Raw genomic sequence first — 121,896 nt, 5'->3', positions numbered from 1 at the left:
CGAGCCATCATGGCAGCTTCCCGGCAGCCTGGAATTTGGACTTGGTCCCAGTGAACAGGGATCCCCAAAGATTTGGGGCAGGAGGGAAGTGTTAGGAGGGCCCTGGTAGCTGGAGTGGTCCTCCTAGAGGGGCCGATGGTGCCAGCTGGGGGGTGTGTGATGGTGGAAGGAAGGGGACAAGACCGGATATGATATAAAAGGAGGTGCACCCCCTTCCCCCGAGAAACCTATGACAAAGGGTCCATTGCTCAGTGGGGGACACTCTGAGAAGCCCAATCCCGATGTGTGCAGGGGAAAGAGAGGCCCGGAGATGAAGGGCCTGGCGGAGGGGATTTGTGGACAGTGGCAGGGCTGCGGAGAGGGTGCAAGTGAGGACTGGCAGGGCCAGGGCCCAGGGGCAGCTGCACATCTGGGAGATTCACCCCTTGGCCGGCCCGTCTCCCCAGGGCTCCCCTCCTGACGCCACGTGCACTGCACAGGTCGCCTGCACAGGTCGCCGGGCCCTGGCTGGGTGGGCGCCCTGCCGGGTTGTGGGGGGAGAGGGGTGAAGGCAGCAACGGATGCGGCAGCCACCGGGGCGGCCGGGCCGGGCGAGTCCGCAGAGTGGGCCATGCGGGGGCGACTAGGGAGGAGGCTGGAGAGGAGACAGGCGAGGGCCGGTAAGGCGGCAGCCCCGGGAGGAAGTGCGTCCCGGGAGGATGACGACCTGGGCAAAGAGGAGCGCGGAGGCTGGGGGGAGAAGGAAAGGACAGCTCGGGTCCGAGGAACCGGGAGAACCTGGGCCTGGCTTGGGGGTGGGTCCAGGGTGGGGTCAGGCCCGGGCAGGGGGCGGGGCGAGTCCGGAGAGAGTCCTTGGAGGCGCGGAGTCCTGAGAAGGGAGCGGGGGTGGGTCGGGGTCCGGAAAGAGGGCGGGGCGGGCGGCCCGGCCGGGAGGAGGGGAGGGGAGAGGTGCCGGGAGTGGGCAGGGGGAATAGGGGCCGGGTCGGGTCGGAGGAGCCGGGAGGGCGTGGGCAGGGTCTAGGAGTGATCCGCCCAGGGGTCCGGGAAGGGGTTGGGGGAAAGTGCTTGGAGGGGATGAGTCCCGGGAGAAGCTCAGGGCGGGGCGGGCGGGGCCGGGGAGGGGGCGGAGCGGGCCCGGGGACAAGGCGGGTCTGGGGAGGGGGCTGGTCCGGGGCTGGTCCGGGGCTGCCCCAGCTCGGCCGACCGCGGAGCGGGGCGCATGGCGCCGAGCGCAAGGCGCAGGGGCTACGAACAAAGAGCCCCCGGCGGCTCAGGGGGCACCGCCGCGCTCGGACCCGGACCCTGGCCCAGGCCCGGCCCGACCCCCTCCCTGGGCGCGGTGTCCCCGCGGAGCCGAAAAATGTGGGGCGCCCTGCTCGTCCCGCTGCTGTGGCGCCTGCTTCTGCTGCTGTCGCCGCGGGACGGCGTGTGCGCTGCGCCCCAGGCCCCGTGAGTTGCTCTGGGCGACGGAGGAGGTTGGCTGTCTTCTCGGGGAGGGGGTCCCGGGGATCCGCGCAGAGAGGTGCATTGACCTGGCCAAGGCTACACAGCCTCCGCGCCGGGCGGGACCTAGAGTCGTGTCCCCTGACTCCCAGGGGTCGGACCGGGAAGGGGGCACTGCGAGCCTTCAGAGGTGGGCACACGGAGGTACAGGGAGTCCCCACAGCTAAGGCTGCGAGGCCAGCGCCTCCTCCTCATTCACCACCTTGGTGTGACGGGGGGGGGGGGGGGGGACGGGGGGGCTGTCGTCTTGGGTGGCGATTTCAAGTTGTCCGAGGCGTGGAGGCAAGAGATACGTGTCTTGGCTGGGAAATAGGAGCGACCCACCGTCCCATTTTCCTTGGGAGGGCGTGGTGGCGGGAAGTGTTTGTTTTGCTTCCACATTTTTCTTGAAGTTTGACTACAGAGCTTCTGGTGAGTTGACACAGTGAGGAGGTGAACTAACTTAGCTGCCAGGGAGAATTTCCCATGAGCTGGCTTCACCGGGAATATTTCCAGACCTGCCAAGTTGGGGTGAGCCCTGCAAGGCTGTGGGTTCAGGGGGGCCTCCTGGAGCTGCCCAAGCTCAGCCGGGTAGTCCAGCCTTGGCCTCGATGAGGAGGCTTGTTCAGGAGGCTCTTGCTTAGCAGTTTCCAGAAAACATGCCCACCGTGGGACCAGGTGGGTGGGGTCGCTTTGGGAATCACAGTTTGAAAAGTAAGATCCTCTGTGCTTTGAGCAGTGGGATTTACCTCCCCTGGGCCTTGTGAAATTGGAATCCAGAAAATTTTTGTCCTGGTCTTTCCAAGTAGGCCTCCTTTAAAATAGAGGTTTGGGGCCGGGTGGGGGGTGAGGGGGATTTTTGTTTCCCTGGGCTCATTGGGCAATTCTAGGGGCATTTTTGGTCTAGATCCAGGGAGAGTCAATGCTGCTGGAATGTACGGAGTGGAGGCCGGGGATGCTGCGAAACATTTGGGCATCTGTAGGTCCACCCCCGCCACAAAGCTTGACTGGGCCCTAAATTACAGACCCACCTTATAAAGACCAAGTTCAGAGTCTCTGGGTTGCAGAGTTTCCAACGGTTCTCAAGAGTGTTTGCCTCTGACTAAAGTCATCCTGGGATATTACCTTCTGCCAAGGGAAATGGAATCCCTGTGTTGGGGGAGACGTGCTGGGAAGGGAAGTTGCAAAATTACTAACTTGGGTTTCTAGATTAGCCTGCCTCTAAGCCAGACGTAGACCACCCACTAGAGGGATTCCAGTTTAGGAATAGCCCTGGATACCCACTTCTGTGACCCCTATGATAAAAAAAAAAAAAAAAAAAAAGATTTTATTTATTTATTAGAGAGAGAGAGAGAGAGAGCATGAGCAGGGGGGAGAGGCAGAGGGAGAGGGAGAAGGAGGCTCCCCACTGAGCAGGGAGCCTGACTCGGGGGGCTCCATCTTAGGACCCTAGGATCATGACCTGAGCCAAAGGCAGACGCTAAACTGACTGAGGCACCCAGGTACCCTGACCCATGTGATTTTTGCATGAGGAATCCCTGACCCCAGAAAGCAACACGGATTTGCACATTATCATAAGACCAGTACTGTCTAGGGCTCCTGGGTGGCATGGTCAGCTGGGCATCTGCCTTCGGCTCAGGTCATGATCCCAAAGTCATGGAACTGGGTCCCACATCGGGCTCACTGCTGTGCAGGGAGTCTGCTTCTCCCTCTGGTTGGTGCTGGGGCCAGCAGACACTACACATCACGGACAAAGCATGGGAATGTGCTTGAGGCAGTGTTTGTCTCCCCCACTGTCGCTGCGTGACACCCCATTTGCATGAGAAGCCGAGAGAACGCATAAGACCCAGGATCAGTATACATTCTGGTCAGTGCTGGATCTGGACAGTGCATTCATGAGCCCCAGGGTCACTGCGTGCTCCAGATGTTGCTGTCACATGCGCAGGATGAATGCATGCTCTGTGCATGGCCGAGGCCGGAAGCTGCGCATAGAAACTCTGTCATTGCGGGTGGTTGTTGGTGCTGGCGTTGGACGGAACGTTGGACGGAACTGGGTCTTTACTGGTTCCAGTCATTGCTAGATCTGGGCTGCATACCTATAAAACAAGGGTCTTTGCACATTCTCATTGGTGCTGGAGTTACCTAGGAAGTACATGGTATGTCCCGAGGTCCTGGCAGGCTCCAGGCAGTCCCGAAGTAGGACAATCCACGTAGAAAACCAGAGCGAGTTTGGCCACTGTTCAAGCTGGACAGAGCACAGCGGGCTCCCAGGGTCAGCGCTGTATCCGGACAGTACCAGATTTTTCATGAGGTTTTAATGAAGTCCACTTTATCTGTGATTTCTTTGATGGGTCGTGCTTTTGCTATCTCACGCACGAAATGTTTGCCTAACCCCGGCTCCCAAAGCCTTTCTCCTGTTTTCTTCCAGGGTTTTTAGAGTTTTACACTTATTACATCTCTGACCCAGTTTGAGTTCACCTCAGTGTACGGTGTTCAGTCAGGGTCTAAATTCGTCTGTTTGTGTGGGGATGTCCGGTTGTCCCGGAGAGGGTTTTTGAGACACGAAAATCTCCCCTCCGCCCATTGCCTGGCCTGATTTCTCTTTCGCCTGTTTCCTTCTGGTGCCTGTAGTTCTCCACATGGCTGGGTTTTTGCTGCCTTTGCTGTCTGGGCTCTTGGCGCTTTGCTGTTGCACTGTGAGCGGTTTTCGTAGTTAAAGTTGAATGAGACTTTCTGATGATCCATGGAAGGTTGTAGAATACCAGAGGCAGAAGCCCAGGTGGAGAGGACCCGTGCCTTAGGTCAGGTCCCTAAGGGCTCCCCAAGGCTTTCCCCGATGTGACTGTGGGACCTGTGGCATGTTCCTTCTTCTTCTGGAGCGACACCTTGCCCAGCTGGAAAGTAAGAGAATGTTCTCTATCTTCCAGGAGAGGTCTGTTTTGGTGCCACTGTTCACAGAGTTTTCTTGTGTCAGGCCATTTTGGGTTCATTTTCAGGGTTTTGTTCTTTTTTTTTTTTAATTTAAAGATTTTTATTTATTTGACAGACAGAGATCACAAGCAGGCAGAGAGGCAGGCAGAGAGAGGAGGAAGCAGGCTCCCCACCGAGCAGAGAGCCCGACGCAGGGCTCAATCCCAGGACCCTGAGATCATGACCTGAGCCGAAGGCAGAAGCTTTAACCCACTGAGCCACCCAGGGGCCCCAGGGTTTTGTTCTTAAGATTAGTTCTTAAGATTTGTTCTTTTTTTTTTTTTTAAAGATTTTGTTTATTTATTTGACAGAGAGAGAGAGAGAGATCACAACTAGGCAGAGAGAGAGAGAGGAGGAAGCAGGCTCTCTGCTGAGCAGAGAGCCCTATGCGGGGCTGGATCCCAGGACCCTGAGACCATGACCCGAGCCGAAGGCAGAGGCTTAACCCACTGAGCCACCCAGGCGCCCCTTAAGATTTGTTCTTAAGAACGAATTTAGGTCTTAGATTTGGACACAGGAAGCTCCTTGTTTCTTTCCACTGGGTTTTGGAGTCTGGCTGCCTGGGTTTGAATCCTGGTCTCTTACTGGCTTGGGCATGTGACTTGGCTTTCCAGCGCTTAGTCTCTGACTCTGTAAATGGCTTTTTGGCACTTGTCACAGAGTGGCTGTGAGGATGAAGTGGGATCCTGCCAGTTATTCAGGAGAGTGGTTCAGTGTTGGTGTGGCACTCGCAAAGGTCCTGTGGCAGAATGCACTGACTACTCAGGCCAGAGGCCAGAACACGGAAGGGGTGTGGTGCCAGGTAGATCCAGAGGGGGCTTCAGAGATGAATGAGCCAGCCCCTGGTCGCAGGGAGCTCACAGGTCGGTGGGGGACACACAGACACAAAATGACAGTGCCGTCACGGTGTGGGCAGGCACAGGTGGAAAGCCACACAGGGAGCACTGTGACCCGGCCAGAAGTGGGGTCAGACAGCCTTTGGCCTTTACTGAGGTTTTCCTCTCCTACAGGGCCTACTTGATTGCTGCACCCTCTGTCTTCCGCTCTGGAGTGGAGGAAGTCATCAGCGTGACCATCTTTAATTCCCCCCGGGAAGTCATGGTCCAGGCTCAGCTGGTGGCCCAGGGTGAAGCGGTGGCATGGAGTGAGGGAGCTATCCTGGGTAGGTCCCTGGGGTGCCTGAGCAGGGCTATCCAGCACCTATCCCCGGGGAGATGAGGGAGAGGCTGGCCTTGAGTGTCAACCAGGAGAGGGCTTGGGTAGGCAAGAGTGCAGGCCATCCTGACTCTGGGGTCACCCCAAAACCCACATCAGGTTGGCTTTAGCAACAGTGTTTATGGGCTGTCATAACTAGGAAAGTCCACCGGCATCACTGGCTGTTGATTCCCAGCGCCACTTCTGAATGGGAATGTGTCTCCCCCAAGCCCATAGAGTGACAGGTTCTCCAGACCAATGAGAAATGTCCCAGCATTCTCTGATTGGCCTAACTTGGGTCTTGTGCTCAATCCTGACCCAACCCCTCTGACCAGGGGAGAGGCCTATGCTGATTGGCCCACTTTGGGTCATGTGCTCAGCTCTGAACCAGTCACTGTGGTGGGTAGGGCCTAGGTAGATTTGCATAGAGCTGAAGAGTGAAGAGAGATGGTGAAGCCACACCAAACCTCCCCAAAGGGAATCTGGGCAGGCGACTTCCCCGAGGAATTTGGGGTTCTGCCAGTAAAAAATGGGGAACGGATACTGGGAGGCAAAAACAGTAGATGCTAAATCAAGTGTTAGAGGCTGGAAAGCCAGAGAGGTGTTACTATGGTAAATGATTCAGCTTGGGTCAAGAGAGAGGTGATGGGAAAGCAGTTAGATCTACTGGAGGGAGGTCCACTGGGGACCTCAATCTCTTCTTCTTTCTCTCTACCCCTCTTCTTGTTCCACTCCCTTGGAATTTTCTCTTTGCTCCCCTCACAGCTTACCTTGGGTATGGGGCCAGGAATGAAGTGAATTATTAAGTGTGCAGGCTGGCCAACTTTCCCCTGAGTAGCTTGGCTTCGTCTATCCCCTCTGGCCTTCAGGCTCTCACCAGCCTGGAGGAAACCTCTCACTTTTCCCAATCCCAGCCCAGTCCATGCTAGACCGGCATGACCCAGTGTATGTGTTTGTCCACAGACAATCCCTCTAGGTTGAGAAGGCCCCAGTTATAAGGCTGCAGCTCAGGGAGGCAGGCAAATCCAGCTCCCAATTTAACTGTTTTCATTTAATTTTTATTTTTTAGATAAAGGGACAATCAACCTGAAGGTAAGCTTTGAATTTTTAACATCTTCATGATCCCTACCTTGGGAATAATTGATTTGGAATGGAATAAGAGAAGTTTCGTGTGTGGTGAGAAAAATCATTAACAGTGATGTCAACAGTGAAAAGGAAGAAAAAATTGAGAAAAGGAGAAGACTTACCTGTAATCCCATCCTCCCATACTTTTCACTCTCTCCTGTTTCCCCATAAATCCTCATCCACGTAAAGACATTTCTTTCAAGTTGCAATTAGATGGTAGACCCCTTCGTGCTTCCTGCCATTTTTTTCTTAGCACTGTGTAAACAAACTTCCATGTGTTCCAATCTCTATAATTGTCATTTGCCTTCTATTGTTAACCACAACCCATTTCGTCTCTTTATGTACTAGTTTACTAACCCTTTCCACCTCATACATGCTTAGATTTTTTAAAAAGATTGTTTTCAGGGTTTTGATAACGTAATCCAAACATTGCTAGCATCTCTGTGCATAAAGATGACTTAGCATTCTTTTTTGTTAAAGATTTTATTTACCTATTTGAGAGAGTGAGAGAGAGTGCGTGCACGCCTGAGTGGGGGTGGGGGGCAGAGGGAGAGCCTGTTGTGGGGCTCGATCCTGGGACTCCAGGATCATGGCCTGAGCCAGAGGCAGACGCTTCACCGACTGAGCCACCCAGGCGCCCCAGAGATGTCTTAGCATTCTGAATGCTTGCCTTAGACTGAACACCCCAAAAGAAGATTGACCAGGTTAGGAACCAAGCCTCTTGCTTGGTCCTGCTTTGTCTTTGAAGACACAGCAGTGCCCCTTCACAGCACCACCTGTGACATGGTAGAGACCCAATTTCCCACAGCTTCACCGGCATTGAATATTACTACTTTAATATTATTTTATGAACCAAACCACACCATAGGCAATTCTCCGATATGGGTTTTTAAACTGGAGTCCTTGGATTTCAAGGGGCTCACCAGCCCTGAAGTTATAGGCGTTTTCTGAGTTAGCTGTTCCTTAACTTTTCTCACACACTCCAAGGAGTCCTGGGATGAATGGGCGACATGGAGAGTCATCCTGAATGACAGCATGCCCTCCCCCAGTGATTCGTACAGAGTCCTAGAAGCGGTTCCTCTCCCATGCAGGGTGTCCCAAGTGCCTGAGAGCTGTGGGACAGAGGCTTTCCTGCCTTATCGATGATGGGAGAACCTTTTGTCTAAGGCAGCTCTCACCTGGTGGAGAGGTTTGCCTTCTTCCCCGACCGCAGCCCTTCCGGCAGTGTCTGAAGACCTGTCTGGTTGTCACAACTGGGGAGGGCACCTCATGGGTGCTCAGCACCCCACAGTGCTCAGGACAGGCCCCGTGACCAGGAGAGAGCCATCCCCAGCTGTCCGTAGTTGGGAAGCCCTTGGAATTCCCCTAGAGCTGCCCTTTGAGCAGGTCGGCTTGCTTGCGAATCAGAAAGCAGGGCCGCGCTGGACAGGGGTTGAGATTACGTCCGATCCCTGGCGGCTGCACATCGGAAAGCACTCTTTCCAGGATCAGTGCCGTGGATTTGCAGACCAGACCTAGGAAGGGCTGTATAATTCTAGAAGAGGGAGCCAGGGGATCTTCAGACTAGAGGCGAGACTCCAAAAAAAGGTCTTGGGATCCTTAACTCTTAGAATAGCTCCTGATGAGCAGTTCTCAACTTGGGTAAGGGGGGATTCTGGCCCCTCAGGGAACACTGGCAGTGGCTGGAGACATTTGGGGGGGTTCCTACCGGCATCTAGTGGGCGGAAGCCAGGGATGCTGCTCAACACACCGCAATGACAAGGTGCCCCCCCCCCCGGTAAAGAATGATCCAGTCCTAAGTGTCCATCGGTGCCAACGTTGAGAAACACTCTGTTGTTCGCAAAGCTCTGTGGTCTGCCTGCAGGTGCCCATGGGCCTCCGGGGCCAGGCCCTCCTGCAGGTGTGGGGCCGCAGCGGGCAGGCGGAGGAGGGCCCCCTCTTCCACAACCAGACCTCTGTGACGGTGGACAGCCGGGGCGCCTCCGTGTTCATCCAGACAGACAAGCCAGTGTACAAGCCGCGACACCGAGGTGGTGGCTCGTGCGGGAGTGGGGAGGGGAGGGCCAGCCATGGCCGGAGCTGCCACACGATTGTCTCCTTCCCTTCCAGTGCTTATAAGCATCTTCACTGTCACCCCGAACCTGAGGCCCGTCAGCCAGAAGGTGAGATCGGCTTCTCAAACCCTGGGCCTGGAACACACCTGCCTGGGGCCACCTGGCCTGGGGCACTGCCACCAACTGGTCTTCCTCCCCCCACGCCGTCCCCTGCTGATCTCATTCCTTCTAGTTTCGAAGACATTTTGGTCTGGGTTTTGGCCTGTGGCTCCGAGTCCCCTGGGGAGCCAGGGGGAGGTCTGTGGGACAGAGGGAGGCTAGAGCACTGGTGGGCGGGGGGCGCGTGCTCGCAGGGCTGGGGGCCCACAGGGGGCCGTGCTCACTGCCTGTCTGTCTGTGTTGCAGCTGGAAGCCTACATTCTGGTAAGTGGCCTGTAACCCCCTCTGCTCTGACTCGGGGGCCCATTAGCCTGCTCTCGGTCTCCCCCCACCGTCTGCTGCCGAGGTAGCCTGTGCCTGTCCCAGCGCCTCACGAGGCTGGGACTGGGTGCATCCCGTGCCCTGGATTTGCCCTGGGACAGGCTAAGCGCATGTCTGTCTGTCTCTGTAGATTTGCACACAGCTCCCTAAAGGAGGAGCAGATCTGGCCCCTTTTGTCCCTGTGTCCTCAGACCAGTCCCTTCTGTGCCCCAGCTCTCATTTGCTCCCGTGTACATGGCTCATCTGGGGGCCGTGCCCTCCACGCTTGTCCCACAGTAGAGAGAGGGCTCGGAGCGTGCACACATGTGCTGGGCCTGCACCGGCTGGCCTGAACTGACTGTGGGGGTTCATCCCCCGCAGGACCCCAGGGGCTCGAGGATGATGGAGTGGAGACACTTGGAGCCATTCTGCTGTGGTAAGCCTCTTCCCAGCCCCTCCCCTTTCTCCTTCTGCAGTTTTGGGGGCTGCACCTTTGGGTGGCAGATGCAGTAAAGCTTCCAGGAGACTAGAATGTGCTCCAGATGCACCCCTTCCCTACAGCATCACACCCCACCCAGGGTTCTCTAGTCCCAGCGTCTGGCTGAGGCTCCTGCGTATAACTGGAGGCCTTTGGGGGAACATCGGGTCTTGTTTGCCGGCACCCCCCTCATTTTCCTCCCACTGAACATCTACCCCATCACCCCCTTGGGGGCTCCTGGACCCAAGTGCCTCTAGACGTTCAGGGCCACTAGGAGGCAGGTGGATCATGGGGATTTTTGCAGTGTCACACTTCTGGGTCCCCTGGCCCGGCCTTGAGCCCTCTTTCGGGTTCTGAGGTGCTCAGGGAGGGCTGACAAGCAGGGACAGGGCTTGCATGACTGTCCTTCCTGGAGTTCTGAGCCCGGGGCTGCAGGGCCTCTGGTGGAGCCAAGGACAGCGCTCTGACTCTCTTGGCCATCCAGCCCACCTCCTTGCCGGGCACTCAGCCGGCTTTCCCCTTCTCTACCCTCCCCATCGGCCCCTTTCCCTTCCTCTCACTAACTCACATCTCCTGGGCACCGAAGTCGATGCTGACAAAGGGGGAACTTTCTGCCCAGTGTGGGAAACAGACTTTAAACCACATGATAACATCTGTCACGGTGAGAGCTAGGAAGGAGAAGTACAAATTCAGAGAGGGCAAAATGGAGTTCTTGCCCAGCCTGGGAGAGCAGAGGCAATCCTAGAAGGCTGCCTGGAGGAAAAAGCCTTTCTAGCAACGAAGTGGAGAAGGAGCAGACGTTAGCCGGGCCAAGTGAGGGGCCAGGGAACGTGTTCCAGAGAAAGGCCCAGCATGCAGGAGGCCCAGTGGATGGCAAGGAGAGTGAGGCTGGGCTCAGGAAGGAGGCCCCACGTGTCAGGAATGCTGATACGAGAAGCAACAGTGAGACCCGAGGGCCTCTCAGGCTCCAGGGAGGTGTATGGACTTGATCTTCAGAACACAGAGGAAGGGAATGAGCAGCCTCCCATTTAAAAAACTTGGAATATGTGTGGATCAGGGGTTCTCAACTGGCGCGGTTTTGCTCCCGGGCTGGGGGTGGGTGGTGTCTGGTAGTGTTAGCCACGGGCTAATGAAGCTCCATAGAAAATGTATGTTGGTGACAGCCCCACCCCCACCCCCGCAAACCTCTGACCATCAAAGGCTCTGAATATGTGAGGGAAGAGATGGCTGGCCAGCATGTTTTCCAATTCCTTGGTGACAGAGAGAAGCGGTGGGGACTGTTGTAGTCCTGGGTGTTCTCCGGAGTCCTGCTGAGCTGCTTGCACGATGTCCCTGTTGGGGACAGGCACAGCAAGTCCCACTCGGGAGTGACAGATCCCCAACTCTCCTCCCAGCATGAAAACAGTTCCTGTGGGGTTCCAACGAATGGACCCAGAGCCAGGACTTCCTCCTCTCTCTGCCTGAGGCTGGTGGCATTTCCTGAGGCCCAAGTGCAGGGAGAGTGGTGTTTTGTCTTGAAGCCTGTTCAGAATCTGTGCTGGATTTGGGCAGCTGTTACCACCTGGTGGTGGTGGGGAGGTGGGGAGGGTTCTGCCCCCAGGTCCCAGTATTATGTGGGAATATTTGGGGTTGCCATGACTTGGGGGGAGGAGCTAGTGGCATCGGGTGGGTGCGGCCTCAGTGTCCTGGGATGCACAGGGCAGCCCGCAGCCATGGAGTATGATCAGGCCAGGCTGGCTCTCTGCACATGTTCTTGCCCCAGGATGACCCGGCATCTCTCTGCACACAGGTGTGGCCAACATGACCTTCCCCCTGTCTGACCAGCCGGTGCTGGGAGAATGGTTCATTTTTGTCGAAATGCAAGGCCATGTGTACAACAAGTCCTTCGAAGTTCAGAAGTATGGTAAGCCGGGGACTCTCCGGGTTTCACCTCTGGGCGAGACCACGGACCCGGTGACGACACCAATGATGGGAGAGGACGGCAGCAGCCCCATTCGCTGGGGCTCAGTGCAGAGAGCTGGGCCCTTTGTTGTTTTACTTTTATGAGAATTGTCATAAAACACAGAACAAAATTGGCCGGCTTCGCTATTTTTAAGTGTACAAGCAGCATTAAGGGCTTTCATGTTGTTGGGTAGATATCATACCGTCCATTTCCAGAACTGTTGCATCTTCCTAGACTGAAACTCAGTCCCCACTAAACGGTAACTCTCTGCCCCCTCCCAGCCCTGGGCCAGCTTGAAGTCCTACTTCCTGTTTCTATGACTCTGACTCGGCCAGGTGGTTCGTGGAAGTGGGACTGTACAGTGTTTGTCCTTTTGCATCTGGTGTATTTCACTCAGCATGATGTCCTCCAGGTTCATCCGGGTCATAGCCTGGGTCAGAATTCCCTTCCTTTTTATTGCTTATTTTTATTGTTTTTTAAAAGATTGTATTTATTTATTTGACAGAGTATGCATAAGGAGGGGAGCAGCAGGTAGAGGGAGAGGGAGAAGCAGGCTTCCTGCTGAGCAGGGAGCCCAATGCAGGTCTCCATCCTAGGACCCCAGGACCCCTAGGACCCCAGCTGAAGGCAGACACTTAACTGACGGAGCCACCCAGGCGCCCCCTCCCTTCTTTTTAAGTCCATTTCTTTTGGTTCTTTCGATCTCATCCCAACCCTGTGCACAGATGGGGGAGCTGAGACGTTGAGAGGCATTCAGGAAATTGCTCAAGTAACAGGAGCTGGGGAATGAACACGGACCAGAGAAGGAAAGGCTGTAGAGGACAGGGTTGTTGGCTGCAAGCGACAAGCCCAGTGCAAACTCTGAAAGTAAAAGGAAGGGAATTTATGGCCTTGTGTTGCAAACTCGAAGGACCAGCTTCTTCGCGTTTCCTCCGTGCAGCTTCTGGGTGTCGGTGTCCATCCCTTCTCCCCAAGCTGCCCAGCATGATCAGATGGCTGGATGCTCCCAGGGCTGAGCACCTCTGGGCTGGCCTGCACGTGGAGCACATGGCCTTAAACTGATGAGACGTGAGCCTCTGGGGAGAAAAAGAGTGTGTGTCCCCCCCAAAATAGGAAATAATTGTGGGCCAGCAAAATCCCCAGAAGCTGCCTGCGATCAATGAAGGGTAGGGGTGTGGATTCCTGTGGTGTTGTCTCCCGGGTAGCCCTGGGCTGGGGCTTTGCTGCTACCTGTCCCACAGCGCCAGGACTTTCTGAGGCCACCCCAGCCGTGGAAGTTGGCCCTCCCTCCTCTTCGCTCTCTCCTTCCAGTGCTGCCGAAATTTGAGCTTCTTATTGACCCGCCTCAGTATATCCGGGACCTGGACGCTTGCGAGAAGGGCACTGTGCAGGCCAGGTGAGAAAGAGGTGGTCAGCATGGGCGAGCCCCGCCCCTTGAAGACCGCCTCTCTCCTTGTAGACACGCCCCTCCCCAGGACACGCCCTCCTGGGGCACGCCCTCCCCCATGGGCCTGCCCCTCTTCCCTCAGACTCGTCTCCGGTGGGATAGCCCCCACTTCCCACATTGTTTTCCTCCTGGGGGGGGGATACCCGTCTCCCTCCCCTTCCTGTGTCGCCCTCTTCCTTGCAAACAGCACCCACAGGGAATGGGGTGACCCGCAAGGGACTTCTTGAAGGGATTGCCTGTCTCATGACCAGGCTTATCACCAGCTACAAAGTGAGGGTTAACCAGAGGGTGTCCAGAGACACTGTCCCTTTCTGGGGTCCCCCAGGGAGAGTACTCCAAGGCCTGTGTTCCCGCTCAGCTCTCTCACCTTCTGGAGCTTGTGGTTGAGGCCGTTCTCTTGCCCTCCGCTCCTTCAGCTGTGTGGGTTCTCTTTTGTTTGTTTGTTTTTTTCTTCTTTTAAGTAATCTGTACCCCTAATGTGGGGCTGAGATCAAGAGTGCCCCACTCTATGACTGAGCCAGTCAGGTGCCCCTGCCACGTGTGTTTTAAAAACCGAGGATGTTGTCAACTATACTCAAATTTAAAAAAAAAAAAAAATCCACACACCTTTTCTATAGTCTAGAAAATACTATCAAAACGGCTGGTGTTATTTTTTTATTCACTGTGATCTGCCGTCTTGCTCCTGGGCCCCTGTAAGCAGGTGTCCCCTCTGCCTAAGGCGTGACAAACATACATTTAAGTCTTACCGGCACCTTTGAGAGGATACTTTTATTTCCATTCTCTGCGTGACGAAACCAAGCAGTATGATCCCTGATTCAAAGTTGAATTCACCAGAGCACTTAGGCCCAGGCTTCCCTGATGCCCACAGTTGTTAGATCCTCTACTGTCCTGCTTCAACAAGTGGCAGGCCCAGTGGTGGTCTCACATACCCTCCCGCTCTTGGGTTCAGAGTTCCTCTCTGACCCTTGGTCTCTTTTTCTGTCAAATACAAGTCCCAGTGCAGAGGATTGCAGGTGCCAATGCTGGTCTGTCTATGCTGACTCTGGACTGTGGGTAGGGCTGTAAGCTCAGAATGTAGGATGGGGGAAGCATCCTTGGATCAGCTGGCCACATCCCACGGGGGCTTGGCCTTCCTGAGACCAGCCCCTCCCCTCCCCTGCTGCTCCCATGTGAAATTAACCCCCTTTGTTTTGTTCCAGGTATACCTTTGGAAAACCTGTCTCGGGGACCTTAACGATCAATATGACTGTAAATGGCGTGGGGTACTACAGCCAGGAGGTGGGGCGCCCCGTCCTCAGAACCACAAAGGTGAGGAGCAGGGACTCCATGCTGCTCTTCCAATGGACCCCTTCCTGCCGGGCCTGCCCTTGGCTTCAGCTCCGTAATCATTTACTTTATTTTACTTTCTAAAACAGTTTATACGGTGAGGATTTTCCCAGTGATAAAATTCCTGCAGGCTGATCATGGAGATTTTAGAAAATATAAGAAAAAAAAAAGAAGAAATAAAGGTGATTTCTTCTCTGACAGACAAAACCACTATTGATAGGTTGATGTATGTCCTCCCTGGATAGTATGTACAAAGTTTTTTAAAGAAGTAGTTTTATTAAGATATAATTCACGGACCTTGCAATTCAAATACACACACAGAACGTAGGATTCGGGGGTTTTGGTATATTCAGAGTTATACCACAGCCATCACAGGCCAGAGTTTGGGCATTTCCACCACCCTCCCCAAGTCCCTCACGTCCTTTTGTAATCTGCCTATTACCATCCCCAGCCTCGGGCAACCACTGAACTGCTTTTTGTCTCTATGAATGTGCCCGGTTCAGACGTTCTGTATACACGGAGTTGTATGCTATACAGTCTTCTGTATCCGGCTTCTTTTGCCCAGTACGATGTTTCAAGGTTCATCCCCCTTGTAGCAGGTTGTCTGAGCTTGGTTCCTTTTTTACGGCTGAGTAATAGTCTGTTGTATGGATGGACCACATTTGGCTTTTCCGTTTACCCATTGATGGATATTTGAGTTTCTCCCACTTTTTGGGCATTCTAGATACTGCTTCTCTGGACATTTCGCGTACAGGTTTGTGTGAGGCCAGACCTGTTCATCTTTCCTGGATGTGGCATTCCTGGGTTGTATGATGTGGAATTAAATAGACTGCCTGCATCAGAATGAGCAAAGGCTATTTATTCGGAGCTCACTGTAGCAAAGGGAGTCAGCCACCATCACCCCCAGTTGGCAGACTCGAAGCTTTATTGTGAGGAAGAGGGAAGGCTTCAGGTGTGTCCCCGCTGGAGGCTGTTGGCACCTAGAAGGGAAGCATTCCCTGAGATTGGTTAGGGATGCATGCTTGGTTTCCTCAGTTGGTTCTAAGATATAAGGGCAAAATGGGACACCTGGCTGGTTCAGTAGGTAGAGCGTGCGACTCTTGACCTTGGAGTCATGAGTTTGAACCCCACCTTGGAGGTAGAGTTTACTTAAATTTTTTTTTTTTTTTTTTAGGGGCGCCTGGGTGGCTCAGTGGGTTAAAGCCTCTGCCTTCGGCTCAGGTCATGATCCCAGGGTCCTGGGATCGAGCCCCAAATCCGGCTCTTTGCTCAGCGGGAAGCCTGCTTCCCTTCCTCTCTCTGCCTGCCTCTCTGCCTACTTGTGATCTCTCTCTGTCAAATAAATAAATAAATATCTTAAAAAAATTTTTTTCTTATAAAGGGGTGCCTAGGGGTACCTGGGTGGCACAGTCGGTTTGGCATCTGACTCTTGGTTTTGACTCAGGTTTGGATCTTGTGGTCGTGGGATTGAGCCCCGCGTTGGGCTCTGCACTCAGCCCGGAGTCTGCTTGATAGGCTCTCTCCCTCTCTCTCTGCCCCTCCTGCTAGTGCGCGCATGCTCTCTTTCTGTCTTTCTGAAATAAATAAATAATCTTTAATAAAATAAAATAAAAAGCGGTGCCTGACTGGCTTGGTCAGTAGAGTAAGTGACTCTTGATTTTTGGGCTTGTGAGTTTGAACCCCACGTTGGGCGTAATGACGACTTAAATAAATCTTAAAAAGAAAAAAAAAGAAGTAGGGAAGAAAATCAGAGAAGCTGTCTGTTATTAATCTAGTTCTAGCCATTTGGGTTTGGTTGTTATGGGGCTGTCTTCCTACTAGCTGCTAGATCTCGGGGTCAGACTTCCTTTGAGACTCGTCGATCACGGATTGGCCATTTTTCTCTATGGCCCTGCCATGGTCTGTTTAGGGGTAACTGAGTTTAGCCGTTTGAGAAACTCCCAGACTGTTTTCCCAAGTGGCTGCGTGACTTCACAGTCCCGTGTCTGTAGAGCCTGGAGGTCCTCTGCCTCTGGGGCTTCCAGCCCTGGACCCTGTCATGCCTTCCGCTGGCGGTGGCCCTTGCCTTGGTTCTCTCTGGCTTACTGAGTAGTGGTCTCCAAAGCTGTTTCTGGAAGGGGCTTGTTTGCCAGGCCCCCGGCTGTGTCCTGAGATAGGGGTTGAATGGAGGCGTTCTGAGACCCGGGGGTGGGAGTAGAGTGAGTGCGTCAAAGAGAGGAGGGTGACGGTTCAAATCTCTGCCCGGCTGTCTGCTGAGGGCCAACAACATCTTAGTCCCCGGGACATGCTGCACCTCCAGCAAGGGATGCAGTGACCCACGGCGCAGGTTGGCCGTGCCCCGCTGGAGCATCCTGCGCTTCAGATGGGGTTTTGAGACTCATTCCACAAAACCATTCCAACCCCGAGTGAGCACATTGTGGGCGCTTCTGCCTCCAGATCCATGGCTCCCAGGACTTCGACATCTGTGTGAAGGACATGATCCCCGCCGATGTCCCCGAACACTTCCGGGGCACTGTCAGCATCTGGGCCACGGTGACCAGTGTGGATGGGAGCCAGCAGGTGGCATTTGATGCCTCCACCCCCGTCCAGAGGCAGCTCGTGGACGTCCGTTACTCCAAGGACACCAGGAAGCAGTTCAAGCCAGGCCTGTCCTATGTGGGGAGGGTAAGCGCTGGGGGACAGCACCCGGTGGGGGGCCCTCAGAGGGCGCGGGCCCTGCACTGTCTGCCCTCCAGCTCTGCTCAAGGACCACCGTGAAGCCGCTGCAGAGACGCCGTGGGTCCACAGTGGGGACGCCGCTGAAGACGGGGTCCTTTAATTGCACTGTGTCACCTTGGCTCTTGGTGTCCGAGGGCTGCTGCTCTGCTTACTTGTGATCCTTCTCTCTCTTTGTCAAATAAATAAATAAATCTTAAAAAATAAAAAAATACAATTCTTTAAAAAAGGGGGCACCTGGGCAGCTCAGTGGGTAAAGCCTCTGCCTTCGGCTCAGGTCATGGTCTCAGAGTCCTGGGATCGAGCCCTGCATCGGGCTCTCTGCTCAGTGGGGAGCCTGGTTCCCCCTCCCTCTCTGCCTGCCTCTCTGCCTACTTGCGATCTCTCTCTCAAACAAGTAAATAAAATCTCAGAGAAAAAAAAAGAAGAAAATTGGGACATGTGAGTTCTCCTTTGTTCCTCTTTTTCTTGATTATTTTGGTTATTTGGGGACCGGTGCAATTCCCTGTGAGTTTTAGCGTCAGCTTGACTTCTGGGGGGAAGTTGGCTGGGATTCTGATGGGGGATTAGATCAGTTTGGGGAACGGAGCTGCCCTCACTGTGTTGAATCTTTGGTGACCCTTCCAGGTGGAGCTGTCCTACCCGGATGGCAGCCCAGCCGAGGGGGTGACGGTCCAAATCAGAGCAGAGCTGACGCCAAAGGACAACATCTACACCGTCGAATCTGTGTCCCGGGGAGGTCTGGTGGGGTTTGAAATCCCCTTCATCCCCATGTCAGCGCAACACGTGTGGCTGGAGGTGGGTGAGTTGCTTGGACCTGTGTCATTCAGCCACTAGACACAGCCTTGGTACGTTCCCCAGTCCATGCTTGGGCACCAGCTTGTTGGACCTGTGACCTACGGTTGCCCTTAGGGAGTTTATAGCCTTTGATGGGGGGTCTGGGGGATGGATAATCAGCCCATCCCAGGGCTTGTGATACGTGACGGTAGCCACAGAGAAGTGTCAGCCAGAGGCGCTCACTTGAGCCCAGGTGTCCATCGGGTTCCATAACGTAGGCATACGTAGGAACGTAGGTTCCATAACGTGATATAGGTGTGAGTCATTGGCTCTGCGACTAAACTCCCGTTCTAGCCGGAGCTCCCTCCCGGGAGGTCTGGCTGGTAGCGAGAATCTCAGAGCCCCAGCCCCTTGTCCCTGTCCTGAGTCAGCTCAGTAGCACGTGTCACCAGGACACACCGTGAGTAACAGAGATGCTCTCATCAGTCGGGAGACCCCGGGGCCTTTAATAAGTCTACCTCCCGGAAACTGGGGGCAAAGTGGGTCAACTTCTTTATTCCTGATTCCACAGAAATCTTCGATCTGCACCGCTGTCCTCTCCCTGTGTTGCCCTCTAGTCTTTCAGCAGCACGTGAAGGGAACAGGCTCAAAGCCCATGGGAGCAAGAGCCGTGTAACCGCCCCCCGAAAGGGCTTAGCGCGTGCAGAGGGGAAGGCCTTGAGCTCAGGGAGCGGCAGGGTCCAGAGCCCCGGGGCTGCTGTCCTACACGGCTGCTCCTTCTGTCCACCTTCTCTGTGGTCACTTCCCAGGCCTGTTATCCCCTCTGAGAAGCCACCAGGGTCACCAGCAACCCAGAGAGGGTGTAGGGGATGGGGAGGGCTTCCTAATATGTCCGTGATAGAACTAGCCCTTGGTGGCCTCACGAGTGACCTGCGTCTGCCTGAGCGCCCTCTCCCCATCCCCACACCCTGGGACCAGTCTTGGTCACTTGCTTCCTGGAGCTGAGAAACAGCACGTTAAGACACATTGGACCCCAGTCTCTGAGACCTGGAGAGAGGGGTCCCCAAAGACCAATGGGAACATGAAAGAGTCTTGCTGCAGGCCAGGACGGGCAGAGGCATTCCCCAAGACCCTCTTCCTCCACCAAGCCCCCAGATCTTGACCAAGTACCCTTGTTTCTTCAGACCAAGGTGACGGCCCTTCATGGAAAGCCCGTGGGGGCCCACTACCTGCCCAGCTACCTGTCTCTCAGCAGCTGGTACTCCCCGAGCCAGTGCTACCTGCAGCTGAAGCCGCCTTCGCGCCCCCTGCAGGTAAGGCTTGCAGGCATGTCCTCCCCCAACCCTGCCCCCGCCCACGGTGGGAAGCAGTGAGCCTGCATCTCCGAGGTGGGGATCTGCGCGTGCCCACGCAGGACTGATGCTGGGACTGATGCCGCAGCCCCGCCTCCCTCCAGCAAGGGCGAAATTCCTCGGGAATTCCTCCGCCCGTCATTTCATTGTGGTGAACACTTAGCTGTGGCCCGCGGTTTACTGTGATAAACCTGGTCCCGGGCGTGCTGTCCCTGAAGATTAGCAGCTTGCCTTAGGGGGCTGCACGCCTGTTAAGGTCCATGAGCCAGTGTCCACGCGTCCGCTGTGTTCATGGCAGTCTGCAGGGCGCGTTAGGGACCTCTCCTGGCATTGCAGTTTCCGTGGGTTTGGACCAACGTAAAAGGACACGCATCCAGCATTATGGTATCATACAGAATGGACTCAGTGCCCTGAAAATCCTCTGGGTTCCCCCTTCCCCTGACCTGTTCATTCATCCCTCCCTCCCTGCTAGCCCCCGGCAACCACCAGTCTTTTCACTGTCTTTATCTTTCTGCCTTTTCCAGAATGTCATATCATGTCGGGAGAAGTGAAGCCCCCTGGGGTTGTGTTTGGGTTGGAGGCACAGTTTCGATACACACGCACATAGGAAGTCAGGTCACGAGATTTATATACAGATCGTGGAGTGCGGTGGGGGGGTGTGCAGCGAGCCCGGCGGGTATGGGGAGGGCAGGCCTTTGCCCCGGGTCCGAAGCGAGCAGGAGACGGACAGCAGGGCAGCAAAGCGCCTGTGACTCATAGGTGGCTGAGGAGGAGGTCACTAACATTTTGGGCATCAGTGCTAAGTGGTTATTTTAAAAGGCACGTGGGGGGAAATGATGGGGCCAGAATCCCAAGCTCGGGTCCTCATCCGAATGTCCAGACTCAGCGTGTGAGCAGCTGGTCAGGCCATCGGATGCCTAGGCAGCAACTCAGAACAGCTGTTTTCCATCCGACGTAGACAGTCGTCCCCCCCTTATCCGTGGGGATACATCCCTACGTTCCCAGTGGCTGCCCGATACGGCACGTAGTACCAAGCCCTAGCTGAACGTTCTTTCCTATACACACGTGCCTGCGACACAGATTGACTTACAAATCAGGCACAGTGAGATGATTACCAACAATAGTTCATGATAAAATAGAACCACCGTAATAATAGACTGTAATAAGAGTCACAGGACTGTGGCTTCTCTCTCCCAAAATACACTGTACTGTGCCCAGCCCGTTTCTGATCCCACCGTGGTGTAAGGTCTATGCCAGGGGACGAAGGAGGGCGAATGACACGGGCGTTGTGACGCGGCGTTTGGCGGCCCCTGACCTTCCCGTGACATGTCAGAAGGGGCATCTGCTTCCAGACCCCTGTGGATGGCGGGTCACTGAAACCACGGATAAGGGGGATGGCTGTAGTTGGAACCATACAGCACGCAGCTTTCTGCTTGCTGAAAGCATTCCTGCTTTCACTTAACAACATGCATCGAAGGTTCTGCTTTGTCTGTCTTGTCTATTGTATGGTATGGATGAACGGTGGCTGGTTTACCCCCTCATCTCTTGGAGGGTAGATGGGTCATAAAGTACCCTACGAGCTCCCTTAGCTGAGAGGCCTCCCGACCTTGCTCCCAGGCCTCCCCAGCCCCGTAGACCTCTGGCGCTCCCTTTCCGAGAGCCGCTGCCCGGACCTGAGGCGGCTGGGATACAGCTCAGAGGAATCCTGGCACTGGGACTGCCCATTTCGGGGGCTTAATGGCCCTCTGCAGGGATTATGAGAATGAGAAACTTGGATGAGATTGTGCCTGGCTGGGCTGGACATGCTGTTCTTGTTGTAACGCTATTCAAGCAGCAGCGCGTTGTGGGGGTGCTGACCTTGGCTGCTGTCCTGCGGGGGCGGGGATTAGCCTGTCCCCAGCTGCCGGTACTGCAGTTCCCGCTAGGCGGGGACTTGGCTGGGCCACTCAGACTTTCCTCTCGGAGGGACATCTCCATCCTGCCTGAGTGGGGTCAGCAGGTTCTGGCCCCCTCACCTCTGGGACTGTCACCGAGGGGCCCTGCGCACAACTGCAGGGCATTGAGACAAGAGTGGCCCTGCTGGGTCCAGCCTGGGCTCTGGTTTCCCCTTCCTCCAGTTCCGAGATGCGTGCTGGGGGAGCTGCTCTGTAAACGGGGGCTGGCAAGCCAGTCTTTTAGGATTACTGTGATGCCATGCTCTTTTCTCTTTTCCGACATCTGAAACCCAAGGGGACCTTAGTTTGGTGTCTTTTTTAAAGGTGAATATATACAAACTTAGAAATAATAAAAAAATGGTATAACCATGTGCCTTTCACCCAGATTGATGAATTAACATTTTGCCTCTATCATCCATCCTCCCACTCACCGCCCACTTGTCCACCTACCCACCCACCCAGCCATCCACCTGTCCGTCCATCCACCCAGCTACCCAGTCATCCAGCCATCCACACAGTCATCCATCTATTCCTTTAGAGATATATATATATATATTTTTTTTGCTACAACATTGGAAAGTAAGTTACAGATATGATGCTTCACTCTTAAATACTTGAGCCTAAAATGTCCTAAAAATAAGGACATTCTGCAGCATGATCTTAAGGCTCTTGTATCTAAGAAAATTATGTTAACTCAAGATACTGTTTAATTCACAGGCAATATTCCCATTTTCAAAGATGCCCCCAAGATGTAACTTATGTCTTGCGTGTGAACACCCACGCGACTACACAGTGTTGTGCACACGTGTGTAAGTGTGCAGCTATGTGTAAGTGTGCATGTGCCTCTGGGAAGGAGCGTGTGTGCGTGCACGTGTGTACGTGTGTGTGCACGTGTGTGTGCACGTGTCTGCACGTGCACGTGCGTGTGCACATGCATTTCAGGATCCATTTGCGTGTTGCGTTTGGCTCTTCTGTGTCCATGGTTGCTCTTTTTTTTTTTTTTTAAATGTTTTATTTATTTGACAGACGGAGATCACAAGCAGGCAGAGAGGCAGGCAGAGAGAGAGGAAGGGAAGCAGGCTCCCTGCTGAGCAGAGAGCTCCATCCCAGGACCCTGGGATCATGACCTGAGCCGAAGGCAGAGGCTTTAACCCACTGAGCCACCCAGGCGCCCCTCCGTAGTTGCTCTTGATCGGGAACAGTCCCTACCTCTGCCTTTTCATCGCCATGACTTTTGTGAAGAATTCAGGCCTGTGGTCTTGTAGAGGATCCCACATTCTGCATTAGAATCACGCAGAATTGCTACGTCCCTGCTGCTCTCGGGGGTCCTGGCAAGAGGCATAGAATGAGGACGCACCATTGTTGCTGGAGCTGATTTTACCCAGGGGTCGTGTCTGGTTCCTCCCAGCTCTTTCCCCTTGCGGGGGAGGCTGCTGAGTAATTGGGGTGACCATCTGAGACCGGAGCCACAATGTCCTGACGCCTAGCAAACTCCCTCCCACCCCCCACTGTGCCTTTAGCGTCACTGACAATTCTTGCTATAATCCGTTATCACCAGAGGCGCTGCGTGATGGCGGTTCTGAATTCTGTCATTCCTTCTGCGTTTATTAGCCGGTGTTCCTCTGTACGAAGAACTTTCTGTCTCTCCTCCCCACAGTTATTTTTGGTGCTGTGCGGTGGTTCAGAGTATGTTACTGACTTATGAACTTAAAAAAAAAAACTGCTTAATATGTTCTAATCTGCTATCATACTTTCCTTTTTTTCATACTTTCCTTTTTTTTACATTTTGGAATAATTTAAGATTTTCAGAAGAGTTGCTCAGACAGTACAGGGAGACCCTGCGTATTCTATTGTCAGCTTCCCCTGCTGATTTAAGTTTAGATTTTAAGTTTAGATTTAAGTTTAATTTAAGGTTTAGGAAATCGTCTTTTCACTGTTGCATTGTGAGAGGGTTTTTTTTTAAACAATTTTTTAAAAACTTTTAATTTATTTGGCAGAGAGAGAGATCAGAAGTAGGCAGAGAGGCAGGCAGAGAGAGAGAGAGAAGGAAGCAGGCTCCCTGCTGAGCAAAGAGCCCGATGCGGGGCTCGATCCCAGAACCCTAAGATCATGACCTGAGCCGAAGGCAGAGGCTTAACCCGCTGAGCCACCCAGGCGCCCCTCATTGTGAGAGTTTTTATGTGTTTTGGACCCTAGACCCTTAGCAGATCTGTGAGCAGGGATGCTCAGGGTCTGGGGTTTCTACTGGGGGCGGGGATGGGCAGTTGCAAAGCCCTGGGTGACCATCTGCATAGCTGCATATCAGTATCTGGTGTGGCCTGAGGCCTTGGGTGGACAAAGATGCTTATTAGGCAGGCATTTCAGAGGCTTAGAGATCCCCTCTGGGGGGGTGTGAGGGGATAGGTTGGGGGACAAAGGCCAGACCTCTCTTTGGGCCAGGTTCACTTCTTCGCTGCACCCCACCCCGTCGAGAGCTTCCACACACTCTGTCTGACCACAGTTCTAGTCGCAGAGCCGCAGCTGAGGCTGCCACGGGGGCACGGCCACTGCCCACTGCCACAATGCCCCGTTCTTGGCTCTGAGGCCAGAGCCCCTGCCCCAGCCATGTCCTGGCCTCTCCGTGGCCCCAGAGCAGCCATCTGTCCCAGGCTGTGGGCTGCCAGGCAAGGCTCCCCATGCTGCGTGTCTCCCCCAGGTCGGAGAGGAGGCCCATTTCCCTGTGAAGTCCACGTGTCCCTGCAACTTCACCCTGTACTACGAGGTGGCTGCACGGGGCAACATCGTGCTCTCGGGCCAGCAGCCCGCCCCCGTCACCCTGCAGAGAAGCAGGCGCGCGGCCCCAGAGACACCCATTCGCGTAATGCACCTTTCTGAAACAGGTGAGCCCGGCCCCCCGCAGGAGGGGGGTCTTCTTTCCTCTCTTTCCTTCTGAATCACTGAGACAGGGGCAGGTCACCCCAGAAAGGAGGGGTAAGCAGGGCTCAGCTGGGTCACTCTCCCCGCGCTCTGCAGGGGGTCTGAGCAGCACCTGGCCCCGCCCACTAGATGCACTCCCAAGTCCTGACAGCCAAAAGTGTCCCCTGGGGCGGCAGCATGGCCCTGGCTGAGAACTGCTGACCGGCATGGTGCTTCGGGAATCCTACCCGCCCCCATCCTTTTGGGTTTCCCTTCCCTTCTAGGTGAAGTACTGGGGGTGTGAGTATCTATGGAGCTCTTGCCCGGGGCCAGCCCCTCCCCCTGCGGTGCCCCATGTCCCCCTCAGGGCAGCCTGGGGCATTGGTGGTCCCATCGTGGGCTGCTGGATTCTCATGCCTCTCCCCACCTTTGACTGGTCCTAGAGCCTCCTCCTGCCCCAGCAGCCGAGGTCAACGTGTGTGTGACCTCCCTCCAGCTGGCCGTGAGCCCCAGCATGGTCCCCCTGGGCCGCCTGCTCATCTTCTACGTCAGGGAGAATGGAGAAGGGGTTGCCGACAGCCTCCAGTTTGCCGTTGAGACCTTCTTTGAAAACCGGGTAGAGCATGGGGAACTAGCCAGAGAAGCAGGGGGGGCGGGGACAGGGAAGCGCCGTCCGGGGTGTCTGTGCCCAGGTGGCCTGCACATGGCTGCCTTTGGGATCCCAGAGGGTGTCCCCAGCGGGATTGCAAGGGCTGCCCTGCCTTCAGGAGTAATTACGACATAAGTTGCATCTTTACTTCTCGGAAAGTCCCCCAGAGGGGGATTGCATTAAACCCACAAAGGGAAAGCGGTCCACTGTTCTCTGTCCCCACTGGGTTCCAAACCTAAGGGACACTGCTCCTGTCCCCAGCAGCGGGCTCAGCCTTCTGCCCCACCTCTCTGCATCCTTTGAAAATGGCTGCCCCAAGCCCTCAGCCAGCACCTGTCTTCCCCACCTCTCCCCTCCTCCTCTCCCATCCTCTGCATAGAACGTTCCAGTTGCACCGGCCCTGTTCCTATCACTCTGCCTCCTGGCCTTGTCCTTGCCTGGCCAGCAAGGCCATGGTCCCCACTGAGCTGGTGAGGGCCGGCGCTCGTTGGCAGGTGGAGAGGGTGGCCAAGCTCCGGATTTCTCTGCTGTGTTTGGGTCCAGGTTTCACTGACGTATTCTGCAAACGAGACCCAGCCTGGGGAGGTTGTGGACCTGAGGGTCAGGGCTGCGAGGGGCAGCTGTGTGTGTGTCACTGTGGTGGACAAGAGCGTCTACCTGCTCAGGTCTGGATTCCAGCTGACTCCGGCCCAGGTGCGTGGGGGCCCTCGAGCGTGGGTCCAGCACCCCCATAGCCGGAGGGGGGTTCTCCCTTTCCAGTAAGTGAAGGGCCTCTTATGAACCTAGATTCTTTCTTTCACTGGGGAACCCAGTCCCTGATGGTTTCTTTGTGAGCTGAAAGATCTCGGGGTTAAATTCATCAGTTTCTGGCGATGTAATATTGTCCAGGCCCTACCTCTCCAGCCCCCTGCCCGTCTTTAGAAGGGCCGGTGACACCAGTGCCCAACCCCTAAGATGGTCTCTGAGTGACATTCGCAAAAGGAGGTTGAGATAGGAGCATGCCAGACCCCCGAGACCCGGTTGGGGTTGACAAGAAACCTCCAGTCGACCAGTTCCTTTTTCCCTTTGCCTGTAGGTCTTCCAGGACTTGGAAGAGTATGATGTTTCTGATGCCTTCGGGGCGTCCCGGGAGGATGGGTCTTTCTGGTGGGCCGGACTGGCGGCCCGACGACGCCGGCGCTCCTCCATCTTCCCATGGCCCTGGGGCAGCATCAAGGACTCTGGGTCTGCCTTCGCTGTAAGGACAGGTGGTTTCAGACCCACCACCCCCTTCTGAGCGCCTCTCACTGTGGAACACAGAGGGGACACAGAGATGGTCAGGGGGGGATGTTTCCAAATTTTTATCGGGGCAGCACTAATGTTTGATTTTCCCAGATGGGAGCTTGTAAGTGGACCCTCCCAATTTGCATAGCAGACAGGGTGCAGAACGGTCTGAGTGTCGACCGATAACTTGTACTTGGGAAGGAGGAAAGACATTAGGGTGCTTTGCTGGAAGGAAAACCTTCACACTGGGAGCAGACAGGCACCCACCCCGACATTTGTAGCTCACACCCATCCTCCTCCTCCTGAGCTGTGGGGGCCGGGGACCCCAAGGGGTGCAAGCATCATTCTCGATCATGCCGGGAGCCCGCTGGCCGTCCCCACTCGAATGCACGGCCCATGGTGGCTGCTTTTCATCCCAGTTTTACAACCATTTAAAATGCATCCTTTTTCTCCTGTTTTTATTATGGAAGATTTTCAGACTTAGAGAAAAGTTTGAACAAATTAACAAACAGCTGTATGCCCGCCACCTAGATCCGGAGATTAACATTTTGCTACAGTAGCTAGAAAGCGCATTCCACATCTGTGTCTCTATCTGTATTGACATGGGTTTCAGCTGCACATTTGTTGGACGCCTGGCAGCTTTCGGAATTAAGAGGTGATGTCTCGGACTTTACACTCCCTGTGTCCGAAGCAGAGCTGGCCAGCAGTCGAGTTGCTCTCAGTACTTTTTTTAAAGATTTTATTTATTTGAGACAGAGATAAAGAGAGAGAGAGAGAGAACACGTGTGCACAAGTGAGGGGAGGGGCAGAGGGAGAAGCAGTCTCCCCGCTGAGCAGGGAGCCCAGCGCAGGACTCGATCCCAGAACCCTGGGATCATGACCAGAGCTGAAGGCAGACAGTTAATGACTAAGCCACCCAGGTGCCCCCAAATGAACCATTTTAAAGTGGGTGATTGGGTGGCATTTAGGACACTTACAACGTTGTGCAAGCAGCACCTCTGTCTAATTCCAGAACATTTTCATCCCCTCAAGAGGAAACCCCATCCCCATAAGTAGTCACTCCCCGCCCCTCCCTCCACCCCCAGTAACCACAAATCTGCTTTCTGTCTCTATGGATTTGCCTGTTCTGGACGTCTCCTGTAAACGGAGTCTGACACGTGGCTGTTTGTCCCGGGTCATGGATGTGCTGGCCTCCCTGCTGCTTTGCTCTGCACAGTCACTGGGTCCCATGATCCCCCCAGCCTGGTCACCAAGCCCAGAGCAGACGCCTGACTCCCCCAGAGCCATGATGCAGCAGGGAAGCTCCAAATGGATGTAACCGTTGGGGCCGTCCCGTCCACTTGCCCACCTGTGTTCTGGGCATTGTCTGTTGCTTAGGAAACAGGCCTGGTGGTGATGACCGACCTGGTGAGCCTGAACCACCGACAGGATGGCGGCCTATACACCGACGAGGCTGTCCCTGCCTTCCAGCCCCACACGGGAAGCCTGGGGGCTGCAGGCTCCTCTAGGCAACCCCCCAGGTAATTGCCTCCTTGTGCAGGGCTGTCTGACCTTGTCCTGTGGACATCAGGGGCTGGATGGTTCTCCATGACGGGGCTGTGGGAACCCACGCACGGTGGGTTCTGAGCAGCATCGCCAGCCTCCACCCACCTGATGCCAATAGCACCCCTTTCCCCCTGTTGTTATAACTGAAAATGTCTTCAGAGAATGCTGCTGTCCCCTGGGGGCAAAGTCACTACTGACCTAGTGGACTGGGGAACCGAGCACTTCGGCCCTCCTCCTCAGTTCCTGGCCACACCTGACTGTGTTGGGGGTGCAGAGGGAGGAAGGCACGTCAGGAGCAGAGCTCCCTGGGACAGAGGGTTTGGAGTGGAGAGGCAAGGTGGGGTTTGACTCTCCCTCTACCAGGAACTCTGCTTATAAAATTCTTTCTATTTACCCCTTTCCTCCACCTGGTCCCTCCTCTCCCTTCTTCTCCTCTGTCTTCCCTTTTTTCTTTCAAGTCTCTGATTTTTCGAGTTGGACACCAAGTAATGCTTTTCAGTCTCTTGTTTTAACTCAACACATTTAAGCCTTCCGAAGGTTATGAATTTTCCTCAGAGTGCCACTCTAGCAGCACCCAAGTCATGCTGTGAAGCATTTCCATTCCTGCTTGGTTCCAAACAGGTGCTAACTTTTTTTTCACTGGGACTTACCCAGAAGTGGACCTGTTTTAAACTCTCAGAGTGATATTTAAATTATTTTTAATTTGTGTCAATCACGCATTATGGCCGGTGAACGTGGTCTTTGTTATCCACTGTCTGGTTCTTCCTTTGGAGGCTTTTGTGTGGGCGGGTTTTGTAAAGGCTTGTGTCTTCTTGAAAAGAAGACACCAGGCCCCATCCACTCTGCACAAGGCTCCCCATGCATGCTTTAGTCAGGCCTACGGATGGGGATGCCACATCTTCCATGTTCTTACTCACTTCTCGTTTGTCTGTTTGCTGACTTATCGATGACTGAGAGAGAGGGGTTCACATCTCCCCTTTAGATTTGTGGCTTTGTCCCTGAAGTCCTGGAAATCTTTGTTTTACAGGTGGCGGTGTGTTTCTCCTCTCTCCTGTCTCATCCTTTCTCCCCTCCCTTCTCTCCCACCCCCTTCTTCGGCTGCCTCTCTCACTCCCTTCTCAAGCCCAGCTGTCAGCCAGCTAGCTGGGGAAGGGGGAGTGGTCTGAAAACATTGGCTCCCCACTGTCTCTGGCTTTAGGGGCTGGCATGGGGGAGGCAGGGCTTGGCTTTACTCCCTCCTGCCCACTCCTGAAAGGGAAACAGAACCAAGGGGTGGGGGCTGGGGTCTGTGTGATCAGTAGTGCCACAGGATCTGGTCTCTCTGGAGACCCTGAGGGTGGGCCCCACACTCCTCAGTCCTTGTTCTGAGCCAGAAGTGGTCCGAGGACCTCCCGCCCTGCAGGCCTGTCCACAAAAGCCCTCTCCATCTCTTGCACCCTCTCCATCTAGATTGAGATCCTCGATACTTTGTTCTCCTGGGTTCTTCCTGCCTGGGCTGCACACTTAGCAAGAGTGTGGCAGGCCCACGAGCGTCCTAGTTTCTAAACTCCACATCATGGCATGGGCAGACCAGTCTCCCCATTGGGTACATGGGATACATACAGAGGCATTTCTAGTATGTAGTTGGGTGAGGCCCTCTACCCACCAGACACGACCTCGGGGGCCCTGCCCTCTTATGGCAGGTACCCCAAGAGCTTGGCCTAGAGTGGGTATGAAAGTAATTTTCTGAAACCTCAAACCACGAAGGCAATTGTAAATCCCAGTGCAGAAAGGCATAAGACATGCCTTTAAAAGGAAGTGTCCATGCATTTTTGTAATTGGTTCACAATCCATACATCCATATCCTGAGGACAAGATATTTTTCTTAACCATGTGCAGTGGTTGAAACTTCTGAAGCAGTGTGAAAGTTTACATAATTAAATGTAAGTCTCTCTCCTGCCTCTAGATCCTCCATTCCCTTGTTTAGAGGCAACCATGATCAATAATTTCTTAGATTTCTAGAAATTTTCTGTGCATACGCACGGATTTTTTTTTTAAAGATTTATTTATTTATTTTAGAAAGAGAGAGAGCGAGAGAGAGCACATGAGCAGGAGGGGCAGAGGGAGAGGAAGAGGGAGAGAGAATCCCAAGCAGACTCGGTGCTCAGTGTGGAGCCTGATGCAGGGCTTGATCCCAGGACCCTGAAATCATGACCTGAGCCAAAACCGAGAGTCTGATGCTTAACTGTGTCACCCAGGTGCCCCTATATGAGGATTTTTAAAAAAAGATTTTATTTATTTATTTGACAAAGATCACAAGTCGGCAGAAAGGCAGGTGGGGGGAGGGAGAAGTACGTTTCCTGCTGAGCAGAGATCCCGATGTGGGGTTCGATCCCAGGACCCTGAGATCATGACCTGAGCCGAAGGCAGAGGCTTAACCCACTGAGCCAACCAAGCACCCCAGGGTTTTTTTTTAAGGCAATGAGAGACCGGACGCCTGGGTGGTTCAGTTGATTAAGTGTCTGCCTTTGGCTTGAGTCATGGTCCCAGGGTCCTGGGCTCAAGCCCCGCATTGGGCTCCCTGCTTGGTGGGGAGCCTGCTTCTTCCTCTCCCTCTACCCGCTGCTCCCCTGCTGTTCTCTCTCTGTGTCAAATAAATAAATAAAGTCTTAAAAGAAAAAAAAAGCAATGAGAGAACACCATAGGACTGTTCTGAGCCTTCCTTTTCAAAGTCAATGATAAGTCTTGGAGACAGATCCATCTCAGTGCACCTCCACTGACCTCAGTCCCTTACACTGACATGTAGCATCCGCAGCATGAACGTACTACCAGCTGATAAACCTGGTCACCCTCCCGATGGAGATTTTTGGCTGTTTGCTGCCACAAACCAGCCCTTTGTCCTGGTGCCTGTGTCCATGAGTATCTCCAGGACGTATTCCTTGGAGAGATCCTGCAGGTTGAAAGGACGTGAGCATTTTTAATTTTGAGAAGTTCTGCCAAATTTCAAGTAGGGCTCAGTTTTATTATTATTTTTATTTTTAAAGATTTTATTTATTTGCCAGAGAGAGAGCACAAGCAGGGGGAATGGCAGGCAGAGGGAGAAGGAGAAGCAGGCTCCCCAGTGATCAGGGAGCCCAATACGGGATTTGATCTCAGGACCCTGGGATCATCACCTGAGCCGGAGACAGATGCTTAACCAACTGAGACACCTGGGCATCCTATTATTATTTTTTTTCTTATTATTATTATTTTAAAGAACAAGACAGTCCCTGAAGAAGGTGGGCTGTGAGGCTCCTGTGAATGAACCCAGAATGGCAGGTGCTCTTTAGGAAACAGGGAGGGGCTGAGGGCTCAAAGTGACAATATGGAAAAACATGGCAAACCCGGCGGGGGGGGGAATTTAGCAAAGGGGAGGATGTTGGAGCGGGTCCCTGTGACCCTTCTTACCTTCTAAACTCAGGATGTGAATTGCCACTGTTGAGTTAGGGTGATTCTGTCAAACCTTTGATGTACCACTCGTTCAAATCCTTATCAAGTAGAATGTTAACCCTGCCAGGTAAAAGAATTAGTGGTTTGGGGGCACCTGGGTGGCTCAGTGGGTTAAGCCTCTGCCTTCGGCCCAGGGCATGATCTCAGGATCCTGGGATCGAGCCCCACATCAGGCTTTCTGCTTAGCAGGGAGCCTGCTTTCCCCTCTCTCTTTGCCTCCCTTTCTGCCTACTTGTGATCTCTCTCTGTCAAATAAATTAACAAAATCTTATATAAAAAAAAAAAGAATGGGCAGGTTCTGTCCTAATCAAGTAGAGTGTTAATTGACAGCCAAGAGAATTAAGCCACGACCCTGTAGCCGAGTCCAGTGTTAACCCTTCCAGGTAAGACTTCCTGTGTTACATTCTACTTGGGTAGCAGTTTACCTGTCAGGTAACAGAATTAAGGTAGGTCCCCTGACACTTTCTCATTTCTTTTCTAATTTTTCATAGAGCAGAGAAGAGGAAAAGGACCTTCTTCCCCGAAACATGGATTTGGCATTGTCTGAACATCAGGTACAGTGAGCTTTTCTTTTTTCTTACAGTAAGATGCCGTTTCTTCGCTGTGTTTGCGGGCTGACTCAGAGGCGCTCAGGCAAGTCCAGATCATTCCCAGTGGGTTTGCTTTCAGATCTGACGTCAGCATCTGAGTCAGACTTTGGGCATCCTTTTCCAACACATAAAACTCAACGCCATGAAGTCAGCCCCAAATCCCGCTGCGGCCTTGGACATCTGCTCAGGAAATATGAAATGCAGGGTCTTTGTGCCTCTTACAACTCCCACTTGGGGTAACTCTATCTGCTCTGTTTGCATAACGAGCTCATTAAAATGATTACAGTTCCCTGGAACATGAACTTGACCCCCCTCCCAACACCCCGCTCACTCCTCAGGGAACTCAGGCTCCTGCCCACTAAACAGGCTGCTTTTCTCAGCATATTTCCTTTCCACTCCCCCTCCCCCATTTCAGCCCTTTCTGAAGACGCCCTGCTGTGCCAAATTCCTGCCAGATGCTGTTGGCTTATTTTTTTCTTTCAGTGCTCATGATTCGTGTCAGAACACCAATGGACCAGTAGAAGGTCATGGTGGCTTGCCCTGGGAAACTGGTTAGGCAGGAAGGTCAGATGCCCTCCTGGTCCGTGGGTGGGCTTACTGCTGAGCTGGGCCCCCTTTCTAGACATGAGATACCATAGCATGAGGGCATCACAGAACTGAGCTCCCAGTGGGGGGCTCCTGAGGCTGCTTTCCCAAAGATGTGTGTGTCGCCATTATGGGAAGACTTCTCATGGTCAGAACAGATCCAGAGGACGGCGTTCTGTTCTAGGGGTCCAAATCTAAGATGGGCTGTCCATTACCATTCAGAGGTATCAAATGTATCTACATTTTCTGGGGGCTGATGTTTTTGGTGCTGGGTGATGTTTTTGGTTCCAGGGTTGACACCTGGAACAAGGTGGACACTCAGGTTGCTTCCACCTTTTGGCTCTGATAAATAACCCTGCTGTGAATACAGGTGTACAAGGATCTCTTTGAGACCCTGCTTGCAGTTCTTTGGGGTGGATATGCAGAAGTGAAATTGTTGGCTCATATGGTAATTCTATGTGTAATTGTTTGAGGAACTGCCGTCCTGTTTTCCACAATGGCTGCACTGTTTTACACTCCCACTAACAGTGCACTAGGGTTCTTCTTTGAATATTTGATAGGTTTTGGGGCGCCTGGGTAGCTCACTTGGTTAAGCATCCAACTCTTGGTTTTGGTGCAGGTTGTGATCTCAGGGTTGTGGGATCAAGTCCCACATTTGGCTCCAGGCTCGGCTTGGAGTCTGCTTGGGACTCTCTCTCTCTCTGCCCATCCCCCTCACCACTAAAATAAAATAAAGCTTTAAAATTTTTTTTTAAATGTTTGGCAGAATTCACCAGTGAAGCCATCAGGTGCAGGGCTTTTCTTAGTAAAGAGATTTTTGGTTATTGATTCAGTCTCCTTGCAGGTTTGTTCAGCTCTAGGTCTGTTCAGATTTTGGTTTTCTTTGTAATTTGGCCTTGATTGGTTTTTGTGTTTCTAGGAATTTGCCCATTTCATCTAGTTTATCCAAGTTATTGGTGTACAGTGGTTCATGTACTTTTTTATAATCTTTTTATTTCTGAGAATGAGTAGTAATGTCTCCACCTTTATATTTTAGTAATTTGAGTCTTCTCTCTTTTTATCCTTCGCTTAATTAAAAGTTGGTCAGTTTCATTGATCTTTTCAAAGAACCAACTTTTGGTTTTGTTGATGCTCTATTATTTATGTGTTCTTCATTGATCTCTGCTCCAATCTTTGTTACTTCCTTCTGTTAGCTTTGGGTTTAGTTTGTTTTTCTTTTTCTAGTTCTCTAAACTGTGAAATTAGGTTGTATATTTGAGATCTTTCTTTTTAAATGACCATATAACTATTAAGTTTCCCGCTTTAACATGGCTTTTGCTGCATCCCATAAGTTTTGAGATGTTATGTTTTGTTTTCATTCATCTCTGGGTATTTTACAATTTCTTTTGTGATCTCTTCTTGGATCCATTGGTGAATTAAGAATACATTGTTTATTTTCCACAAATTTGTAAATTTTCCAGTTTTCCTTTTCTTTCTGACTACTGAGACTTCATTTGTGGCCTAATACCTGGTCTGTCGAAGACTGTCCCATGTGCACTTGAGAAGAACGTGTGTACTGTTGCTGGGTAGACTATTGTGTGAATGTCTGCTGGATCTAGTCACTTTATTGTGTTAAGTCTTCTACTTGCTTACTTATCTTCTGTCTGGTTGTTCTGTCTGTTGTTCAGAACGAGATGTCGAAGTCTCCCATTTATTACTAGAGAGCTATTAATTTCTTGTTGAGTTCTGTCCATTTATGTATGCTTCATATATCTTAGTGGTCTCTTATTAGGTGCATACATGTTCATAATTGTTATATTTTTTCACTGTACTGAAACTTTAATCAATTAATATATTAATTAATAATTAACATATAAACTTTAATCAATTAATATATAATGTTCTTCTTGGTCTCTTGTAGCCCTTTTTGACTTAATGTCCATGATGTCTGACATCAGGCTAGTCATACCTGCTCATGTTTGGTTACTATTGACCTGGTATATCTTTTCCATCCTTTCACTTTTAACCTACTTTTGTCTTTGCACTTTCAACCCACTTTTGCCTTTGAGCTAAAGTGAGTCTCTTGTGGACAGCAGATAGTCAGGTCATGTTTTTTTTTTTTTTTTTTCCGTTGAAAACCAATAATTTATCAAAACGCAGCGTGTGTATGCGGGGGAGGGTGTCGCGACAGACAGGGCAGCAGTGGGCAGGCGCACGGGGAGGGGACGGTGCCTGGGTGGTGGGGGCAGCTTGCCTCAGCAGGTCATGTTTTTTAACCCACTCTGTTGATCTCTGCTTTTTGATTGGAAAGTTTAATCCATTTACATTTAATGCAATTATTCATAAGGAGGGCCTCACATCTGTCATTGTGCTGTTTGTTTTCTCTGTGATTTATGGCAGTTTTGAGATGACAACACAGTGCAGGGGACCTAGCTCGGTATACACCGTGGGGATCAGGGATGGCATCCTGGTTCCAGCATCCAGGATGTTCTGTCCTTGGCTCTGCTGCCCACCTCCCCTCTGTGAGTTTTTGGTAGTCATAGTGCACCTTGTAGCTCCCTGTCCATAGCAAGAGCCCAGCCAGGCTGGCAGGCAGCTCCCATTCTTGTGGTTGTTTCTTGGTTATTTCCAGCAGAGGGAATCACCTGAGCTTGGTGGGCAGAGCCAGGTGTGGTGTGGTGGGAAAGCAGTGGGTAACCCTGAGCAGTTGGGCAAGGCTCAAGGGTCAGGATGCCATAAAGGTGGGATAGGCTGGAGCTTTCAAGAGCTCAGCTGAGCTAGAAAGAGGGAGAGCTGAGCTGTCAGATGTCAGAGTGGCCAATTCAAGCAAGACAAGGAGTTGCAGTGAGTGTAATGGTGAAGTCTTTCATGATGGCCGTGAGAGTATAGCCTGACTCCTTCTGTTCCACTTTTCCTACAGAAAGTAGGGAAATGACCCACCTTGCAGGTAGGTCAGACATGGGGTTGTCTTGCTGTGGAGGGAGCCTTGGGCAAAAGACTCCAACAGTTTTATGGACCCTGGCGTCGGAGGAATGGAGGGAGGAGGGCAGGCTCAGAGTGGGAAAGTACTAGGTGCTGAGCCAAAGTGGTGAGAAATGCCTTCAAGATTTCCTCCCACTGATAAGGAGACCTTGGCCATTTTCTTCAGATACCTAATGACCTTGGGGCCTAGGCAGGTCCTTAGTGACACACAGACCTAGGAATGGAAGCAGTGGGGCTGGGAGGGCAAAGCGTGGCTGGCAGGTCTCTTCAGAGGCCACAGTTCACTGGCTGTGCCACGAGCCTTCAATGGGGAAGGCAGTGTCCCCTGGTGGCTGCCAGGGAAAAGCCTTCGTAATGGCCTGTGGTCAGGCCTCAAAGAATCACACAAAGGTTTTTTAACTGGGAGTTGAGCTTCATTGGAGTCTGTGGGACAGGAGGCTGGCACAGGGTAAGTGCATGTCCCCTGGGTGGGGGAGTGGGAGGGGGTAGGGTGGTAGCATCCAGTGTCCACGGAGAAGTTGGCTGTGACCATATGAAACTTAAAAACGTCCTTCCAGGGGATCGTCACAGGATGATAGCGGGTGATCCTTATAGAGGGGAGGATGGAGGCCCTAGGCCCTGTGGGGTTGCTGTGTGCCTTGGACTGGGGGGTCTGGCCACCCCACCTGGGTCAGGCCCCTGAGAAGCGGACAGAGGCCAGGCAGGTGAGTAAGAGACAGCCGGACCCCTGCTAGGCCGGGAGCTGTCTCTTCACGTCTTCACGTCTCCCCCGAGGACTCTTCTACCAAATACTAAGATAAATCTCAAAAGGCCGTTCTGGAAATGCAAAGGAGACCACAGAGTTTGTACTCCTGAGCCATCCTGGAGTGATCAGGGGCGCCCCTGGCTGGGGGCAGGGGGATCCTCGGGCCACGAGCGCCGTCTAAGAAAAAAGACACCACGAGCCGCATACGGAATTTCCGATCCCTAGTGCGGCGTTACAAAGGGCAAAAAGAAACAGGCGGAGTGCACTCGGATCATGTGTGTTACTTAACCCAACAGGTAGCCACAAATGTTACCGTTTCCACAGGCGATCAATCTAAAAATTCTTGATGATAATTTTGCATTTGTTTTGTGCGGTGTGGGTTTCTGATAACTGCTGTCACTAAGAGCCACGGACTGGGGGACTCAGAACAGAGACTGATTCTCTCACAGTTCTGGAGGCCAGACGTCCAAGATGGGGGTGTGGGCAGGGCCGCGCGCCCTCCGAAAGCTTGAGGGAGAATCCCTTCGGGCCTCTTCTGGCTTCCGGTGGCTCTAGCATCCCCCCAGCTTGTAGCTGCATCCCTCCCATCTCCGCCTCCGTCTCCTCCTCTGTCGTGTCTGACTTGTCTTCTGAGAAGGATGCCCGTCATTAGATTGGGGCTCCCTTCCTCCAGCCTGACCTAACAACTAATTTCGTCTGCAAAGGCCCTGTTTGCAAATAAGGTCACGTTCGCGAGTACTAGGGGTTAGGGGCTTGGACGCATCTTTCTAGGAGACACAAGCATGTCTCAAATGATCGGACCCCTCAATTCAGCGTCTTTTCCCCCCGAACCGGGTGGGGGTGCACTACCAGAGTTGCCACGGCTGAACCCACGTGGCCGGTGGTCTTGTGTCTCCAGCTGTCCTGAGCCATTCGTGTTGCCGATTATATGAGTTTGGGCTGAGGGGCAGCTTTCTCCTGTCACACGCCATATGGTGCATAAATGCTTTTTTCTCAGTTCCCCGGCCACCTCCCGCCCGCTGGCCTTGCTATAGACCCCTAGCCCCTCCTGGCCGCCTCGGCCCGGCCCTAGAGAAGGGCCCATGGTTGTCCATCCTTCTGCAGTGACCCATCCGGCGAGGAGACGCTCAGCGTGCAGGTCCCAGACTCCATCACCAGCTGGGTGGGTGAGGCCGTGGGTCTGTCCGAGGCCTGGGGCCTGGGGGTCGCCGCGCCTGCCCTGCTGAAGACCTTCAAGCCCTTCTTTGTCGACTTCACGCTGCCCCCCCACGTGGTCCGCGGGGAGCAGGCCAAGATCCCGCTCAGCGTCTACAACTACATGGGCACCTGTGCCGAGGTACTAAACCCGCCCCCCCCCAGCCTTCCCTGTGCCTGGGGGTCTGGGGTGGGGGGCGGGATGGGACACCCAAGATGTCAGGAGGCCAGGATGGGGGAGGGCCGCCGCAGTGGCTTGGAAGGGGACAGAGCATCTCTGTAACTGGGGGGGGGGGGGGCATGGGAGGGGCAGCAGCTGTGTTTTCCGGGAGGCAGGGGCGGGAAATCCCGGAGGTCTGCAAAGCAGGCGCTCACGGTTCCCCGTTTCCACTCGCACACTTGCCGATACGCCCACGCCGTTCCACCTGTTGGTGTTTCGGTGTCCACAAACATCAGGGACAGAGGAGTCACAGCGATTACGGGTTGAATGGGTCAGCACGTGCCAAACACAGTGTCCACAGAAGGGGCGCCAACCTTGCTGATGCTGCGGAGTCTGGAGGGACCAAGCCAGGGCCCCAGGCTTCTCCCGAAGGAAGTGGAAAAGGCCACTCTCTCTGCCTCTTGCAGCTGCCCTAACAAAGCAGCATGATCTGGGAGGCTGAGAACCATAGAAATGGATTCGCTCACGGTTCTGGAGGCCAGAGTCCAAGGTCTTGGCATGGGCAGGGCGCGTTCCTCCCCGCCGCCCTGAGGGAGCTCCCTCCTGGGCCTCCCACTGCCCTGCTCCAGTCTGTGCGTGGCCTTCCCTCACGTGTCTCCCCTCCATGGACATCTTGTCTGTGGGTCCTCTTCAAAAGATCCCAGTCCTGCTGGAGTAGGTGGACCCTAACCTCATTGTGCAGAGACCCTGTTTCCAAGTAGGATCACGTTGACAGGTGTCCGGAGTTTAGGACTTCAAAATACTTTCTGGGAGCCACCCTCGAACCCATAATAGCTACCCCTAGGGGATGGGCTCAGGGCTGACCTTGAAGGCTGGGGAGGATTTCAGACCCAGGTGACGAGGAAGAATGGGTGACGAGGAAGGACAGCAGGCAAGGTGTGGGGGCTGTGAATCCAGGTGGGTGCACGATGGGGAGGGGGGTTTCAGGGGACTGGGGTCTGTGTCTCAGTGCAGCTTGGGGAGGCCAGGACCACTCGTCCTTCCACCTTTGTGATCCTTGTGCACTGGCTAGGCCTGGATGTCAGCTGTTGGGAGGGAGGAAGGGAGATGGGAGGGCTGTCCATGGTTAGGGGCTAGGGGTAGCCCTCGGGGCTGAGGGTTGGCAGCCAAGGCCATGGGTGGAGGGGTGACTGGCGGGCAGGATTGGGCCCAGCTGGGAGCAGGCCTGCTCTCTGCTGGTCTCAGCTTCACCCCAACAAGCCACACAGCTGGGGGACACGGCTGACTTGGCCCTGCCCAAGTGCATGAGGACCCCAGGGCCGCTGGCTCATTCCACAGTGAGGGCACAAGATGTGAACCACAGCCTAAACCAGACACCGTGGAAACTAAGGGGTTTCACTCTCCAAGCTCTGATTTCCTTTTTTTTCCTGAAAAAATGAAGATATCTGGCCAGAGAGCAATCAGAATTTGCGACTGCAGGGCGTCTAAGGCTGCTGGTCCAGCACGTTCCCACCTCGTGGCCCCAGAACACCGGACTTTGGCTTCGCATTTCTATTTATGGCCTCCGTTTGCCTCAGTTTCCCTATCGGTGAACTGGGCATGAGAGCTCACCCTGGCCCCGCTCACCCCCGCCATCTTCTCTGGGGCAGGAGGGAAAGAGCAGGTGTGAGGGCCCCTCGTGAGTCTCAACGGGGATGACTGTGGTCTGCGATCATTTCTGAGCCTGGCCCGGAGCGGGGACGATAGACATTCCGAGTCAGCCTAGAGGGGGACCTGGAGCTTACATGAGACGCTTTACTCCTTTTTTCCCTTTGCAATTGCTCTGCGGACACTGGGCTTTCCTGCTGGCGTCTCTTTGACCCTAGAGAGGAGCCGTACCTTAATGTGCTATCGCCTCGGGGCTTCTTGTCCCTTGAGCCTTTAATTAAAGGGAAATGTCCACTAGAAAAAAGACAAAAAAGCAGTCGGTGCGGATTCTGAAATAGGAATGGAACATCCAGGGACCACAGGAAAGGAGCTCCTCAATGTGAAATGCTGGTGATTCTTATTCATTGTCACTAAAAACCAATTGCCTAAGTCCCCAGTGTGTGCTGGGCCTTGTGCAGACATCAGAAGACCGCGGGGCCCAGGACGTGGGGTCTGCCTGTGCTCACCTCCAAACGCTGTTGCCGCTGACCTCTGTGTCGAGCGTGTATATCCGGGGGGCATAGGGGCCCAGTCTTCAAAAGCTGGAATAAGTGCAGACAGATGCCTGATCTAGACGGTGCTCCCCCCAAGGGAGGGTCCTCACCGAGCTGGCAGGCAGGACCCTTAAGTTCCCATCTGAGCTCTCACGCGCGCACACGGGCGGCCGCCTTGTTACACATCCCCGAGGCACCAGGGAAACAGACCCATAACCCGCCTCAACGCGGACCTGGAAAATGTGGCTCACTGACACTTAGCTCTCAGGTTTCCTCTTTCCTCCTTGGAAGAACGCGGACTCAGAGGGATTTGGGAGCTCCAGCCGGGCTTGTCCCAAGGCAGGATTCCGACTCTCTGTCACGCTTGCCGCTAGATTTTCCTTGTGCCCTTCCCTCTGCATCACACATGCGTGCGTGTGTCTTAGACGCGTTGATCCTCTGAGGCCAGGGATCCCTCGTGTCTTCTTCGGCCTCGTCACTGTGGGTCTGGTAGGGCGCTTGCATCCACGAGGTGCTTCATACATGCTGATTGGACAAATGGGGACCAAAGAGCCTGTTTTAGGCCGGGAGCTGTAACTAGGCATGTACACAGAGACACTCATGCGCGTGCGTGCACTCAGGCACTGTGCGTGTGTGTATGCGTGCACGCAGGTGTGCGTAGGCCATGCTTACACACGGGCACGGAGGTCTGCACACAGATGCATGCAAGTGTGGCACACGTGTGCACACAGGTGCAACTCTTACGACACGGCGGACCTCAGAGGTGGGAGGGTCAGAAGAAGTGCTTTGTGGGGCAGCAGGGGAGAGCGGTCCCTTGCCTCTGGCGCCCTGGTGGACACAGCAGGAGGCGCTGCCCTTGAATCCACCTTGGTCTGGAGGGGAAGCTGCCCCTGTGGGGTACTGGGGGGCTGAAGTAAAGAGGGGGCTCCCAGCAAGAGTAGTTGGTTCTGCTTGGCCACGGACAGGGGGCCTTCCCAGAAGAGCATGGCTTTTGGCACGGGCTGACGCAGTGGGCGATGGGACATGCTGGGAGGGTGCCCACATTCTGGGCACCACAAGCAGCCTCCCGCCCCCTGCAGGTGTACGTGAAGATCTCGGTTCCCAAGGGCATCCGGTTTGTCGGGCATCCTGGCAAACGTCACCTGACCAAGAAGATGTGTGTGGCCTCCGGGGAGATGGAGCCCACCTGGGTGGTTCTGTCCTTCAGTGACCTGGGACTCAGCAACGTCACAGGTGAGGCCCCGTGCTGCGTCACGCCTCTCCCGCTCCGGGCCACCAAGGCATCCTCGAGCTAAGCCCAGGCACAGGTGAGGGGTGGGCAGGGCAGCAGATGAGCTCAGGAAGGCAGGGGAAGCAGGCTGGGGGGCGGGTACTGGTCAGGACGGTCAGGGCACAGCGTGGGGCGGTCCCCCGGGGGGGGACCTGGGGGAAGCTTCACCTGGGGGAAGCTGACCTTAGGTGCCACACCAGCCTAGCGCACGTATGTGCACACACATGCCTGCATACACAATTACGTGCGCTGAGGGGGAGGGATGGTACGGCTCCCTGGGGCAGGCACCTGTTCTAACAGCATGCCCTGAGCGCTCCGATCTCTGCAGCCAAAGCCCTAGCTTATGGAGAAGCAAGTTGCTGTCGGGACGGGAAGGCCCTCAGACACCTGGAGGAGAGCTTCGGTGACAGACGGGTCCCTGCTGGGAGAGATCACATCAAGCGCAGTGTGACGGTTGAGGTAAGCCCACGTCCTTGCTGAGGACCCTTCGCCAGGGCCTGATTCCATCAACCATGGGGTGGCGGCCTCACTGGGGTGTGTGGTCCCCGCCCAGGGCTGGGGCAGCCCCCGTGGGTCCTGCTCTCAGTCTGGGGGCAGGTGAGGGGTCTCTGCATCTCCTTGCTGGGAGGCTGCAGCGTCTGGCCCTCCTCCCGTGTGGTGGGGCTTGGCAGAGCAGCCTGGGACTGGCAAGGGCTGCGGGGAAATGTCCTCTGACCCCCACATTGACCGTCTTAGAGGGTGGTGTGCCTTGGTCTCTGACTTCCTGTTTGTCACAGTCAATTATGGGGATCGTGACCTGGTATCTGGAGGGCTGTCACTGGAACGCCCGTGCAGAAAGGACACAGAGCCTAGAGCGGAGGGGTCCAGGGATTGGGGTCTGACACCCCCACCCCGGCTGGGAATCTAGGATCTGCCACTTAGTGTGGGCTGGACACCTGTCTTGATATTCCAGCGCTGCTCCCTAAGTCGGGGGTGCTCACGCTCAGCCCGCAGTGTGGCGGGTGGTGGGCGGAGGGAACGCACATGATCCCTCGCCGTGCTGGGCGTGCGGTAGCAGCGATGCGCCGTATTTTGGGTGCTGCTTGGACACATCAGGACTCTCTCGCTACACTGAGGGTGCCCAGCAGCGCCGATGAAGCTCCTCGAGGCCTCCCGCATGTCTGCCCCTCCCCCGTGGCCCAGCTGCAAACAGCTGCCCTCCCTTCTGCCTGTGGTCCTGACGGCATGGAGCACACGCCATTTCAGCACACGCCCTTTCCCTCGGCCCTTCCTCCCATTCATGCTGCTGGGCAGCCTGCTTTCTCTGCAGCATCTGCTGGTACAACCTGCGCAGGCCGTTCTGGGCGCAGGACGCGACATTGAGGCATCAGAAGACCTGAGAGGTCGATGCAAATAACTGAAGCGTGAACCGGAAAAATGGATTTCTGAAGCAGGAGGTGGCCGATGTGTGGCCCGATAAAAGCGGCAAAAACCCTTCTCCCACCCCTCCCCGCGGGAGAGCTCCGGGTGCATGGGCGGTTTGCTGGATCGGTTATTTGGCGGACCCTCATGCGACTCTGCCTGCCATCTGCTGGGGAGGAAAGTGCAGATGACAGCAGCGTACAGTGGGGGAGCAGGTGACAGTTGGGACCTACGGGATGGAGGAGGAGCCAGGCTCCACAGTTAGCCCGGGAGACGGGGAGGGCAAGGTCAGAGTGTACGGCAAGCATGATGAATTTAGAAGCAATTGGCGCATTGGTTTGACCAGAGCCTGGAGAAGGAGAATGAGCCTCAGTTTCCCCACCTGGGCCTGGGAGGTGGGCAGCCTGGTCCTTCTCCGTGTACATGTGACATTGGCATCACCTTGCAGGATCCAGACTTGGAGCCGCTGGCCTGGGAAGGCGGCTGCTCCCCTGTGCCGACTGCCCCTCCAGCACTCAGTTCTCCCCGTCTCTCTGTTTCAGCCGGAAGGAGCCCCCCGTGCGTACACCTACAGTGCTTTCTTCTGTCCCAACGGTGAGTCCCTGCACGCACCCTGCTGAGGACTTTGGCCCTTACCCCCATACTGTAACAGCTCTCCCCCTGCTCAGCGGATGCCCCCCCTTCCTGGGCTCAGAAGACACAGCATTGGAGAACTGAGATGTCCGGGCTGGTGACAAGCACGAGCCAGAGTGAGGCCTGGGCATCCCCCCGCAGAAAGGAAGTGCCCACGAGTGTGGACTGGAGGCACCAATGAGAAGAGAGCAGGCAGGAATAGGGCTGTCTGTAGGGCCCTGGGGTGAGCAGCCTAGGATCCAGGGAAGGGAGGTCTTAAAGTCACATCACGGGAGAGCTGTGGGAAGCAAGGCTGACCCAGAATCCTGGGCCTTAGAGAAAATAGGAAATTAAAGTGGGTTCTGCAAGGTGTGGGATTTGGAGTCTGCTTCAGTCCCCTGAAATCGACATTGTACTTGCACCTGATCCATGAAAAGGAAATGGGTACAGAGTGCCCAGTGCACTCCCCTGCCTTGGTGGAGTCAGGGAAATGCTAAGCAGAACACAATCCCAGGCTGCCAGTGGGAGGGCCTGCCCTCTCCCTGTCCAGTCCCTCCCAGAGGAACCATTTAGCTTGGAGCTCAGGCTTGGCCTGGCACTGGGCAGTCACCCAGCAGGCTTTGGCAGGGGACAGAGCTGAGGATCTGAGCTGGAGTCTCTGGGCGTCGCCATTGCCAAGTTATTTAGAACGACAGGTCCTGTGACAGCCCACTCTGGACACAGACTTCCTCCTTGACCTGTTTCCCCTTTTTTACATTAAATAATAATTTGATACATATATGCTCAAATGATTTTTGACAGAGGTGCAAAGGTGATTCAATGAAGGAAGGATAGCCTTTTCCACAAACCGTGCTGGAGTGTTGGACATCTATTGGCAAAAGCATGAACTTTGGCCTACTGGTCCCACTTTATATAAGAATTAACTCAAATGGATTGTGGACTTAAATGTCAAACTATACAATTTTAAGGGAAAAAATTGGGAGAAAATCTTTGGGCTCTAAGGCTAGGCAAAAAGTTTTTAGATATGATACCAAAAAGCATGACCCATAAAAGGAAACTGATGAATGACCCTCAGCAGAATTAAAAACTGCTTTGCAAGGGGCACCTGGATGACTCAGTCGGTTAAGCATCTCAGCTCAGTTCTTGATCTCAGGGTCATGAGTCCAAGCCCTCTGGGCTCCATGCTGAGTGTGGAGTCTACTTAAAAGAAAAAAAACTACTTAGCGAAAGATGCTGTTAAGAGGAAGAAGATACAAGCTACAGACTTGTAGGAGAAAATCTTTCCAAACCCAGATCTGACAAAAGACTAGTATTTTGAATATATAAAGAACTAAAAATTCAGCAATAAATAACACAACCCAATTAGAAAGTGGGAGTTGGCTCAGTCAGTGGAGCATGCGACTCTTAATCTCAGGGTTGTCAGTTTGAGCCCCATGTTGGGTGTAGAGACTTTTTAAGAATAAAATCTTAAAAAAAGAAAGGGGGAAAAAGAAATGATCAGTTCACCCAAGAAGATATATTGGTGGCAAATAAGCACATGAAAAGATGTTCAAATCGTTAACCATTAGCAAAATGCAAAATAAAGCACCATGAGTTATCAATGCACACTTGCCAGAATGACTTAAAAATTTAAAAGGTGACCACAATAAAAGATGGCTGGGATGTGGAGAAAAGGGACCATTCATACATTGCTGGTGGGAATTGTAAAGTGGTATGGCTACTGCCAGTAGTTTCTTTAAAAGGTACACATGTGGGGCGCCTGGGTGGCTCAGTGGGTTAAAGCCTCTGCCTTCGGGTTAGGTCATGATCCCAGGGTCTTGGGATGGAGCCCCGCATCTGGCTCTCTGCTCAGCAGGGAGCCTGCTTCCTCCTCTGTCTCTCTCTCTCTCTCTGCCTGCTTCTCTGCCTACTTGTGATCTCTATCTGTCAAATAAATAAATAAAATCTTAAAAAAAAAAAAAGGTACACATGCTCCAAGCATTCCACCCAGAAATTGCACTACTAGGCATTTTCCCCAGAGAAATAAAGATTTCTGGTCACATAAAACCCATACACAGACATTCCTGTCAGCTTTATTTGTAATAGCCCCAAACTGGAAATAGCCTAGGTGCCCTTCAGCGGATGAATGGTTTTACAAATTATGGTTCATTCATACCTTGGAGTGCTAGTCACTGTAAAAAGAAATAAACTAATGATTTTTGCAGCAACTTGGATGAAGGGGATTGAGGGAAAAAACACCTCAATCCCAAAAGAGTCCATAAATGATTTATGATACTTTTGAAATGACAAAATTTTAGAAATGGAGGTCACATTAGTCCTTGCTGAGATGGGGAGGAAGGGTGGGGATATGGTGATCAAGGGCAATAGGAGGGATTCTGTACAAATAAAATTGGGGAAATCTGAAGAGGATTGGATGATGGATTGTATCAAGGTCAATATCCCAGTTGTGATACTGTGGTAGAAGTTTGTGGGATACCACTGAGGGAAACTGGGTCAGGAGGACACAGATATTTCCATATTTTTTTTCTGTATTATTTCGTACGATTGTCTGTGAATCTATAATTATCTCAGTAAAATTTAAATTAAAAACATTTTTTAAAGTGATACTGGTGTGGGGCACCTGGGTGACTCAGTCTGTTAAGCATTCAGCTCTTGATTTTGGCTCAGGTCATGATCTCAGGGTTGTGAGATTGAGCCCCAAATCAGGATTCTCTCTCCCCATATGCCCCTCCCCACATCCCTCTCTAAAACAACAACAACGACAAAAAGTGAAACATGTGTACAAATACTTTATGATTGCACTCTTAAGAGGTTTTTAGAGAAGTCAAAATCATAGAGAAAGAAAATGGAATGGTGGGAGCTGGGGGCTGTGGGGAGGGATTGGTGACTTAGTGTTTAATGGGGACAGAGTTTCGTTTTGCAAGATGGAAAGAGTTCTGGAGGTGGACAGTGCTGACATTTGCACAACGTGACTGTAATTGATATCACTGAATTATACAATTAAAAAACGGTTAAGATGACAAACTTTACATTATGTATATTTTACCACAATTTAAAAAATTAGGAAAAGACAAAGCAATACCTTTGTAATACAGGGAACTTAGAAAGAAGGAAAAAATATCTCTTCTTGTGACATTTTGTTGTATTTGGTTTCGTAGGATTGATTGTTGTTTGTTATAACATAGTTGTAACTCATGAGCTATATAATTATGTGTTCTGCCTTGCTCATTTAACACATCCCAAGCCCTGTCCCTTGTTATTATAGAGTCTTTATAAACAGCATTTCAGAACAGTTTCAGTATGTTCTATCAAACAACTGCTCCTGGGCGCCTGGGTGACCCAGTCGGTTAATCATCTACCTCCGACTCAGGTCATGATCCCAGGGTCATGGGATTGAGTCCCGCATTGGGCTCCCTGCTCAGTGGGGAGCCTGCTTCTCCCTCTGTGTGCTGCTCCCCCTGCTTGTGCACTCTTTTTCTGTCAAGTAAATATATAAAAATCTTAAAACAAAACAACAACAACAACAAAAGACTGCTCCATAGTTTGATCGTTATGGAACGTTTTGAAATGTTGGACACTTATATATATGGTTTCTATTTTCACATCATAATTTATGCTAGGCTGAATACATATTTGTATTTGAAGTAAAGTCGGCAGTATTTTTAACATGTTTATGGAGGTATAATTGACTACGATAACTCACACATATTTTAAGTGTACAGTTGGTAAGTGTTAGCATGTGTGTACATCTGGGAAACCATCACAACTAAGATAATGAGGATTTCCATTAAACCCAAAAGTCATGCTCCCTTGTAATCACTCACCCCTGTCTACACTTGTCACTAGGGAACTACTGACCTGCCTTCTGTCTCTATAGGTTACTTTGCTCTTTTTAGACTTTTATATAAATGGAATCATATAAAATGTACTCTTTTTATCCGGTTCCTTTCACTGAGCATAAAAATTTTGAGAGGCAACCATGTTGTGTGTATCAATAATTCAGTCATTTTAAGGCTGAGTGGAACTCCGTTGAATGGATGCTTTACACTTTGTTTATTCATTGACCTGTTGGTGGACATTTGAGCGATTTCCAGTTTGGGGCTATTTCCAATAAAGCTGCTATGAATATTCGTGGACAAGTTTTTGTATGAGTAACATGTTTTTCTTTCTCTTAAATCAGTATCTGTGAGTGGAATAGTGAAATCATACAGTAGGTGTGCATTCAACCTTTTAAGAAACCGTTGCACACTTTTCCAAAGTGGTAGTACCATTTTGCATTCTCGCCAGCAGCGGGTGAGAATCACTTCCTCATTCTCCTCACCCACACTTGGGGTTGTCCGTCTGATTAATTTTAGCCCTTCTAATAGGTGTCTGATGGTATCTCATTGTGGTTTTAATGTGCATTTCCATCATTCAAGCATCTTTTCATGTGCCTGTTTACTATTGGTGTATAGATATATTTTTTTGGTAAAGTGCCTGTTCAGATCTTTTAACATTTATTTCAAATTGAGTCTTGGAAGTTTTAAAAAAATGTATTCTGGATACAAGTCCTTTCCCAGATAAATGCTTCACAAAGACATTTCTCCCAGTGTGTGGCTTGTCTTTTCTTTCGCTTAATAGTGTCCTTCAAAGAGCAGAAGTTTCTCATGTCGATGTGGTCCAGTTGATCAATCTGTCTTTTTATGGGTTATGCTTTTGTTGTACCTAAGAAATCTCCAAGTCCTACATTCTCTCCTCAGAGTTTGTAGTATTAGGTTGTCTGCTTATAAAATGGCTCTGATCCATTTCGAGTTGATATTTGAGGATCATGCAAGGTATGGATTGGAGTTCCCTTTTCTGCTTCTGGGTAACTAGCTGTTCCAGCACCATTTGATGGAAAAATTTTTGCTAGTGAATTGCCTTCATGCCTTTGTTGCGGATCAGTTGTTCATGCACATGTGGGTCCCATTCCGGACTCCCTACTCTGTCCTGTTGAGCAACTGCTGTGTTGACACCAGTACCAAACTGTAGTGATTCTTGCAGCTTTCCATCAAGTCTCAATGTCAGAGGTGTGAGTCCTTTGACTTGGTTCTTTATCAGAGTTGTTTTGACTCTTCTAGATTCTTGAAGTTTTCATATAAATTGTGGAATCAGCTTTATGATTTCCCCCAAAAGACTCTGCTGTGTTTTGATTAGGATTGCAGCGAATCTGAACATAGGTTTGGCGAATAATGAATGTATTTGCAGTGTCATCTGACCCACGGACGTGGTCTAGCTCTCCACCGATTTAGGTCTTCATCAGTTTCAAGAGTCTTTTGCAGTCTCCTCCTGCATACAGTCTTTGCACATCTTTTGTAGGATTTAACCCTGTGAGCATTTCATCTTTTGCATGCTGTTGGCAGAGCTGTCATTAAGCCAACTCTGTTTGCTGTTCCTCAGGCCCCCTGTGGTCCTGATTCTAAGCTCTGGGCACAGACAGGGAGAGGCAGGATGCCTCCAGGGGCGCCCTCAAACCCCTCTCTCCTTCCCTCCATCCAGAGAGAGTCCACATCTCCACACCCAACAAGTACGAGTTCCAGTACGTGCAGCGGCCATTGTGTCTCACCCGTTTTGATGTGGCCGTGCGAGCCCACAATGATGCCCGTGTGGCCTTGTCCGCGGGGCCCCAGGACACAGCAGGCATGATAGAGATCGTCCTGGGGGGGCACCAGAACACCAGGTCCTGGATCTCCACCAGCAAGATGGGCGATCCTGTGGCCAGCACACACACGGCAAAGATCCTCTCCTGGGATGAATTCAGAACATTCTGGATCAGCTGGCATGGCGGGTTCATCCAGGCATGGCCGGGCTGACGGGGGTGGACGTGGGGACCTCATGCTCCTGGGCATTTGCTGCCTCCTGCTCTGTGTCCAGCTGTGACAGGGGGTGGGGAGGAAGCAGGGTAAACACAGGGCACCACCCCAGGCTGCTTACAGTCTGCCTGGAGTCACTTATAGGGGTGTAGGGAGCTGGGATCTGAGGGATGGTGGGTGGTCATGGAGAAGGAAAGTGGATATAAGCAGGTGAAATGGGGGCTGGTGTATTTTAGGGGCCAGGCGAAGGGGACATAGAAAAGGAGCAGCTAACACAGCTTCCTAGAGGAGGGACATAGTCAAACAGGGTTTTGAAACATGAATAGGAGTTCACCAGGCAAACTGGGGATTGGAGGATGTTCCAGGCAGAGGGAATAGCATGTACTAAGGCCCAGAGACTCCTGGGAGCCTGATGACTTTGGAACCTGTAGATGCCATAGTTGTACCTCTGTTGGCCATTGAATGTGTGAGGTGACTTTCAGTTTGTCTGTGACCCCTGTAGCCAGTGTCCCTGCTGCCTGAGCACCACTGTGTGCTTCCTTCCAGCATCCAGCAGCCTTGGCCTCTTTTTCCAGGTTGGCCATGGTCCAGAGCCTTCCAATGAGTCTGTCATCATGGCCTGGACCCTCCCCAGGCCACCAGAGGTCCGATTCATCGGCTTTTCCACTGGCTGGGGCTCCGTGGGTGAGTTCCGCATCTGGAAGAAGGTGGAGGTGGACGAGAGCTACAGTGAGGCCTTTACCCTGGGAGTCCCGCACAGCGCCATCCCTGGGTCTGAGCGGGCAGTGGCCTCCGTCATAGGTGCGTCTGCCCTGTAGCCTGGCTGGGGGAGAATGGGGGCAAGGACTCAGGCCATGGGGGAAGGTGTCCACTCCAAACTTGGCTTCACATCAGCCTCTACAGGGGATCTGCTTCCAGCCCCATACCCACTCACCCGATAAGCAGCTTCTGGTGCTTTCTCCATGCTGGGGCAGATGCAGAGATGATGCCAACCCTGTCTTTGGGGCATTCTCAGTCTCCGAGGTTGGTCCAGACCCAGCCTGTCCAAGCCCTGTGTGAGGCAACCCCAAGGGGTGGGTGGTGGATTCTGTAAGGGCAGTGAGTGTGGGTGATGTGCGAGAAGGCAGAAAGTCTCAGTGAAGTCAGTGAGGTGCAGGGTGGAAGATGGGTGTCCTGGTGAGAGGGACAGACATCCAGAGTGTTTGCTGAGCAGGAGTAAGTGGCTGTGACTGGGGGTCTGTAGGGTGTGGGTTGTCTCCTGTACCCCAGGTACAGGAATGGAAAGTGGGGACTGCCTGGTCAAAACAGTGCTGGGTGTTGGAAGGGTGGAGAGAGGGCAAGGGGCTGGGAGGGGCACACATGCCTGAATGCGGGGGTCTTGGGTCTCTCTGAGATCAGAGGACAGAAGCCCTGGGGCTCAGATAGGCTAGTGTTTGTAGTCAGATTAGAGGCTGTGGGAGTTTGCAATTTCTGAGGCAGGAGATCAAGTAAGAGATGGCTTCAGGGGTGAGTGGCCTGGGTAGTGGCATAGGGGAGCAAGCAGATGGGCAGGAATGGAGATGGGGCAAAGGCCAGGACCTCTGTACCAGTGCCTTCAGCACAGTGGGGTGGAAGGTGGGAAATAAGCTGGGAAGCCCAGAGGAGAGTGATGAGAAAGTAGGCAGGCTCTGCCATGGATGGAGGCTGCAGGAGCAGTGGCAGCTTCGGTGGGACAGGAGGAAAAGCCAAGGAAGGAAAGGAGGTGTGATCAGGGAACAGCAGGAGTTCTGGAGGGCCCATCAGCCATGCGTGGTGCAGAGAAGCCAAGAAGAGGAACACAGAGTGCTGAAGGGAGGAAAGCACAGGAGAAATCAAAAAGAAAAAAGGAACTGAAAAATATACCAACAATGTCATGTGTATGGAAACTTAAAAAAAAATCTAAATACTCATGGTTGAAGAGAAAATCACATTTCCTACTGGAAATTAGAAAAAAATTTTTTAACGGAACCTAATGGCTGGATTGATCCATCAACATTTGTGGGATGCAACCAAAGTTGTACTTAGAGGAGAATGTATAGCTTTAAATGCACCTGTTTTAAAAGCCACAAAGAAATGAGCGTTCAGCATAATGAAGCGGTAGAGAAAGAACACTGAGTTGAGATGAAAGAACAGAGAGGGAGGTGTGTAGGAGAGTTCCAGGGGATGGCCGCCAAAGCCAGGGCCCCCAGTGGGCTTAGTGGTCACGGGGCGTGGTCTGGTCCCGAAGGCAGCACCCGCAGTCAGAGAGTGGGTGGCCAGTGTTAGGTGTTAGGCCGTCCTGGGGAAAGCTGTCCCTAGGGCAGCCAGGGCCCCAGTTGAGGCCGGCCCACAGTCCAGCCCTCATTTCCTCCCCTCCAGGAGACGTCATGGGGCCAACCCTGAACCACCTCAGCAACCTCGTGCGGCTCCCCTTTGGCTGCGGAGAGCAAAACATGATCCACTTTGCACCCAACATCTTTGTCCTGAAGTATCTGCAGAAAACCCGGCAGCTCAGCCCCGAGGTGGAGCGAGAGACCACGGACTACCTGGTACAAGGTACTGGGGTTGGGTGGGGGTGCTGCCAGGGGGCGGGGGAGGGTATGGGGAGGGAGGCAGCCCACGTGCCCAGCACAGCGGATGTGGAAGAGACCCAAGTGGGTGAAAGATGCCACTCGGGGTGGCCCTGTCTGGTCACTGTCAGCAGGAGCCCAGTGTCTGCCCCAGTTGGGACAAGGCTCTGAATGCCAGGAGTCAGCAATGGGGAAAGGAATGGCGTCTATTAGAAATGCAGATTTTTATTTTTTTTTAACAAGAAGAGCAGTATAGGATGCCTCAATGGCTCGGTTGGTGAAGTGGGGGCCTTTGGCTTAGGTCATGATCTCAGGGTCCTGGGATCAAGCCCCATGTCGGGCTCTGCTCAGCGGTGACCTTGCTTCTCCCTCTCCCTCTGCCTCTCCCCCTGCTTGTGCTCTCTCTCTCTTTATCTGTCAAAGAAATAAATTTTAAAATCTTTTTTAAAAAAGAGCAATATAAGCATTATAAAAAACATTTAGAAAAGAAAAATAGTTCCCTATAATCGCATCATGTCCCCGTGCGTGGTGAAAACATCTGAATTTCTGCGGCGTGGGTGTCCAGAGGTGAAATCACGGGTCAGGATGTGCTCACAGTCATTTTCCAGGCTACGCTCTTTGTCCATCACTTACATTTACGGAAAACTTTTCTCTTGAATGTGGAGGGGGTATTTCTAGTTTTTCTCCCCTACAAAATGCACCATTGAAAATCTTCAGAGATCAACAATACAGCGCTGAACCTCTTCAGAAATAAGTAAGACAGCACGGAACGTCCTCAGAAATCATGCAGCACCAAATATCTTCCGTCACCAGGACTCAGAGACTTAGGATGGGGTACAGCCACAGGTGTGGGGGGGTAGGACCTCTGAGTGCCCTGACTGCCCCCCTCTGCATGTCTTGGCCCCGTAGGAGGGGCACCCGGGAGGCTGTGGCCTCACCTCTGTCACAGACACCTGCTGTGTGTCCTCAGGTAGGGTCTGTTCTCAGGGCCTCAGTTTCCTATCTGTGTAGCAAGGGAGTTCCATCAGTTCATGCCAAGGTCCTGAAGCCTCCAGAGGTTTGCTTCTGGCCTTGGGCAGGAGCTGGAGCAAAGGGGAGGAAGGTGAGGGTTTGACGCAGCTGTGAAGCTGGTGGTCACAGCAGGCACGTGCATCTCCACCGTGCGGCCCCAAGTCGCCCTCCCAGCAACCCCCAGGCTAACAGTCCTCATTTTCCACAGGAGCCAAGTGAGGCTCCTGGAAACAGCCAGCCTGAGACCCTGCAGGGGCGAGTGATGGGGGCTTCTAGGACCCTAGGCTCACCTGGATGGGATTGGCTAGCCAGGGCACTAGGTCCCAGCCAGAGTGAGAGGAGAGCCCACAGGAACCACCTTGGAAACTTTTGCCTTCAAGAAGGACCGGAGTGTGCCCAGCTTAGAGGATGTCAGGTCCCTCTCAGATGGGGAAACTGAGGCAAGCGAGAGCCTTGATTCCTGAGGCGAGTCTGGAGTTCCCGCCTCCTGGCCTGTCAAGATTCCCTGTAGAAGATCTCCAAAAGCAGTCCTGATGATCCAGAACCATCCGTTCTCAATGGGGAAAGGAAAGCGCAAGAGCTCATGGTGAACGTGGAAACTCTTGGATGGAAAGGCAAAGGCAGGGTTGCCACGGGCCCAATATCTGGCTTGATAAAGGCTGATCAGAGAGTGCTAGGAACCCCAAGAAGCCCACTTGGTTTGTGGCTGGGGACGCTCAGGTCACTGAGCCCATCTGGGCTCCGGGCTTGAACGCCGCCCTCAGTCTGATGACTCCCTAGTCATCCATGGCAGCCAGACGCTCCCTGAATAGCCAGACGCTGTGCCCTTCAGCCAGTGGGCATTTCAGATTCTACAGGCTTCCCATCAAGCCCCCTTCCCCGGTTTTCTGCCAGGCTTGCTGGTGTGTTCGTTTCCTGGGGCCGCGGTACATAGGCGTGGCTTCTTGGAGTGCGCTTCGCAGAAGGAGCTTTTTTATTTTTATTTTTTTTTTTCCAAATTTGAGGTCTCTGGCAACCCTGCATGCAAGCCTATCAGCTTTATGTTCCGAACAGCATTTGCTCACTTCCTGTTTCTATGTCACATTTTGGTAATTTCCTCAATATTCTAAGATTTGAAATTCTTTTTTTTTTTTTTTTTAAGATTTTGTTTGACAGAGAGATCACAAGTAGGCAGAGAAGCAGGCACAAAGAGAGGGAGAAGCAGGCTTCCCGCTGAGCAGAGAGCCCAACATGGGGCTCGATCCCAGGACCCTGAGATCAGGACCTGAGCCAAAAGCAGAGGCTTAACCCACTGAGCCACCCAGGTGCCCCACAAGCTTTGAAATTCTTACTTTATTCGAATTGCTGCGATCTCATGCTAAAACTTGAATAAAGGGGCCATTGCTTCTTACATATGAACAAAAAAATGTGGTTTCTTGAGCTGGAATCTACTTCCAGTGAAGATGCTGTGAAGATTGTTGAAATGACCACCAAGGATTTAGAATATTCCAGAAATGGAGCTGATAAGGCAGCCTCAGGGTTTGAGAGGCCTGAGTCTTATTTTAAGAAACTGCCACAGCGGCCACCCCCCTAGTGGGTCAGCAGCCAGCATGTGGAGGCAGGACCCTCCACCAGTTAAAAAAAAAAAAAATCAACGATTCAGGGAGCCTCGGTGGCTCAGTGCGTTAAGCCTCTGCCTTCGGCTCACGTCATGATCTCAGGGTCCTGGGATCGAGCCCCACATCGGGTTCTCTGCTCAGCAGGGAGCCTGCTTCCTCCTCTCTCTCTGCCTGCCTCTCTGCCTAGTTGTGATCTGCCTCTCTCTGTCAAATAAATAAATAAATAAATAATACTTAAAAAAAAAAGATCATGACTCACTGAAAGCTGCTATGATGATTACAAATTTTTAGTCATAATATTTTTAAGTGAATTAAGGTGCCTAGATTGTTATTTTACATGTGATGCTTTTGCAAACATAATCGGCCACAGTATAGCGTGAGTGTAACTTTACACATACTGGAAAACCCAGATGTTTGTTTGGCACAATTTATTGCAAGTTGACCTGGACCCGAACCTACAACATTTCCCACGTTATGCTGGTACCACAAACTGTGTGGCTTAGAACAATGGGACTATATCCGCTTGTAGCTCTGGAGGCTGGAAGTCCAAAATCAAGGCTCCAGGGTTGGTTCCATCTGGAGGCTCTGAAGGACGCGATCCCGGGCTTCTCTCCTGAATTCTGGGGCTCGAGACTTTCCTAGGCTTGGAGACATGTCCCTCCCACCCTTCCCTGCCACCGCCTTCATGGGACTCCGTCCTGCATCCGCTTCTGCGGTCTCTTCTCTTCTAAGGACCCTGGTCATTGGGTTTAGGTCCCACCTTATTTCAGGATGAGCTCATCTGGGAGTCTTCAGCATGATCACAAGTGCAAAGACCCTTATTCCCATAAGGTCCCATTTTGAGGTTCCAGGTGGACATGAACTTGGGGGGGGGGCGATCACGGTCCACCTACACAGAGCTCCTTCAGCCGCTTTTGCCATCTCCGGGGCAGAGCACCATCCTTCCAGCAGGTAAGGTGCAAACCTTGCTGCCCTCTGGATCTTTCTTTCCTCCTAGATCTGGCCCAGCTAAGCAGCTCTGCCCATACCGCAGAAACCCTCCCTACCTGATACCACTCCGCCGTACAGGCCCATCGTCGTTGCTTGCCTGGACAGTGCCCACCTCCCGTTTACCCTGCTTCCTCTCCGGACCCTACAGACCACCCACTACATATGTCCCCTCACAGCCCTCCCCGACTTACCCAGCCCATGCCCCCTGCTGGCCTCACAATAAGGCCGAACACCCAGTGTGGCCTGGGTGGGCGCCTCACCTCCCTCCCCTGTCCCCTGGTTCTTCTGCTCTGGCCCTTCCGGTGCCCTCTGTTCTCAGAGCACACCAGGTTCTCGTGGAGTAGTACCCATTCGTGGGGACAGAGGGTGCTGCCTCGACATGGTGCTGGTCACTGACCCCCATGACTGAGGCCCTGTGTATGACCAGGAGTTGCAGAGAGGCGAGGTCAGGAAATGAGAGGAACAAAGTAGAGGTTTCATCCACACCCTTGGTGGAGCACACTTTCCAGACTCCAGATGTGGGCGACCAGGGATATGAGTATTGCATCACAGGGTGGGGGTCGCAGGGACGGCCCCAGGTCACTGATGCCTCTGCCTCCCCCACAGGCTATCAGCGGCAGCTGACCTACAGGCACCCGGACGGCTCCTACAGCGCATTCGGGGAGCGGGACGCCTCAGGGAGCATGTGGTGAGTCCCCAATCCAGGGACACGGCCACCGTGGCTCTCTAACCCGAAGCCGCAGCTTCCCATGATGCACCACACGGCCAAGAAGCTTGGGGCCAGATCTCTAGGGTGACCAGGAGACTGCCACAGCCCCGCCTCCCTGGAATTCAGAGGGCTGGATGTGGGCAGCCCTGCTGGGCTCTGAGGGTGGCAATGGGGGGAGTAGGGGTGGCAGGGACAGTGATGATTTCTCATAGTTGTCTCTCCGGTGCTCTTGCTACACAGCTCCAAATGGAAGCCTTGCTCTCCAGCCTCTTGGGACCCGGTCCTAGGTGCCTTGGGGTCTCTTCAAAGCTCACTGGACCCACAAACAGGGGTGACCCCAATTAGGATGGGACGGGAAAGGCCATACCACTGCCGGGAGGCTGAGGTCTGGGGAGCGTGTGGGCAGAGCAGCCTGGAGTCTGGTTTCTCTTGCAAGTGGCTCCCTTTGGCTTTTGGGGTAGCCAGGCCAGGGAGGGCCTGGGGTGGGGCTGCACGCCCCTGGGTCTTGTTCCCTGGGATCCTCAGAGGTGGGCAGTTCACGTGATAGTGGATTTGCCATATTCACGTTGGGGCCTGCAGGTACTGTGGGGACACCCCAACTCCTGTCCCCAGATGGGGTTTTTCTTCCCTTGTGCCATCCCGGGAGCCACTGCGGGGGCTGTGAGCCTAAAAACTGTCCTCCCCTGGCTGAGCCCCGCCGTGTGCAGTGATGCTCACCAGGCTCTAGAGAGCCGACCTGCCCAGAGACAGCATAGACACAGCGTGGGGATTCCACGGGCCCCGCGCCCCGTCGTGGCCCCGCGCCCCGTCGTGGCCCCGCGCCCCGTCGTGGCCCCGCGCCCCGTCGTGGCCCCGCGCCCCGTCGTGGCCCCGCGCCCCGTCGTGGCCCCGCGCCCCGTCGTGGCCCCGCGCCCCGTCGTGGCCCCGCGCCCCGTCGTGGCCCCGCGCCCCGTCGTGGCCCCGCGCCCCGTCGTGGCCCCGCGCCCCGTCGTGGCCCCGCGCCCCGTCGTGGCCCCGCGCCCCGTCGTGGCCCCGCGCCCCGTCGTGGCCCCGCGCCCCGTCGTGGCCCCGCGCGCCCCTGCGCTTGCGCACGGTGTTCGGCCCCGCCCTCTGGCTGAGGGGCGGGGCGTGCTTGGGAGATGGGAGCCAGAGCGTGGTGCTCCGCGCAGATGCAGGTGCCCCAAGGGCAAGAGAAAGGCTGGGTTTGGGGATCCGGGAGGGAGAGTGGCCGGGACGAGCAGACTCTTGGGATAGGTACTTGCAGCCTCGGGGTTACGGGCTGTTTCACATTTTGGCAATTCACTGAAACAGAGCCTTGATTTTCATTCTCTTCTTTGTTGTTTTGGTTTTTTTTTTGTTGTTGGTGTTGTAGTAAGTATAACATAAGGTTTATAATTTTCACCACTTTTTAAAGTTTTTAAAATCTATTTATGAGAGAGAGGAAGCACAAGCAGGGGGAGGAGCAGAAGGAGAGGGAGAAGAAGGATCCCTGCTGAGCTCGAGCCCAGGACCCTGGGATCATGACCTGAGCATAAGGCAGACGCTTAACTGTCAGAGCCACCCAGGTGCCCCTCATCTTCACCACTTTCAAGTGTCCATTCTGGTGGCATTCAGGACATTCGCGCTGTTGGGCAGCTGTCGCCACGGTGTGTCCCCAGAACACTTTTTAATGTCGTAAATCTGAAACTCTGTCTACTACACACATGGACTCCCCACCTCCAGCTCCACCCCACCCCCAGGCACCCCCGTTCGAATTTCTGTCCCTGTGAATGCCGGGACCTCACGTGAGTGCGATCCTGGTCATCCTTTCCTGTCCAGCGTGCTTCACGGCTCACGGTGCGCTCAAGGTTCGCGCCTCCTAGAGCAGGGGTCAGCGTTTCTCCCCCTTAAGGCTGAATGACATCCCAGTGTGTGGAGGCAGCCCGTCTTGTGAAGCTCTTCATCAGTCTAGACACTCGGGTCGGCTCACTCTGTCCAGCTAGGGCCACAGAAGGGTCCAAGGATCTTAGACCCCTGGCTGCAGAGTCCCAGGAAAGACTGGAGATCTGCAAGGCAGAGGATCCCTTGGGGATTGGCAGTGGAGAGACGACAAGGAACGTCTTCTGCACGAGGCAGGGGAGGCAAAGCTGGACCAGCCCTTAGGAAGGCCGTGAGCTCCAGATTGGGGCGCTGCCAGGGGAGGGGAAGGGTCCGGGTAGGGAGGCTGGTCTCTGCCATTGGGTCCTCCTGGGTGCCCAGACGCTTCCCTGCAGCACTCACAGCAGCCCGGAGAGGACACGCTGGCCCCTCCTGTGTCACAGGTGAGGCGGCGGAGACTCGGGGCCCTGCAGGGAGCAGGCACAGCTCCTCAGGGGGCAGGCGGGAGGTGACCTTCTCCGCACAACCTCTCCAGCCCCTGGCCCTCCCAGCCCCTGCCTCGTCCCATTTCAGGCTCACAGCCTTTGTCCTGAAGTCCTTTGCGCAGGCGCGCAGCTTCATCTTCATCGACCCGCAGGAGCTGGCGGCCGCCAAGGGCTGGATCGTCCGGCAGCAGCAGGTGGATGGCTCCTTCCCGGCCGTGGGCAGGATCCTGAACAAGGACATCCAGGTGAGTGGCTCCTTGGCCCCGCTTCTGGCACCTTAGCCCTGCTCCCCGCTGCTGTCGAGGCCCGTGGGGGGGTTGAGGGCAGTCCCCTCTGGCTGAGGGTGAGGCTCAAGCGTCCTCTCGCAGGGTGGGGTTCACGGCACCGTCCCACTGACCGCCTACGTGGTGGCTGCGCTCCTGGAGACCGGCCAGGCCTCGGAGGTGAGCACGCGGCGGCCGGGGAGTGATGGGCGGCTTTCCCCTGCAGGCTGGGCTTTATTTCTTCCTTGATGCCCTCCTGCTACTCCTTCTCTTGGTTTTCCGTGGTTCCTGGATGTCTGCCTTCCTGCAGCCTGAGCACTGAGAGATTCCTGTGGTAATTTTGGGGGGCCTGGGGGAGCTATACCCTGAGATCTCCCAGGACGATCTGATGCCTCCACCCCTGTTTGGGCAGTCATCTGGGGCTTGAGCAGGGTCCTGACTGGTCAGGGAGTCCTATATAAAAACTTGGGAAAGTTTTTGGGAGAAGGGTTCTAGAACCTTCATTTTCAGTTGGTACTGGAGCCGGTCAAATTTTAGGTGTCCCGGGGGACTCAGGAGCCATTGTTGCTTCTGTGAAGCACATTCCCCTGCAGTGGGGGAGTCCATGGTGGACTTCAGCCCTGGGGGTAGGGACCCCAGCATTCCTAACTATCTGTGTCAGTTCTGCGTCCTCTGATGATGAATTACGAGTAAGCATTTCTCAACCATTCTTGGCCTCCCAATCCAGATTTAACCCCTGGGTCTGGGGTTTGCTGAGGATCCTAAGATCCTCCATGTCCCGTGCACTTTGCCTAGAGGGGCCCTTGCCCTGTGGTTAAAGGACTCAATTGTGTCTTCCTATCCTATCCTATCCTATCCTATCCTATCCTATCCTATCCTATCCTATCCTATCCCTATCCCTATCCCTATCCCTATCCCTATCCCTATCCTTATCCCTATCCCTCCCTATCTGTATCCTGTCCTCAAATCCTAATCCCTGTCTTAGCTCAGATCAGCTTGGGCCACCATAATGAAACATCACAGTCTGGATGGCTTACACAACAGACATTTAATTCTCATGGCTCTAAAAACCGGGAAATTCAAGTTCACGTTCTGTTTGATTCCATTCTTGGGGAGGACTCTCTTCCTGGCTTGGAGACAGCCACCTTCCTGCTGTGTCCACACATGGCCTTTTCCTTGGTACATACATGTGGAGAGAGAGTGAGTTCTGGTGTCTCTTCTTCATGGAAGGACCCTAATCCCTGTGGGGACTTCACCTCGCCTAAACCCGATCACATCCCCAAGGCCCCACCTCCTAATATCATCACACTGGGGTTAGGGCTTCAACAGACTGTGGTGGGGGGGTGCTGGCATTCAGTCCATAGGACCCCAGTACCTTGGAACGTGATCATATATGGAGATAGGACCTTTAAAGAGATAATCAAGTTAAAATGAGGCTGTTAGGATGGGTCCTAATCCAGTATGACTAGTGTCCTTTTAAAAAGGGGCAGTTGGACACAGGTACACACAGAGGGAAGACAGCCAGCCACAAGCCCAGGGGAGAGGCCTGGAAAAACCCATATACCCTGCCTCTGAGATGACCAGCTGTCCTGGTTGGCCGGGTCAGAGGGGGTCCCAGGATGGGGGTCAGTGGGTCCTGCCCCTCTGAGCCTCAGGGACTTGGGCCCCTCAGCATTCCTGAGGCGGGCCTCTCCTCCGTGCTCTGGGAGTGGTTTTTATTTCAATGATATGGACATTCTGGTCATTCTGACCCTGTCACATGTTCAGAGCTGGGCCACGCCTGTCGTCGTTCACTCAAGAATTTGAAGGCTCCTGTCGCCAGTACCACAGACAACGGCTTATGGCTACGGTTTATTCTGTCCCAGTTTGGGAGGCCAGGGGTCTGAAGTCAGGGTGCTGGCAAGGCTTAGAGCTCTCAAAGTTCGAAGGGAAGATCCTTCTAGGCCTCTTCAGTTCCTGGGGGGCTCCTGGCGTTTCTCATCTCCTGGCCGTGGTGCTCCAGTGTCTCCATGGCCTCGTGCCTGCGTCTCTGTGTTCACTCTTCTTAGGGGGACCTCAGTCCTCACTGCGAAGGTGCGACCCCCTGCCAGGACTGGGCTTGTGTGGGCCCGGCCAGGGATCTGCTGGACCGGCTCTGTCATGTCTGGTTTCTGTCCTCCAGTGGGTCACAGTGGGTTGGGTCAGAGTTGGTGGACTTCCTGGAGGTGGTGACCATCGAGGTGAGGCCTAGAGGGTGAGGTGGGAATGGACAAGGGGTCTCAGAAGCCAGCCTGGTGATGGAGTAGATGGGACAGGGTGGTCAGGGCTCTGCCGAGTTCCCCCAGAACTCCTCCGAGCTGATCTGCTGCGCTCAGACCCCATTTGGAAAAAGTTGGTCGCAAGATGAAGGGGATGGTGTTTTGAAAGCCAGGTCTAAGGCTGTGGGAGCCCCAGAGGGAGGCAAAATGAGAGTCTGTGAGCCATGCTGCCTCTCCCTGGGTGCGCCTTGGGAATCTGTGGGTGGGCAGGTGGGTGGGGGAACAGAGCAGCCTCCCAGGGCTCCACTACCCCCCATCCTGCAGGAGGAGAGGAGCGCCATTGCCAGAGCGCAGCATTTCCTGGAGTCCAGTGCGCCCCTGGCCACGGACCCCTACAGCAGCGCCCTCACCACCTACGCGCTGACACTGCTCCGCAGCCCAGCAGCCCCCGCGGCCCTGCGGAAGCTCCGCAGCCTGGCCATCACGCAGGGTAGGGCCCCCCACCACCACCCCCCGAGGCCACTGTGGGGCCGGCCCACGGTGCACCCAGGAGACAGCTCACGGACACACGCTTGGCTCTAAGGAGGCACCCTTTGCTCACTCTGTTCGGTTTGTTACTCGTCACATCTCCTTAGTGGCTCCATTTGATGAAGTGACTTGAGCCCGAATGTCATTTTTCTCCCTTGTGAAATAAGGGGTGGCAATCCCCGCCCCAGGGAGGGTCCCCCACCTTCTACTGCTGGGTGAGCCTTGAGAAGCCTTTTCCATCTTCAGGATGTCGGTCTCCCCATCGACCAAATGACTACCCACTATGTTTGGGGAGCCCCGGGTCGCAGAGACTTCTCAGACGGAGCCCGGAGCCCCTCCCCTCCCACCTCTGGCCCTCATCACACTCCCCACCTTCCCCAGCAGCTTCTCGGCTTATGATGTCACCTGAAGAATGCTTGAGTTGCCAGGAAGAAAAAAAAGTTAAGCAAAATTCTAAAACCACCCAATTGGGTGACAGTGCCGAGGAGTCCCTGCTTGGCCAGGGGAGCGCTGATCTCTCTGTGGTCTCAGGGCCTTCTACACTCACATGAGCTCAGAATCCTTGGAGCCTTTGCAAGTAGCAAGTGGCTTCCTTGGTCCTGAGTAGGGACAGCTGGAGCCCCATCAGGGCCCTGTCAGGAGAGAGGCCGCTGATGTCTGCCAGGGATGCGGGAGGGACAGGGTCTGTCATGGAATTGAAGATGGGAGACAGCCCTAAGGCCCTTCTCTAATTTTATTTATTTATTTGACAGAGAGAGCGAGAGAGGGAACACAAGTGGGGGGGGGGGAGTGGGAGAGGGACAAGCAGGCTTCCCGCTGAGCAGGGAGCCAGATGCCAGGACCCTGGGATCATGACCCTAGCTGAAGGCAGACACTTAACGACTGAGCCACCCAGGCGCCCCAAGCCCAAGGCCCTTCTTGCCCCAGCCCTCTGCCCCTGGCACCCTCCTCCCCTGGTGTCCATCCCTACCCCCACCCCCGATGTCTCTTCTTGAGGCCATATGCACTGACCCTCCCCATGGGATGCCAGGCCGCACACTGAACTGGGTCGTGGCCCCTGACCAGTCCTGGCCCTCTGCAGATGGGGTCACCCACTGGAGCCTGACGGGTTCCCAGGACACGGGCAAGGATGCATTCCTGAGCTTCAGCGATGGGGTCTCGCGGTCAGGTACTGGCCCGCTGCTTTGGGTGCTGGGTGCTGGGTCCTGGGTCACAGCACTGAGAGGGCCCCAGGCAGCCTCGTCTGTTGCAGTGGTCTCTGCTGAAGTGGAAATGACGGCTTATGCGCTGCTGACCTACACCCTCCTGGGTGACGTGGCCACTGCCCTGCCTGTCGTGAAGTGGCTGTCCCAGCAGCGGAACGCGCTCGGGGGCTTCTCCTCCACTCAGGTGAGTTGAGCAGGGCCCGAAGACGGGACTCAGCTCCCAGCGGGCTCACTGAGGTCCAGGCTCGAGGCTCAGAGCTCACCAGGAAGCCACTGCCTGCTTCAAGTCCCAGGGTAACTCCTGGGGTACATGGAGTCCAGGGGAAGGCAGGGGGCAAAGCCTGAGGGTCTGATGCACTGGCGTGGGGACTGGGACCCAGCCTCTGCCTCTGCAGAGATGCCCACCATGGACTGGGACCCCTAGTCCACGGATGTCGGCACCAGACTCACCCTCCATTCCAGCACATGGGTCTCTGGCCGTCAGAGAGGATCCACGCCTGGTGCCTCCAAGTTTGGGCCAGACGTCCCGGGATGGGGGCAGGGAGCCTGTGGGCTGACCTGTCCCCGGGGCTGCCAGCACCTCCTCCTCGTCTACCCCAGGACACCTGCGTGGCTCTGCAGGCCCTGGCGGAGTATGCCATCTTGTCCCATGCTGGCAGCGTCAACCTCACCGTCTCCCTGGCCTCCACCAACCTGGACTACCAGGAGACCTTCGAGCTGCACAGGGCCAACCAGAAGGTTCTGCAGACGGCGGCGGTGTGTATTCCCAGACCGGGCGTTGGGGGCCCCTCCCCGCTGCCCGCCCCCTGCAGAGGGCATCACGGTGTCCTCGCTCTTGCAGATCCCCAGCCTCCCCACGGGGCTGTTCGTGAGCGCCAGGGGTGAAGGCTGCTGCCTGATGCAGGTGAGCCTGCGGGGACACCGGGTGCTCGTGGGGGCATCTGGAACCTGGGCTCCAAGCTCAGACTGTGGCCCCTGCAACACAGCCGTGGCTGTACCTCCTCTCGCGTGTGGCTCCCCGCCACGAAAATCCACCTGACCGGCACTTGATCCAGGGGTCTCCGACCATAAGCTGACACTCTCCCCCACCTGCGGAATTGGCCCATGTTTATTCTCCCTGCTGCTGCCCGGACCAGGACACCTCCCCCAGGAATCCTCCCTCAGTCCCTGGACCAGGATGCCTGAGCCTCGCCCTCCCTGCAGCCTCCCGGTCGCCAGGCCCTGGGACTTAAGCTGCATTCTGGTCTTGTGGGCTCCGGCTAGAGGGCAGAGGGCAAGTCGGCCTGGAGATGCTGGAAGCCTCAGCTTCCCCATCTCGAAAACGGGAGCCCAGACAACACGGTGGCTAGGTGGGAGAGGCCCGGAGGCTGTGGGACCTGGGCTTGACAAGAGTGCGAAGGGGATGGCAGTCGGACCCTACACTTGCTTGGGCAATTGTAGGGCGAAATGAAGTGAACAGTAGTCCCCACGTCTGTCGCGGATACCGCTTCCATCTTTATTCTGGCCCTGCTGCTGCCTCTCCCCTCCCCCCACCCGGGGCTCCTTAAGCCTTGGTCCTCGCACACTCCCCAGATTGATGTCACCTACCATGTGCCGGACCCGGTGGCCAAGCCAGCCTTCCAGCTGTTCGTGAGCCTGCAGGAGCCCGAGGCTGAGCCGTGGCGGACCCCCGCTCCCGCCTCCTCCGCTGATGACGACGACCCGGCAGCCGACCAGCATCAGCAGGAGTACCAGGTGACCCTGGAGGTGTGCGCCAGGTAAGGCCACCTCCCCACTGGCCGACACTGCTGCCTGGGCCTCCGAGGAGGGCCATGTTTGAGGAGCATGGCCTCCAGGGACCAGGGCGCTGAGCAGATGCTCAGTCTGAGCCTGTGGACTGTGATGCCGTCAGCTGGAATGCCCGCGGCACGGCTCTGGCCCCTGCTGCATTTCCCACTGCGGTGGCTGGACCAGCCCTGGTGGTTCCTGCTGCGGTTGCAAGATATGTCAGCAAGAACCATCAGGGAACCTTGAGGAACGGGGTTCCGTACCCACTGCTCCTGGAGGTTACCGGGCACACCCGGGGCTTCACAGTGAGGTCACAGGCAGAAACTCTGGACGTGGGTGGGGCTTTGGCTTTTATTGGGGCAGAGGGTGGGGGCCTAGGGTTTCACCAGTCCCCTCTTATTGGCAAATTTTAAAAAGATAAGCGCAGGAATGAGGGAGCGGGAAGGGAAGAGCGGCTCAATTATCTTGGGACCCAGGGTCCCAGCGTCTTATAAAAGGGGCACTTCATGGGGGGGGCACCTGGCTCCCTTATCTAGGTGCTTATCTGTAGCTGGGTCACACAGCTGGCAATATGTTGATCCAAATGGATGTGTTTGGGATGGATGCTTTTGCAGTCAAATGCTTACTGTCAGGCACTTAGACCGCAGATGGGTTTTGAAATGAGGAGGGAGATGGAAACTTCCAGATGGATGCAGCAGACCCCAGTGACAGGTGAGACAGGTGGCCCAGGCGGGGACCGCTGTTTGTGGCCTCTGCCTGATGTGCCAGACCGAGGTCCCCGGGTTCCCTGACGGTGACCGGGGACCAGGCCACAGAGGGTCTTCGGGGAGGGCACGGACAGCTGCCCTTAGAGGATGCTCGTTACCTTAGTGCCGAGTTGGGAGCGCAGAGGTGGATGTTGTCATGGTATCCAAAGCCCATTGGAGCTGCCAAGGCTGCCCTCCTCTGCCATGACCTTCAACCTGCCATCAACTGGGGTAGGGGGAGTAGGAAGCAGCCGGGCTGGCCCCAGCTCTCTGGCCCCATCGGGCCTGCTGGGGACGTCTTTACCCCTCTCTCAGGTGTTTCAGAAAGAACCCCTATGTGCCATCCAGTTATGGGCATGCTCAGGCCGCACCCCCACAGGAAGCCTCCCCAGGGGCTGTGGCTGCCATGGCCCTTGGGCCCAGAGTCTGGAGGTCCCTCTGTGAAGGTCATCCTCCTTGTCACTGGCACCGGGCACCAGGAGGGCCTGGGCCAGAGCAAGCCCCAGAGGCCAGTTATGCACACCTCATGTCACAGAAGGGGACATAGAGGGCTGGCCCTGGGCAGTGACTGGGGATCCCCGGTCACCGCGGCTCCCATGGCCCCACGGAGCTGCTTCCTGTACTGGGGACATAGCTTGGGGTTCGGGGCAAGCACGGCCCAGAGTCAGCAGGCCTCAGTCAGGCCCAGAACCCTCCCCAAAGCCCTCTCCTTACGGTCTTAGGGTCTCGGGTGTGAAATGGGCTGACCGGTCGTCCGGCCAGCTGTGTTTGTACCGATGGGCCACGCAGCCAGGCCCAGGGTGGGCTCCCTAGGACTTCAGCCGTGGTGATTGTGGGGGTCGGAGGGAGCCTTGAGTTCCGCCACGGGTCTTGAGCTCCAGGGTCTGTCTCTCCTCTCACTGGAAGGTGGCTGCATGCGGGGTCCTCCAATATGGCCGTCCTAGAGGTGCCCCTACTCTCGGGCTTCCGGGTGGACCGCGAGAGCCTGGAGCAGGTGAGGTGGCGCCGGTAGGCGGGAGCTATCTTGCCCAAGGCCGGAGGAGGTCTGCAGTGTGGGGAGGACGGAGAAGGAAAGGCAGGCCTCTCCTGGGGGGTAGGGGTGATCAGGGAGGCTGGGCAGAGCACCAGGGTAAGGAGAAGGGCCGGCACAGAGGCCTTGGGTTTTTGTATCAAAAATGGGGATGTCCCAGGCTGGATGGTGGCTGAATGTTGCAGCTGAGGTCAAAGCAGGTGGCCTGGCTCAGCCGGGCACTAGGGCTGGGGCTGGATACAGGGAGGCTGCAGGAGGGGAAGCGGAGGGAAGGGAAGGCAGGAGAGCTCGGGAGAGGGGTAACCAGCCTTACATCCCCTCTCCCTGGCGCTGGGTGGACTGTCAAGGTCTGGGGAGCTTTGACCGCCATCCCTTGGTCCCGGCCCAGACCCATGGGGACTAGCTGGATGACCACAGGCAAGTCGCCAGCCTCTGGGGCCTTGGCCCACCTCCCACTGACCAGTGCTGGCTCCGAAGATACGAAGATACGGGGGAGGAAGCAGGCACTGGGGGGAGGGACTGAGTGCACCCTGACCTCTGGCTTCCTTGCCAGCTGCTCTTTGACAAGCATTTCACGCTGAAAAGGTACGAGGTGGCCGGACGCAGAGTGCTCTTCTACTTTGATGAGGTACTGTCCTGGGGTGGGGGCGCGGGCAGGGGTGGAGGCTTCTACAGAACCCACGTGGGTGAGGGTAGAGAGCTGTCAAGGCGGTTCCGGCAACCATCTCATAGCATGAAAAAGAAACGGGGACAATCCATCCAGGTAGAGATGGTGAGCTGGTGGCTTAGTGCCCCCGCCAGCTCACCTGGGTGGAAAAAGTTGGGAGGGGATGGAATAGTGTTCAGACACAAAGAAGGAATGCAGACTGGATGCCTGTAGATGAACCTGGAAAACATGCGGAGTGAAAGAAGCCAGACGCAAAAGGCTTCATAGTGCTAACACGGTGTATATGAAATGTCCAGAACAGGTAAATCCACAGAGACACACAGCAGATTGGTGGGGGGAGGGGGCCGGAGTGGGGAGTCAAAGACCAGCAGAGATGTTTTCCCAGGTAGGATGGAAGGACCCACGGGATTGAGTGGAATCAGGTTTCTGTGTTTCACGCCTCCTGGGTACCCCGAAATCGGCCAGTTTTGGGGGCCCACGCTTTGATGAATAGCAGAGCATAGGGGCTATAGCTTATCCCTGAACCCAGTGGCCGCAGCCAGGTCCGAGCCGGTCTGCTAACCCTGCAGATCCCCAGCCGGTGCCTGACCTGCGTGCGGTTCCGGGCGCTGCGTGAACATGTGGTGGGCAGGACGTCCGCGCTGCCGGTCTCTGTGTACGACTACTATGAGCCTGGTAGGCCCGCGCCCAAATGCACCCCCAGCTCGGTTCCTCATCTTGTCACCCCATCACTTGGTCACTCTTCCCCTGCCTCGTCCCGCAGCCTTCGAAGCCACACGCTTCTACAACGTCAGTGCCCTAAGTCCGCTTGCCCAGGAGCTGTGCGCGGGACCTGCGTGCAACGAGGTGGAGCGCGCTCCAGCCCAGGGCCCCGGTGAGTGCGCGGGCCACTGCCTCCCCTATCACCAGTCACCCCGACCGTCCTCTTGGAGCTCAGATCAGAACGGGGAAGCGGGGTCTCCAGGCCGAGGAGGACAGCTTGGTAAAGGCCGGGACCTCCGTCAAGGGCGCACACTTTGGTGGCAGGGCCGAGCGGTGTGTGGGCGGGCGGCTGTGGGCAGGGGCGGGGCCGAGTGGGGCGGGGCCGAGTGGGGGCGGGGCCGAGTGGGGCGGGGCCGGGAGGTGGGCAGGGGCGGGCCGAGAGGCCTATTGGGCGGGCGATGGGAAGGGGCCAGTGGGAGGGGGCGGGGCCGGGAGTGGGCAGGGACGGGCGGAGCAGGGTGTGGGCGGGCAGTGGGAAGGGGCGTGGTCGAGCGGGCTGTGGGCGGGCGGTGAGGAGGGACAGGGCCGAGCTGGGGTGCACTTGAGATTGGGGAGAGGGTGGAGCCAATTGGGGTGGGAGGGCTCCCAGAGCAGAACTCGTGGGGCCCCTTCTTCCACAAACCAGAGATATAGGAACTCCAGGTCCCTGGCCATGAAGTGAGCGAGTGGGCCACAGCAGAGGTCTGGGCGGGGCTGGGGCCCTATTCTTTATTTTTTAAACATTTTGAAATAAGTTTAGACTGCCTTCGTTGATAACTTTTATTTGTTTCCGCAAATAGTAGGCAAATACTTGCATGAAATTACACCAGCTCAGGGCTCAGGGACTCTAGTAACTGTCGCGCCCCAGTCCCCACCCTGTGAAAGGTGGTAATCCCTGCCCCCAGGGATTTTTTCCCCCACTCCAGCGCCGACCAGCTGGGGGTTGGGGTCCCGAAGACCCTGCCGACTTCGCTTCGCCCCCAGGCTGGTCCCCGGTGGAGCGGGGTCCTGTGGCTTCCCCAGAGGAGGGGGCGAAGATTACGCGCTGTGGCTGCGCCCGCGACTGTAGCGCCGGTGGGGACCCCGTGTGCGGCTCCAACGGAGTCGTCTACACCAGCGCCTGCCACCTGCAGGAGGCTGCCTGCCTAGGCCGCGCTGGATTGGAGCCCGTGTCCCCTAGCCACTGTGCCCTCGGTGAGGACCCACCTTGGGTCTGGCCTCTGGGACCTCCCCCTGGACATAGTGCATTGCCCTATCTTCTTCATCACCTCTCCGTCCTGTCTATCTCCTCCTCCCCATCACCTCCTCCCTCCTGTCTAGCATCACTCTCTTCCTCTCCTCTCCCCTAAGCCCCAGCCCTCCCTCTCTCACAGCCCTTGATTCCCTGTCTTTCCCTGATCCTCCCAGCTTCCCCCACAACGGTGCCCCTTGCATCTCTCCTCCAGTCTCTGTCTTTTTGTCTCCGTTCCTTAGGCTTTGTGTCCTCCCCCATCTCTGGTTCCTTGCGTCTGTGTTTCTGTGGCTCCTCAGTCTTACATAGTCTCTCCCCACCCCCACCCCTAGTTTGTGCCTTTCTGCATCTACCCATCTCTGAGCTCTGTGTCCCCTTCCCTAACCCTTATGACCTCCCACTTCCTGCCTGTTGCTCTGGGACACGTTATCTCCTTTTCACCGTCTCTCCCGGGGCTGTCTGCAATCCAGATACTCTCCCTCCAGTGCTCTCCTACCAACCTAGCCCCACCTTCCTTCCAGAGCAGCTGACACCAGCCTCTGCCTCCTACAGCTATGACTATGACCCAGCTCCCCCAGACTCTGGGCACCTGGCAGCTGGCCATGGCCATGAGGTGATGGACTTGGAAGGGGAGGCAGAGGACAGGTGAGAACTAAGACCCCCCCCCGTCTCCTTCCCCCTACTTGCCCTGGACCTGACCTGAAGTGACAGTAACCATTAGATAGGTCAGCCTGCAGGTTTCCAGGAACAAAATGGGGGATCCATTCTCTCTTCTCCCCACAGTCCAACACACATCAGAGAACAGCCTGTCTGAGTATGGCGAGGCCGAGTCCTCCTGAGGATACAACCCCAGGACACACCTGCCCATGGGGCACCCTGGGACCCTGTTAAAGAAAGAAGTTATTCATGACCTTTGTTAAGATGGCAGGGAAGACTGTTCAAGGGAGCGGACTGGAGATAGGAAGCAGGATCCTGTGGTGGGGTCTAGCAGGAGAGAGGAAGACAGGACCCAGCTCTGAATACTACAAGAAAACGTGGGGGTTTATAGCCAAGGTCCAGGGGAGGGGGGAGGTCATTGGACACTGGCATTTGGTCCGTGTGCACTTAAGATAATTACAGGTAGAGCTGGGCCAATGGCTCTTGTTTCAGTATTTGTTCCATTTTTTTTCTTCCATGTGCCCCTTTTGTACTTACGGAATACTTTTGTAGCATTCCGTTTTGATTCAGCTCCGGGGATTAGAATATACACCCTTAAACTTTGCAGTTTACTTGTTTATTTCCCCGCTGTCACAACTGAGTCTGCAGTTTTCCCCCACAGCGAGTTTTCCCCCACCATAGGCAAGATACGCAACAGCTTCCCTTTTAGAGCCGCGCTCCCCCTCCCCCCACCCCACCAGAGAGTCTGTCGTTCTGGGAATGCTGTGTAAACGGAATCCTCTTGAGATTGGCTTTTCTCACTTGGCATTCCCGTGCTATCCACCCACATTGTGCGGGTCAGAAGTGAACAAGCTGTCCCATCACTGTGACCCGGTGGGGGTGGCCAGGGTCCTGAGGGTCCTTTCCAGGGGGGACACACCTGTTCCAATGGGCAGAGGCAGCCAGGTTGGGCCACGGACGTGGAGGCGGGTTTAGCAAAGGGCATGCCGGTGCCCTGCAGGCCTGGCAGCCCACGGTGTCTTTCTCTTTTCCTCTCGCCAGTCAGAGTGGCTTCTCTTCCTAACGCTCTGAGCAGGAGGACTTGACCTGGCTGCATCCTGTCCCTGTCGGCACCCCCAGAAGGGGGCCACTGATGGGAGAGCTCCCTTGACTCCATCCCTGGTGACTCTGGCTTCCAAATGAACCTGATGCCCAGAACGCAAAGACCTGCCTCTATGGATGACGGGTCTCCTCCTAGCCCTCTGTCAACAGGAGGGTCGGCCTCGATCCCCCCGCCTCCCCAGCCTCACTTGGGGCTGGGCAACCCCCTCCTTGGGCCGGAGCAGCTCCCGCTCCAGGAGAGGGGACGTTCCTGAGAAGGACCTGTGGCCAAAGGCTTCTGATGGAAGAGACACGATGACATTTAGCCAAATCAGGGACATAGATGGCATCCATCCTCTCATCACCAACTTCGAAGCGAAACAAGCCGCCTTTCCCCAAAATGCAAAGCTTGGACTCCCTTTGGGGCACCTGGGCTGATTGGCCCCTGGACCTAGACCTCGAATTGTCCCCTAATGGTCACAGTCCCTACACCCCATTTCACCCCAGGGGTCCCCCAATGTTTGGTGCCGACAGTGCCAGGCCCTCAGGGAAAGCCTCAGGGCCTCACCCCCTGAAACCCTGACCTCCTGGCACCCCACATGGGGACTGCCCTCTCCCAGCATCCTGGAGAGGGAGCCCAGCTCTGCAACCAGACCTGAGAGGGTTTCCCCCTCAGCTGTGGTCACATTCCTCTTTGTGATCCTCAGGGGACGCCTGTCTCTGGTCCCGCACGGGCATGGTCTGTCTTCTCCCCTGTGCGGTGGTATTTATTGCTGCCAATGCTGCTCATCTCTGACCTCCAGCAGGGACAGCACAGAAACCCTGAGGGCACTGCCCAGCCAGTGGGTCCCTGGTGTGCCACCCCGGCCACTTCCCGCTTCCCTCACCCCCACGAGCCCCCCTGTTCCCTGTGGAGGCCACTCCCATAATAAAAGCTCACTTCCAGAGTCACAGACAGGCTTTGGCCTGGGGGCGGGGGCAGCCCGGAGGGTGGGAGCCTCAGCTCCCATCAGGCCCCCTATTACCTCTGTTCTCCAGTCTCCAGCTGAGCCTTTTGGAGCCAGTGGGGAGGAGTTTCAAATACCTGCACCCCAACGTAATCGTAGGCTCCCGTGCATTTGTAAGAAATTTTGCCGGTACAGAGAGGTCCCGAGTACCGTTCACCCAGCACCCCCTCCCCACCCCGCGGTAACATCTTGGAAAACTCCTACTCGGTCAACCACGCTATTGACATGGGCACACTGCGCTGATCTTACACTTCTCCAGGCTTGCCGGCGCGTGCGTGTGTCCTGGGGCTCCCCGCCCACTGGCTCATTTTTCCCTAAGCCAGATATATATGGGCCCTAATGGGGTGCCCAAGAATGGCCCCCACTCCCCTCTGTCTTGGGGGAGCCTGCTTACTCCCACAGTTGATGCCTCCATGACTCCGGACACAGCACCCCATGCTGTTCTCCAGGATGGGGTCAGTGGCTTCCCTTCCCCATGTGGTAGGTACCCTTCCCCTGCATTCAGAACAGCTCAGACCCAGGGTAAACAGCTCCGGGTGGGGGGCGCGGGGTTGTAGCCCTCCCCCACACCAGGGCCACCCGTCCACTCTCCAGTTGCCCACCCACCTGGTTCTGGGGTGGTGGGGGACATTAACATCAAGAAGAGTCAGACCTTGGGTTAAGGGGAAGAGGTACTGTCCTGCCGCCAGTGTGACAGAAGGTGACAGTCCTGTGTGTCCCAATGACAGGCCACACCAGGGCTTGGGGAGCAGAATGAGGGCCTCTACAGTGATTGTCCAGGAGATGCCCAAGCTCTGAAGCCCATCCCAGAGCTAGACCCTGGGCTTTGGGGAAGGAGGACTGCCAAGCAGCCTCCTCGTCACCTGAGCCATGAGGGAGTGGGGGCTGAGCCTTCTCCTGGGAGGCGTCCTGCACCTGGTACACGTGACCATCAGCCTTGCCTCCACACCACCTCGGACGCGAGGGAGCAGGCTGGGCCTGGGAATATGCATTTAACCCCCATATTAATTTTTTTGCACTGCTCTAACCAAAACACACAAAACAGGTGACTTAAAACAACAAATTTATTCTCTGACAGTTCTGGAGGCCATAAGCTTGAGATCAAGGTGTGGGCAGCTTCTCTGGGGGGACTCCGAGGGAGGGTGTCTCAGGCTGCCCACCTGGCTTCTGGTGGCTGCTAGCAGTCGTCCTGTTCCCTGGCTGCGGCTGCGTCACCCCCGTCTGCCTTCGGGTTCAGATGACCTCCTTCCCTGTGTGTATGTGTGGCCTCTCCTTATAAGGACACTGGTCACAGGGGATTTAGGGTCTCCCCCTCCGCCAGTGTGACCAAATTTTAATAACACCTGCAAAGGGACCCTATTTCCAGATAAGCTCCCATTCAGAGGTTCCCCATAGACGTGAATTGGGAGGGAGAGCCCCCGCTCGACCCCCTGCAACCCCCCTCTCTATTTGCCCCGCCTTCTGGGGGGGCGTCACACGAGCGAGGTGGACCGTGTGCCCTGGGTGACCCCCTCCCTGGAGGCTGTGGAGGCGCCCCGAGCCCCGCAGAGCAGCCCCTCCCGCACCTTGTCCCTGAACTCCACAGATACGTAGTAGTAGATGAAGGGGTCCACGCAGCTGTTGAGGGTGCTGAGAGCCAGGCTGGGCACGTAGGCAGCGTACAGGTCGCCCCAGGCGTCGGGGCGCGGGTCCGAGTAGTGCAGCAGCAGCAGGACGTTGCTGGGCACGAAGAAGGCCACGGCCGAGGCCAGCACGAGCGCGGTGAGCACCCGCGCGTGCCCGTAGCGCGGGCCCCCGGCCGCCAGCGCGCACAGGGTGGCCCCGTAGCTCAGCAGCATGACCAGCAGCGGCAGGAAGCAGCCGAGCACCGCCAGGCAGAGGAAGGCGGGCCGCCAGTAGGAGGCCTGAGCGCCCACGGGCAGCGCGTCGTGGCACAGCACGTGGTCCGAGTGCGACAACCGGAAGGTCTGCGGCTGCAGCGCCAGGGGCAGCGCCAGGGCGACAGCTGCCAGCCAGGCCGCAGCGCAGAGCCCGGCGGCCATGCGCCAGCCTCGCAGGGTGAGGGCGCGGAACGGGTGCACCACGCCGAGGTAGCGGTCCAGGCTGACGGCCGCCAGCAGCAGCACCGAGCCGTACATGTGGCCGTAAAGCGCGGCGGTGGTCGCGCGGCAGGCGGTCTCGCCGAACGGCCAGTGCTGGTTCTGCAGGTGGTAGGCAACGCGCAGCGGCAGCGTCAAGGCCAGTAGGATGTCAGCGACCGCCAGGTTCATCAGCAGCATGGTGGAGGGCAGCCGCGGCACCCGGGTGGCCAGCACCCACAGCGCCAGGCCGTTGGCGGGCAGCCCCACCAGCAGGGTCAGCCCGTAGAGCGCGGGCACCAGCCTCGTGGACACCCAGCCCAGCAGCAGTGCCCGAGAGCTGTCTGGGAGCTCCAGAATGTTGCTGTTGTTGGCCCAGAGCTGACCCGGGAAGCTGCGCAGATGAGGGGAGTGAGGGGTCTCCTCCTGGGGCCCGGTGAAGGGCCCCAGTGTGCCATCTGGGGGAAAGGGGATACAGGTGTTGAGAGTCTGGGCGTTTCCTCCACCTACACCGCCCCCGCCCCGTGATGCTTCCGTGGGGGGGGGGTGGGTGCAGCTACATCCAGGCCCAGCTCTCAGGAGCCCTCAGCTTGGTAGGTTAGAGCTGGACACACACCCCCAGCCCTGTGGGCTCAGGACTGGGCTGGAGGACCCCCCCTCCCAATTCCCTGTCTCCCACTCCTCAACTCTAGGCCTCCCCCCAGTTCCAAGACAGGGCCCGAGGTCACTCACCATTATCTTCCGCCGCGCTGCCCATCTCGTCGTAGGTGAGGCTGTTCTGGCTGTCATCTTCCAGGCTGAACCCCAGCACCATGGGCCACAGCAGCGCAAGTGCCCACATGCTGTCAAGGCTCGGCACCAGCTGCTCTGGGCTGTGGCCGCTGACCTCAGGCTTCCTGCCTGGCTGACCCCCACCCCCAGCTTCCTGACTGCCAGTGGAGGAGTGGACAGGACCCAGGGAGATAAACCAGCCCCTGCCCCCACAAGCCTGTGGCAGGCCCGCGGTGTGGGCTGAGAAGGCCTGTGGCTAGAGTCCTAGACACGCGAGGTCCCGGTGCTGGGCTGGCGAGATGGGGGAGGAAGTTCCAGGCTGCAGTCCCCTCCCTCAGCCCCCGTCCAGCCCAGAAAGCCTCTATGGGCCAAGTGGCTACTTCCTGCTGCCCAGTCGTGTCTGCAGCCCCTGTTTCCATGACAGCCCGCCAGGTCACGTACTCGGGTTCTTGGCCCTTCCTGAAACCTCTCCCTACCTCCTGTCTGTGCCTGGCTGGATCACAACCCTGCCTCCCAGGTCAGAGATTAGAGCCCGTGACTGATCCTTTCCCTCTCCGAGCACCCCAGGTCCCCTCTGGGGGCCGCCTGCCTTACTGCGGCCTCCCTCATTCCCCAGCACGCTCCCCTGGGCGGGCAGGCCCAAAGTGAGGTGCAGAGAGGGGAGGCACTTTGTGAGACGAGTCTACTGAAGGTATCTGAGGAGGTCTTGGTCCTCGGCCCGGAACCCTGATGCTGACCCATGCTACACTGGGAGTGGAGAAGAGCCCCCTTTGGCCCTCTTTGGTCCTGGCTCCATCCTCAGCCCGGGGCTGCTGGGAATGGTCATGGCCATACCTCAGCCTGAGAGTGGTGGTCAGGCCAGCCCAGGACACAGGGCACAGAGGGTCCCTGAGCCACCACCCTCCTCTGAGCCCTCCACATCCCTGCACTCAGATGGGGCCTGCTGTACAGCTGAAAAAAAAGCCGAGGGCCTCAGCAGGGAGAGTACTCCTTCTGTCTTCTGCACACAATCCCCTCTGATGTCCGTCTGGGGAGAGGCCTAGAGTATCTTGCCCTGGAGGTTCTCAACCAGTGTGGTCAGGGTTGGGTCCTGGTGGCGGTGGGGGAGGGGGACCGTCTGAGAGCAGGAGGACCCTGAGGGGGCGGCAGGGGGTCAAGGAGGGAGAAATGATCTAGGGGTGAAAGAAGGGGAGTGATGCGGCCATGTCCTGGTTCTGGGAGCCTTAATCTAGCCACACACTCAAGGTCACAGGGACCAGCCAGGAAGTGACCGAGCAGTCCTGGACAGAGTCAGTGCAGCTGAGGGTGAGACGCCGAGGTCCCTGCCCCCAGCCCAGGGTGGGGGACCAAGGCCTAGAGTTCCGGCTGGACAGGGTCCTAGCCAGGAGCCTCCCACATTTCTGGACTGTTTCCAGCAGTACTCGCGACAAATTCAGCCACGCCTATGTCTTTTGGCAGCTTGTGGCCAATGTCACTCTCAGCACACAGGGGAACCCAGATGAGGACCCCCCCCTGCTGCTGTCCAGGAGTGGAACAGGGAACCTGTGCAGGGAAGGCTGGGGGGCTGGCAGCTGGGCAACTCTGGGGCAGGGTGGACAGGAGCCCCCCAGGGAGGATGGTTTGACTGAGGAGTCCTGCGTCTGGGAATTGCCAGCAGGTACGTGTGCACAGGAAATCACCCATACAGGGGTAGTCCCCTTGCACAGAGGCGGGGATGCCTGTCAATCGCCCTATCACAGAAACCACCTTGTGCCAGCCGGTGGGGGCACCCCAACACAGGAGGTGCAGGGTGACCTGCCATGGCGAGGCAGTTTCTGCAGGATGCTGGGGGCAACTGCCTTTGGGGAGAGGTACTTGGGTGCCTACTTCTCTCCGTGTGGTTTTTTTTTTTTTTTTTTTTGGTACTATTGGGATTTTCTATGTCATCCATTACTTTAATAAAAACTCAAATTTTATTTACTTATTTAGCTCCACGCCCAACACGGAACCCAACTGGGGCTTGAACTCACCACCCTGATATCAAGACCTGAGCTGAGATCAAGAGCCAGACACTCAACAGACTGAGCCACCCAGGTGTCCCAAAAACTCACATTAAGAAAAAAAAAAAAAAAAAGGCAGAATACTAGCTTTAAAAAGGAGGGAAAATCTGATACAAATTCATCCATGTTAGGATATCATAATGGGAGTGAGATAAGCCAGTCATGAAAGCATCAAAGCTATGAAGCCCCTTGAGGGGTCATATGCTCAGGGACAGGAAGGAGACGGTGGGGGAGGGAGAGCGGGGGTGGGGGGGCGCCAGGGGCTGGGGGTGGGGGTGGGGAGTCCGTGTTTCATAGGGACAGAGTTGCAGTTTGGAAGATGCTGAATCCTGGAGATGGACGGTGGGGACGGGAGATGAAGTACCTTCACCAACCGTGTGAAGGTACTTAAAGCCACCAAACTGGCTGCTTAGAATGGCTAAATTTTATGTGTGTTTTAACACCATTAAAAACTTATTTAAAATGGTGGGGGGAAAGGGCAGTCAGATCCGAGTCAGCAGCTAATGCTGGGTTTCCTCGGCTTGCAGCCCCACTTGGACCCCCCCGAAGTCCCCCGAGTCCATCCTGGCCAACCTCACGGTCTCCAGTGTTAGATGGACGTCGGAGCACCGGTTAGAGCCTCCTCGAGTCCTTCCAACGTGACACCTCTCAGGGTCCTGTCTTCGTGGAGATTATGATTTCCTTCTGTTGTCCTCTGAAGGCAGGTGGGCTCCCACCACCGTGCCTCTACCTCCCCTTACTCCCCGGCTGGGCCCCAGCCTGCGGGCAGGGACGTGAACCCACTTCCGGCCGAGAGGAGGGTGCTCTGACCCACTCTGGGTTTGAGGTCCGGTTCTCCCAACTCCAGATGGCCTGTACCTCCTCCCTGGGACCTCGGTGCAAGCTGCTCCACTGGGCCACGCGCGGGAGCTCGGGGACGCTGGGCGGTGAAGACAAGGCACAGGGCACTCTCCGGCGAGCTGCCAGAGGTTCAACGGTTCAGGTCTCACTCCACACCCAGGGCCCTCGGCCTCCTACTGAGAGGTCCTAGTCCCCCAGTCCCCAGCCCAGGCCCTCCTGCGACTGCCTTGAGGTCAATTGGCTGTTCAGGTGGCCTCCTTCCCAGCCAGAACGTCAAGGGTAAGGTGCGGTTACACTTTGCAAAAGGTGTAACAGGATAACAGAAGAGAGAAGTAATACAATAGTAACATAGTAATAACAGAATGAATGTGCACCAGGCGCCCCGGAAGCCTCCACCCCCTCACCTCCCCAGGCCCTACACGCAGGCTGCCTCCACCACCCTGGGGAGGGGAGGGCCGCCTGCCTGGTCCTGTGGCTTGGCCCCTCCCCAGACTTGGAGGAGGGAGGAAGGGAGGTGCGAGGCGGGGAGGAGGGAGGACTGCTGTGTTCATCAGGGCTGTTCTTCATTGTGTAGCGATCACCTGCGGCAGACCGCGGCTTGGCATGACAGGCCCTTAGGATCCGGCACCTCTGTGGGTGAGGAGTCCAGGCCCGGCAGGCCGGTCCCCTGCTCAGTGCCTCACCAGGCTGCAGGCCTGGTGTCCGCAGGGCCAGCTCATGCCCCCTTCCCAACAGGGCCAGCAGGTGACCCTCCTTCCCACTTCTCATCACAGCCACAGGCCCCGCCCCCTCTGCAGACCGATGTCCTTCCTTTTCAGGGGGCTGCCTGGCCAGGGCCGGCACCCCAAGACACCCCTCCCAGTGCCTCCAAGCAGGCCAGTCCGTGAGGACACAGGGCCCTGGGACCCATCCTCGATGTGGGCTTGAGGCAAGGAGGAATCTGGGACAGTACTGAGCCTCATTCACTGAACTCCCCGGGAGCCCAGACTCTGTGGAGGGGGAAGTGTGCGCAACCGGGGGGCACTGTCTGGGGGGGTGCCAATGGATGACAGGGTCCCTGGAAGGCAGCAGGGGCCACTTGGGGAGATTGAGGACCACAGGCCCAGTGGGCAGAAAGGCCAGCCAGGAGCCTCAAGGGATGGTCTCCTACTTCCCTGGCGGTGGGGTGTGAGTTCAGAGGGGGTGACAACAAAGTCACAGGAGGTGTGTTGAGAAGAAGGGGGGGCCCAGCTGGGAGCAGGGATCAGGGAGCATGGAGGGAGTGTGGCTTTGTGGGCTGCAGGAGGGAAAGACCCCGTGTTGGGCAGGCGGAGAAAGCACGGAGCCAACACCAGTCTTTAAATTGAGTTTCCCACGGTCAACATCTCTCTTTCCCACTGAAAATAAAAGCTGAGTTGGGAATGAACATTCCAGAAAACTGTGGGTGGGGACAGGACCCTCCTGCAGAGGCGCGGGGTGGCCACGGGGGGGCGGCACTTGGGGTCTGGGAATCGCCGGGGCGCAGGTGCATATGGGGATTCGGAGACAAGCAACGACCAAGAGGATCTCATGGAATTAGGTCAATATTTAATTTTTAACTTTAATGTGCAAATAAATAGAAAAGGAAAACTACATTCAAAACAGCTGCAAAGGAAGTACAAGCCCCAGAACAGAAATTCTTCAAAAACAGAAGAGAGGCTCCCTAGAAGCATGCAGGGTGGGGCTCGGCAGGGTGTGGCGCACACCCCAGGCCCACACGGAGGCACGGCAGGGGCCACGGGCTCCCCGGGATGGCGCCGGGAGGGTCTGGTTCAGGAATTCCGATAAGTTCCCTTCTTACAAAACAAGGATGTGGACAAAGTGCCTGGTAGACTTGAGCAAACACGGGCTAGGAGACCCTGGGTAGGGCACACTGGCCCTATAATCACCCAGACCCCAAGTCAAAGGCTTTGCAAATCTTGAGTTCCACAGGTACCTTCTAGAAAACTTCTAGAAACATGTCGCCACTTCCCAGAACCGTGGATTTGGCACAGCTCAGTTTTTGGGAGGGTGAGGGCTGTCACTGGGTGGGCGGGAGGAAGGCTGCACACGAGGATGGTTCTGGGCCCCCCTTTGGTCGATCCCCTTTGAGGGTGCCAGGAGCCCAGCTAGGGCCTCTCAGGGTGCAAGAATTCTAAAGAGCTGGTCCCCGGCCCGAACCGCTTGGCATTCTTGGCATAGAAAGCCTTGCACACCTCTGTATGATAGTTGCCTCAGCCCCTCACGCCCATACCCGGTCCAGGCACTAGCTGTAGGAACGGCAATGTCAAGGGCAGATCTGCAGTCCCATGAAGGCTCTCACTGCCCAAGGAACCAGGGGACTTGGCTGTTACAGAAGTTACAACCACTAAGAGAGCTTACGAATAAATATGTGTGCATATATATATTTCTAGAATGTCAATGTCCTTCTTAGGTACAGGGCACCCCTGGGCCCTCTCAGTGTGGGCCGTTTGAGCTCACTGGGAGTTTCAGGCTGAGCCCCCTCCCCTTGAGAGGCCAGGAAAATACAGGTTTGGAGTCTCATTTTTTCTAGAGTGGGGTCTTCTCGACAGTTCTAGTGCTGCCTGCCCGCTCCACATCTTGACAACAGAGCAGAATCGCAACAGTCTGGCTGAAAGGGCCCTTCCTGCTTTCAAAGTGACCAAGGACCCCAAGCATCAGCTGAACCTAGCCCGTGCCCCAACGATCAGATGCAGGCAGGGCCCAGCTCGGGAAGTTTCCAGAAGCTTTCAGAACCGTTCAGGAAGGATGTGCTTTTCAAGCAGATCCACCCCGGCCCAACTCCTTCAATGTTGGGGTCTCCCGAACGCCGACCCCCAACCAAACACATGGTTCAGCACAGACTTTTCCAGACACCATATGCACAAAGGGACCAGTGGTGCCCCCGTCTTGGGATTTGGCACGTGTGACGAACGCGGCCCAGCAGGTGCATAAATGCGATCGCTTGCTCCTGGGCCAGTGTACGGCTCCTCCTCCTTCCAGCAGGGAGTGAGCCCCGAAAGGTCAAGGGCAGGAAAGGCTCAGGTTTGGCACAGGACAGGCCTAAAGGAAGCAGGGAAGCCGAAAGGGATGGTGGCACAGGGCCACAAGCCAACACGACCCCATCGCGCTCCAGCGCTCGTAGCCTGTGACAGCAAGGCTGGGGGACACTCTGCTCCCCTCGGGTTGTTCGTGAAAAGGCCCCGGGGCTGCTCCGGGCCGAGATGGTGGCCACGCGGGGGTTAGGGTGAGGCTGGGCGGCGGCCGTACTGCACACGGTAGCGGGTCACGGGCAGCCCGTGCACGCGTGCGGTCTCACAGAGCGTCTTGCAGGGTACCATGTCCTCGTCCTCCTCGCCCATCAGCCAGTCCTGCACCAGGCCGGCCGCCTCCACCGTCACGTTGTCCTCCAGCCAGCGGCCGTGCCACTCCTCAAAGTGCTGGTGGTGACGCAGCAGGACCAGGGGCTGTACCTGGGGGGGGCGGGTGTGGAGTCAGGGCAGCCGGGGGGGTGGGAACCCAGGAGCGCACCCCTCCTAGATGGCCGGGGCAGGAACCCGAGGGGTGCACCCCTCCCAGACAGCGGGGGGTGGGAACCTGGGGCACACTCCCTCCCTGAAGCCCATGGCCAGTCCCCAGGCTTCCAGGCTGCGGGGCCAGGCAGGCACCTGCTTGGCCCGGCAGAGGGTCCCGCGGCGGTACATGTAGTCCTCGGAGTTGACGATGAACAGCATCTTGTGGGTGCTGAGCTTGAAGCGGCAGTCCACGTTGCAGGCGCTCTCCACCCCGACCAGCCGCTTCCAGGAGCTCTTGGCCTCGCCACGCAGAGCGCGCACCTGTTCACACTGCCACCTGCGGAACTTCTTGAGGTTCCTGGGGGGAGAGGAAGAGCTGCAGACTGGGAAACCCTCGTGGCCTGTAAGCATCAGGAAGGCGTCCCACTTCCCCGGGGTCAGAGAAAGGCAAGCAGAAGCAGTGGAAACCTCCACCCAAACCCCTCCACCGGCGCCACGGGAAACCCAGTGAGACCCCCAGTGAGACCCCCAGTGAGATCCCGTGCTGCCGGCGGCGGGAGGGGCCTCCCTGGGCCCGCGGGGAGGAACTGCGTCTGCGGGTCCTCTTACCTCTGCAGGAACACGGGCTTCAGGAGGAAGCCCTCGGTGGGTGAGCTGGATGCGCCCTCGGTCCCCACGTACTGCTCCACGTAGCGAGCCAGGTGCTGTGGGGTCGGAGGGAGACAGGCCTGTGTTTTCGTCCCCGCTCCCCAAAGCTCTAGGAGGATGGCAGCCAGGGAGGAGTGGACGCGGAACAGAAACCCCCAGCCGGCAGCTCCAGACGGACCGCCGGTCCACAGCCCAGAGTTCGACAGCTGTGGCCCTTGGTGCTCCCGTGGTAAATCCCTCCCTCGTATCACCCTCACGTGACAAGCACCCATGGGGAACGGGGCCCCTGCACAGAGAGCCGGGTCGGAGAGCAGGAACGACACCAGGGCCCACGCAGCAGGGCAAGGCCAGGGAGGGGATGGGGGTTGAGCAGAAGGCAGGGCTGGCAGGAGCTGCCCAGGGCTAGGGTGGGCATGGCCTGCAGCGTCCAGGGGACGCTTCGCCTGCTTGCCACCCTCCGAAAGCCAGAGGCTCCTCCAGATTCATGCCTAACCAAATCACATTTGCTGGAAACTTCTGGAAGGGGCAGAATGTACAGACCCCCACCCACACTTGTCTTGGAAAGCACTTCACGTGTGGGGAGCCCTGAAGCACGCAGGGAAGGATGCGGTGGGGGGACCCCCACTGGCTGGGGGCTGAAGCCCCAGGCCCCCAGGGGGACTATGTATCTCGGAGTGCGGGCCGAGATACATAAGACACTACTCTCCAAGAGAGTTGGAGAACTCTTCCGGTCCAACATGACTGGAAGCCAGGGCTCTGAGTTTTGTGCCCGGGGAGTGCGGGGTCACGCACCCCAGGGGGACATCATGGCATTGGCAGCAGGATCAGGGCTGTGGGGGGAGGGCGGCCCGGCTCTCACATGGCCTCCTGCCCCGGACACCGCCAGTGGCTCCTGGGGGCGCATGTGCAGTTGCTATCCCCGTCAGGCTTCCACAGACAGCGCTGCGGCTGCCAAGTGAGGCTGCTCCGGGTGGGACATTCTGTAGCCTGTGCTCGGCCAGTGTGTGCCCAGGGCTTGTGGCGAGTGGGGAGCCCCCCAGTGCTGCCTGTGGCTGCCCCTGCCCCCCACAGTGGGTTCAAGGTGCAGAGTCTGGACGGGGGTTCTCACCTGGACCTCCACGGGGTCCTCAGTCTGGGCCTCTTCGGTGTCTAGAAGCTCGATGGTCATGATCACCTGCCCCTTGCGCTGGAGGAACATGACCTAGGGAAGAGGGGGATGAGCATCTGAAGCCGCGGGGGGAGCCAGGCGGAGGCTGACAGGTCATCTACGACGGGCTTCCCCAGCCTGCAGGGGCCCAGTAAGAGCAGTGTGGGGTACCACATCGAGTGAGGCCTCCGGCGCCCGAGCCAAGCTACCGGTCCTCCCCCGTCGCGGGTGCCCTCCTTGCAGCCCCAGCCTCAGACACAGCTGAGGCCCCAGCCTCGTGGGGGGCAGAGAGCAGCACCCCCTCACCTTGAAGCAGTTCTCGTCTGCCATGCACCGCTCGGCCTTCCACTGGTAGCTGGTCTCCCTGGCGGCACGGACGCAGCGGGAGGACAGGTTCCCCCCGGCGGCACCCCGCTTCTTCTCGTTCAGGTAGAGCTCCACCACCTTCAGACAGACGTCGTCACTCACGAGGTGGTGCAGCTGTGGGGAGGGAGAGCCAGTGGGTGCTCCGCGTGCACGCCCCCTGGGAGGGGTGAGGCACAGCTGTTGCCCACCTCTCGCCGGAGGCCACACCTCGCCAGGAGAGGTGGTCAGCCAAGGCCTCGAGGGGAGGTCGGTCCGTGGGGCTGTGCTGAGGGCAGACGGCACCAGACCAGATCAGAAAGCAGCGCAGACCGCAGCAGACCGGACTGGACCAGCAGGCCCTGCCTGGGCGTGAGGAACGCACAGAGAAAGTACTAGAGCACAAGTTCCAGAACAGGGACAGTGACTGCCTAAAGATGGTACCGTGGCAAGTAACTTCTCCCTAGGTGTTCGGCTGTAAACACAATTCCTGTAATCCCTACAAACGCAGGCGCAGGAAGAGCAGTGAGGGAGCCGGGCAGTGGGGTCAGGCCGAGCAGGCGGGAGTCGACACCCCTGGGCACAGGCCGTGGCCCCAGACAGGCTCCTGCAGACCCAGGGCCTTCCCTGCTGCTGCTCTGGTGATAAACACATGTGGCCACTCGGCGAGATCCCAGTAAGCACTGGCTACTGTCACCAAGAAGAAATGCTCAACAAATAGGCTGAAAGAGGCAGAGTGCGACAGCTCGGCCCTGTAGGCTGCCGATGGCGCCACGGACAGGGCCCCGCAAGCATCTGGCCTGCTGGAAAGCGGGGAGCTCAAGGCAGGGCATCCTGGCCCAATCAGGGCTTCAGCTAAATAGCTCCATTTTTCTTGCTCCCTTTTTCTTAAAAAAAAAAAAAAAAAAAAAGACTTCTGGGGGCACCTGGAGGGCCCAGTGAGTTCTGTCTGCCTTCGGCTAATGTTATGATCTCAGGGTCCTGAGATCGAGTCCCATATCAGGCTCTCTGCTCAGAAGGGAATTTGCTTTTCTCTCTGCTCTCCCTCTGTCTCTTGCAAATAAATAAAAATCAAATCAAATATAAAAAAATGAGTTCTATAGGAGATATTTGTGGAAAAAGGAATTAAAAAGAAAAACAAAGTTCATCAGAGTGTCCGATCTGGTCCAACTGTCTGGGTGCTACAGACGAGGCTGCCGTCCCCAGAATGGGGGCCCCACTGGGGGCGCACTGGACGCCCAGCCCCGTAACAGCCTGTGCATAAGGGACTGTCCCCGTGCCAGAGACCAGGCTGCAGGTGCCTGCTGGTGGGGAGGGCTGGAAGGAGGCAGGGCTGGGGCTGTCTGGGAAGACCCACCAAGCTGCACACACTCCTGTGTGTTTCTGCCTTGATGAGAAGTCTGTAAAACCTGAAAGGAAATGCCATTTCTAGCAACTGTATCCGGGTGGGAGAGTCAGGACACTACTCTTTCCTCGGCTTTTTTGCTTTACGGTGAATAGCCTTCCTGCGTAAACAGGAAACCGAGTCAGGCTGAAGAGTAACAACTCTGGTGACCGAGCAGGACTCATGTCCCCAGACCACGTCTGCCTCATCGGGCACTTTGCTGTTTATAATAACGTGACTGAGTCACGTGCCTGATTTCCTCCTGTGGACACTCAGCTATGGTGTCTTCTCCTGTTCTCAGCGAGGCGGGTAACGGGCCGACAGTCTCCCTCCAGGAGGAGTGGGCTACGGTTCCTTACATGTTGCTACCCTCGAGAAAGGTGTGTCGACAAGGAGCCAAAGGAATCCTTGTATGGTCGCCAAAAGGTGGCAACAACCACGTGCCCGTCCGCAGGTGAGTGGAGGAGCTGATGGGGTCCGTCCACATGATGGTGTGCGAGTTGGCCAAAGAAGACAATGACCTTCTGACAAGGCTAGATGTGGGTGAACCTCGGAAATAGCCTACTGAGCTCGCGAGGAGTCACACTGGAAAGGCTACATGCTGTTGGGACTCCATTTACATGAAACATCCAGAACAGGCAAATCCGTAAGACGAGAGACAGACTGGTGGCTGCCAGGGGCTGGGGGAGGAGAATGAGGGAGGGGTGACGCGCATGGGGACAGGGGCTCCTTTTGGGCGACGGAATGCTCTGGAACCACAGAACACTACGTGCACAGGCATGACAACGCCGCTGCACTGATGTTCACGTGGAAACGGTGAACTCTGCGCTACATGGATTCTACTGCAATTAAAAGAACGAAAGAAACGTGGGGCCCCGGGGCCCTCCGCACAGCATGGGCTGCGGGCAGGGCCGGGGTAGGCACGGTCTCTCCCGGAGGGGCTCGAGGCCTCCCGCCACCTGCGCTCACTGCCTGGCCGGCGCGCTCACCTGCCTGGCGATGCTCTGCACCAGCTTGTCCATGGTGAAGCCCACATACGCGTGGATGGTGAACATCTCGCGCAGCGTGTCCTCGTACTGTGTGGGGTCGATGCTGCCCTCCAGCAGGCTCCGCACCATGTCCAGGAAGGCGGGGTAGTACTCCTCTAGCTCCACCTCACCTGAGGGGCGGGGACAGCAGTCACCCAGGGCCAGAGACACGCGTGGCCCTCCCCGGGATGAATCCGAATCTCCGAGGCACGCCGCCTCCCACCATAGTCGTTCTCGGCCCAACGCTCCGGCACCCGCGTCTCCGCCTGGCCGGTGGAGGGGAGCCCCCGTGCGTCACCCCCGGGGGCCCGAGGCCTTACTTGGCTGCTTCAGCCGCAGCTCCATGGCAGGGTCGTTGCCCTTTTCTCGGCGGCCCTCGCAGAGCAGTTTCTCCCTCTCCTTCTCCGTCCGGTACTCGAGCAGCTGCTTCTGCGCCTGGCGGTAGATCTTCAGCAGCCTGGAGCACAGGGTCTGGTGGAGGCGCAGGAAGAAGTACCAGTTGTTGTTGGCGAAGAAGAGGCTGTACACGTCGTCCAAGGGCTTGTGCGGCGGCAGCGGCGGTGGCGGCTGCTCGGCGGCCGGTGTCTCGCCCACGGCCCCCTTCTCCTCGGGGGGGCTGCTCTGCGGCCCCGGTGCCGGCTTTTTTCGGTCGCCAGTGTCGGCGCCCTGCCCCTGGGGGCTCCCCCGGCCCTCGTCGGCGGAGTCCTCAGACACCCCCAGGTCCAACTGCTGGGAGAAGAAGAGGCTGGGCACGAACTGGTGCACCAGCTGGTGGATGGTGCCCTGGTCCTCCTTCTGGATGGCTGGCTGCCGCTTCACGTAGTAGCTGATGAGGGCGGCCGCGTCCTCCAGGATCTGCCTGTCCTCATACACGAAGATGAGGTGTGGCTCGCTGGAGGGGGCGCTCCGGCCCTCAGAGTGCTGCTCCTGGTGCTGGGGGGGACAGGCAGCCATTAGGCACAAGTGACCAGCTGGGAGAAGTCCGAGAGATGGAGGCCCCAAGGCCACAGGGCTCTAAAAGCATCACACTCTGGTCCAGGGTACAGCCCAGTGCCTTCCACCTGGTCCCATTCCCTGGCCCACTCCCACCACTATCCTCTCTGGGTCTAGAATGATTTGACCTAAAGGAGCATGGTCACCCCTACTGCAGCCCCCTAGACCTTCCTGTGCTGCTCAAGATAGGACCCCAGTCCCTGGCATGTCGTCCTGCAGCCCCCACACCTGGCTTCTTTCAATGCTTTAGGGCTGCTGAGCTCCCTCCTGCTGCGTGCAGGACCTTTGCACGTGTCCCTCTGCTCTTTGGCCCTGGAAAACCTACAGCCTCTGCTCAGTCTTTATCCAGCTCATGGCTTTGCTTCCTGCGAACCTGTAGATGATCATACTCCCTCCAGACTACCCTGAACTGCCTGCTGAGTCAGGCCGGATGACGCTCTCTCCTGGGTGGCACTGATCGCCAGCACCAGGCACCAAGGCTACACATGCCCACTTTGGAAAAGGTGAGTGTGGATGCCATCCCCATGGGCGGGGAGCTCACAGGGGCAGGGCCAGGTCTCCATCACCCCTCGGTGACCAGCCCAGGGTACAGCACTGGGGGGACTCCTCCAATAGCCACGAAAGGAGTGATTGACAGAAAACAGGCACAAGGCCAGGGCCTCAGCTTTCTGGGGTGGGCGACTCTCTTTCTACCAGAGATTGTGCTCCCTCAGCGATGCTGAATTCTGCTGCAGCCCGAGACCTCCATCCCCTGCAGGCGGGGAGTCCTGAGAGCTGGCATGTCCGGCTCCTGGCTCTGGCGTGACCTCCTCTTTCCTACTGCTTTCTGAGTTCCGATCCCATCTGTGCCACAAATGCCCTCAAAAACCTTTTTAAGTCCTTTCCTCAGAGCAAGTTCTGGGGCATGGAATCCAGAGCTGTGCACTGCTAACGGCCAACGGCGAGGGGCTGACTTCCCTATGCGCGAAGGACTTGCACGTGCGGGGCTCGCCAGGCTGAGGGCTAACCACTGGCCCCAAACAGTGCTGTGCCCCTTTCCTCTCGGCTCCCATGAAAAAGGAACTCAGTGGTGACCACGGAGGGCCTCATGGGTCACCCCACCGACTCTCATTCTGATCATATCCCACGGACCCTATCTGGGGGAGTGGCGGTGGCGCTCTCCGCCCTGGACCACTGACTTGAGGATTCAAGTGAAGAAACCAATTAGCGGCAGGTGGGCCCTACAGGGCTGAGGGTGGCCAGCCGCAGGAGGCAGGAGAGAAGGGGCTTCCTATCACAGGCTCTCACAAGTAGCTCACTCCCTGCATGCATTTTTCGAAGCCTAAATCCTCGCAGCCTGGCCCCAGCCCTGCCTCAGTTCTGTGGTTCAGGCCCCAAGAGCCTGACTGTGCCAAAGTTGGCAAGAAGGCACAGGGCGTGGCTAGAGGCAGAGCCCTAGGGCCTGGAGCCCTGGTCTCCTGTGACTGGCCTCGGCAAGTGGTCACGTCTCAGACCTGTTTCATCGCTGCTAAACCCAGGACGCTGGTACCGCATGACAAGGTCTTGTGAGTATGGGTCAGATGGAACGTTCCTTCTCAGGGTCTGCCTGTGCCGGGCACACAGCTGGCAGCAGAGAAATGAGAGCTGAAGTCACTGGAAGGAAGGTCCATCAAGGCTCCGGGGGTAAGCAGGGAGGGGAGAGCCCCCCACCAGCCACGGGGGAACCACTCCAACCCTCCCCCTGGACCTGCTCGAGGGTGAGTGCCACAGAAACATACCCTCGACCCCTAGGTAGCCCTGCAAGAGGGATGCTGGGGAAACAGAGGCACAGACAGCCGGCAGCCTGCCTGACACTGGGAGAGCCAGGATCCTTTGTCCGCTCTGTCCTGGGCAGAGAGCCTCACCTCGTCGTAGACGCTCTCGATCTCATTGAGTAAGCTCTTGGAGCGAAGGGCCTTGGTGTCGTTCTGTTTGAAGTTTACGGCCTGATGGTCCAGGGACTTGAGATAGGCCTTCTCATACTGCTCCCGCCAAATCTTGTTGAAGCCCTGCTGGGCCTCCCGCCACTCCTCCTCCTTAGCCTTCAGCCTGCAATGTCAGAGGGGCTCAGCATGGGGACAACCCCAGGCCCCCGCCCGTCATCCCTGCATGGGTAGCCTGTCATCCACCCACAGGCCCTGCCAAGTGCGTTCCAAACTCCGGACAGCCGGTGTCCAGCCTGGGCCATGGGTTCCGTGCTGAAGGAGAGAGGGAGGGAGGGAGCAGTGGCTCTGTAGCACCAATGTGGCTGGTTTTAGTTTCTCAAATATCATTGCCCTCCTCCCTGGCCTGGCCCATGGCACTGAGTAGGTGCTGGATCCATCACTAGGCTTAATCGCTTGACTGCAAGCCCCACAAAAAGGGACTATGTCAGCCTGGCTCAGCTCTGCAACCCCAGGGCTGAGGACAGCCCACGGTCAAAGGCAGCCACTTAATTAATAATTAATACCTGCTCACTAGCACAAAAGGTTCCCACAATGTGCCACTAAGCAAAAAGCAAGCTAGGACAATACTGCTTGTGCTTTAAAATGGTTACTTTTCATGTTCAGATATGATTATGTGCATGGTGGAAAGATCTAGAAGGACACAGTTGCTCAGCTGTGCTTTCTTTTAGGAGTAGAATGGGGCAATGACGAAAGACTGGAAACCACACTAAGCCAGCCTGAGGTCCCGGGGACCCCCTCCCAATCACACTGTGACAGAGCACTAATGAGCTCCATGGGGCTTGCCCGTGGCAGGTGGGGCAGCAGGAATCTGGAGGACACCTTTTCAAGACGACAGGGACGGCAGTGACGGGGTTCTTCTTGAGGCTCTCGATGATCTCTGGTGCCTTGTCGCCGTAAATGCGGTGGATGGCGCGGCGCTGGATCACCTCCGACGTGCCCCCCAAACAGTCATCCAGCCGGAACTTTTCCTGGTCTTCAGGCGCCATCCGCGAGAGCTTCTTCTGCACACTTTCCAACACGCGGATTGTGGCCAGGTTGGTCTCCAGGACGACATCTAACTATGGAAAGGATGGCAGGGGCCAGCTGTCGGGAGGCAGTGGGGCCCTGGGGACCAGCCCGAGTTGGCAGAAGAGATGTGTGGACAGAACTGATTAACTTCTGTGTCCCTGAGGGGATGATGGTGGATGCCAGGCCGTGGCGGCCCTATGCGGTGGCTCCAGGGGCCCCAAGCGAGCACGGCTGGTTCCAGGGCTGGGCCTACAGAACAAGGACTTGTGGGCTCCTTACCACTGCACAGACATCCAGTGGCCAGAACACAGATGGGCCCATCTGGGGAGGGCGACGGTCCCCAGGCTGACCCACTTTGTAGGTATCAATGGCATTTATAAAAAGGGAGGACTCGCGGTATTCGCAGCCCTGAGGACGACTCTACAGGGCACATGCTGATGGGGAGCTGGTCCCCAAAGGTAACACACGGGAATTCCACTTATGACAAAGTGACCAAGATGGAGGACAGGTGGTTGCCAGGGGTCAGCAGGGAGGCAGGGAGGGCCATCAAGGGCGGCAGGAGGGATCCCAGGGGTCAGGGGAGCAGTGCAGTACCTTGGTGGTGGAGAACACCACACACATGCGGACACATGGGCACACACACAAACAGAAGTTCAACTGTGAAGATGAGAGTAAGATCTCAGGGTGTGTCACTGTGCCCGTGATTTTACAAGCTGTGACCACTGGGAAGAAGACTCCCCCGGGATCACTTGCTGTGTGTAAATATACAAGGACCTCAATAAGCATTCCGATGGAAAAATAAATAGGTCTATTTAAAACGGAAACAAATAGTACCACTGCCTAGCCAGCCTGAATGCTGGCAAGTCGGAAAAGGGACACTTTTGGTCACTGAAAAAAATGTTTGGTAGAATTTGCCTACCAAAAAAAAAAAAAAAAAAAGGGACACTTTTGAGTGCTGCCCCCTGCTGGAAAGTGCTGGAATCCCAGACACTGGAAAAGAGTCTGAGGAAGGACGGGTGGGTGGGTGGGGAGGAGAATCGGGGTACATCCACGGGTGGAGAGAGAGAGTATAGTGGAGAAGGTGGGAACAGGCTCGGACCCCACGCCTCCCTCATCCCAGCAACACCAGCACCAGCACACACACCTCAAAACGCTCGTCCTCACAACGGTGCAGCTGCTCTTCGTAGGGCGTCTTCTTGGAGCTGACGAAAGTGGAGTCCTCTGACCACGAGGGGAAGGAGACCCAGGTGTCATTCAGCACCTGCACCAAGAGGAAATGTTAAGACCAGTGCAGTAGGCTTCAGTGGCCAGAACCATTTACTATGCTGTCCAGCATAAAAGATATGGAGACAAGTCATATAATCTGGATTTTACAGGAAACTAGCTTCTCAAACCAAGAGCAACCTTAATTTTAAAGTGGTTTAAGGAGAAAACAGGACTTTGGTCAAGTAAACAAACTGTATTATTTCCAGGGTTGGCCAACTTTCTCTGTAAAGGGCTAGATAATAAGTATTTTAGGTTTTGTGGGCCAACCTATTCAACTCTGCCTTTGTCCTGGCAAAGAAGCCACAGGCACTATATAAATGAATGAGCATACTGTATGTGCCAATAAAACTTTATTTACAAACACAGGCATAGGGCTGGATTTTAGTTTGCTGATCCCTGGACTATGTATCCTGAAATCCAGCAAGAACTCTTGAATTCTGGAAACAGAGTAACAGCCTATTAACCCTGAACAGGTATTCAAATGGTCAAGCTAAACGGAGACATACCAAGGGCACCAAATCTGGGACAGAGCAGGCTCCAAGCAGAAATACACGTAAACCTAAAGGGAGGAGGATGCCAAAGCCAAGGCCAAAGCCAAGGCTCTGTGGTTTGCCAAAGCTACCAGTAGGGTAAGAAACCATCATCTCAGCTCAGGCATTTTGTCTGCTGCCACATCTCAGCGCCTACTACTCGGTATTTGGGGGGTGGGGTGGGGTCGAGGCTCAGTTCTTTCATGTAAAACATGGGCATGATGGGGTTTTTGTGGCGTGGGGGGTGATGCACCACGTAAGCTGACAGGAGCCGCAGGGAGCACTACCTCCTTGCAGATGGCCGTCCTCCCACTGCACTTGGGCTGCTGGTAGGTTTTGGGGAGCGCTCGGTAGCTGGATCCAATGCGCTTGCAAGACGCGTAGTCAATTTCCCGGCTTATTCCATCCCCGGATCTGTCGCTCATGGGCGGGGCGAATGACAGCTCTTTCACCCCCAGGAAGGACTTGAACTGTGCAAAGAGTTCTGGAAATTTCCTTCAGAAATAAAGACAAACAGTAAGTTGACTTCCCTGGGGCTTTCTGGGAGGGACCTAGCGATTTGAGAACGGCTTCCTGCAGACACACGCCAATAGTGGTCAGAGAGGAGGGGCGAGGGGGAACCAAGCATCAGGTGTGTGTCATATCCTCAAATGTGTGAGTAAATTTGCCTCCCACCCCTCTGTCACCTGCCACGTGCCAAAACTAACGGGTAAGCCTTGAAACGTGCTGGAATAGACACCTCAGCCTGGCAGAAGCTGGGATTTGTGACGTTCTTTCCCTGAAAAAAGCCAGGCATCAGGCTGGTGGTCAGTAAGCTACTTACCAAGCTGCCCGTGCCTGTCCTTGCAAATAAAGTTTTATTGGACACCACTGTGTTCATTTGCTTAGTATTGCCTGTGGCTGCTTTTGCACAACAAGGCCAGGGTTCACTAGTACTGCCCCTTGGCCCTTGACAGATAAAGTCCACTGACTCTTGCTCCGGAGTCTTCCTCCCTGAGGGAGATCCCCCCAGGAAAACGCCCTGCAGACCGATCTCACAAGTCACAATGTAATGGCCATGCAATGGGAAGGTCTTCATACAACTGTCCCCCAATGTCACCTGGATTTGTGATTAAAGGAGTATCAAATCCTACCAAGGGGCAGCTGGCTGGCTCCATTGGTGGAGCGTGTGGCTCTTGATTTGGGGGCTGTGAGTTCGAGCCCCACACTGGGCATAGAGATTACTTAAGACAAGCTCAAAAAAATCCTACTGTAAGGATGCACTACTTTGACGGGGGCACGGCGATCCTGCCACCCGCGGCTCCCTTCCTTCATGAACTGTAAGGCCCCCTCCTGAGATGGCTGTCCACTGTGCCCTGGCTGTAGGGACCCCATGTCAACTCCACTCACGAGGAAAACCCACGAGCAAACAGAAACGCAGGGCGGAAAGACATCGACAAACCCATGCAGACGACATGTGACGTTGCAGCTGTGATAAATGCCAACCGTGAACGCTCCAAGGGGGAACGGTCCCTCTGACACAGCCCACTCCAGTCCTGACCCCAGCTGTGCTGTCGGCAGGTGGCCGATCTCTAGACCCCCTTCCCTGGCTGCCCCTGGGCGTGCAAACCCAGATGGAGGACTGCGAGAAGAGGCCTTGTCAAGGTGATTGCTAGCCCAGCCAGGTGTCACGGCAAGGCAGAGAGAAGAGGCCCAAATAGTTCTTTGCCGCACACCCCCTGGGCCCTCCCCGGACACTGCTCTCAGCATGTGGAAATGGGAATCACAGACCCCAACCCAACACTGCCCCCCTGCTCAGCACCTGAAATTTTGAGCTCCTTCATTCTTCTTCCTTAATCATCCCCCCTGCCCCTGCCAACTGCAGGAGGTAGGTCTGGCCATTCTGCAAACAAAGAAACCCTCATGTGCTAGTAGGAAGCAGGGTCCCAATCCAGACCTGGGGCTGGTGACGCACCCAACTGGGCACGCCAGGCCAGCACAGGCGTCCCCAGGCCCCTCGCCCGCCATAGCATGTCCTCTTTCCAGCAACAGCGTGGCCCACTCCTCGGCCAGGACCCACACCCAGGGTTCTGATTCTGAGCTCACACACACACTGCTGCAGGAATGAGCACATAATCCAAGTCCGCACAAAAAGCCAGCCATGGTTCAGCCGAGGGTGAGTAACGCCACTGTGCTGCTGGGGCCGTTTTTCAGAGCGTCAGGAGATCCTCACTAGCCTGGGAGAGTGAACCCAAAGGAAAGGGACACCCTGACGTGTGCACCCTCTCCGGATCTCAGGAAGCACTGCCTGACGACCCTAACTTGACCTCTGAGTATCCCAACCTATGGAGCATGACCGTAGCACTGACTGTAGAAACTGGAGACAAACGTCCTTCATTGGAGACCCTGCTGAGAAAACTCGATTCGTACAAGCAAGGGAATAGCACGTAGTCGCTACAAATCACGTAGGCTCACGGCTGACACCAAAAGACATCCGAGAAAGACATCTAAGAAATACCGAATTAAAAAAGAAAAAGAAAAAAAAAAAGGCTGCGGCAGGGCTGCTGGCATCCTGTCCTGAGGGCACAGGATGGGCGGAGCATCGGCTTCTGGGCTGGGCCACCCTAGATCCACCCATCACCCCGGCAAAGCTCTCTCTGAAGAGTGAGAAGTATTCACTCTGGGCCTTAGTCTCCTCATCCTTAAAATATACTAAAAAACCGGGGCACCTGGGTGGTGCAGTCGGTCAGGCATCGGACTCGACTCTTAGTTTTGGCTCGGGTTGTGATCTCGGGGTCCTGGGATCAAGCCCCGAGTCAGGCTCTACACTCAGTGGGGGAGTCTGCTTGAGTCTCTCTCTCTGCCCCTCCCACTCATGCTCTAATAAATCAATAAAAAAACAAATCTTAAAAAAAAAAAATACCAAAACACATCAAATGTGTCCATGAGCCCACATGATGCTTTAAGAAAAAAAGAACAGATCCGGATAGGACAGGAAAGTGACTCATCAGCCAGCAATTATAATAAAGGGAGAAATCAAACATCCACCTGGGGCCGCCAGAAGGTGAAAAATGCTGTTCAGGTTCTCTCTTTTGCAACCCACAGAGAACACACAAATACGTGAAGGAACCATAGAAAGAATGTGGACACCAGCGCCCCCTGACGGACAGAGGGACATGGAGGACGGGACTGCAGGGGTGGGGAACACCAGCACAGAGGCAGCAGGCAATAAAGTGGGACGAAGAGACTCACAGACATGTTCTAAAACCAAACCCAGACAAGGCGGCAAGAGCGAGCCCTGTGCTGGACAGCACCTGAGCCACCTGAGCCATCCTCAGTGCGGGAGGCGCTCGCTCCCAAGCGGAGCGGGGACGGAGCATGATGCACGGCACAGGAAGGGGCTCCCGGGGGCTGGCGAAGGTCCGTGTGGGACTTGGGTGGTGGCCGCAAGGGGCACTGCCTAAAAATGATTCAAGTCATCTGTCATGCGGGTTCCTGGACCTGTGCTTTATTTTATATTTAAAAAGAAAACTCAAAAAACTTTTCTTAAATAACAGTAAAGGGTTCAGGAAGCACCTGTCCCTGGGGATGACTTTAGGGCTGAATAAAGCTCCTACGCAGTCATTGCATACTCTGCACGCACCACGTTCCAGACGCCGTTTTAAAGGTCTTACGTGCAGGGCCCACTTGCAGTGCTCTGAAGCTGTGTGTGGGACCTCTAGAAATCCCCATTTCACGACAGGAAAACTAAGACTGTCTAAGAAACTCGTCCGACGGGTGAGAGCTGAGGAGCAGGAGCCGGTGCTGGGGCCTCTCCCCTCTTAGAGAGCACCGTGCCTGTGCACCTGCCTCCCGGAAAAGCGCTGCGCCCCCAGCAGCCGCCCCAGCCCCCGGGGTCTGCCCACCTGCTCACACCCCACGGCACAGGCTGCCTGCAGCAGGCCGCTGACCGGGTGACCACGGCTTCTCTCCGGCCCACAGGGGTGCCGAGTGGCCACTTCCTTCTTCCTGGCAGTTTCTGATTGGCAGAATTTTTAAAAGCACGTATCAAAGTGAATCTCTAGAGGATTATGCTGCGTGAAGAAAACCCAGTCCGCCACGGTTATGTACTGTGTGATTCCTCCCACGGAACACTTCCATTGTGTAAGTTTCAGAGCTGGAGGGCAGATCAGGGGTTTGCCAGGGGTGTGGGGCCAGGTGTGGGGCCAGATCCGGGTGGCGCACAGGGGCGCAGGAGGGACGTGGTGTGGCTATTACAGATCAACACAAGCATCCCTGTGCCGCTAAAGCCGTATCTTGACTGTTGGGGTGGACGCAGGAACTTCGCAGGTGACGGAGCTGCACGCAAGGGGAAAACCTGACAAGACGGGTGGACTGTGCAAGCGGCAGATCCGGCCGCCACCGTGGGAGAACAGGGCCCAGGACCTGTCTGTGTTCTCCTCACTCTACTGCCGCTCAATCTAGAATGACCTTAACCACCACCGCAATTTACAAACAGAAATCAGAAAGCATTTACCGTTTTCCACAAGCGACAAGCAACAGAAAGGTAGACAGAGCTTACGGACGCACCCCCGCGTGGAAGCCCCAGGAAGGGTCACTCACCCCAGAAACGGGCTGACGAGCTGGAGGAGCTCGGAGCCAGACACAAGCTCCTGGTTGAAGAGCGCGATGCAGCGCAGGAAGTTCTCGTAGACCTCCTGGCTCTTCAGCACCCTGCGCACCTGCGGGGAGAGGAGATGAGGGGGCCCTCGAGGGCCAGGCCCCACCCGCACTCCCCACTCCCTGCCCTCGCTTGGCTCAGGCCCCACCAGGTGAACACGGAGTCACCGAGTCACGTGCTCTCAAGTGACGGGCTGCGGTCAGCAGGGCAATGATCTCCACGCAACTAATTCACAGCTTGAAGGGAATGTGTGTGGGGCCAGCTCGCTGGCTTCTGCTACTGTGGAGCCCCACAACCACTCGGCCTTTAGAAAAGCCGCACAGCTTCGGGGAGACCAACATGTGCCCTTCAGTCTGCATGGGCCCCGAGCTCTGCCTCCCACCGTGCGAGCTGGTGCCAGCCCCTTGTCCCCAGCCTGCTCCAGCCACTGACCAGCCTTGACGGCTCACCTTGTCGAAGAAGGAGAACTCCTGCAGGGTGCCGTACTTCCCCACGGCAGCGATGGACAGGTCTTTGGTACCTCGGAGTTTCATTTTCTTCTGTGGAAGAGAAACTCTGTGCCGTGAAGGTCCCGGACGTCTTTGTCAAGAGTTACAGTGTCGCTGACGCTGAGCTCTCCTGACAGTGACCGTCATGAGGGACTGGATGGGGTCTGCTGGGGACCCCTGTGGAGGAAATCTCAGGACCACTCCCTCAGGCTCCACGCGACCCACTACCTGGGCTCTAAATTTTGGCATTTTAGGGCTTTGGTATTAGGCAGGAGCCTCACCAAATTGGGACAGGAAGGGAGCGGTATCTCTTGAAGCAGGGTCAGAAAGCTTTCCCCCTGCCTGTTTTGTCCTGTGAGCTGTGACGGTGGTGGCAAGGGCAAGAACAAGAGGAGAACAAGATGAGCCTAGAGAAACCTGGGTTTTAAATCTCTGTGAAGAGTTTTGTCTCTAAGTTGGACTCAGACCAGAACCTGGCTGCTTGCTTGAGGCACTGAAGACCCTACGAAGCCATCTCCCAATGCAGGGCATATGTCTAGAGGACATAGAAGCCAGCTTGAAGGGGTCCCACCAGCCAAATCTGAGCCAGTTTAGATGCCAAAATGAACAAGTCATGGATTACCCAGAGTAGGTAACCCAATAAAAGATGACGAAGAAAAAGCTCTTCCAGGATGCCTGGGTGGCTCAGTTGGTTAAGCAGCTGCCTTCGGCTCAGGTCGTGATCCCAGCATCCTGGGATCGAGTCCCGCATCGGGCTCCTTGCTTGGCAGGGAACCTGCTTCTCCCTCTGCCTCTGCCTGCCACTCTGTCTGTACTCACTCTCTCTGACAAATAAATAAGTAAAATCTTAAAAAAAAAAAAAAAAAAAAGAAAAGAAAGAAAAAGCTCCTCCTCAGAGTAGAAAGCCAACCAGTAAATGCAAAAAAAAAAAAAAGATGGAATTAGAAAAACCACCATCATGGGTAATGCATGCAACAAGAGATGGACCTCAGCCCCTCTCACCCCTCAACAGGGCTCCTTGTGCAGTGACCAACCTACACAACTACACGTGGTCGCCTGCCCATGAAAGAATCACCATGGCGAAAAGAAGCAGACCTAGTAGTACATCCTGTTTCCACAGGAAAACATGTTGCTCCTCGTAACAATCCTGTGAGCCACGGGTAATGGGTTAACAGCCACCTTAGAGGTGAGCTGACCTCCTAAAGTCCCAGGGCCGGTGCATTCCAATGAGACCAGGGTCCAGACTCAGCCCATGCCTTGGACATGGTGCTTAGAGCTCCTGCACACTGCTCCCTAGGTCATCTACAGAGAGGGGAGGCTGCTGGGGGTCCAGAGAGGTGGACATCTATGCGCACAGCTGACCGTTACCTTGGCTGGTGCAGACACCGGACGGAGGAGCGACGGCCGAGAGCGCTTTTTGCTGTGTTCCAGGTTCTTGTCATGCTCACTCTTATGGACACTGTTCATTTCGCATGGCCCATTTCCTGTGAACTAAGAACACAAACACGGGAGGTGATTAGTGCTGGAGAGATACAGCTGGGCCCCTCAGTACTGGCTCTTGGCGCGTATGGGTGTGTGGAACCACCTCGGGCTCAGCCCATGTCCCCAGTGAATGCTGCCTGCCATAGGCCAGGACCCTTGTCTGCATGTGAGGTGACTCCGGCTCTTGAGATGTCTGTGTTGATTAAGGGAAAGACCCAGATACCCAGATTATCAGAGTCTTAACATCGTGAAGGTGGGAGAAGGCAGATGGATGAGGGTCCTGATAGGTGAAGGGGGGGCACAGTAGGGAGACCCGAGAGTTGCGTTTTGGTGTGCAGGGCTCACCCAACAGACCACTGATGACAGGAGTCCGCCTACATGCTTGCACGCCCCATAGAAAGGGAAAGGATTTCAGGCAGGGGACTGGCATGCACAGAGCCCTGGCAGCAAGAAGCAGCCAGTGGCCACCAGGTCACTAGAGGGCCTTCCCGCCAAGTCTGTATTCTTTTCTGTGAATGGAGAAGCAGGTCTTGAGGTCTTGAGGAGTGTCATCCCTCCCTCACTGGTCCTCCTGGGCTCTACGCTTAATAGGAACGCTCATCCCAAGTGCGGAATCTACCGGTGTTGGCAATATTTATGAGGAACAGTTCTGGAAGAACACTTCAGGACTGGCACTTATGTGAAAGTGCCAGAAAGATGAGCAGACATGGGGAAGGCAGACAGACCTCAGGTTCTCTGCAAGATGTGTGCCGGGCGAGGGAGGTACCTGACGGTCACCCCACCACCGGACCTGGGAAAGCAAGTCCTGGTGTATCCAAACAAAACAGCCAGGAACCACCAGATACCAATGTGCTAGCTCTGTGTCTGTGTCCTCTGCCCCCCTGCTGGGGACAGGCAGACCTGATACATTCTTACAGGAACAGGTGAAAAAAAAAAAACCCGAGGGGCAGAATAAATAGGATACCATTGAGTTTTTCTTAAAAGATAAAGATCTGGGGCGCCTGGGTGGTTCAGTGGGTTAAGCCTCTACCTTCGGCCAAGGTCATGATCTCAGGGTCCTGGGATTGAGTTCCACATTGGGCTCCCTGCTTAGCAGGGAACCTGCTTCCTCCTCTCTGTCTCTCTGCCTGCCTCTCTGCCTACTTGTGATCTCTCTCTGTCAAATAAATAAATAAAATCTTAAAAAAAAAAGATGAACATCTGTTTGCTCCTGTGTAGGAAATTTCTGGAAAGATAGAGAGTATAAGAGACTTGTGAGTAGGTAGCTCTAAAGAGAGCAACCAGGAAACTGAGACAAGGAAGGGGAAGTTTACTTTTCATACTTGACGTTCTAACTAGTGCTTGATTTTCTCATGAACACGCATGATTTTTATGATAATAGTTACAATGATAATATTAAAGACCTATCATTTAACTACAAGCAAAACCTGGCCCTTAGGGGGGATCACGCTTCTCTGGAGACCAGTTTTCTGAAGATTCAAAGCTACTCTAAGAACCTTAAGTGGGAACATCTTCAGCAGTTTCTTGTTGTAGATGCCAGAAAAGGTGCAGGCACCAACTCCTGAAGGAGGCGGCCAGGTGACACCATGATGCGCTGCACGGGACGAGGGCCCTCCCAGGGAGACCCACTGCTCACCCAGCCAGGCTTCCCCGGCTGGAAGGCAAGCTCAGTCTTACCGGTGTCCTTGACACTTCTGACAGTTCTTACTTTTTATGATTACATGTCCCCATTTGTGAACGTGTGAGCTAGATGGACCCTCAAAGACCCTTTGGGCAGGGGCTGACATATTCACCATGCTGGGCCTATTATCGTAAATAAAGTTTGATTGGCACATAGCCATGCCCACAAGCCGAAGGGGCTTTCCCACCATAACCCTGCAGCCAGGTCTTTGTGACACATCCAATGGCCTGCAAAGCCCAAGACACTTACCATCAGGCCCTTCATAAAACAAAAACGTTTGTCAACTCTGACTTAGGCCAAGTGGTCATGTTTAATTAGAACAGTATCAAATTTCATCTTTGGTTTCTTTTTCCTACTTCTTTTTTTTTTTTAAAAAAGATTTTATTTGCCAAAGAGAGAAAGGGAGAGCACAAGCAGGGGGAGCTGCGGGGAGCCCGACGCAGGGCTCAATCCCAGGACCCCGGGATCATGACCTGAGCCAAAGGCAGATGCTTAACCGACTGAGCCCCCCAACATCCCTTTTTCCTGCTGTTTTAATAGAATTTCAAACTTTAATATAAAGGGCGGTGAAGATAAAGCTCAAATTATACAACAGATTCTATGTGGGTGTTTTAAATAATTTTTAAAAAATTGATTCAATCGCTTAAAACGTACAAGACGCTCCAGTCAATACTCTGCTGAACTGGTAACGGGCGCTACTGCGAGAAACTGAGCGGCTGGAGCTTTTCCGAGGGAGACACCTGTTTGTTCAGGGCGGGCTCTGTCGGGTCCAGCCTCACAAGTGCTGGGTGTCCAGCAGGGGGCACCGCGACCACAGCAATCAGAGGACAGGCGGCCCAGCTGCCCCCCTGTGGCACCCCCGCCACCACTGACAGGAAAACTCCAGAGGGAACTAAGTAAGGCTGCCCTCGCAGCAGGCCCGGCAGAGCTCCCCAGCCTGAGTGTCTGCTGTGCATGGCCCCCCACAGCTGTGCCGGAAGGTGCTCTGCTCTCAGCCCCTGCCTCACCCAGGCCAAGCCCTGCTGAGGAACCTTCCAGCAGGCTCAGGGGGAGACAGCGTCATGGCTGCTTCCGAGAGAAGGAACTGAGGCTCGGGGATGTGACCTGCTAGCGCCCCTCAACCTTGCTCCAACGGCTGCCCACCCCCACCTCCTGTCCAGGAAGGGCTGCGCTCTCCAGCCTCCTTGGGGTGTGGAGAAAGGACACGCTGCTGGCCCCCGATCTCTGCCAGAGAGGGGAAAGCTGGCCTGGAACTTGGCCGGGCTTTTCTTTCCCAGGGGGCTGCCCGTCTCCCATGCTGCCCCCAGAGAGGACTGGGCTCAGGAAAGAGCCGCCACCAGAGGCTGCAGCTGGGATGTAAGAGGTGGATCCAAGAGGATGACGGTCACACAAGCCCCAAACACGCCATGTGACAGGGCGAGTCAGGGCCAGGTGGCATGTGGTGCCGTGCGGCTCCAGCTCCTGGGGGACGTGGAGGCCTGAGGGCCCTCAACCCACACAAGGGTGCGTGGTGGGCAGGAGGCAGTGAGAGTCCTCCGCTCCTCGTCTTTGTGCCCCTGGAGCCTGTGAGGAGGCTCTCTGGCAAGCAGAGAAAGAAATGGGAGGCTCCAGGACAGCACAGGACATTATTTTTGGAAAAGGGGGCCAAGCCCAAGGAGGGACACTGTGCTTCGGGGCTGGGCTGGGGGAGGGGAGGCTGAGAGTGGACGTGAGGGTGGGGACACGAGGAGGTAGGCTCAGCCAGAAGTGCAGCCACCTCTGGTGGAGGTGAGCTCCCTGTCCCCCGGGGAGGGGGTCGGGAAATCCACACCAGGGCTTTGCTTGGCCCTCCCCAGGTACTCCCCAGGGGCCTCCCACAGGCTGGCTGGTCCTGGGGAAGCAGAGGGAGGCCCTGCCGCCTGGGTGGACACTCGGGGAGGGCAAGGGGGGGGACGGACAACACTGGCACTGGGAGGGGATGGGGACAATCCATCTGGATCCTCCGCCTGCTTTTCCTGAACATTCCCGGCTGTTCTTTCTGGAGCACTGCACATGTGCTGGGCTACACGCAAAGCACTTAGAGGATGATGGCTTGTCAAGTTGGAGCAGGAAGGCCTTCGTCCCCATGTGAAAGAGAAGGAAAACAGGCCTGGGAGGTGAGTGAGGGTGTTGGCTCAAGCCCTCCTGAGTGCCTGCAGACACGGAATGAGCGTCTCAGCCTGGGCTGTGTGCTCCCGGGACCCTGCCTAGTCCTCCAGCCCGAGGACATACAAAACTCCAGGCAGGGTGAAGGACAGGCGACAGCTCCAGGACCAGACGTCAGCTCCAGGACCAGACGTCAACCCTACAGAGAGGCACAGAGCTTCTCTGACTTTGAGTCAGGAAGTATTTCCGGGTGGCATCCTGATTTTGAGGTGGCACTCATGGGTGCTGGAAGGCCAAGTGATTCTTGATGATCCAAACCCAGACCCCTGTACGCAGCCACCAACCCTCTCCTGCTGCTCCCCAGCCCTGCCCCCTCGCCACGTCTTCCTTTAGAAGCAGGACCAGGAGAGGAGGTAGTGATGCACTTGGGCCGGGGTTAGTGGGGGAGGACCGCTCGTGTGTGCAGGACCCAAGTCACCATCCAAAGCAGAGAAGAACAAAAAGAGGAAAAGGAATAGCCAATAACCTCGAATAGAAGCGTGTTTCTTCCATCTGACAAAAGGGTGTTATGAAAAGCCCACAGCTCCCAGAACACTCAGGTGGAAGATGGAAAGCTTTTCCCCTAAGATCAGGAACAAGACAAGAATGCCTCCTCTCACCACTTCTATTCAGCTCAGTAATAAATGCTCCACTGCAGCAATTAGACCAAGACAAGGAACGAAAAGGCATTCACAATGGAAAAGAAAGAAAACCATCTCTATTAGCAGATGGCATGGTAACATGCATATAAAAAAATCCCAGTGAATATACAAAGGCTATTAAAGCTGATAAACAGACTCAGCAAAGTCGCAGGAAGCAAAACACACAAAAATCAGCGGTATTTGTATACACTCATGATGCACAATCCAAAAATGAAATTAAGAAAAAAAAAGAATAAGATATTTGGGATAAATTTAACCTAAAAGGTGCAAGACAAGTACATCAAAAACCACAAAATGTTGCTGAAAGAAATTAAAGATTTAAATGAATGCAAAGAAACCTCATGTTCACGGATCAGAAGACTTAACATTATCAAATGGCAATATTCCCCAAAGCAATCTAAAGATTCAAGGCAATCCCTATCAAAATCCCAATGGTTTTTTCCTTTTTTTTTGCAGAAATGGGAAAGCTATCTTCAAGTTTATATGGAATTCTAAGGGGCCCTGACTAGCTAAAATAATCTTGACAAAGAACACAACTCAAATCACTTCTTCATTCTGAACTTAGGACAAAGTTACAGTAATCCAGACAGTGTGGTGCTGCCCTCAGAAGAGACATGCGGGGGGTGGTTGATGGATTGGAACTGAACAGTCCAGAAATAAATCCATTCAACTATGCTCAACTGGTTTTCAACAAGGGTGCCAGGACCATTCAATGGGAACAGAAAAGTTGCTTCACTAAACTGTGCTGGAAGACTGGCTCTCCGCTCAGGAAAGAATGGAGTTGGATCCCTACCTCACACCATACACACAAAAAAATTAAATCAAAATGCACCAATGACCTAACTATGAAAGCTAAAATTATAGAAGCTTTTAGAGGAAAATATAGGAGGAAACCTTCCTGTCCTCAGATCTGGCAAAGATTCTGAGACAATAAAAGCATGAGCAACAAAAGAAAAAACAGGTAACTGGATGTGATCACAACTAAAAACCTATGTATGTTAAAGGACACTGACAAAGTGAAAAGACAAGCTACAAAAAGGAGAAAAATTTTTAATAAGAGCCTGGTATCCAGAACATATATATATATAAAAGAAACCCTTACAGCTTAGTAATAAAAAGACACACTAAAAAACAGGCAAAGGATAGACATTTCTCCAAAGAAGATACACAAATGGCCAAAAGGCACACAAGATGCTCAGTATCCTTAGTCATCAGGGAAATGGAAATGCAAACCACAATGAGATACAACTTCATAACGACACGGCCGTAACTGAAAAACAGACCAAAACACCCAGTGTCGGTGACACCGTGAAGCGCCCTGCTGGTGAGAACAGAAGATGGCGCAGCTGCTGTGAAAGGGTCCAGCCCTTCCTCAACAAGTGAAACAGAGTCACCAGTTGACTCGGCAATTCCACTTCTAGGTACAGACTCCAAAGAACTGAAAACACGGACTCCAACACACCCTCCCGCACGCACATTCACAGCAGCCTCACCCACAACCACCAAGAAGAAACCACCCAAATGTCCACCAACGGATGGCGGGATACGCAAATTGTGGTTCATCTGCACCACGGAGGAGGACTCGGCCGTGAAAAGGAACATGATACCAACCCACGCCGTACTGCGGGTGAACCCTCAAACAGCCCGCTGAGTGAAGGCCAGACGCTAATGCCACATGGTGTAGGATCTCCCGTGTGTGACCTGTGCAGAACAGGTGCAGATTCGTGGCTGCACCTGCACCAGATTCGTGGCAGATTCGTGGGGGGGGGGGGGGAATGGGGAGTGACTGCTTCCAGGGACAGGGTCTCCTTTGCGGTGATGAAAATGGTCTGGAACTAGACAGAAGTGCTGGCTGTACATCACTGTGAATGTACCAAATGCTGCTAAACTGTATCCTTTCATGGCGTGTTTCATGTTATGTGAATTTCGCTTCAATTTCTAAGAAAGCCTTATGGAGAAAATACAACGGAAAGGAATGGAAAGCATAACCCAGCAGGCCTCAGGCCATGATGGTGGGGGGGCACAAGGCTGATGACGCAGCCTGCACCCTCGACCCCCCTACCTCAGACCCCTCCTCACCCTCTCTGCCCTCCACCCCCGACCCTGCGGTCACTGGCAAGCCTCACACTGTCCGACTGGCACGTTCCTACAGGGCACTGGTTACAGACAGGTCTCCTCCCAGCTGGCCCTCACCACCCCCCCCGACACTGTCTGAAAGAGGAGACCCCCTCAGGATCTGCTCCAACAGAACGTGGAGGTGAGCCTGCACAGGGAGCCTAGGGTTGTCTGCACGCTGTGTGGCTTCTGGGGGAAGCTGGCATGTCTCGGGCACAAATAAGCCCAGCCTGGTCTTCGGGGCTGCACTGAGAAACAGGGCCCCAACTGAGAGGAAGGTGGCCCTCGGGCCAGGGTGGGCCCTCTGTACTCACCAGGGACCGCTTGGCTTCAGGCAGGAACTGTCCAAACTCAGACAGCAGGTCCTCCTGGCCCCGGAAGAGGTTGGCTACCTCGGTAAACACTTCCTCTTCGGACATGCCACGGAATGGCCGCCCCTTCGTGCTTAGCTGCTCCTTCTGCCAATTCAGGAAAGGGAAAATGAGTAGTCAGCCAAGGATGGAGGCACCCCAGGCTGTTGACATTCAGGCATCCCACTGTGGAGGAGACCGAGGGATGACTCACAAAACAAAGAACAGGCTGGCAGAGCCCATGCCTGCTATCACTAGGAGAAAGGAACCCAGTCCACCATCCTGCTAACAGCTTGGGGTGCCCTGTATGCTTCTGTCCTCATCCCACCCCACAACACAGCCTGAGCCCTGGCCAGGGATGGGGATTACAAGGGAGTATAGAGGGGATGATGGCAGGGGCATAGTCATGGAATGGTCTGGCCTCAGTCCTTGCATGTCCTCAAACAGAGGCTGGGGAAGTACAAAGTCAGTACAAGGGCAAAGAAGGCCCTTTTTTGCGGACAGGGTGCAAGGAGTGTGGAGCTGGTGGTGGGCCTTGAAAGAAACAGGGTGACAGGGGAAGGAAAGGGAGTACTGGGACAAGGGACCTGTCCACCCAGAGTCAGAAAGACCCCGAGAGTTGAAGGAAGATGGCCCAATCCGGAGCTTAAAGCACCAAGATGAGGACCAAAGGGGACCCGGGTCAGGAGGGCAGGAACTCAGGATGGAAGTCCCTGTCAACTTTAGAAGTCTCCGTCAGCTTCACACCCGAGAACGTGACAGAGCACGAGGTGGTGGAGCTGGGGCTCGAGCTCACAGCTCAGGCTTCCCACTCCACGGCTGTAAAGGGAATGAGACAACCCATCAAGGGCCCTTAATATTGCCCTCCCCTTCCTCAGGTCCCCTGAAGCTAGCTGTCTACTCTGACCCCCGGGACTTTGCACAGGATGTTCCCAGCACTGAGAAAGTCCACCCTTTGTCTATACTCATCTGCCTGATGGCTCTGCCTGATTTCTCGGGACTCAAGCCAAAGCTGCCCTTCCTGACACCCTACAGTCCCCGGTCAGGGTTGACAATCTGCACAGACTTCTACATGCTTCCCTCTTCTCCCACCCCACCTATCTCTAAGTCTCTTCCACCTCCAGACAGAACTTAGCAGCAACCATTCATCTTTGCTGTCCCACTGCCTGGCACGGAGCCCACTTGTAATCCACTTGTAATCTACTTGTAATCAGCATCAACAGAGGGCTGCTGTGTTGTCAAAACACTGGTGAAGCCATCTTACAAAAAGAAGACCATCTTCTCAGGTTCTTTTTAAATCCCTGTACCGTGCGTTTCCTAGTACTTCCTGGGACGTAGGGGTGCCTCACGGAGCAAATTAAAAATCCTGACAAAACCGAACTCCAACAGGTATTTGGATGCCCATGTTCACAACAGCATTATTCCCAAGAGCCAAAATCATGGGAGCAACCCTGGTGCCCATCTGTGGAGGAACACACGTGGTACATCCACGCCACGGAATGTTCTCCAGCCTTAAAAAGGAAGGATGTTCTGGCCCAAGATACAGCACGGATGAACCCGGAGGACTTCACAGTGGGCGAAAGCATCCAGGCACAAAGAGACAAGTACTGTATGCTTCCACTTATAGGAGGTCCCTCGAGTTGTCAAATTCAGAGAGACAGAAGTGGGATGGTGGGTGCCAGGAGCAGGGGGAGCCACTGTCTCATGGGGATGGGGTCTCGGTTTTGCACGATGAACAAGTTTTGGGGGTGGATGGTGGGGAAGGCTGCACAACGTGAAAGTACTTAACGCCACGGAACAGAACACTTAGAAAGGGTTAAAATGTAAGTTTTAGGTTATGCACAATTTATCACAGTAAAGAAAAAACAGACTAAAAACGCATCGGAATCGTACAGGATGGCAGGAATTCAGAGGAGAAAATGTGAATGCCCCGACGCACCACGAAAGTGGGCTGGCGCCACCAGCACCCGGCCAGGGTCGCGTGGGCCTCTTACCTGGTACGTGTGCAGTATCTCCAGGAATGACCTATAGATCTCTGGGTGGTCTAGAAAACGGGTCTTAATCTTGTTCACGTAGCTGATGGCGTTGTTGAACTCCACGGAATCCGACTCCAAGGGCACCTGGGGCTTGTCCTCCTTATACAGCATCTGCGGCTTGAAGTTCTCCGCACAGTCGCTGTGGTTGTGCGAATTCTCCTGACAACAGCACGACAGTGAGTTACTGGCAGTCCCGACCCCGAGAACAGATGTGAGAAACGACGGACACAGCCCCGGTCCGTCTGGGAGCCAGCGGCACCCAGCACAGAGCCAAGGTTTTTAATGAGATGCAGGAGAACGTTCCTTGTGGGGGCCTAGAGGGGGAGGGGGTGTCTCACACACACACACAGGCAGATAACGCCTCCCTCACCACACTGTGCATCTGCACTGTCCAGGGTGAGTCTCACCAGCCCACCTCCATCTGATCCAAGAGCATGAAGTTCAACTGACACCGAACACCTTGAAAGATGAGGATGCGGCAGAAATACACGGCAAGTGGATTGTTTAATCCCCCTGGAGTGGAGTTTGGGGCTGCTGATAAAAGCAGCCTTCCACACCTCCTGCTGTCAGCAGCGCCGGGCAAGTGGGAACCCTGGAGGTGAGCGGGGCCACCACCGCCCAGGTTGTCCAGGACCATGGGACTCGCAGTGCTAAATCAGGGGTAGGTCACCTGAGAGAAGAGACAGGCCCTGACTGGTCATCGTGCTTGCCCTCCCTCTGCAGTCTTTTCTAAAAGCCACACAAAGACAGAAGACAGACACACACATCTCTCTCCTAGACACCCCGAATTCTGATCTGGCGTGGGACTGACCCCATCCCCCGGCAGTTTTTCTTTCTAAACTGAAACTTCATGTGTGGTTCTAATGACTCCCTGCAAACCACAACTGGGCTGTCAGGGGTGCCCCCCCCCCCAGTATCCTGTGGATCCAACGCACACAGGGGCTGGTTCTGGAGCAGGCCAGGGACCCTCCAGCGCAGCCGCAGGGGTCTGTTAGAGGGCACCTTCTCATCAAGTCTTCCAGAACGATCTGCGCCAAACCAAAATGGCCTCCATCTCCCAGCATTCCAAGCCTCTTTCTTGCTCCATCTTCCTCTGTGGCACGTGTCACCTTCTCACACACACACATATTTTGTTTGTTTTCGTCTGTCTACCCCTGACCAGACGGCAAATATCCACACTGTTCACTGCCATAGCCCAAGTGCCCAGCACAGTGTTTGGAACAGAGTGGGCCCCAGCCACTGCAAGGAATCAACAGATGCACGGCGGAAGGAACAAACAGCCCGGTGCTTCCATCGGTGCTCGGCAGGCACGGGGCACCAAGCTCAGATCCGAGGCTCCAGCAGGATGGGGAACGGCGGGCACAAAGCAGCAGGGCCGTCATGAGGACAGATGCACTCGCTGGGCACACTCGCTCTCATCGGGGTGGGTGTGTATTACTGTGCTCGGGCTGCCGTAAGGAAACACCACAGACAGGGCAGCTTACACAACAGAAATGTATTTCCTCACAGTCCTGGAGGCTGAAGTTCAAGATCAAGGTTCAGCAGAGGCGGCTTGTGGGCAGCCATCTTCTGTGTCCTCACATGGTTGTCCCTCTGCTGGAGGGTCGGTCCATGTGTCCAAATGTCCTCTTCTTATAAGGACACCCGGACTGGATCAGGGGACACCCTAAGGGGCTCATTTTACCTTAATAACCTCTGTGAAGGTCTCCAAAAACAATCACATTCTGAGTACTGAGGGTTAGGACTTCAACATACGAATTGGGATTGGGGGCGGTGGTTGGGGAGAGGACACAATTCAGCCTAAACTGTGGGTGCAGAGATAGTTCTAGAAAAGTCTAAGGCGAGACAAGCAGAGACACAAAAGACCCACCGCAGCTACAACTCTAAACACCACCTCTCCCTGGCAGTGGGATACATCCTAAGGCCCTCTGGGGACTGTCTTGCTGATTACCACATTCCTTCCAGGTGTGCTGGCCTGGCAGCAGAAGGAGCTAGAAGGAGGCAGGGAGAGGTGGGAGAGGGAGCAGCCTTGGGGCGAAGATTTGCTTCAGAGGAGGCTGAGAGCTCGTTGGGGCTCCCCACCACTCCTCGGGGGGCATTTTCAAGTTCCGTTTGCCACGCTCTGGACCGAGGTGCGGGGACAAGATGGAGAAGCCTCCGCACGGCCAGGACTTGGCAATGAGGGCCGCGGTAATGGGGCAGCTGCTCTGGCCAGTAGCCTGGCGGTTCCTCCGTAAGTTAAACATAGTTACCACGTGACCCGGCACTCCGCTTTCAGGTATGGACCCAAGAATTGCAAACAGCCATGCAAACGACTCAAACAGCTACCAGGAATGGATAAACACACATGCAGCATCGCTACGATGGAAAATTCTTCAACTATAGAAAGGAACGTAGCTCAGTCACAGACTACAGTGAGGGTGAACCTCGACACCATGACGCTGAGCGGAGGAACCCAGACACAAGAAGTTACATACAATTCCACTGAAACTAAATGTCCAGAACAGGCAAATCCGCAGAGACAAAGTGGATTAGTGGTTGCCAGGGGCTGGTGGGAGAGGAGAACTATGAGATACAGTTTCTTTCCCGGGTGATAAAAACGTTCGGGATTGAGGGGAGGATGGTTGTAAAATAACGGAAGTATGCGCAAACCTGCCGAATTATATACTTCAGTTACAAAAAATGAACTTATGTTACCATGAATCTTGTCACAATTTAAAAACATTTTTAATGTAATCTCTGGAATATGTAAAAACCACTCTCCATACAAATATAAGCTTGCTTTGGCTCCTGGGCCAAACCCTGCTCTAAACCTTCCAGAACAATCCAGATTTTTCTCATCTGTGCTTGCCCAGAGTGGCTTCATTCAGGAATAGTCTGGTATAGTCCTACTAGACACCAGGGAGCAACCCTGCACAGACCACCCTCTGAGTGGCCGCAGCCCCACCTGGATGCGTGCGAGACGCCTCATCAAACAGCACATTCCAAACTCGAGCAGCTTCCCTGCGGCCCCCACGCTCCCAGGCCTCCCTCACCCCAGCAGGTGCTGCCACCTTCACCCAGAGGCTGAGGCATCCTGGAATCTCCCTGCGTTTCCCACTCTCACGGACTCCCCGCCCCCGGGGCCACATTGCTGCCCACTGCCTGGATCACTGGGGACCCCTCCCTGGCCCCCAGATCCTCTCTTGCCCCCCAGTCCACTTCTGGCACCCCAGCCAGAGCAGCCTTTCTGGAACTCTCCACGGGCTCCCCTTGCTCCTGACTCTCTCCCCCACACTCACCACTGTACCCCCCCCACCCCTGCCGGCCTCACAGGCTCCCTGGCTGTTTCTCGAGCACTCATTCATCACCTCAGGCCTTCATACCCCGCCGGGGAAACCCCTACCCAAGACACAGGCAGAGTTCCCATCCCTCCCGTGGCCTCTGCCCTCAGCCCCTCAAGCCCTGCCCCCACTTCACTCACTAAAGTGCCTCATGTATTTCTCGTCTGTCTACCTGTATTTTTTTTGACTGAGAGAGATCACAAGTAGGCAGAAAAGCAGACAGAGAGAGTCCAGCAGGCTCCCCGCTGAGCGGAGAGCCCGATGTGGGGCTTGATCCCAGGACTCTGGGATCACGACCCGAGCCGAAGGCAGAGGCTTTAACCCACTGAGCCACCCAGGCGCCCCATGTCTACCTGTGTCTTGAGAGTCCCTGCTTTGATGTGCGCATGCCCAAGAGCAGGGACTCTGGATAAACCCCGGCCTGAAGCAGAAGAGGTGGTTGACACCTGCTCCGTGAGAGACTAAGACACAAATACGAGAGGCGACCCAACAGGGACTCACTAACTTCCAGATGACCCTCCCCATGGCAGACCAACCTCTGAATGTGAAGGGGTCACTTATCGGACGAGCTAAGGGTTTAACCTTTACCTGTGTTCAAGCTGGCTGCTGCTGTAGCCGACCCTGAGGAGGCTGGCTCCCAGGAGGCAGGGGTGGCTCTGAGCGGAACCCCGGAGCTGAGAGTCATCACCTTCCCACTGACACACTGTGTCTTGCTCCTCCAACACTTGCCCTGCACCACCCCGGAAGAGGGACACGGTTGTGAAGCAGCCAGACAAGGTCCTACCTGATCTGGACTCAGTCTGGTAGGCAAGCCAGATCAAGACACAGCAGGTTTTGAATTTCAAACCCTAGCTTTGCCATTTTACAATACGCAAAACTGGGTGACACGAGAACGACCGCGGGTGGGAGCAGAGGGGTCTCTGGGGAGTGATGTTGCGACCGAGGCCTGCTGACCAGCTCCAAGAGGATGCTTACTCAGCAGGCTATAGCCCCAGCAAGGGGACATTCTTCCCACCATGCCGCCCTGGCCTTCCTGGGGGGAGCACACGCCCCACATCCTGGCACATGTCTGTCTGTCTGTCTTCCTCTTAGACTTGTGTTCTCAATGAGGTTGATTCTGTCCCGCAGTGGGCACTTAGCAATGTGTGGAGGCACTTTTGGGTTGACACACGGTGGAGGGCAGAGGCTGGAGTTGCTCCTCAGCTCCATACAGGGCACAGGACAGCCTGCCCCAGGAAAGAACAATCTGGTCCCAAGGGCAACAGGGCCAATGCTGAGACACCTGCACTAAGGGCTCCCCACAGCCGGAGACTCCCCTGACTTCTCTTCCTCTGCACCTCAGAGCTACTCCCTCCCTGCCTGGAGTGGATAGGACTCACGAGGACATGAGAAATGAAAAAAAACATCGAAAGTGTACATTGAAACACAGAAACTAGAAAAACCAGTAAAACAAAACAAAAGTCACTGGGGCGTGGCACGTAGGGAGCCCTAAGAAGTTCTTGGGCTACTGTGGCCTCTCCAAGGACTCCAGGCCATCCCGGCTACGTGGCAGGAGGAGTGCTAAAAGCAGGGCAGGAAAACCAGCCGGTCAACTGACAGAGTGGGCAGCGGGAAACAGGGGCCCTAGACGTCGTGGCATGGGGGCTTTGGCAAGATCATATGGCTGTGTGGTGAAGTCAGCGGGAGACGTTGAGATCCAGCCCAGCAAGCTAAGTTACTCCAACAGCTGGGGACCGAGCAAGGCAATTTCCACAAGTGAGGTCTCCGACCTCAGCTCTTTCTTAGGGAGCAATGGTCATGACCCACCCATGTACAGACTCGACTCGTCCAAGCGCAGCCCTGCGCACCGCTGCCAAGGAGCCTGCTCTTCTTCCCAGCCGCCACGGTTCCGAAGATGAACCCCGCTAAGGCTGCTGATCTTCTGGAGCAACGAGCCCTACATCTGGATGGTGGCGCTCCACTTGTAAACGTGAAATGGAAGCAGCTCTTTGGAGGTCAGCAGCCACGTGCTTCTGATTTCCTTTTCAAAAACGGAGATGCTCTCCTTGGCTTTAATGAGGCAACACGCTGGTGGCGGAGCTGGCCTTGCATAGAGAGAAGGCAGAATTGACATGCAGGTCCCTCTCAGAGAGGGAGCGGTCACGGTCACACTGCCTCTGGCCATTCTCCTTCCAAATTTGACTCCTGCATTGATAGGAAATTGCTATCTCCTTCATCAGAGGCCAAATGGACAGAACGCTTCCTGGGGTAGGCTTTTTTAATATTCCCCGCTAAAACCCAAAGCCCTGGAGCAGAGACAGAAGAGGCTGAAAGTGCTGGTTCACGGAGACCAGGGGCTCTCGATGGGGGCGATGTGGTTCCCAGGAGTCATCTGGCAATGTGTGGGGATGCATCCGGCTGTCATTGCGGGGCCAGGGCCTTGTGGGTGGAGTCAGGGATGCTGTACACAACTCTGGACGCACTGGAGAGCCGCCCCACCCCCAACAGCATTACAGCAAAGGGGACAAGGGGGAGGAAAGGCAGTGGCTACTTTGTAAGAGTAAAGCTCACACAGACTTCTGTTTTTTCAGGGGGTCTGGTGGGCTTGGGCAAGAAGGGACTGCAGGGACAGAGGAAACAGAGAGCCGCCACCTGAGACAGAAGGACCAAAGCCACAAGCCCAAGCTGAGCCAAGGACCCTGCTGGCAATGAAATGCGGCCCAGCAACGACAAAACGGCTATTCTCACATGCTGTCTCAACTGCTTTATTGTGTGGCTGGTACCTGGGATGATCAGAGAGACCCCACGCCCGAGTCCGAGTGCGGCCTGCCTGGCCCGCTCACAGGGAGAGCATCAGGGTAAGAGCCTGGTGACGGTGGGTGGTTATTCTGACAGGACATAGAACTGTTAGGACAATGCCCCCCAGACACAAACAACCACACCCACTCTTGACCTGAATCCTCCAAAGGGACTGGTGTGGGGTAAACAGGCCGCTGGGTAGGGATTCTGATCTATTTTGACCTGCATTAGAAGCAAGCGCTGTGTCTAGACAAAGATTGGATCTCCGTTGCCTTTCGGGCAGTAAGACACAAGACGGGCTGCCTGAGCTATAGGTACCTGAGGACCGGGCGAGAAGTGTCAGGACCACATCCCTCAGACCACCAGAGCGGCATACCTGGCTAGACAGAGGCGACTGTATGTTTAACTTGCCGTTCTTGGGAATGTCTATTCTGTACCCGAGGGGAAGGAAAGCGTTGAATCCGACAATGAGGTCAGGGTGTTCGTGGAAGAGCTGCGACACGCGTCGGATGACTCCAGGCGTGTCGATGCTGGAAGAAAAAAGAGGGAGAGTAGGCAGAAGTGTCCCGGGGAGCACAAGGAAAGCCAAATCTACTCCCAACTCGCTTGACAGTGCCACCTAATGAGCTTCTTGAAGGACAACAAAGCACCCTGCAACGTGACCAGTGTGATTCAGCCAATGTGTCATCCACTTCCACAGCTGCCAGGCTCAGGCTCCCTGTGCCTTCCTAGCGAGAACCACAGGACATTTGCATGGCACATCTCCCCCAAACACTCCAAGCACACACACACACACAGTTCTAAAAATGCCAGGAGACCAAGGGAAAGTCCGGGACTCCAAGTAGTGGCAGGAGGCCCTCTAAGCAAGGTGATGAACTATGACACAGGCGTTAATCCCAGCAAGTGACAGCAAGGCATAAATACCAAAGGCCCTGCAAGCAGGGGTTGCACAACAATGCCAGTGGTCTCCCTTATGGCTGTAGGGGGGAGCCCTCTCAAGGCTTTAGCTTGTCTCTCCTGGAAGGAAACCAGGCCAGCCCTGCCAGGTTTCCTCAGAGCGGGGGAAGCAGCCTGGTTGGGGATGTGACCACTGAGAATCTAGAGTCAGAGTGCCCATGTTCTAGTACTGACTGCCCCTAAGACTGGTCTGGGCAAGCAGCTGGCCCACTCTAAGCCCAAGTGAGCCTCCTGGCAGAGGATGGCATGATCTCCAGGTCCCCCTCCTAGTTCTAACCCTCCTGACTGTGTGCTTACAAAATCAGCCAATGTGTTTTAAACCCCTTCTATGTGCCAGGCCCCTTATAGCGCATTTTATGCGTATTACTGACCAACAAGCCAGGCACTAGGGTGCCACTGGGTGAGGCACTCACCTTGCTGACAAGATTTAAGGGGGAGAGAGCGCCAAAAATTCAATATTCAAGACAAATAACATTCTGATATAGTGCTTAAAAGAATTAAAATTAATTTTAAAGATCCTGGGTGAACAAAATTCCCTTAAAAATCATTGTGAGTAAAGACAGAACCAGACTCTCTCGCTTGCGGACTTCTCTCTCTCTCTTGCTCTCTCCTCACCCCATCCCTGCTCTCCTTCCAGGAATCCCCACAACAGCTCCACAGGGGGGTACTCTCCACTCCCGTTTTTTCAGAAAGAACTGAGGCTCTCAGAGGTTCCACGACCTGCGCAAGGTCACCCGACTGGGGCGGAGAAGCAGCCGGGATGGGGGGTTCCCACTCCGCTCAGCCGGATCGCGGCCCAGGGCGGCCCCCCCGGGGTGAGGAGGGGTCCGGCGGATACCTCTGGCTTTTGAACTCCTTCATGATCTCCAGGAAGCCGTTGTAGGTGGCAGGGTCGCTGCCGAAGCGGATCTTCACCTGGTCCAGGTAGGTGAGGGCGTCCTCCACCTGCGGGGAGGGGGAGGGTCCAGATGGGCGGGGGTCGGCGGAGGAGGGGACGGAGGACAAGGGTCCCTGGCGGGGAGGGGAACGGGCCGAGCCTCCGAGGAGCTGAGGTAAGGGGTCAGGGGTCTGGGGTCCGGGGCCGTGCGGAGTGGAGGCCGAGGCGGGGCCGGGCGGGGCCCGGGCGAGGGGCATCGGCCCGGGGGCCAGACGACAGGGTTCCCGAGGGAGGGTGGGGGCAGCACTCACGTGCACCGGCAGTTTCTCGTGGCCCGCGGAGCCCGAGCGACCCCAGCGGGCGCCGCTCAACCCCCGGCCCGCGGGGCCACCGCCGCTGCCACCGCCGCCGCCACCGCCGCCGCCGCCGCCAGCGTGCGCCATGTTGGAAGTCGGAGCTGCGGTCCGCCCCGCCCCCACTCGAGGGCCGGCCGCGCACGCGCAGGCTCCGCCCCACAGGGGGCGGGGCTTGGTGTTGTGAGGGGCGTGGCTCCTTGAAGGACTTGCTCTGGGATCTTACTCCCAAAATTGCTAACCAATTCCTTATATAGTGCAACTGAGCAAACCGAGACCTGCCCTTTGCTTTTCCCCAGCTCCACTAGCGAACTCATAACGGTCTTCACATTTTTTAAAGACGGAAAAATTTCAAAAGAGAAGACTATTTCGTGACACGTGAAATCTCAGAAATTCAAATTTCGGTGTCTGTAAAATAATACTGCAACCCAGACGCACCCACTTGTGTACCTATCATCTGTGGCTACTTTTGCACTATGAGAGCAAGGTGAGTAACTGTGACAGATCCTAAGATGTGCAGACCCTGATATATTTACTGAAAAATATTTGTGGATCCCTGGTTTATAGGGTTGATCTGACAACGGTCAGGGGCACACAGCACTACAGAGGGCCTTGCCAAGTGCACTTTTTGCTAACTGGCTCTAGACTTAGTTCCCTTCTCCTCTCTTCACTTCCCTAGCCCTGATCACATCATTTCCCCAATGGACCAGTTCAGGAGCCTCTTAAGAAGAAAAATTACTAAATTTCTCTAATACTTACAGCCCATTGACAAGTCCTTCAAACAGGCAGAGTGACATTCCTCTAGGGACTCAACTGCCTCAATGTTATTACTTTGTTAAGGGCAAAAAGCAATCTTAGCCTGATCCCCAGGATCCTGTAAGTCTACTTTAACATATAAAAATTCCTTTGGAAACTTCCTTTATCTTTACCCACCAAGATACATGTTGGCAATCATCCCAAGCATATGACTCACCAATATACATCCGAAGGGTCTCCTGACTCAGATTCTATTAGATGTAATAAATGACTTTCCCAGCAATAGCCAGCCCCATCAAGGTCCTGGAAAACTCGCTTCCAAAAATTCCTTAGAGACTTACGCTATCCCTAACCCCCTCCCAACCTGGAACTATGTAATCAGCCACTCCTCCTGGCCCGGAGGGCAGCTCTTTCTGCCCATGGGTCCCACCCCTTGCTTTAATAAACTCACCTGTTTTGCACCAAAGCTGTCTCAAGAATTATTTCTTGGGAGAGGGAGAAGCAGGCTCCCTTGTGTTCCCTCTCTCGCTATCTCTCTCTCTCTGTCAAATAAATAAATAAAATTTTTAAAAAAAAATTCTTTCTTGAACCCTAACATCTTCCCACATCAGCAAGAACCTGGCCCTTACAAACCTTTTCTTGTGGAATTTTCCATCTACCCCCTCTGCCTGCCCAGCCTGGCTGTTCCCTGGCCCCATGGGTCAGCACACACCATTTCCCTTGTCAGAAGCCCTGCCCTATGCATTCTTCAAAGCACAACTTAATTTACTCCCCCCACCCTTGCCGCCATCCCCAGTACATCACTTTCTTCTTCTTTTCTTTTTTTTTAAGGTTTTATTTATTTATTTGATAGACACAGTGAGAGAGGGAACACAAGCAGGGGGAGTGTGAGAGGAAGAAGCAAGCCTCCTGGTAAGCAGGGAGTCCCGAAGCAGGACCCAGCACCCTGGGATCAGGACCAGAGCCAAAGGCAGACGCCCAATGACTGAGCCACCCACGTGCCCCACCCCCATCACCTCCTTTTTGTGCTTCAACTCTAACACAGATTCCTGATATAGAGCCACAACCGTGAACATTTATCAAATGAATGAACGTTCACACAATGACCAAATGGCATTTCTTTTTATATGTGAGGAAGCGCGGGAAAGCTAAGAATACCTTGGCAGGGAGTGCGTCGCCTGCCAAGCTCCGTGTCAGGATCGGAATGGTGAACAAAACAGGCAAGACTTTTGCCCTCATAGAGGTCTCAGGGTTTTCAGAAAGATAGGGATCAAATAGTCACACACACAAAATGCAGTTTGAACTGTAACAAATCCTTCAAAGAAAAGATGTATCAACACTTACTTTGTTCCAGTTACTGTGGCTGAGTCCCAAACCACCTCAAGATTTAGAGGATTGAAACGACAAAATTTATTTGCCCTGCAATCTGCAATTTGGGCAGCTGGGCAGGGAAAGCTCATGGCTCTGGTCGCTGGGTAGTTGGAAGGCTGGGGCTGGAATCTTCTGAGGGTTTGCTCCCTCACACATCTTGTCAGTTGCTGCTGGTTGTAGATTGAAACCCACACCACGGCTGTTCCCAGGAATACCTCCCTGCAGGCACCACATGCAGCCTTGAAGCAGGAGAGTGAGGTTCTTGTCTCACGGAGTCGAAGAATGAGTCTCGCTGACAAAGGAGGGTGAGCAAAGCAATCGAGTTTTATTTAGCAATAAATATGATACAGAAAAAGATACAGAAAAAGATACTACAAAAAAAGATACAGAAAAAGCTCTCAAGAGCGAGGGGGTCCCGGTAGGGTTGCCAGTGAGGGCTTTTTATTAGGACTCGACCAGGAAACTTGCCAGTGGTTAGTTAGGTCAGTGGGTCTGGAACCAGACATGGCACTTATACGTTGCATGAGAGTCTTTGCTTCTTATGACACCTGGGATCTATAGATCTATTTTGCTAGGTCTGGTTAATCTTCATAGTTAATGTCTCCTTTGAGGCCTGATCATTTTTTCTGGTTAATTTCTATTTTCTGTGGTTACGGTGTAATTACTAGAAAAACATGTTACCCCTAGCGGTTGGGATAAGGGTTCTGATTTTTCTTCCTTATCTCTATTTTTGTTCTGTCCCAGTGTCTGAATACCTGAAATACCCTCAGAACCTAATTGGGACCCTTAGTCTTTCCCTACCTGAAGTCCCTTCCTTTCCCTGTCCAGCCTGAGCACCGTGGCGACTGAGTGCTAAGAACAATTGTCCCAAGAGAAGCTGGGTCATTGTCCTGATCCAGCCTCAGAAGTCACATTTCCATGGTAGTCTTTCCATGGTGGCTGTTACAAAGTCCCTCCCAAATTCAGGGCATCTGGGTAGCTCAGTCGGTTAAGTCTATTCTTGGTTTTGGGGTGCCTGGGTGGCTCAGTGGGTTAAGCCTCTGCTTTTGGCTCAGGTCATGATCTCAGGGTCCTGGGTTTGAGCCCTGCATTGGGCTCCCTGCTTAGCAGGGAGCCTGCTTTCCTCTCTGTTTCTGCCTGCCTCTCTGCCTACTTGTGATTTCTCTCACTGTCAAATAAATAAATTAAATCTTTTTAAAAAATAGTCTATTCTTGGTTTTTACTCAGGTCGTGATCTCAGGGTTGTGAGATGGCACCTCACAATGGGCTCCACACTGCACGCAGTTTAAGTGAGATCCTCTCTCCCTCTCCTTGTTCCTCCTGCTTGTGCTCTCTCTCTCTCAAATAAATAAATCTTTTTTTAAAAAAGATTTTGTTTATTTTGACAGACAGAAGTCACAAGTGGGCAGAGAGGCAAGCAGAGAGAGAGAGGGAAGCAGGTTCCCTGCCAAGCAGAGAGCCCAATGTGGGGCTCGATTCCAGGACCCCGGGATCATGACCTGAGCCGAAGGCAGAGGCTTAACCCACTGAGCCACCCAGGCACCCCTCAAATAAATAAATCTTTTTTTAAAAAAGTCCCTCCCAAGTTCAAAAGGAGGGCAAACAGACTCCAGAACCTGAGGAATGGCCAGGTTCTAGAACAGCATAGGGGACAGGAAATATTGCCATGACCATTTTTGGGAAATGCTACCTGCCACCTCCGGGGATTTAACCTGGTCTAGCAGGGGATGAGGAAGGCTTCCCGGAGGAGGTGACGTTCTAGGTGAGTTCTCAGGGTTGTGTAGGCATTCACCATGAAAGTCAGAAGGAGCTTGGGTGCCTGGGTGGCTCAGTCAGTTAAGCGTCTGCCTTCAGCTCAGGTCATGATCCTGGATCCTGGCATCGAGTCCCACATTGGGCTCCTTGCTCAGCGGAGAGCCTGCTTCTCCCTCTGCCTCTCCCCCTCTCAAGCTCTCTCTCTCTTTCTCTCAAATAAATAAATAAAATCTTAAAAAAGAAAGAAAGAAAGAAAGAACATCAGAAGGAACAGCTGTACAAGGGCCCCGTGGAGGGAAGCAAGATGGTGCATTTGAACATAGAAAGAGCAAGACAGAGACACCAGAGTTGTGGGACAGTGCAAGAGCCCGGGGCTGGCGGTGGGGACGGGGGACGGGGAGGGAGGGGGGGGAGGGGCGGGGGGGGAGGTGCAGGGTAAGGGTGCCGAGGCCAGAAGAGGCAGACCACTCATCCCTATGGGCTAAGTTAAAAATTTTGGTCTTGGCATTTAGCACCGGTAGAAACCGCGCGTGGGTTTTCTCTGAGTTGCTGTTTGAGCAGCTTTGAATTTGGAAGCAAATGCTTCGGCTACTCTGCTGGGAAGGGATTGGAGGGGGGCCAGGGAGGGTGCGGGGAGGCTGTTTCATCATTTAGAAGGACGATGGTGCCTGAGACCAGGAGGGGGGCAGTGGAGGTGGAGAGAGGGGGGAGGAAGGGAGCAATAATCAGAAGGTAAAGCAGAGAGAATGTGGTGCTGGATAGATGGGGATGGGGGCATGAGGAGGAAGAAAGCCTCGAGGATTCGTGGCTCCCAGCCCAGAAAGGGATTCAGCTCAGTTTCAGCGCATTCCTGTATGAACATCAGCTAAGGCGGCCTGAACCCCTTGAGGCCACCAGATGTCTGGACTGTCACTCTCACACCAGCGCCTCCGGGCAATCTGTTAGTCACTGTCCCAGAGAGCCAACTGCACGTGTGGGCTTTTGACACACCGTGGGGTCCTCGCTCCATGCCTCCCCGCCTGCAAGGAGTTATGAGTCTGTTCGCATTTCAAGGATCACTTGTAGTTTTCCATTCTTTTTACAGATCTCCTGCGGTCTCAGGAAGCCTTCACTCATTTGGAGAGCAGGAAACCACAAAGCTGTTCTACCTTCGGTGTGTGTGCACTGTGCGTGCCTGTGTGTGTGCACACGTGTGTGTGTGTGTATGTATTCAACATGTGGAGAGTAGTACAAAAAATCTTTCACCCTTATTTTTATAAAGCATAAAAAGTGCTGAGTTTTTTCCTTTACTGTTTTCATCTACACAGATGAAATTAACAACCTTAAAGTTGACAGTTTAAAGATTTTTTTGTTTGTTTGTTTATTTGACAGAGAGAGACACAGCTAGAGAGGGAACACAAGCAAGGGGAGTGGGAGAGGGAGAAGCAGACTTCCCGCTGAGCAGGAGCCCGATGAGGGGCTCGATCCCAGGACCCTGAGATCATGATCTGAGCCGAAGGCAGACCCTTAACGACTGAGCCACCCAGGCACCCCCCGGCAGTTTAGATGGACCAACACACATTTCCCACCATTTCACAAGCTTGATAACACTATGGTAAGATTCATAGGTAGGTCTTTCTTTGGATAGTGTTCTGGCAAAGTTAAAAAGACAAGATCAAAGGATCCTACTTTGAACTAATCTGAGTCTTTACAGATGGCAAACTTCATGACCAAAATCTCTGAAGTCCAGAATCACGTGTTGTGGCAGAATTCTGAAGCAGGCCCCAAGATTCTCAGCTCTGGTATGTGTACCCTTCCTATCCTGCCCTCCTAGAGTGGGGGCAGGACCTGTGAGTATAATGGATTTCACTTTTGCAACTAAGTCACACCGCATGGCAAAGGTGAAGGGATTTTACAAGTAGGCTTAAGGTCCCCTTGGGTTGATTTTGAGTTCACCAGAAAGGAGATTCTTTTGGGTGGGCCTGACCTAATCAGGAACATCCTTTGAAAGACAATCTGGAGGTCAGAGCCTCGAAACAGCAGAGAGGTGCGATCCTGCTGTCCTTAAATGAGGAACCAGCTACTTTGTGCATGCCTGTGGACAGGGCAGCCTTTAGGAGCTGAGGTCCACAGTCTTGCAGCAATGAGGGGCTCAGGGCTGCCGACAACCTGAATGAGCATGGAGGAGGGCTGTGAGCTTCTCAGTGAGATCCCAGCCCGGCTGGTGAGATCCTGAGCAAAAATCCCAGCCACAGTGAGCCTGGACTCGCAACCCACAGAAACTGTGAGTTATCATTCGCAGCTGCTAAGTGAGCGGTACTTCGTTTTGTAAAAATGTCTACCTAATCCTTTTTGAGGTCGTCTTGCCAAAAATGTTTACCTTGTGATTATGATGTGTTAAAAAACAAAATTCAACTGAGTAACTTTAAAGATTGAGTTGACTTCATTCAGTGATTCACGACTTGGGCAGTATCCCGTCTAGAAAACAGAGACGAGCGCCAAGGAGCAGTAAAAAATGGAAAGATTTTATAGACAGAACAGGGCAAGAAAAAACAGATGATCTTATCTTTCTTTGGGGGTTGGAGGGGCTCCATCAGGTGGATTACCTCACTAGGACTGACCAGCAAATTCCAGACCTACTGATTAAGATTCCAGTCCTGGGAAGGGCTATTAAATTAGGTATTAAGTTTTGGTTTGCTGGTGTGGAGCTTAGCACAAGTGACTATTCTAGGCCAGCTGTTTCTTTTCTTTTCTTTTTTTTTTAAGATTTTATTTATTTGGACACAGAAAGAGAGATCACAAGTAGGCAGAGCAGCAGGCAGAGAGAGAGGGAGAAGCAGGCTCCCTGCTGAGCAGAGAACTGACGCGGGGCTCAATCCCAGGACCCTGAGATCATGTGGGGCTCGATCCCAGGACCCTGAGATCATGACCTGAGCCGAAGGCAGAGGCTTAACCCACTGAGCCACCCAGGCGCCCCTCCCTGCCTCAGCAGGGAGCCTGCTTCTCTCTCTGCTGTGCCCCTGCTTTCTCTCTCTCTGACAAATAAATAACAAAAATCTTAAAAAAAAAAAAAAAAGATTTCCTCCTGCCTTATCTTTCTTTAAAAAAAAGTCTGTTAAAAAACATTTTACCCTGGGGCACCTGGGTGGCTCAGTGGGTTAAGCCTCTGCCTTTGGCTCAGGTCAGGATCTCGGGGTCCTGGGATCGAGTCCCGCATCGGGCTCTCTGCTCAGCAGGGAGTCTGCTCCCCCCCACCCTCGCTACCTGCTGTGATCTCTGTCTGTCAAATAAATAAGTAAAATCTTAAAAAAAAAAAAGATTTACCTTGAATCTAATCAAGCCTTAAGATCACGATCATCACACTTTCCTGTCAAGGGCCGGATTGGCTTTTGGAACCGTACACTCCCTGTCACTAATGAAAGCTGCCCTAGGCTGTATATAAATGAATGGGTGTGGCCATGTTCCAATAAAACTTTATTTACAAAAGCAGGTGGCAAGCCTGCTCTAGAATGCAAGAGACTAAAAGAACAAAACAACCATGTGCCACCCATGAACAAATCTTGATCAGATCCTAGTTTGAAAAAAAAAAAAAAAAAGCTAT

General features: G+C 54.8%; 3 protein-coding genes across 11 annotated transcripts; 1 reads left to right on the top strand and 2 right to left on the bottom strand.

The window, feature by feature from the left end:
• The first annotated feature begins 1,164 nt into the window (after nucleotides 1–1,164).
• CPAMD8 (C3 and PZP like alpha-2-macroglobulin domain containing 8) lies at nucleotides 1,165–71,111 on the top strand. 8 transcript variants are annotated; one of them, XR_006816496.1, is made up of 42 exons: nucleotides 1,165–1,449; nucleotides 5,463–5,614; nucleotides 6,716–6,738; nucleotides 8,636–8,801; nucleotides 8,881–8,933; nucleotides 9,231–9,248; nucleotides 9,666–9,720; nucleotides 11,552–11,665; nucleotides 13,016–13,100; nucleotides 14,351–14,459; nucleotides 16,914–17,141; nucleotides 17,820–17,990; nucleotides 19,154–19,282; nucleotides 23,951–24,134; nucleotides 24,594–24,766; nucleotides 25,343–25,492; nucleotides 25,875–26,036; nucleotides 27,440–27,582; nucleotides 31,567–31,629; nucleotides 37,061–37,292; nucleotides 40,570–40,723; nucleotides 41,089–41,219; nucleotides 42,704–42,755; nucleotides 48,291–48,589; nucleotides 49,180–49,405; nucleotides 50,981–51,157; nucleotides 55,377–55,458; nucleotides 57,910–58,066; nucleotides 58,190–58,264; nucleotides 60,646–60,811; nucleotides 61,931–62,017; nucleotides 62,102–62,238; nucleotides 62,655–62,810; nucleotides 62,896–62,958; nucleotides 63,627–63,811; nucleotides 65,474–65,561; nucleotides 66,151–66,225; nucleotides 66,834–66,939; nucleotides 67,028–67,138; nucleotides 67,990–68,199; nucleotides 68,763–68,881; nucleotides 69,939–71,111. XR_006816496.1 is itself a non-coding variant. In XM_045991806.1 (42 exons), exons 1-42 carry the CDS (start codon nucleotides 1,220–1,222, stop codon nucleotides 69,976–69,978), a joined length of 5,541 nt encoding a protein of 1,846 aa, XP_045847762.1. In that variant the 5' UTR covers nucleotides 1,165–1,219; the 3' UTR covers nucleotides 69,979–71,111. The 8 variants fall into 8 exon arrangements, 4 of the variants coding, with proteins under 4 accessions (XP_045847762.1, XP_045847764.1, XP_045847763.1 ...); XR_006816495.1 differs by having other exon boundaries at nucleotides 69,935–71,111; XR_006816497.1 differs by lacking the exon at nucleotides 69,939–71,111 and adding an exon at nucleotides 69,020–69,108.
• A 955-nt stretch (nucleotides 71,112–72,066) lies between these two features.
• On the bottom strand, nucleotides 72,067–74,118 carry F2RL3 (F2R like thrombin or trypsin receptor 3). 2 transcript variants are annotated; one of them, XM_045991736.1, is made up of 3 exons: nucleotides 73,791–74,118; nucleotides 72,546–73,516; nucleotides 72,067–72,230 (listed from the first exon to the last, which is right to left on the bottom strand). In XM_045991736.1, the coding sequence occupies exons 1-3, from the start codon at nucleotides 73,897–73,899 to the stop codon at nucleotides 72,192–72,194; spliced, it is 1,119 nt and encodes a 372-aa protein (XP_045847692.1). In that variant the 5' UTR covers nucleotides 73,900–74,118; the 3' UTR covers nucleotides 72,067–72,191. The 2 variants fall into 2 exon arrangements, with proteins under 2 accessions (XP_045847692.1, XP_045847691.1); XM_045991735.1 differs by having other exon boundaries at nucleotides 72,089–73,516.
• Nucleotides 74,119–78,262: 4,144 nt separating this feature from the next.
• Nucleotides 78,263–114,530, bottom strand: SIN3B (SIN3 transcription regulator family member B). Its single transcript, XM_045990964.1, has 19 exons — nucleotides 114,393–114,530; nucleotides 114,043–114,149; nucleotides 112,624–112,777; nucleotides 106,105–106,305; nucleotides 104,075–104,218; nucleotides 97,026–97,148; nucleotides 95,619–95,708; nucleotides 95,112–95,230; nucleotides 90,818–91,025; nucleotides 89,879–89,995; nucleotides 88,546–88,784; nucleotides 87,646–87,829; nucleotides 85,090–85,702; nucleotides 84,731–84,900; nucleotides 82,322–82,495; nucleotides 81,977–82,069; nucleotides 80,830–80,924; nucleotides 80,374–80,578; nucleotides 78,263–80,178 (listed from the first exon to the last, which is right to left on the bottom strand). The coding sequence occupies exons 1-19, from the start codon at nucleotides 114,522–114,524 to the stop codon at nucleotides 79,948–79,950; spliced, it is 3,399 nt and encodes a 1,132-aa protein (XP_045846920.1). The 5' UTR covers nucleotides 114,525–114,530; the 3' UTR covers nucleotides 78,263–79,947.
• Nucleotides 114,531–121,896: the final 7,366 nt, after the last annotated feature.

Source organism: Meles meles, chromosome 20 (genome assembly GCF_922984935.1).
Source record: "Meles meles chromosome 20, mMelMel3.1 paternal haplotype, whole genome shotgun sequence".
In the NCBI taxonomy this organism is placed as follows: Eukaryota; Metazoa; Chordata; class Mammalia; order Carnivora; family Mustelidae; genus Meles; species Meles meles.
This window is presented reverse-complemented; position numbering and strand designations above follow the sequence as displayed.

Coding starts and splice junctions, on each gene's coding strand:
- CPAMD8 (XM_045991806.1), top strand. CDS start 1,220: ATGGCGCCGAGCGCAAGGCGCAGGGGCTACGAACAAAGAGCCCCCGGC. Junction 25,493..25,874: donor TCCAGCTGACTCCGGCCCAG/GTGCGTGGGGGC, acceptor CTTTGCCTGTAG/GTCTTCCAGGACTTGGAAGA. Junction 51,158..55,376: donor CACGGACTACCTGGTACAAG/GTACTGGGGTTG, acceptor CCTCCCCCACAG/GCTATCAGCGGCAGCTGACC.
- F2RL3 (XM_045991735.1), bottom strand. CDS start 73,899: ATGTGGGCACTTGCGCTGCTGTGGCCCATGGTGCTGGGGTTCAGCCTG. Junction 73,517..73,790: donor CAGCGCGGCGGAAGATAATG/GTGAGTGACCTC, acceptor CCTTTCCCCCAG/ATGGCACACTGGGGCCCTTC.
- SIN3B (XM_045990964.1), bottom strand. CDS start 114,524: ATGGCGCACGCTGGCGGCGGCGGCGGCGGTGGCGGCGGCGGTGGCAGC. Junction 84,901..85,089: donor GCTGCGGCTGAAGCAGCCAA/GTAAGGCCTCGG, acceptor CCCGCCCCTCAG/GTGAGGTGGAGCTAGAGGAG. Junction 80,925..81,976: donor AGGACCCCGTGGAGGTCCAG/GTGAGAACCCCC, acceptor CCGACCCCACAG/CACCTGGCTCGCTACGTGGA.